Source organism: Toxotes jaculatrix, chromosome 9 (genome assembly GCF_017976425.1).
Source record: "Toxotes jaculatrix isolate fToxJac2 chromosome 9, fToxJac2.pri, whole genome shotgun sequence".
NCBI lineage: Eukaryota > Metazoa > Chordata > Actinopteri > Toxotidae > Toxotes > Toxotes jaculatrix.
In genome coordinates this window covers 22,631,410-22,767,372 of record NC_054402.1, presented here as the reverse complement: position 1 = coordinate 22,767,372, position 135,963 = coordinate 22,631,410, and the positions used below count along the sequence as shown (strand labels likewise).

Sequence of the window (135,963 nt, the reverse complement as noted above, 5' to 3'; positions counted from 1 at the left end):
CCTTAACAATATTTCTTCTGAATGTCTGACAAAAATGTCCTGTTAAATTCAGCAACAACAACAACAACAACAACAATAATAATAATAATAATAATAATAATAATAATAATAATAATAAAAATAATAATTATTATTAATATGAAATCCTGCCGCCTGTTTGCCAGCAGCAGTAATAGCAGCGGCATTCAGCTCCCGTGCAAATCTCATTAGTCGTCAAATTGCTGCTCTCCGTGAGTCACGGCTCCCGTTGTCAAGGTAACCCGGTAAGGCTGATGTTCTCCTTTAATCGCTGAGAACCTGCTTTAACTCAAACTAAATGCTGTTCCGTTAAAACTAACTGCTCTCCACTGGGACAAAATGGGCTTTTATAAACATACGAGCAAAATTTTAATTATTACAAAGCAATTTATTTTCAGTCCAAAAAAATATATGTGCGTGTATATATATATATATATATATATATATATATATATATATATATATATATATATATATATATATATATATATATATTTGCACTGAAAATAAATTGCTATATATATATACACACATATACATATATAAAACACCTCCTATATATATCTATATAGATAGATAGATAGTTTTCTATAGACTAAAATCTAAAAAGACAATAAAAACTACCAGAAGCGACGATGCATAAGCAATTGCTGTTATTTTGCCATGTTTACTTTTTCCTTCATTTCCCAGCTTGAACTTCACTTGGTAATTCTTCTTTAATTTTTTATTTTTTTATTTTTTTTCACGTGTGACAGAAAGAACGTGTGAAAGAAAAATTACGAGCTCCAAAGCGCAAGCAATTCAATATAATACGAAGCGAAATGAGAACAAAGAAACACGGAGGGCAGCACAACGCAACCTCTTCGCCTCAACATCTGTGTCGGTGCATCAGGTTGGCAAACAGCTATGGAAACAGAAGCTAGCTGAAGTAACAAAAAAAAAACCCTCTGTACTCATATGAAGTGTGATGTAAACATATTTACAGTAGTGTGTTGTGGGTCATGCTCTTAATAACAACCAAGTCTTACCTTTGTAATTAGTTTCTGTGGAGGGTCGTCAGTGAGCTGAGCATCTCCCTGCCTCGCAGTGAGTCTGGTTTCGGCACCGCGGACAGCTCCTCATGCTATTAGAGGAAGCACCTGACTCGTGCGTCACAGAGCGAGGAGATACGCAACGCGCGCACGCGCGAGTCAGCCAGTTGTTTCGAGTCAGCCAAACAAAACTGCTTTGCCCTTTGAATATGAACAGAAATAGTTTGTACACCTCAGCGGCTGCCACAGCGGCGTTTGTCGCAGCTCACGGTGAAATGAATGAATTCATAATGGGGCTATATTTAGGAACAGTGCCTGAATGACTGATGTGACTGCCCTGAAACAGTCTGTAGGCTATCAGACGGTTCATAAGCCTATTGACCATGACGACAAGGTGTGGACACTTTGATGAAGACCATATGTGGTGGTAGTAAAGCTTCTTAAACTCACTTTTGCGGGTTTTTTTTCTTAATAAATCGCAATGCAAATGCTGTTAAATTGCTGATAAACGCTTAATAAATGATGTTTATGATTCATTTTGTTTCTACACCCACGGTATTGTAGGTTTGTCGTAGCATAACATTTGGCGGTGTAGTACTGACTGTTGAATGACTTGTCATTGACCGCTGTTGTGTCTCTGCTGCGGCACAGAGGGACAGAGACAGTTAAAGTCCACCGATGACTCACATATGGACTCCGCCAAAGCCTGAGACGGGCGGGGTGACAGAGGGACTGCAGAGGAGTGTGTGTGTCTGTGTGTCTGTGTGTGTGTGTGTGTGTGAGAGAGAGAGAGAGAGAGAGAGCACTTTCGTCTTCAGCCAGGCGCACTGTGGTCTCTATTTTTGGCTGCCTGTCAAATCTTGTGTAGTATGGATCAGTGTGTGTGTGTGTGTGTGTTTTTGTGTTTGCTTGCTTCCATTCATAAACCCCCCCTTGCTGTATTTGATGTGAGTTCAGGCTATCCTCCACTGACCTGCTTGTCTGATATTCAGTGGAGCTTTCTTATGTTCAGCTTTGTCACAGTGACAGTATGTGAACGGCTCTGTGTGTACAGAAAACGGAGGACTCTTTGTCTGGGTTTGTGATTCTTCCCACAGTGACTCAGAAAACATCCCATTGTTGAATTACAATATAAACCGAATGGTAAGAACGGTAAAACCTTCTGTCAGCATCAATACTGGACCTTTAGAAACACATAGGAAGTTTCATGAAATGGTCTTTGAGGCGTCTGAAAAGGTTCTGATACTTTACAAAATCCACTGTGTTTCAGAGTGTGGAGAAAAAAAAATACTAGGACATCCTTTCAAACTCTTTAAGGAGCTTAGTGAAAGGCTCACTTCTGTCACATTCACAACTTTTAGATACAGATTTATATAGTGTCACATAAATTGTACTGGTCTCTTGTTTTTTCCTGAAGGTCTGCAGTGAGAGTAACCTTCTGCAGAATTAAGTCTACCTCTCTAATGCTGTCATACCACATGTTTTAGGACCAGGAGACCAAGAGAAACCAGGACAAAAGAGCTGATTTTAATCTCATGTCTCCCTCAGCCTAATTACACTCTCCCTCATGACTAACACACACACACACACACACACGGATATACACACACACACACACACAGTGCCAGTTTTGTACTGATAAAGCTCGAGCTGTCCGGCTAATTGCTTGTGGTTGTGTCTGTGGCAGGATTACTGGTAAACAGAAACCAATTACAGCTCAGTTCCATTCCCATTTCCACTGCTTGTCTGCTAAAAAAGAAAAAGGAAGAAAAAAAACCCCCAAGGTTTTTCTCAGGTCACATGAGAAGTTTCTTACTGGCAATTACCAGTTTTCCCTTCTAAACATATTTGCATAACAGTGTGGTCGCACTGTTTGGGGTCACATTTTTCGTAAGATGGTGAATCTGAAACTCTTGCCAGCAAAGACAGTGGTACATTTACTGTCACTTCAGGTTACAGTCTCATTATAAGGTATGTGTAAAAGAGCTGTGTGACTCTTGTTTGGGCTGCGGCCATTTCACACCAGACTGACTTGAGTTCAAACATAAAAGCTAATGGCAAATACTAAAACTTTAGAAAAGTGGACGATTAATGCGTAACTTTTAATTGTATTCTCCATGGTAACACCATCTGTTGATGAAAACCTTTTGACTCAGTTGAAAAGGTGAGTAAGTGGCCCTTGAGTTGGTTGTTTCTCTTTTTCGTTTTGTTTTTATTAGAGAATTTCCAGTGATGGAAGGATAAAAATCCCCAATCCTGACGTTGCTTTGTTCACACTGTTTCAGCACACAGTGTGATTTTCTGCTGCTGATGGGTACATCCTGTAATAAAATGGTGTAACAACCCAAAGCCATTACAATCAATAATTTGGTACATGATGCCATGAGGGACTAGAGGCATGATCTTCTGGATCTGGAGATTTGCTTAACATGTGCACGATGCTGGATTTACAGTCAGTCAGGTAAGTCAGGTTATAAGTAGACTGCAATTCTCTGTCTTACTGAGTGATTTTACACATGGTGATCAGTTACTCATCGTGAGGATTTATACTCAGCCTGTGTGATGTGTGGCTCTGGAGGGAGAGTGACAAAGATAATGTCATCTGTGTTATCTTGGATTTTAATTATTCTGAAAGCACACGCCAAAACTCATCTACTCTGCTTCATCATGCCTGAATGTGGTTTGGTCAGACTTGATTGACAGCAAACAAACAGTTCAACAACTGTTATCAGATTCTGATTCTGATTGGTCCACAGGAGAAGGTGACGTCACCTTTTCAACTGAGCCCCGCCCACTCCAAACCAGTGAGAAGATCACAGAGGAAATCTCAAAGGGCAGAAAATCTGTCGTGTTAAAAATCAAAAAGCGGCAGAAAATTGTGCTGATGTAGTGTAGTGAGATAGTGGTAGAGAAAATATGTTTTTAGGGACTTTAAAACACTAAAGATTCTGTTTGTATCATTTTGAATTGGACAAATCACAGTGTGTGTGTGTGTGTGTGTGTGTGTATTATCAGCCCCATTAAACCACATGAGAATCTGGGACTATAAATGCTCTTTACACACAAACACTCACCTCTCCTGGTCCAGGGCATCATCTTCCCTCCCCTCTTTACCATTTCTCTGTGTGTGTTTGTCCCTGTGGTGACTGACCGGCTGCTTTCCATTCATTACCACCTGACATGACAGCCAATAATTCTGCTCCTTAACTCAGGATGTCAGAGGCTTGGCAGGCACAATGTAGAGAGGGGGGTGGGGGGTGGAAGGTTGTGAATGGGTTTACAGAGTTTGACGTCAGCCTCATTGCTCTCTCCTCTGGTCGATTATGTCTGTGCGTGTGTCTGTGTGTTTGTGTGTGTGCATCTGGGAATAGGTGTGATGCATCAGTTTCTTCTCTTTTGTGAAATGTGAGATGTGGCACCACATTGGGTCGGAGTCTCTCGAAAGGCATTTATAGCACACCAGGGCAGACATACAAAATATTCCCCACCACATTTGTCACCTTTCCCTGAAATGATGAAAACAATCAAGGCACTCATTTCTGAAAACTGCATGTTTACAGCCCTCAGACGTGTGGAAACCTCCCTTTCTGGGAGGGTTACGGGGGACTGAATGTTTGCTACTGGGAGAGAGAAAGGGATCAAAGGAGTAACACAAAGAGCCTGACATTTATAAAATGTTTTTGTGATACAGCCATTAAAAGACTCCAGGGTGCTAATTTTGATATTTGACCATTTATATAACTGCGCTCAAATCCGTTTTCATGTTGTGTTTTCCTGTTTTTCTGATTTGTGTATCCACAGCAGGATGAGTCATCTGCTTTACTGATGCTTTGTGAGGAGAATACGGCAGAAACAATCAGACCACTTTGGCTGTTTATGAAAATCAAAATGAAATTGGCAGTACCCTTAGCACGTATGGAAAGTCAAAACAGGAAGCGAACAATACAGGAGGTGCTCTGAACAGATAGATTCAGAGGTATGACATTACACAGATAACAGCACTGTTTAAAGCTCCACCACATCAGTAAATACAAAGCACATCAGATGAAATATATTCAACACCAGATGTTTTAACAAACCTAATTATCCCAAAGTGTTCAATATTAAATAAAAAGATATAAAAGGAAACACACTTAATGACAGAAATAATCTTATGCATAAACTGTGTAAAAAGAATTTAACCTCATTATTAAGAAATATCATTCCACCAATCTTATTTCTCATTTGAACTGTTTCAGTTTTATTTTCATCTTTAAAAGTCTGTTTTTATTTCATGGTGACAATTTCCCCCATGATCGTTACATTGTCTGTCAAATTTTACTCACTTTCCATGACACTTTCAATCGCTGCCCCTTTCTGGTCTGTGACCTCTTAAGACAAAACAATGTTTACTTATAATCTCATTGCATCAGTCAAGCAGCTGTGGTCAGTTCAGGTGGATCCCAGAGAAGTACAATTATTCACTAAGAAGAAGGATTAGAGGGAAGTTTGCACAATATTGTTCACCACATATTCATTCATCGGCTTTACCAGTGCTGTCACAACATGTACAATAACATGGCTTCATCACAGTAATGGTACAATGGTGCATGATCTTCCTTCTCTGATGTACTCATCTGATGTGCTCCACATCTCTCTCTCTCTCTCTTCTCTTTTGCTTTTCTTGCCTAAGGCAGCTGATGAGACCCAGAAAAAGGGGAAGTTAAAAAAAAAAACAGATAAAGAGAAGTTGTCGGAATAGATTATTTAAAAAGGGAGGACATTCTCTTTCTTTCCTCAGTTTAGCATCTTAGAGCATTAACATATTCTCATATTCTTGCTTAGGTTCACTGACTTTTGTTTGAGGAATATAAAAAGCATCCACACTTGGCTGATTATGAAATGCTGTATGTTGCATGTTGCCTCTGTTGCCTTTTCATGGTCCTGGGCTTTGATGTTGCTGTTTTTGAATGTGCCTCATTCCCCCATCTTAAAGTCACAGAGCAGATGTTTGTATTGTTGGCACATAGGGGAATATTTGTTGTTTACCTCCTTCTGAAAGACAAAAATAAACCTGCCCCTCCCTCTTCTGCCAGCCCACCAGCATCTCTGAGAAACAGCCTCTGTCTGCTGCGACACATCAGAAAAAAGCAGGGATACTTGTAAGGGAGCACAGGGGCTAAACAGGAGGTTTCTGAAGTAAACTATACTGCATTATTGTTTAACATTTATGCAGAAGAAAAAGAGGGGATATAGAGGAGAGGATGAATTCTGGCATTACAGAGGATCTGACAGCTGACTGTTTTGTGGATCTGCAGGGATAAAGTCAAAGCCCCAGTCTGAGCTCCCTGGCTTCATGGTCTGCTTGCAGAGAATTCACCTTCTGCTCCAGGGCTCCACAGCAGAGACCAGTTAGATAGACACCAGGGGAAATGACAATATGCTGTACATACTGCCACTTGAAAACCATCTGTGAAGCTGTGACATACACTGATGGAAATGTGACAAAAACAGATGCTCTGACTGATGTTCGATGTTGCACCTCTTTATTCTACAGTTCAAGCTAAGCTTTCAAGTAGGAGCACAATTCAAACATCAGATGAGCAAAAGTGACTCACTTTCTGATGGCTTACAAGTGGATTTATGGGAAAGGAAATACATTTAGTAAACAAGTGCATCGTCAAATGGATTTTCAGCCGTGGTAGCTAGAGACGGCAACACTGGTTGGTTTGGTCAGTTGGTCTGACGGCCACTCTGATATCTCCCATAGGAGCGTCTCCTGAAATACCCCTACAGTGGCAGTTGTACTGGACCTTCATCGTCATGGTAACAAAAATAACTATGTGGAGTGGGGTGTTGTCACAGTTACAATAATGAACACACAGTTATACTTATGGAACAGATCCAGTTTGGTTAGGTTCCAGAAAAGATAATGGTTTAGGTTAAAATAAATAGGTTTAAGGACCTTTGTTGTCATGATAACAATAATAAAAATGCACTTTAGGTTGTGGAACGGTGATGAACAAAAGACACAACAATAACAACTGGTTTCAAAAGGGAAATGATCTCCTGCGAGAGAGTCCTGTATTTTGTTGATCCATCCATCACCCTCTTTGGTTTTGTGTAACCAGTTGTTATACTGGCAACATAACCCTGTTAGTTGTTTAGCTTACATTCTTGGAAAAGCACGAATGAGGTCTAATGAATGTTTCTGCCAAATGTAATAGTCAGGTAACATTGGCTTTAGTAGCTGGAGTGCACACTTCCCCAAATATAATAAAGAGCAGAAGAGAGCTGCTAATGTTCTCCTAAACTCTGAAATAGTGGCATCTAGGACCTGCTACCATGCAGTGGGGAAAAACTACATGGTGGATCTGTGAGTGTAAACTGGGCTTTTGTTCCAACCTAACTTGTAACTCCACAAAATGTAGTTAGTTAATGAAATATTCTTTGGCCTTTGAAGTAATGTTGGGTTAGGTTACTACAATAGGTTTAGCTTGTTTGCCATTGTGCTAATGTTGGATCTAAAACTCTTGACTTGAACAACCTGTTGGTGTTGTCCTGAAGACACCCGAACTTCCTCGACACCCACACTGTCCTCATTTCAGAAGAAAAAAATAATGCTTCTGTCCGAGTCTTCACAACAGCAGTACTCACCTCGCAAAGGTCTAACGCCACTTCCAGTAAACATATCTGCTGCTGTTTACCCCTCCGGCTGACAGGTGTGTTTTCCCATTTACAAGACCCAAATATCTTTTGTCAGTGTTTTTTCTTCAGCTGGTGCTTTTTTTCCCCCCCTGTCTTTTTCTCCATGCTCAAAACCCCAGAGGTACAGCAAGTGGTCCACGACTTGCTCTGGCCTATCTTGCTGCAGCCACAGAAAGATCACAGGTCCTTCAGTCAGAGTTCTCGAAGAGTGACAGTCAGCGATACTGTCTGTGACCTCAGGATGCTGCCGGGACTGTGGGCTTTCACTCCTGATGGTCTCCAGCAAACTGCTGATGGATGTCAGCAGTTTTAAAAGTTCAACATTACCCCACACAACCACAATACCTCCTATAATGTTCAATGATATAATGGCACAGCTTGATATCAGAAAGGGATAATTAGGGGGTGGCCACAACAACATGAGAACTTGTATCATTTAATTAAATCCAATGCAGTATCCCTGCACCAGATTCTTTCATAAACCGAGGGCTTAGAGGTCATTTTACTATAATTGAAGTTCCAAGGCCACTTAATCTGCTGGCATTGTTTCAGTTCAGTCAGGAAAATGTTGAATGAGGGTTTATTTTGAGATTTAGATCTAAACATCACAGCTGGTGATTCTTTCATCCTCTATAACACACCCTGAAGTTTGCAGTGTTACAGGCTTCCCTCTAGGCTTGGCTAGGACCAACAACCTGCCACAACATATTACGTTCACAGCTGTGACACTTCCTGTTTGGAACTCGCTGTCTGAAATGCTGCCACTCTGCTGTCATATGGGAATAACAGCTGTATCCACATGACACTTAAACCTCTTGATAAGTGGTCACATATTCAGGCTGATTAGAGGCTTTTAAAATGCAGTAGGAACAGTAGGTTGCAGTTGACTTTAAAGACTTAAGGCTGCATTTCTTCAGCTTTTTCATGCATTTGTATGTTATTTCACATTTATTTTACTTATAAAATACACTGACAGGAGCAATGACATCTAACTATTGGGTTTTTTGGGGTCAGTAACCACAATGTAACCAGGTTTTAGTCTGGCAAGGACCTTTATTACATGTTAGTCAGTTATTCAAAAATCTAAATTAGTCTGATCTGTACTGGGAGTGTGGAAGATGTAAAATCTAAATCTAATCAGAAAGAAGTAAAATCAGACACAGTGCTGCCAGTTAGATAGCCTGCAGCAGACAATGACTGGTTAAATGGAGGAAGTGTCGTGATCAGCCCCTAAGGGGGCTGTTTTCTGAACCCTTTTGTTTTGTTTTGAACTCTTCTTAGACATCTGTTGAACCCCTTTTGGACTCTGGTTTAGTTTAAGTTCTGTTAGTAGTTCCTGTTTTATTTTGAAGTCATATCCCTTGTGTATCATGTCTTAGTCTACTTCCTGTCTTTGTCTAGTTTCCCTCCTTTTGTGATTGTTTGCTCCGCCCTGATTGGTTTCACCTGTTGCCTATTACCTCGTGTATATAAGTCTTGTCGTTCCCCTTTGTCTGTGTTTGTACCTCAGTCTGCCTGTGCCTTTACCTGCGTTGGTTCTGGTGTTTGCTTCTGCCTTGCCTCCCTGAGTCAACTCCCCGTCTTTGTTCCTGTACTTGTACCTTGCATCTCCCCCCTTATCCCTTCCCCATGGACTTACCTTGATTGCCTTTTGATTTCAAGTAAGGACTTTTAGAGTTTGCTTTGTGTTTTATGTTTCCAGCCTTTTCCCCCTCCTTCATGGATGATTTTTATTTAATTGAAGATTTAATAAAAGACTTTTAGTGTACTCATACGTTTATCTTGGGGTTTCTGTATTTGGGTCCTCTTCCTTTGTGCTCCTGGCTGCCTGGTCGTGACAGGAAGAGGAGCTAATGCTAATGGATAACTGCTGGAAAACACTGAAGGGTCACACATTTGAAACTATAGGTTGGATACATGTGTGCAGGTGCATAATGCTGTGCTAAATAACATACCCTTAAGTAGATGATTTTTACTTAAGTAGAACCCAGTAAATGCATACATAAAAGGAGAAACGTACAATAACAATGTGCATTGAATTTCACTTTATTTCCTTTACATTTGGGCTTTTTAAATCTTCCGTTACCACAGCTCCCTCATTTGTAAGTGATTGATCCAGATGAATGCAAACAGGTGTCTTTCTCCTTTTCCACTTACAGTTAACTATAACCTGACTGCAGATGATCAATTCAGGAAACAGACTAATTTCAGTTTCCCATAAAGTCATGAGTCATTCTAACCAAAGAGAGTGCATGTTCTGTCTAAACAATTTTGTAGCTGATTTCACAAATGAGTCCCTCCTTTCACGGTGGAAATAGGATTTATTGAAATCCACTTTCACATGCAGTGTTAATGGAAAAATTTTCAAAGCTTTTTCTTTAGGTTTATCCAGTCCTGCACCCTCTCTGTGTCGGTGAGCGATGACGAATTGCTTCTTTAATTGCTGGTTAAACTCGGCCTGAGCCTTAGTGGTTGCTAAGTGCCCAGAGAGAGACAGGAAGCAGCATCAAGACTGCGGCTGTCTGCTGCATGATTCTGCGACTTCCACTGGGTTAGGGAGGGAGGGAGGGAGAGAGAGGGGCGTTTAGATGTACAGCCAGAATGACTCATAGGTCAGGTTTGCATGAGTGAATGAAAACGTGTATGGGTGTGTGCACCTGTGTGTGCACGTGAAATAACATCTCTGCATTTGCACATTATGCAAAGTTGTGCTTTGGTGTTAATTTGTTTCTGAGGGAGAGCAGAAAGCATTCAGGTCCATCCACCCTTCACTCTGTGTCCTCAGCCTGTGATTCATTCACTTACTGCAGTTTTACAACACTAATTATAAAAATACATCAAAGTCATATTTCACTTCACTCGCTCTCATCGCAAGCAATTCACACACAGAGGAGCAGGCATCACTGTTGTGCTCGGGGATGTTTCAGCGAGACATGTTGCTATTTAGAGGAGACCTATTACTGACTGCCCTGATTACCCTGCATTAATGCTACTGCTCTGTGTTTTGCAGGAGTCCAATGGTAAAGGCTAGGACAGGAGCAAAAATCCTCGGTTCCAGTGCCTCATGTGCTGTGGTGAGTGATACCAGGACCTGATTAATTCCTTTACGCTACGAGGGACTCTGTTCCCAATTTTCATAATATACTTTCTGTTCTCATGCAATAGTCATAATCAATATTTTTATAATAACAATGAATAAAAAGACTATATGTTATGTGAAAGGGGTCACTTGTCCCGGCAGAACCAAAGAAAATGCCAGAATCTTTATGAATGTTAACTGTATGGTCCTCTGTAAATAGGTAACTGCAAGCTAACAAGTTCTAAATATCAAAAGATTATAACATGTCAGTGTTGTCTTTACATCTCGTTTCTGCTGCTCCCAAGTGGCCAAATAGTCATTTAATGTAGAACAAGTACAAACTAAACTGATAGTTTAAAGCCATGCTGGCAGATCTGTGAGGCTGCATTTGGCACAGTGGTACATTGATGTAAATGCTGACATCATTATGAACAGTATTGATTAGTACTGATTATATTGATCAGTACTGATTATAAAAAGTATTGGACAGATTAAAATTTTGACCAAATGAGCTTGAGGAAAAGTTAAGAGATCATCAAAGATGCTACAGTTTATCCTCTGGGGAGCACGAATGTTTGTAAAATTAATAAACCCTGTCTCCTAAAAATGTTGTCTCTACAAAACTTCTGCTTGTGGTGACTTTAGAATTATTACACTTCTTTATGGTTATGGTTACAGAAAGATTGTGGTCTGACTTAATGCAGAAAATTTTCATGGTGGCTTCAGACACAACCTGTTTATTTACATTTAAGCAAAACCATGATATTTCCCTAATCTTTACCAAAGGGCTTTTGCTGCCTAAACCTAACCACAGACAGGACTCTGGATGTAAACCCTGGTTTCTGGTGTGACAGTTGCCATTGTTTGCCCGCCATCCAGTCCTTTATTCATTCACATCTTATGTTGCTGCTGAACATAATCCAGCCAGAGATCATGCGTCCTACAAAATGTATTTCCCATTCAGTTTAGTTAGATGGAAGTAATTTCTATTAGACACGGTTGAAATCAATCCACTTGTGGTTGGAACATTTGATTCAGGACCAAAGTGTTGGACTGGCTGACAGTGCCATCCCCCAGGGCCATGCTGCTAACGTGGGCAAAAATGCGACTGAATGAATTCAGTGTGAAGGCTCTGCAGCCCTGAGAGAGAGAGTCGCACAGGATGTCTGAGCTCTGCGTCTGACCTGCGTCATGACTGGTTGACTGCTTTGTCAGTTAGCAGGATGTATTAGCAGCTTGACGGAGCAGGCAGGACTTGTACACTGACAAACACACACATACAGCACACACTCATCTTCTGCAGCTCAACAGGTTGCTAATCTGGGAGTGCTACAAGGACTTGACCATGTAATACTGGCTGAGAAATGAATATAACCAAAACAGTGAAGTGTTAAATATTGGCCATACTGAGCAAATTGACTGATTTAAAACAGACACATACTAAACCAATGTCTTCTCTCTTTGTGTTTCTCAGATTTTTCTCCTCAGGATATTTGAACTAGTCAGGAAATCATTTAGCTAACAAACCACCCCTGGCAGGCCAACAAATAAGTTCTTTCTTGGCTGTCAGAATCTCTGCAGCACATCCATTACCTCTCCCTTGTTGCACATCAGGCGGCTGCAGGGCATGAACCGTTGAAATACTCAGCTGATATCTCTCTTCATTAGCTGCTTCCTCTTTTTATTTTATGTCTCCGTCACACCAAACAGAGCACTATCGCCAGAACCTGCACACATATACACACACATACATTTCTGTGGAAGGAATTCATAGTGGGAAGTGTCAAGCCAACTGGATTATCTGAGATGTGTTGACAGAGGTTTACTGTGAATTCAATTAGGCCCCATGGCACCAGAGAACGAGACTTTTCGTGTCATGTCGTGTTGATGCCCACACAAAGAGTTCGATTACTGAGAGAGAAAAATGACTGCAATTATACTGAGTCACTGGCGAGAGAGAGAGTGTGACTCTGAGGGGAAAAGTGCAAGAGGTGTGTGTGTGTGTGTGAGAGAGAGAGAGAGGGAGAGAGTGAGAGCCTGTTTGATACAAGCTTTTTCTTTTGAATATTACCTTCTGACTCTTGCACAGTCATGTTAAACTCAGTTAAAAAGCAACTAAAGCATACACACACACGCCGCCGCTGATCTCGTGTATCAGCTCCAGACGTTCATTCATTCGCTCGTTTCCAACAAAGAATTCCACTTCGCTCAGGTGCACAGCTGGTATCCACGGAGACCAAAGATGGTGCTTCTCTGGATGGATGTCCTCCTGAGGAGCAGTTAATATGTAATGTCATTGGCTTGGCTGGCGCGCACACACACAGACTAACCACTTACACTGAGGACTAGATGTCCTCACACTCCTAAAAGTGATTGTGTTTTATGTGGGAAATAAAAGTGTTGTTTATCAGCACAACTGAATATTTATTTCAGTGATTTCTAATTTAATATAATAAAATAAAATCTGACAATTCAGTTGCACGTTCCAGAGATCTAAGGTGCCATCATCAGATCTCAGGTGTTCATCTTCACCTTTGAACAAAACAGCAACACTTCTTCAGTTCCTCAAAATCTTCAGCTTAAACTGTTTTTACTTAAGCTTCAACTGACACTGACACATTTCACCGTCTATCAGCATTTGTCTTTTAGCTGGTACTTCAGCTGCAGCTTCAACCTTTTCAGTATTTCAACTATTTCAAATGTCTCAATTGCGGATTTCCAGGAGTGACAACCTTGTCTCCTAGAAATGTTACTGTCAAAAGAAAACCTTGTGGGCCAGTTTATTTCTTCTATACTATATCCTTTTATGTTGAAACCCCAACAGAAGCGCTGCAGTTAGGTAATAGTAAAGGCAGGTGTCAAGCAGTGGCCTTGACACCTGCATTTACTGAGAGTAAGCTTTTTCCTGTAAATGTCACAGAGGACAGAAAGCGATAAATGACGGAGGAGTAGAAAAGAGGCTAATTTTTTTCTCTGCTGTTGAAGGTTGCTGTTGATGTGGAGATCCATTCTTGTTGAGTGTGTGTGTCAGGTATGAGTGAGGTTGGACCAAATTATATCACAGTCTTAAAGCTGTGGTTTAAGACTAAGCTGAAACTATTTCCATTAGTGGTGAGGAAATACTGAATTCAGTTGGGGATACTGTTGGATTGTTGAAAGAGAACTTTGAGTTACACTGTTGAGGTAATGAAGTTAGAGGGCTTGGAGAGTCAGAGCCCATCTTATTGGTGGAGGTCACTGTAGTCAGTGAAAGGGGCGAGGTGGTGGAAATGGATTAGATTGGTTCTCAAATTCTGGAAATTGCTGGGCTGCTGTGGTTATCACATCTCTTTGGTGCTGTGTGGAGTTTGAAAACAAAACCATGGGATTGCAAAGGTTTGTACATGTCTCCTGAGATCTACTTTGAAGTTGCAACAGTTGTGTGGGGTGTGGGTCACGGCTTCAGGCCAGTCATTACCTGTACACTCATGGTTTTAAAATGATTCTCCATCTAAAATCTGTCTTTTGAGAGCCAAACAGCCACCCACCGCAGACTTCAGAGGTGGATTTAAAGGATCATTTCCTCCAGAGAAAATCATCTTTTTCTCATTCTCCTCGTGGTATCTATCCACACTGATAGTGCCACTTCTGAGACTTCTGCCACCACCAGAATAAAGGAGGTGAATAGAATTTTATTTATGGTGCTCAGCATGGAAAATGACATAAGAACTCAAAGGCAACATTTCTTCTCACAAACAGTGTCCAGGTTACTCAGAATAATGCTCAGGCCTCTGCGGGATCCATCATTTTCCACTTTTACCTACAAACCACTGCAGGTATCTGATGCAAGCTCAAATCTAGAGACAAAAATTGCATTGTGTGAATGGACAGTTGAAAAGTGTATTATACTGCTGTCTCACCATAGGAATCCATTTTGACCACCGTGAATCTAAACTGAGAGTCTACCCTGGCGACAGCAAACATGGAGTTATATCACACACACAGACAGAAACAATTCAGCAATAAACAGTGCAGAGTACCACACACACAGCACCAACCTGCAGTGGCTGTACAAATACAAGAATATGATTTAAGTAATTGAGGTTAGCATAAATATTGGTTAAAAAAATGTGTGTAGGCATCTGCCTCCCTGCATATGGTGTTGTAGACAGCAGTGGCTGCTGGGTTAAATGAAATCCTGTCCTATCCAGGGTGGATGGATGGGTCAACAAAACTTTAACGTGAGAGACCGCTTATCGTTTCCCATTAGGGGCGTCAGGTTTAAAAATACTTCTATGTGTCCTTCTAAAGGGCATGGACAAACAACATATTTTGTCATTTAATTTGGAGAATTTATGGCCCAATCCAGATGAGAGGGAGCAGATGCCCCAGGTGGAGGGGCTCTGACTGCTGACTGACTCCACTGACTAAAGTAATGTGAGAGAAGAAGTCACAGATATGAGCTGCTTTTAACAATGGACACAGACTTTCCAGAACCTCAACCACTACAGAGCCAGATCAGAATCAAATGTGTTATTTTGGGAGGCAGTTAGTGAGTAAAACTGTGTTTCATCCGCCTCTTGTGATTACTGCTCTGCTTTGTCATTCTGTCTCTAAATACCCCGAGTGGAGTCATAATTCCCTCCTTTCATTGCTGTTTCATTGTCTGTTTCATCTCTTTCCCATGCACAGCAGACACACTCAGCAGATCACAGTGATCCTGTAGACAAAGACTATAATTAAACAAGTACATACCAGTGATTGCAACAATAATATATTAAGGATTTAGTAACTATTCACCCATGCAGGCTCTGTCTCTAATCTCTCTGACCTCCACTCTCGTCTCACACAGAGATTTGTCATTCAGGTCTTTGTGTTTGCCTCCAAAGCACAAGCACCACAGACAACATCTCTGGGGCTGATCAATTTTCTGTCCATGCAGATGAAGGCAGCCATTTGGAGAATCGGCTGGAGATCAGTGCCAGCGGAGACTGGTGATGAACTGACGTAACAGCCCACACAAACAGCTGCATGTATACAAGGGTTCAACTCAAGGATTTTTTTTAAAATGACACTTTGACATTGAAAGCATTCTATTATTATATTATCATATTTATATTTATATGATAATATAAATATTCTTCATAAAAATTAGAAATATTTAAGTATGATCATATCAATATGATGCAGTGAATCAAAAAATTGTAGAAAAGGAAATGATTGTAGAGATAATGAAAACAGGACGTTGTCTTTACAGTGTCGGTTCCAAAGCTTTTTAACAACGCCCATTTTGGAGCAGTGAAACAAGTTGAAAACATTAGATTTTCCATTATTCTATAAAGAGGAAGAGAATGTGCAACTGTGGGATGGAGCATCAATATACAAATAACTCTGCTGCTTTGTTGTCTTATCTTCTTCACAGAGGAGAAGCGGGCTGATGTATTTCTGGTTCTTTGTAACTTCAACACCCAGTTCAGCTAAATTAACCTGTGTGCGAGTGACAGAGGGTCAATTAAAGGGCTGACTTGTTCATTAGTATAAATAACTGCCCTGCAGATCCATCCAGGCACATAACCACCGTCGGCCTCCATTCAGCCACCGCACACACTGTTGTTATGCAGTTAGTCCCCGAACAGCCAGTTACAACATCAGCAGCTCACTGTTGAAGGCTGCTGTCTGCCTGCTGCTAATTAGGCAGAAGATAATGTTACATGAACAAGGTGTTAATGAGTTAACAGTTGCAGAGTATAGATCGGGTTCAACTCACTGATTCAAATTCAAATCAGTAACTAGGACTAATTGTGTGTTTTATCATAGTGAAACTTGGTAAGTCTAAAAGTCTCTGTAGTTTAAGTTTGGGCATAAGTGTCATACTCCTATATTTGTATGAACATAACTATATTTGAACAATCTTCACTTAGAAGCAGAGGACATAATTATGAGCAACCTTTAATTAATCACATACTGTATATGCTGAAAGTTGGAGCTAAATACAAGGATTTGAGCTACATTTCTCCCATTATCCCCACATTTTTCTCAGTGATTCTACAAAGTCCTTCATTATTTTGTTAAGTTAATCGCAGGAAACCTTTCAAGTTCAATTTTTGCGTCACCATACCTGGGAGCATTATGCAGCATGTGAAAATTGCTGTATGGGGGGGCATGAGCATTTACCGGGAAGAGAGGGTCTAACTGAGAGTCTGTCAAGATGCATTAAAAATAAATGTAGGATTACTGCATTTTACTAATCACTGCACATATGTGCAGTGATTGAAGTTCTAACAGCTCCTGAGCTTGCATGCCAACAGATCCATCTCCATGACAACTGAGCAGATGAAGAACATATAATGCAGTTGAAAGCCATGCAAAAAGCAAAACAGTTGTCTTGACCACTGTAGGGATGAATATACTTTATAAAGTATAAAGTATAACTCCCCCCCCCCATATGGCCAAATGTCTGCGGTATCATGGTGTTTGTGGGCACAGTCAGTTTTCAGGGGCTTTCAATTTCAGTTTCTCCACAATCCCCCAGAGTGATTTACCAAGTCTACATTAGGGCAGGGATGAAAAATTAAACAAAACAAAATAAATAAATCAAACTAAAAATATTTGTGTGTAAGCTACTCACCGTACATTTAACAGAGCGCTTCAGTTAATTAAACCACACAAAAAGTTCCTTATGAAACCTGAGGATGTAATCACCACCTGATAATTTAATACATTCTCAAAAATGTAATAACTCTTTCACTAAAGTGGTTGGCAGTGGTGTAACTTCTTCAGAGCTAATAAAATGCTAATCACCCACTGATGAAATAACGTGCCGTTATTGTGTGCATCACTCAGGATGTTGTTTTATTAAATTCTCAGCCCATGCCGATTGAAATTGTAGCTCGTAATTACTTTTACCATATGGCGGTTAAAGCACAATTAGCCTACTTGTTCTCCAGGCTTCGATACGGATGAGGTGTGATTCAGAAACTGATTGACAGAGCCGTTGCATCATTGCAGGGGTGTCAGAGGCGTTTAATCCCTTCACAGGGGACACATTTCCCTCTTGTATCTATTAGCACACTATGTACCCGTGTGCACCACAGTTAAATACTAACTAACGTGAGTCAGACTCTTGACTTCAGTGGAGACATGCCAGGCACTCTCAGGATCTGACTTCAGTTCAGTCACATAAATGGCAGACTAGAACAAGGATGAAGTGTTTTTGTTTTACTCAAAGCAGTCCTGCATTGGTGTATGGTTGTCATGGTAACAAACCTATAGAGGGACGGCTCCTTGGGTGTGTAATTAACCAGTGTGGCTCAATATGCGATTCATTAGACAGGTGTGTTTAACAGCCAGCAGAAAGCCATGTCTTGTTCTGTCTGATTTATTTGCCGTTAAAGAGAAGGACTGGAGACATGATTACATGGGTCCAGCTTTCCTTCGGCTTGACAGTGAACTATGACTGTGGTCATTAGTACTGATCCAAGCAAATCTGGCAGGAAGGAGCAACGCTTCCCACTGACTTAATGAAGCGTCACACACGGCGCTAACACAGCCTTGACTGAGTATTTTCAAACCTGGGTGAGACTTGTTACGCCTGGCTCGATGTCACATGTGTGACCATGTTCACACACTCACAGTGCTTCACATTAGTCAGACTCTTTTATAAAAGGAACAGCTCATGCAGTGGGTGGCGTCACATTTCAGCTGAGACATCGCGTCTATTAGGTACTTCTGAGAAGAGTGTGTGGTTTGGGAACAATTACAAATGATACAATGTGGAAGTTTTAGAGGGAATACGAAATTTTTATGCCTAAACAATTCTAACAATACAATGAACAGTGCGTCATTATGCTTATTCCCCTTCTCGCTGAGCGTTAGATGAGATTAATATGAGAGAAACGGGCAAACAGCTTTTTTTTAAGTGAACAAGATATAGTGTGTTAACTGGTGAGCATGGTGAATTTTTAGGTGGATTTTTTTTTTTTTTTTTAACCTTTGGACCGACCCAGGCTAGTTGTTGTCCTCTGAGCTCACTTGGCCACTTGGGGACGGTGAAAGAAGCTCTACATGTTGTGGTAGTGTCGTAGACAGGTAGTGTTTTGGGAATTTTTCAGAGCTGCAGAATTTATTTTGCTGAAAATAAATAATTGCTGCAGGAAAAAAGGCTGATGTGAGCAGTGAGAGGGGGGCCAGAGCAATAACGTTGCAGGTCAGAAAACCAAAACACTGAGCTGAAAAACACTAAAATGCTCAGTAGAACAGAGGTGAGTGATTATTCAGAATAATTTGTCACTAAAAGCTCCACCTTTCATTTTACACATTGACATTTGATCCATTGTTAATATAAAAATGTTGATTAGAGCAGCTTTAATAATATATTTATATACAGCTAGAATAGTCTTGATCATTTATTCCAAATAACTGAGGGGAGGAAAGCTCTTCTACATTTCAAACGGTTTATGTTCATCACTGACTGGATGATGTAGAATTTTAAATAAAAAGCCAAATTATCAACGAGGACCAGCAGATAGAGCCTATTGGTCTCAATCTACAGTGAACCTCTGCCAGCTCGAATTATGATCATCATAAGGATAAAATAAGCCACATCTTACATCTCTGTAGCCAGCAACACAGATGTGAATTAGTCTTTGACTTATGTTGAGAAAAACTCACAGAATGACAGATTATTTAAAGAGCATGAAATAAGCACACAGACCAATGACCACTGTGCTACAGGCTCTAAAGGAAAAGCTGAACACCTCTAGATTTGAATCAAAATCTTATTAATTCCTTCAAGGTTAAGTGTCTCAGCAGCCAGTGCCTCTTGCAGATTATGCGAGAACGTTATTATGATCTGCTCAGGAGAATGGCACATTAAACAAACACAATGTAATGAGAAGCTTTCTGAGATAAGACTCTAATGGTCTCATACATAAAGATCAAAAGGCCAAAGCCGTTGTGAGAACTCCAGAGAAAGTTGTGGTTCTTATAATAAGCTCGTCAGCAGCAGCTTGTATCTTTGAGTGCACTTCCATCACTGTGGTATTTCTGCTTTAAAATGCCACGTTATGAGTTTGCAAAGAGGCTGTGAGCTACACTAAGCCCGACATCCCACTGAGGTGAGAGAGGAAGACGACTCAAAAATGCAAAACCATTTTTGACAATGAAGAGAAAGCAGCTATAGATTAGATTTCCAAAAATAGCACAACCAGAGGATTAAAATGATTTGAGACCTTAAAATATGAATATAAGGCATATTATCCTTCATTTAACTGTACTCAAACATAATTATAGCATCATTAAACCGACAGTTATCTTGAATCTGTCAGGCAGGCGGACTGTGCTTGGACCAAATGAAGTTATTTCTTACATAAATTTTCAGATTGTTCCCTAATAATAACCCTGGTAAGAGCCTGAGTGACGTAGGCCTGCTACCGTAATTGCTTTGGCTTTGTATTATAATTTGCTCGGTCACCATGACCCAGAAAAGCTCTGATAATCTATCACAGCCAATGCAGGCTTGTGTATCAGCTGAAAATCAGTTGACTTATCAGGTGGACTGATTCAAACAAGCGTCACACTGGTAAAGGTTGGAGGAGAACGTTTTGGTGACATATGTGGTGTTTTTTTTTCTGGGTTGCTCTTCATCCCAGTTGTTTTTTTGAACAGAGGCTGAAGGTATTTAAAAGGCCAGTGTCAGATTCAGGTGTTCGTTTTCTCTGGGTTTATGCACAGTCGTGTGATCTGTTAGTGCAGCTTTAAAGCTGCATTATTTATTTTTAGCCACCGGGGGGCAGAGCTCCACAACAAGCCTCATTAATTGACACAGAGGAGCATCAGCATTGTTTGGGGTGATGTTTCTTGTGATAGGACAAATATCAGACCTATATTCAGTCTCCCTTTAGCTCTGTTTTAGTCTTCAGTGACTGATGAGAAATTATCTGGGTCTTTAGTCTGGCAGTTGCTAACTCTGACTCTCTGGTTGGATGTGGGTAGGTGGTGTACTGAGGGTTTATTATTATATATATGATTGTATGTATAATTTTAAAGAATCTGGTTTAAAAAAAAATCGCATTGATAATCAGTGCAGCGTATATAGACCAATTATATACACTCTCCTCCTTCTGTGATGAAATATTCACTTAATGAAAAGAAGTGTAATGAGGAGACAGCCATGAGGAGGAACGGAGGGGGTAAGAGTGGAATTAGGGAGAGAGATGGTGGGTTTTGAAATGACTCATTTCCAGATTCATTAATGGTGTGTGTGTGTGTGTGTGTGTGTGAGAGAGAGAGAGAAAGAGTGAGAGAGAGAGAGACATGAGGCAGGACACAGGCCCCACTATTGACTCCCACAGGACACTAATGACAAACATCCTGCTTCACGGTGCAGTAGACGCTCCATGCATCACATCTGCTTCTTATTCTCACCCTGCTTACTCTTACTCACTCTTTCTCCAGAGAAAAACTCCCCTTCACTTTCTGGTCCCACTATCTCTCACACGCACACATACACAGACACACACAGACACACACAGACAGACACAGACACACACACACACACACCAGTTGTTGCACAAAATAAGAGGACAAGGCAGCTTGCACATATTTTTCCTGCTCGTTGCTGGAGACACAGCAGTTCATGCTGCTCAACTTCCTGGTTGATGATAAATGAATGGTTCTGTGTGTGGTTGTGTGTGTGGTTGTTGTACATGTATTATTCAGTGGGTTGTTTCTGTTGTGTAGGAAATACGATTCTGAATGCTTCAACAAGTCTGTATCTGTGTCAAACTGTCCAGAAGATAAGGAGACTGAGAGAGATCCAGAGATCCTCCTGTCTCTCTTTGGCTTGTCTTTTCAGGGCAGTTTCCAGTGTCCTCTCTGTGGACACGGTAACACATCAATAACAGCCTTCAGATTTTTTAATACTGGCTCCCTGGATCTTCTGTCATCCAGGAACTTGGGTATGTTCATTCCCTCCACTTACAGTATCTATAAATGTCATCGCTACCAATGGAAGTTTTCATATTTAATTAATCAAATGAGGTATTTTTTTACACTGATCAACAGAAAAAGATCCTTTAATGTCAAAGTGAAAACTCTACAAATGGATCTAAACGAATTACAGAAACAAACTTTTGCATATGTATTCACAGTCTTTAAAACTGCTGCAGGCAAATGGTTTGAGAAGTTAGCATCACTGCAAAGCTTCCACCATGAAGACAAAGAAATGCTCCAAGTGACTCTGCAAGAGGGCGATGAAAGCTGACAGCTAACATTCTCTAATTAGCATTCAAAACAAAGTAAAGCTGAGAGGGATGGGAAAGTCATTCATTTTGTAGGTATCAGGTCATGTACTCGATGAGTTAAAATGTTGGCCTGATAATGGTGCTGAAGGAAGAACCAAATTTCATGGCAACCAAGTTGCCATTCAACAGTTTGTTGAGACAGAAGACAAAAAAATGTGATGATGACTCTAGATGAAAATTCAGGGCATCACCAAAGTCATCAGGATTCATCCTCAGGGAATTATGAATGTCTGTAGCACCATGTTCAGACCCCAAGCATCCAGCAAAAGCTCCACGGGAGCAGCTATCACTCACTTTTTTCACTTTCTTTTGGATTTTTTTCCCACGTTGGTATTAAAGAGTCTTTTTCTGTTGATCAGTGTCAGTTCAGTGTTGTAAGACAGAAAATCACGATAAGTGGGGTGAAAACTGTAATCTAAGCTTCCTCCACAGGAACTTTGTCTCTTTAATTCATCTTTAAAAGTGAGTATGTCCAACAGAAAATAGGTTCAGACTGAGCTAAACTGAATAAGGAAACAGTCTTTTGAAGTAAAAAGTATGTTTAGTGACAGTGTAGCTGATTTCCTGCCGATTGAAGCCCAGAGTCCTTTCGATCATCGACAAAGGGAATGAAATCCATTCACACACACACACAAACACAAACACAAACACACACAGGCAACCCAGACCCTTGCAGACACCTTTGAGCCTATCAGAGCCATTACTCTGTCAATACATGTACGTCATAAAATCTGTGTGTGCATTCCCTCTGGTTGTTATCGTTGCTTGTGTTGGTGTGGCGACCTGTCATTGCAGTGACTTGTGGAACCGAGAGCCTGCAGGCTGCTGATGTTTGTGCCTGTGTTTGTGTGTGAGAGAGAAAACAGAGGAAGAGCGTTGCCTTTTAGGAACGGAAAACCTGAAGCTGCCACCTGGTGTCTGTCTCTTGTGTTTTTTTAAATCTTCAGACAAGAGAAGAGAAAAGTAAATCGTTGCTGTTGTCTGCTGCTCTTTCTATGTCAAATCAGCATGTGATAATCCAGTCTGATGGGTCTTTCAATGAAGTCCATGATACCCTCAGGGGGTCTTTTGCATGAATCTTAAATACACACACACACACACACACACACACACACACAAACACGCAAAGTATATTACCAGTGTATTAAAAAAATAACCTGCCCCAGGCTTTTTAATTGCCACCAAAGGTTTAGGCATCATCAGTTTTAAACACGGGGACATAATTGCGATAATTGGGACATAGCCTGCTGTGTGTGTGTGTGTGTTTGGGGGGGGGTGTTAGAGGGTTAGAGGCAGGTTTAACTGAGGATATGTGCAAAAAAAAGAGGCGCTATGGTGCATTGGTGGTTCTGGTCTAGTTATTATCTGCCCTCTTCTTCATTATTGTAATGATCTAATGTAGGCTATCTCTAAAAGTAACATGATAATAATAGACTTGCCCTTTGCCTCATTTCATCTCTCTTTCATCTTTCTTGTTTGCAAGTAGCAACCACCCAGTAACCAGTACAAGACTGCCCCCCACTGGTGCTTCACCATAGTTCAATAAGAAAAAAAGAGGAAACCAAAGCTTGTCTCAAATCAAAAGCATTCTTTTTTCTCTGAAACACTACAAAGATTCCATCTTAAATTAAGCCTCACAGAGTGACAAATACAAACCGTATGTACAGTGCATTGCTTTCTTCAAGTAAACCTACGTCATCAACTGTGTATGAACAGCGTGTCTGTTATGAAGCTACAACAAATGCATTTTTAGTTCAGACAATCTTTCAAGTGGGTTCCAGGTACATTTCAACACTCAAAACCACGTTGGCAAGAGCGAGTCAAGTTCAGTCCAAACAGCCAAAAACAAGCCAGTCTCTGACTCAGGCCCCTGCAGGGTGAGTCATCAGCCCAAACCAGTGAGGTGGTCCTCGTTGTGGCGTCAGCCAGGGTGGGGGTGGGGGTTGGGGGGGGGGGGGGGGTACCAGCAGGGAGGGGTCATCACCAAAATGAGGCAAAATCAGAGTTGCACAATATAACTCATATTCATGTTTTCATTCTTCTGTTCATCAGTGTTACTTGTAGTTATTTATATGCAATTCATGTATTTATTAACAACTCCACATGTAGTTTATAAGCATAAAGGCTTTGATTATTTTACCTTTGTGATTCATGGATTTAATGTGTGTTGACCTGGCTGGTGAGCTGCTGCATACAGTTGCCCTTTGCAGAGATAAATAAAGTTGCACTGAATTATTACATTCATTATGTGTTGATTGATATATAAATTATAAGTTATCCCAACATATGACGTATATAAAAAAGACCAGTGTAGTCATAAATTTAAATGTCACCGCTGGTATCTTATCATTGAAAATCGATATTTAAAGAACTAAAAAAAAGTTTCCATATGGCCGTGTGTGGCCGAGACTAAGATCTAAAACATTTAATATTGGCCACAAAGTCTTTTTCAGGCCTTTTCTGGAGATCATATCATGATGATGTTGATTTTGGGTGTTTCCATGGCAAATAGAGGATTTACGGTTGGACTGTTTGGGCTTCTGTGATAAGAAAACGCTTCACAGCCTCCTGGTCTTCCCTCCAGGTGATGTTTGTCCTCTTTTTTTGTGTTTGTGGGGGTGTTAACACACCGGTCCTCTGGGCGGCGTTCAGCCTGAATCGTCTCCGCTGTTCTCGGATCCTCCCTTCATGTGCTCCTCCGGTCCCTCCGCCGTGCCGCTGTCCGACTCCTCCTCTATGGCGAGGCGCGTGTCCGCGGAGGAGCACAGGGAGCTGATGCTGCTCTGCTCCGTGCACAGCGCGCACGCCAGCGGAGAGGGCAGCGCGCCCTCGTACTGGAGGTGTCCAAAGTGGTTGCCGTGGTTACCGCAGAAAGGCAGGGACACCTGCACCGAGCGCAGTCCGGAGACAGCGGCGGGAAAGGTGAGGCTGTGCTTCTTGGGCAGCGCGCCCCACTCCCGTTGCTCCTCCTCGTGCACTAGGCGCGTGAAGATGTTGATTCTCCTCTTCTCCCTCCTCTTGGAGCGGAAGTAGCCAAACATTATGCCACAGAGGAAGACTCCATAGAAAGACATGACTATCAGTATGTACAGGTATGCGTTCCCGTCGCTTTTGTCCGCCTGGGAGTTCGCGCTGCTCTGTGTGTGCAGGGAGAGGCGCATGGTTGATGCTGTGGAGTTTTCCAAAAGCTCCATTTTTTAAGTGCAGCCTACGTGGAGGATCTTACAGGTGCGCTGAAAAAGACACAAAAGTCCATCCATAAATATGAGGATTTCTTCCGTTTTTACGCACGCTTTACGCACAGGGACAGGATCCCAATGACTTAAGTGCTGTTGTACAAGTTATTAAAAAGCGATGGAAACACGCCTGTAAAGTCATTATACACCCACAGCTGTGACGTTAGGGACAAAAAATATTGTCTGTCTCTTTACTGATAATGAAATTTGATCACGAGCGTCATTTGGCAAAACGTGAAAATAACGATATGGTCATGACAGTAAAAATAATACAAAAAAAGTATTAATCAGTGCTACCAGAATATTCTGCAAATGACATTCAGTTAATGGTTTGTTGCACATTTTAAATGCAACTTTAAAGACTTAAACATTCACGTACGTTTACTTAAATAGTTTACTTTTACACATATACGTATATTTTTGAGTTTACTTTGAAGTTTTATTCGTATCCTATCTCTTAATTTGGCACTTTTGTACTTTCCGTGTTAAAGAAAACACCCACTGTAGGTTAGAAAAAGTTACTAAAAGTCTATACAAATAAAGTAGATCATATAAACCAATACCAACAATCTACAAACAATACTGACAGTGCTGTGATTTGTCAACCTACCAAATTGAGGAGCCAAGTCTCATGTGAACCTTTTCAGCTTGTATCTTCTTGCAGCTCTTCTGGAGTTTAGCAGCACCACTAAATGGATGAAGTTATTTATACAGAGACCCTGGATGGTCATCGCGGGTCACGTGATGGGGACTGATTGTAAGATGAATCCTGAGGCTATGGAAGCCCTGACGGGACCTTATATAAAAAAAATAAAAAAATAAAAAAAATAAAAATCATTTAAAAACTAAAACTAAAACTATGAGTATATTTTAGCTTTGCTGACACCTCCAGGGGATTCTTAGGAAATCATCAAATACCCATGAGTATATTAGACTTACTAACTTTATGAAGAAGTATTATCCTTGGAGTCCAGCAAAAAGATCTCTGGAGGGGATGTTATGGGAAAATACAGTTAAAAGGAAACTACAATAATTTAATTAATTAAACCTAGAGCCACTCAGCGATGCTTTGTCAGAGTGTGTTAGGTGCGTCTGTAAATCTACAAATGTGTTATTGGACAAGTTTCCTTACTTTCCATCAAGCCTCTTCTCTCTTCTTTGGCACAAACAATAAATATATCTCCTACTCTCTTCAGCTCATCACACAAGATTTTCAATTTGGTTGCAAATGAACCTAAAGCCTGTGAATAAGATCATGCAAAACATTCACGAAAGGCACAATGGAAATGACAAAGGGACTACAATCAAATCCGATTTATTTCTTTCAGCACATAACATCTACGTATGAATGGTGCAGAGGGAGAGAGACAGGCACAATATGATTGCATGAGGGGAAACTGCGTCTGTTCCCACGAATATTCTGACCTTTTACCAGAAGTCTGAATTTTTTTTTTTTAATCTCCAGCAGAAGTAGCCAGATACTTTACTTAAGTCAAAGTACCAACACGCCACTGCAAAAGTACTCTTATAAATTAAAGTTATGCATTCAAACTCCTTCTTAAAGGAAAGTTCATAATGCTGCCTGACTGCTTTATGTACGGTTAGTACAGTTAGGTAGTTTAGTCCGGTGGTTCCCACCCTGGAGGTCAGATCCCTCCAAAGGGTCTCAAGAAAAATCTGGGGGTAGAATGATTAGTGGGAGGGTAAGTTCTGCTGAAACACAAATGTGTTTATTTTTTAAACTGCAATTCCTGATTTTTTTATTCGTATTTTATAAGCGACATATTTTTTAATGTAAAATCTTTATCAGGAATGTACCTAGAAACTGTAACTGTCAAAGAAATGTAATGGAGTAAAAAGTATTCTCTGAAATGTAGAGCTGAAGCATAATGTAGCATAAATAAGAAATAATGAAATAAAGTGAGTATTTCAAGTACTTAAACCTGCAGTAAGTGATTTTTTTGCTACTGGGGGAAAGTGGAAACAAGTTGTGAAGACAACAGTGACATATAGTTGATAAGGCCAAATTGTTGGCAAACAGAAGCTTACCCATCCAGCAGAAATGCAGGAACAATATCCTTCAGTTGGAGTTGTGTTTATGAACACCTGTTGAGTCCAATATTCAGTCTCTTTTAGCTCTGTTTTTGGTCTCTCCTGAGCTAAATCTCTGGCTGTTAAGCTGCTGATTTTTCACCATGTTCACCAGCTGGTCTGTGATTGTTTCTGTTTGTTGCATTTACTGGTTGGTTTTTAGTTACTTTGCACCACAACAGAATTCTGTGTTGAAGCTAGGATTTTGGAAACAGCATAGGTTTAGTATCATGAACAATTTCTCCCGCTCATAAAAATATGATCTCCAAAGGACTGCTTTTATTCAATAGTCTGACAGCACTGAGAATTTACATCTCAGAACTGTGATGAATGGTGAGCATCAATTAAAATTAAATTTGATTATGCTCCAATCAGTCATTACTATTATTGAATCAGTGAAGGCTGATTTCAGTCTTTAGCTGCTGTGCCGACATAAGTAAATGTCATCATCTTGTCTGCCTGTTGGTCACATCAATTTCACATCCCATGAGGCTGATGTGCTGAACATAATTAGTAATTAATGTGCTCAATATTTTCTATTGAATTAATCTGACTTGGTCGTTGTGGCAGAAATGTTAGACTGTAAAATACTCTTGCAAGTGAACCAAACACCATCTTTACTTACTTTATTTGAGTATTTTCCAAAGGCAACTTACAAATAAATAGCTGGATTATGTTACAAGGCAGGTCCTCCATACAGAGAGGGAGTGGAGGGAGCTCCAAAACCGGTCTATGATAATAAAGTTTAAGTTAAAATAGAGGCTGGACATGTGCTTCATCTGCTGATCATAGCTCCACACACACATAGAGCATATCAGAGTTTATGTACATCAAATTAAAAATCAGGAATAAGAAAGGTGCCACTCAGAATCACAAGAAAAGGCAACACAGTGAGGGACGCTGGGGTCAAGTTTGTGCTGTGTATGGACACAACCAGACACACACTCTGTCAGACTCGTGCAGATGACCAAACACAAAACATGTGACAAGGCTTTAAACAGTGAAATGACAATGACAAATGTGAGCCAAACACACAGAAGTTGCACTTGTAAAAATGTGCTCATTTTTCAAGTGGTGCACCCACATGCACACTGAGACGTTTTATTTAAACCCTATCTGTAACCAACTACCTTACTTGGACAGAGATGATACATTTTCATATTGCACTACGATTTATCAAACATGACAATGATTACACAGTAATTTCATCTGTAATACAAGCAAGTAAATGTGCATTTTTGTCCACACTGTGGTCTGTACAGCACATAGAAAAGTATACTCTGTCTTTATAGGAAAATTCAATAGACTAAACAACAGTGGATCTTTGTTTCTTTTCTTTTTAAATAAGCCTGTTAGGTGCCATTTTTTTTGTCATCTTCCTTAAAAAAAAAAAAAAAGAAAAGAAAATCATTAAAACAGACATGGCTTTAGTACTTTTTACCAACCTGCTCTCATTTGCCCTCAAATGACTTTGTGCTTTTGGTATCAAGATGTTCTGATGGGAGAGACGTCCTACTAGCGTGGGACTCAGAGTTTGACTGTGGGTGGCAGAAAAAATAAACCACTGACAGAACTCAAAACATATTTAAAAAAAGAAAAGAAACAAAAAAAAGAGTTAACCGTCTCCTGACCTGCAGGAAATGCTACTTATAAAAAAGGAGCATTGGAAATAGGAAAAGGAAGGTGAAACCTTTAAATTAAAAAAAAAAAAAATAGAAAAGAATGTAAATAAACGATAGGAAAGATTCTGAGACCTACATAAGCTAGTCTAGTGTCTCATGGGTGAGCACAAAGCAACAAGGCAACAAAACCTGTCCAACAGACCTGAGTTTCTGCTGTGGCACTCAGGCAAGAGTTCAACAGACAACATCAGCTAGCACATGATCTGTTTCATAACTCACATCTGGAGCAGTAAGATCTCCACAAAGAGGTCACACACCTGGATGGAAGAATGCAGCAGTGGACAGGGACATTTTTTTTCTTTTAAACATTTTTTCAGTGTGTGTTTAGGTACAAATTCAAGTAAAAGCTGCTTCCACAGTGCAAAATCTACAGATGTGCACAGAAAAGGGGGAAACTGCAACATCCTACCCTTGTCCTGCTTTCTTTGAGATCCTAGCAACAGTAAGATTTACCACAGATTTAGGTCACTGTTGGTCTTATACTGATGGAGTAGAAAATAGGAGGGGGTGAGACGGTGCTGGGAGTGTTTCTGAGTCAAGTGTTGGTCTGTGCCTTGAGAATGAACGATGACGTGCTGGGCTTTGGTGCTATTTCCCACCGTACATTCTCTCAATATCATCTTGGTAATGTGTTTTCAGCTCCTTGCGTTTGAGCTTGAATGCGTCAGTCACTAATCCTGTCTCGGGAGTCCAAGGGTCTGGGCTCAGACGGATCTTGCGAGGAATCTCAAAGCGCTCTAGCTGAGCTGAAACAGAAGAAAAAGATAACATTATCAACATTAGCACAAACAGAAATGGATATGAAAGGTTGGAGGGTTGTTAAAAACCTGTTTCTTTCCAACTTGTAACTCAACCAGTGATCAGGTCTTACCTGCTAGTGCAGCCTCAGTGATGACCTTGAGGACCAGCTCCTCAATGGCCTTGCTGTTGCACAGCTCCTCCCACGAGCCTTGGATACTGTATTGGTCAGCCAGAGCGAGCAACTGCTTCTGATTGGGCACCACAAAGCCAATCACATACGTCTCATCACTGCAGAGCGGGAAAGGGGAGAGGAGACGGGATGTCAAAGTGAAAGAAAAACAGACAGCAGTTAAAAAGGGACGCTGGTCTTTAGCAGGCGAAACTTCGGCCAAACGAAGTGATGGAGCACAAACGTGCTATTATGTGAAACAGACGTGAGAGTGAGAGTGAGATATTTACCCTTATAAGGAAAAGCAAACAATACATTTAGTAAATTTGCAAACTGTAAAACAATTTGCTAAAAGAGACTAAAAAGCTTGGCAGGGCTGCAGAGTTGGATGATAATTCTGTGTGTTTGTCACTATAAGTGACTCTTTTCCATTACTTGCAGTCATTTTTACATTTACTATGAAAAATATAATTGAAAGCAGTTAGAAGATTTAGTAAATAATTGAGAAGAAGATGAGCTACAGCTACTTCAATGTTTTTTTTTCTTACATAAACACCCCTGAACAGCATAGTAATTAAAAAATGTCCCTTAGTTTATTCCAGTTGGACATGATACATGCATTGGATCAGTGAAAAAAAAAACCACTGTAGCTTTTTACAATCCAATACAAACACTCACACACCTGTTGGCATAGGCACAGATGTTGTCGACCAGAGGGCAGTTCTTCAACATGGCCTCCACCTTTCCCAGGGACACGTACTCTCCTGCCTGCAGCTTCACCAAGTCTTTTTTACGATCTAGAAACACAACAGAGACACGCTGCTTGTAACAACGTGTGTGTGTGTCCATGTACACATGTGTAAGTGTGGATATGTGAGTGTATATCTTTAACAGAAGGGAGGACACTGGGGGAAGGATGCATTTTCCATTGAACTGCGTATATCTGAACAGTGTCATCTAGATAAAAGAGAAACGCTGGGTGTTCTAGCTGACTGAAGTAAAGAGCGCTGTGGAGCGATTCTGGGAAGTGAGGTAAAATCTGATTTTTTTAAAATGTTCCCAGCCAGGCTGATGGATGGAAGCAGAGCAGAGGTTGTCTGGACAAAATCCAGGAATGTGGAGCACAGTGTTGATAATTTGTACTTTTGATGTTGCAGCATCTGAACCAGGATGTATTTCTCCATGTGATTAATTGCACCCATTAAACCACATTTATAAGCTAATCTACACAACCACTAATTTAACACTTTATCCATGGAGCTCTCCTCACCAATTATCTTGAGGCACCCATCTTTGTGAAACTCTCCGATGTCTCCTGTGCAGAACCACCGCTGACCGTTCTCATCTACAAAGAAGTCTTCTTGGTTCTTAGCCACGCTCTTGTAGTATCCCATGGTTACATTTGGGCCACCAATCAGAATCTCTCCTCGAGGATGCGGCTTGTCTGTGCTACGGTAACCACCTGAAAGCAGTGTTTAACGTCAGTGGATGCTATGCAAATGAAAATTGCAATAAAGCGAGCATTCAATGCTCCTGATTCTGCAACATATTTTTTTTTTTTTTTTTTGTAGATAAAAATCTGACAGCATGTTTACTCTGAACTCTATTTCTCCTCTGCGAGCAGTAAACTCCATTTGATAAGTATCAAGATTTAACAGAGCGTAATAAAAATGAGTTATGATCTCTTACGCAAAAAAGATGGAAGTTGTACAGGAATGGGGAGAAAAGTGGTATGCTTTCCTTACAAGGTTATGAACCAGCTACAATGATCTTGAAATGAAATGCAGACAGTCTCCCTGGCCTGAGAAACGTGGACAGGAATGGTGGATGGACTAGCAAACTCAGGAAAGCGTTTATGTGTGTGTGTGCATAGGATGACACACAAGAAAGAAATGCAACAAGGACTGATGTCTGTCCCTGTGAATCCCTCCGACACTGTGTGCATTTCATCATGAATTCTCTGTGTGTGCCTCACTCACCCTCCACCCAGTCTTTGAGCTTTATCTCACAGCAAACCAGCGGTCCTCCCACTCTCCCAGTGCTGTAATCCCACACTGGAACGGACAACACGCACACGATTAGGAAGCACACTAGCATCAAGACATGACATTTACTACCATAGCAACATGACCTCACGTGTCCCCTCGCCATGGAAACCCCACCCCAAAGGAATATCCACAAAGCAGTGTTTTCCTGGCTCAAATGACCGCAGCGGAGAGCCGGGCAGCGGGCCACTCTGCTGGTTTAGTCTGCCTGGGAAAGGCTGGGAGGATTTCCATTATACAACAAATGTGTTGGCAATGAAAGTCAGTAAATCAGCTGCATAGTTCAAAACAGATTATTGGGAAAGCCATCAGTGCCAGAGATATGAGCAGCATTCTTTAATGCACACTGTTAAGAGATAAGAATGAAAAAAAACTGATTTTCACATCCCTTCATTTGGGAGTTTCACAACAGGCTAAAGACTTGATGCTAACTGGGTTCTCAGTGTATCATGACTTGTCACCAGTGTTGATTTTTCCACACCCCTGCATCCTCCTCTTCAAAAAAGATAACCTGCTCCCTTCTTTGTTTACTACAACCCACGCACAATATATCTTAGTAGTAACCCCCCCCCCATCCATTTTCCCATCCCTGCTGTAAAATATGCCCCCTCCCTCCTCATGTCATCCCAGTGTTTTTATCTCCTTTGTCCTTATTACAATTTGTGGAAACCACTTTTACACCTAACAATTATCAGTATAATTATAACTTTTCCAGTTAATGTCTTCGTTTGGAGGAATTTAGAGTTTTGATTTCATTGTAGTTAAAAAGCAGTGGTTACTGTTGATATATTGCTGTCCTCTTACACTGAATTACTGCAGATAAACATGACTGTCTCCTGCCATGCTAGCAGCTCTGTGAAATTGACCGTCCGATAGATGAAGAGACTTTTCACTAAAAATCAGAGAGTGTGAACCTCATGGTGGAAAAAGAAAGGAAAGGAAAAGTCAGGGAATTACCTCATTTGGATTTGTCCTCTAGGGACCATGAATGTCTGTAGAAAATGTCATTAAAATTCATCCAGTAGTCACTGAGATGTTTCAGTATGGATCAAAGTAGTGGATGGACTGACTGGCATTGCCGTCCCTCTTACACTCTGATCCAGAACACTGTTTGGTTTCTTTTATGGCTGAGCTGAATCAGAGTATTTTTACTATTAACTATATGCACACATATGTACAGAGAGCTCTGTGTTATTCTTAGTGTGTCAGAGATGGTGGGAATACAAGTATTTCACATTATTTCTAGCAGTCAAGCAGAATTCATAGAACCATTGTTATATAAGTAACTGCTTTGGGGCGGTAATTTGAAAAGAGATCAAGAACACTGCAGTTCCACAATGATTTAATGTACTGATAACATACCTGTGGAGCAACAGCAATTGTAGCAGCAGTGTTTGGAGCTCAATATCAGATTTGAGGGTGGTTATTGTCTTTTCTTTGTGTTTCGTTGGATGTTTCTACACTGTTTGCTTTCTAAATGTGTGTTTCTGTATGACTATGTCATTCCAGCTTACGCTCGCTGATGGTTCCAGCTCCACAAGTCTCTGTCAGGCCATATCCCTGACCCACTGGGCAGCAGAAACACACATTCATGAAGCGCTGTGTGGCTGCGGAGAGCGGCGCTCCTCCTGACAACAAGACTCGTGTCCGGCCTCCCAGCAGAGAGCGAACTTTCCTGAACACCAGCCTGGATGGATGGAGGAGGGAGGATACTGAATAATGGACAGGTGTGTGCAATTGAAAAATACATGCTCTTCTATGGGTTTAGGAAACGATAACTTTTTAAAAACTCCAGAGGACACAAAAATGCACCCATATAAACTCTCCACATACTTGTCACATAGAGGTGTGTTGTTTCCTTTGGTGAGCTGCTCCAGCTTGTAGTTGTAGGCCAGAATGAAGAGTGTTCGCTGGAAGCAGTTCATCTCCTCAACCTTGGTCATCACATTCTTATAGATCCGATCCATGATCTCCTGGAGTCAGGAAGGGGGACAAGGACAGAGGTGAGATAAAGAGAAAGAGAGACAGGTGATGAGATATGTACTAAACCTAAATGAATAAATAAGAGAAAACTGCAGAGGAAATAAGACTGTTGCAGAGGGAGCCAAAAAGTGGGAGATAAGATAAAGAAGAGAAAGGAAGAGGGATGAATCAGAGTAAAACTGGAAATGCTGAGAAAGTGATAGGCAGACACTCTGGTAAGACACAGGTCTGAGAGACATGAGGTGCTGCATAGTGGCATTGCTATTACAGCTCCAAGTATGAGGCCCAGTCAGAGCTCTGACACCTTAAAATGTGAATATTTAGGACTTGTTTGTTGTTATTTGTAATCTATGGGTAGTAAAAATCTGAAAAAGAAAATACAGGAAATTGAAATCAGGTCATCTAGTCCTAGCTCTGGAGATATTTAGCACAATCTCACTGCAAGTAATGATTTTTTCAATTCATGTATGCCAGTTTGCAAATTTAAGTGTTCATAAAAAACAGAACGTTTAAAGAGCAGAACAAGTGTCTCCTAAAACAACAAGTCCAGAGAAGCGAGTGTAATGTGGAACATGTGTGTTCTTAAGTTTGGTTGCATAACAGCAAGGCTCCCCAATGGATTACTCACAACAAGTGCCATAGAAAACCAGAGGAAAACTAAAGGAATCCACAAGAGTGAATCACTGGGTAGGTTAAATAAAAAACTGAAGAATGGAAGAGTTCTTCAAGTTCTCCAACCTGTAAGTGAGAACAATAGTTTGGGGAAAAAGTACAACAAATAGCAAACATTGCAAGAGAATACATGAGGGGCAAAATTCAGGGATGTTGGAAAAAGACTTGGAGAAACCTCCTTTAGAACCACAGAAAAGTGACTGGTGTCCATAAACGTGCGAAGGGTTTTATAGCTGCGAAGACCTAAAAACACAAGTTTGCTAACACAGTGGACTTATTTTGAATGATTGCATCATTTGAAATTTTATGTCAGGTAACGCTACCTGGTCCTGTCTTCTATCACTGTTTTCTAAAAACAATCTAAAGTAACTCTCACATGTTTTTATATTGTTGTGTTTTGGATGCTGTGTTTGTGTGAATGTGGTTTGATGGTGTTTTATATCATGATATTTGTTTGCCTTCAGCTATGAGAAAGAGTATCCACTTCACATCGTGTAAGATGCCCTGGATTTTGCCATTGTGTTGTTTTGTGTACTCTTCCTTTAACTGGGTAAAAGGGTACAAAGAACAAAAAAGCAATAAAAAAACCAGTTGGTCCCTGTGGGTGAGTGTGTGCGTGTGCGAAGCTAAAGCAGTGAGAGAGGAAGTCGATGCAGGAATCATGCAGCAGCCAGTTGTCATATCACAGCAAACAATTTGTTAGTCTGCATGTGTGTCTGCGTGTGTGCGTGTCGTGGGGATAACCACATGGGGCTTTCTCACGTTCTGTTTACAGCTGTGAATGGTTCCAGACACTGGGGCCCTCTGACCTTTACACTACGACCACTGGGAGATGGGGGGGTGGAGGGTGGGGGTGGGGCTCTGCTTGTGGTGTGAGAAGAGTAGAGAACACAGCGGCAAGGGCGTATTGTCTTGAACTAGCTGGTGTACGGTCTTGAACTAACATGAGCAATGGACATACAACGTCCTGCTGCCAGGTTATCACAGCAGAGCCAGGATTTCACAGTTTATTCGAGCCTTGACTTTGAGTTAATTAAGCTTGAAAATACTTACAACGTGGAAAAGGCCGTAACTTTGTAAACTTGAAATGGTAACCGATGAAAAGTGTAAAAGCTTATGAAAGATTGTAGCCAGCTTTCTAAATAATGCTTGCTGATTATCTGCAGTAGATCACAATAAAAGCATGACCTGCACCTTCACCTCGCAGTGGAAACAAGCAGTAAGGACAACACTAACACATAATCCCCTTAAAAGGTGAACTGTTTAGCAAACAGTTATCTGATTACATGTCCTGCGTATATGGAGCAACAGTAGTGTTCACTTGTAGTCATGCTGCTGGTGAACTAAAGTCCGATATTCACTCTCCTTTTAACTCAGTTTTGGTCTCTTTAAACTACTGAGGGAAAATTCATTTGTTTTAGCTGCTAAATGCTCCACTATGTTAAGTGCTACAGGAACTAAGAATGATCAGAGGATTAAAACAAAAACAAGCTGAAGGAAGCTAAAATGTTCTATAGAGCTCGAGAAAACTGCAGTCGGACGTTCATTCTCTGTGGATGTGTGGTCTGTGTGGATATCCTAATTATTGGTAATACCCTGCCTGCATGCCCTCATTTTTTTTTTTTGTTTCTCTAAACTGTAAAATCTTTCTAAAACTTATAAAGCACTGAATCAGGGTGGAACACCTGCTCCGCTCTTTCATTGACAAAATAAATACTGCCTGCTAGGTTTTGAGCAAAGCCCGTTCCGTCGTCATCACTGCTGAAATAGATTATTGTCTAAAATATACCTCAAAGACAAGCAGGGTACGCCACTTTAGCCCTTGGGAGTTTAACATTGTTTAGTGACACAGAGCACCATTGGACAGTGGTAGCAGGTAGACAGTATTGACGTCACAGTCAGTCCAGAGACAGAATCCAGCAGATCCAGGCCTGCTGGACTCTGTCTGTGCTGCTCCACAGCTGGACTAAGAACAAAGACAGAGTGAAATCTATCCTGCTTTCTAACAAGGCCAAACTCAAGCCAACAGCACTGGTTAACACAGACTTAAGAAAGAGTGACTCACTGAGAGATACAGTAAATGCTGAGGCTTCTCACAAATTATTCTCTATAGTACAGTGGTATACTGAGTGTACTGTCTTGACGTACCGGAACAGCTGCCATTAGAGTGGGCTGCAGGATGCTGGTGTCCCCCTTGCTTCCTTTTTTGATCTTGGTTGACTTTGGGTGGGAAAAAGAAGAAATGTCTCAATAATGATTGCACACATGAGATTTGTAGCTTCTCGTTTGAACTTGAAATCTGCTTTCCACTGGTTCTTGCTCAACGTCGCATTTTGTGCAATGAAAGGAATGAATTGGTTTATCGCTTGATAAGATGATTTAATGTGCTAAATCACAGACAGCAGCCTCATGAATGCATAGTGTACTTTAAGTTTGACTTGATATGAACAGTGCTGCTGTATTGTTACGTTACCTGGTCAGCAAGAGTCTGAGGTGAGGAATAGCCGATCCTGCAGCCATGAGAAATACATACGAGCTCTGCACTGAGCTCCAGTACATGGGCGAGAGGCAGGTAACCAATGTAGGTGTCATCCTCACTGTAAACATAAAAAAACGGCTGTGAAAGGAATCAGCGTTAACGCTAGTTAAGTTAGATCAAGCTTAATAAAGTACAATCTGCTGTATAATCAGTTTTAAAACAAACTATCATGGTCTCTGGAATCATAAATCATATGACAGTAATCTTTAAAAGATAACCATCTTTTCCTTTGCTTGGACTTAACTATGATCTACTGTCCACATATTTATGTGAATACAAGTACTTCTGGATCCTCCAAATTCTAGAGAATCACATTTCATAGAACATGTTTGAAATTCGGGGCATACATGACGAGGAGGTTTACACAGTTGTATTACTTAATACACACAGGAAAGTCATTATTTTCATAAGAAGTCTGATTTGTGATGGTGACATCGATAACCCCCCAACCTCCTTCCTTCTCACCCTGCCTCCCATCCTTCCAGTGCACTCCTCCTATTTTACTCAACTCCCTCTGTTCTGCATTTCCTCTCCCCACTTGTCTCATTCCCCAGAGAGAAGGGTCGCTCTTTGTTTTAATGTCAGTACTTGTGTTGTATGATGGCACTGGCTGGCTGACTAATACTTGTGCACATGCTCAGTTGACAAGACGTTTGCACAAAAGAGCATTTGGCATTTTGGCTTAAACACAGTCCTGTCACTCAATTTAAAAGCCTACAACATACAACCAGTGACAGCAAAGATTAGTAAAAGGGGAGACACCACATAATGGGATGATAATGTCCTCACTGTCCCCAGCTTACGTCCCATAAAAAAAACTTCACCGATGAGTTGAATCGGTTTAAGTTAGTAGTTCTACATTTTGCGACACACTTATATGCTGTCTAGCAAAAGGTCAAGATGAAAGGATACACCTCTGACATCTGTATGCTAAATATGAAGCTACAGCCAGCAGCTGGTTAGCTTGGCTCAGCATATAGTCTGGGGGGAACAGTTAGCCTGGTTCTGTCCAAAGGTAACAAAATCCACCTTCTAGCTCCTCACTAATTAACACTTTATATGCTGTTTGTTGAATCGCTACAAAAACCAAAGTATAAACTGGACAATTTATTTTTTAAAGTTGAAAAAATTTCATTTAAGTCAGGAACTAACAGATTACAAACATAAGACGCTGGAAATGTGGTGCGTGTTTACTATACAAGTTGGAAAAAGTACTCCTCCTCATACACACATTTCAAAGTGTGTAACATACTGTGTAGTCGAGGCGTTTACACATGTGCCTACCACAGATTAGGTATCCGCTCAGCCATTCCTGTGATGCCAGCGATGATGTTGCTATGGGAGATCATGACGCCCTTTGGTATACCCGTGGATCCGCTGGTATACATGATGACTGCAATGTCTGAAGGCAGCGGCTGCTTACGCTCACGTGCGGCTGTAATGTGAAAACACGAGGAAACACACGCATATATGCTCAGAGATGTGTGAGCTGAATATGATGGAGCTGCATTATAGTAAGACTCTGTGACTTGTGCATACTGTACACAACTGACAAAAATGCATCCGTGTTTATACACTGTCCACACAGACGCATTCTTGGAATAAAAGTAATAGCCTCGTCTCCATTTGCTGCATGTGTGCAGGATAAACATTTTTAATAGAAGAAAATGCTTCGGGTGTCAGAGGCCAGGGAAATATTTTAAAGTGTCTGTGATTCAATAGAAGCTTTGTAAAAGTTCAGACACAGGGATGGAAAACAGTCAGCTGTGGTATTAAACAATCAGGCCCCTCTTGGCACAGTGAAGAAGAGTCTGTGCTGGCCAGAAACACCATCTCCACTCCTTTACTTCTCTCCCCTCTTTCTCTCATCTTTCTTAATTTTCTTTTATCAGGACTTCAACTGTGTATATTTGGTGGCACTGTTATCTTCTGTTAATCTAGCCCTGGTTGTTAACAGCTGTGATAACTTTCCAGAGTTGTACAATATGTGATTTTTATAAACAGCTGTACAGGGTTTTAAATGCATTAATCTGTGACTTCCTGGATTTTATCTTATTGCTTATGATCCAAACCTATAATCAAGAACAAAAAGATTGCGGTGCATGTTTCTTGAAATCAAATAATGCATATCTGAGAGACAGTTGAAAAGATATAAGTGTAGACCACTGAGCACAGAGTGATGAGTCCCCCTGCCCTCTGATCTAGGACTCCTACTGTCTCAATAAATAAGTAAAGTCCAAGTCACTTTAAAGGGGGAAACAAAGCCAGTTGGTGGTGTGCTAGTCTAGCAGCAGTGTACTCTTCATGTGGGAAACGAGAGACTGGTCTTGTTTTTCCACTCTGTTTAGCATCGTGTGGAGCAAAAGCAGAACTAAGACGTCTGAGCACAGCGGGCCCCGAAAAACCAAACAGAGGATGAAGGGAGCTCTGAAGAAGAAGAAGGGAGTCTAAAGTACTATGGGCCTCTTTTCTGTGTCTCTCTCCTTTTACTCTGATACAAGTCATGTAGGAGTGCGTTCTCTGAAAGTTGATGTCATGTGAAGTTAACAGTATTATGTGTAAACACGACCCTCCCCTATATCCCAATGCTCCATCCTCCCTCCTGAACCTACTTCCTTCCCTGCTTTATCTGCACGATGCTGCCAACTGCTTTTGTTTTGGGTCAGTCAGTTCAAGGGGCCACAGTAAAAGGCGAGAGGGGGCTGAATGGATCCATCCAATGCACTAACTGAATAAGCATCGTATCAACCTTAATCTAACGCAGATGTGAGCACTTCCTCATTCACATGACCTAATGGCACTGATACCAATCTGCCTCCGCCCTTCATCCGACCCCAAGAAAAACCCCAACATGACCATCCCATTTAGATTGGGACTATCTGTTACTAAATTTTAAACTTAGTAACCACTAAAATAAGGGAGATGCATTTTGAAACACACGGATGAAGCATTAAGTTTAGTCAGCAGGGGTTTGGAAGACCAGTGCTGGTATTTTTTGTTCAGTGAATGCTTCTCTTAGCTTCTCCTGTGTGGTGCTTTATTGCTGGTTTGGCCTGATAGCTTTCAATGAAAATGGTCGATCAATGTATTTACCAAGAAAAAATCTACAAAGTCACGATTAGCTTGATGTCATGCCTTACTGTCATTCAACGTGCAACTTGGTTTGCTACAGTACTCTCTAGTGGTGTTTACAGTACAGTCTCAGGAAGAGCAGGTTTGGGGGTGGCAAGTGTGTTTAGACTGAACATATGCATTGCTTTAATTCTATGAGATGTGAGAGGTATCCATTCAATAGCTGATCCTATAAATACATGCCTATTTTTCTACCTATGCCTATCTACCTATCTACCATGCTTCTTTTTCTTTCTAATATTGATTGATGTATTATATATTGATATATGATTCACTAAGCCAAAAAAGTTAAGAGTTTCCTTGTCATGACCAGCACAGTTTTCACAGTACTAATATTAATCAAAACATCAATGGAAACTCACATACATCAGTAAAACACAAACACAAGCTCACCATTCTCAGGCCTGTCCCCCAGTTTCTGAACAGCAGCCATGTTGTGGACAGTGATGCCGCGTGGATAGCCGGGCCACGAGGTTGGTGTGTTATCCACTACAATGATGTGCTGCAGCCTTGGAACTTCAATTAGGATAGCCTGACACACACACACACACACACACACACATACACATACACAGACATAAATGAGCACAAATATGACAAGCGTACTAGTGTTGTGAGTATATTAACACGAGATGAAAACCAGGTTTCTTGTTTGAAAAGGAACCAGGAATCCCATGCACATCACCGTCATCAGTATTTGGTCTGAGGGGATGTGTGAGAGTGAGCAGAGGAGCTGTGTTTATCCCACCTTGATAAAAGGGGAGATGAAAAGCCAGAGTGCCATTTGTCTGAAAGGATTGAACCTGTCAAATCCACCTTTTAACACACAACATGTGCACTTCTCTTTATTCTCTCTATTTTCATATCACCATGGTGACACATGCAGCGGCCTAGAAGCTGCCTTAACATTATTACTTTAGACAAGAGAAATTTCTGGAACCACTGACAGACTTTGGATCAGTGATGTAGTGGAGGGTAAACCTTCCTTGACTTAGGTTTACTCAGCTTTTTATTTGCAGGGTAGAGAGCATCAATCTTTGCCGACTGAGGTGAAGGGAAATATATCAACATATAACCTTTTGTTTACAGCTGTGATTTATATTATATCAGACTTCTTATATCAGCTTTGGATTTTTGTAAATCTATTGTTGACACTGGTATAAATACAATATTTATTAATAAATAACTTTCTCTTTCAACCTTCAAGCTCAGCTTAAACAAAGCTTTCCTCACAGTGGGTTCTCTTTCATGATGCCCTGAAGCTCTTTGTGCTGGGAAACAGTTTCTGCTGCTGGTTTGTATAGATCACTGAGAGGTGTGATATTGGGCTACACAAATATGGTAAATACAGTTCATCACTGCGTGATACTATTTGTCTTATTCGCCTGTTACCACAGAGCAATTGACCTATCCGCGCACTGCTACACATGATAAATCTGAGGGAGGAGAGGGAAATGCCAAAAGTTTAACCAGATGACCCAGTGTAGCTACTCTCTCTGTGACTCAAGTGGAGTGTTTCTCTATACAAACTATAGGTGCATTTTCAGCGTGTGCGTGCGTGCGTGCGTGTGTGTGTGTGCGTGTGCGTGTGTGTGTTCTGACCTTGAGTCTGGTCTCCAGGAGCTCTCTGCTGGTGATGATGTGGGTGACCTGAGTCTCATTCAGCCCGTGAGCGATGGCTGGACCTCCCAATGTGGAGTAAAGTGTGGCCACTGCAACACACACATATAAAACACTATTACAAAAATGACTGAATCATAAATATTCAGTCATATAACAAAGATAATCATTTCTAGACAAAACGTAATAGCTCCTGGTGATTGTAATGTAGAGAAGGAGCATATATGTATAAGGTGCCGCAAAGAAAGCCTGACCAGATTAAACTCATGAAGTGATACAGAGTGCCAGTCCTTATGGTGAAAATGATACTGAACTAAAGCTGTATTGTCTCCTTATGAGTTAAAAATGTCAGCTACATGTCTGTACCAAATTCAAGGGAAGTGTCACTGAACTAAACCCTAACAGTAATATCATTATCAGAGTATCCGTGGTCATTTCATTATGAAGAACACTGAGTTTCTCTCATTTAATACAGGCCCTTGGCCTGAGGGTTTGAAGATGCATTCAGTAAGTTGTCTGGCTGAGAGTAAATGAGTAACTAGGAAGAACAATGTAAATACAGTGCCGTGGCCCCACAGTAAATATTACTGTAAGAGATATTTTGTGTGTTGACTCTATTTATGGTGTGTTTTGAAACTGTTCTTTGTTGTGATGTTGTGTTGAAAACCTATAGTACTGGACTGCACTTGTTGACATCTTCAGTAGACGATACACTGGAAAACAGAAACAGAAGACTAAATTCTTTATCCTGCATGAACTGATAAACTGTATTGATATGGAGAGTGAAGCATGTGTGAAGATGAATGATGTACGTGCATTCTGTCTACATCGCTCAGCATTTTTGGTTTGCCCCCCCCCCCCCCCCACAATGATGAGATCATCATGCACCTCCAGAGGCCTCAGTTCAGCCTCTGAGCTAATGGGACACAATCTCTCACTGCCTGATAAGCACTCTTTTGGGGATTTAAACAGTACTGGTATGTGAGGGGGTGTGCGTGTGTTATGACTAAGGGCATATGTGTGATGGAGATCTGATGTGTGTACTTGCATACGTGCGTCCACTTAGGAGCGTCAGTAGTTAGAGCTACTATGGGTTTGTGTTTTAATTCTGTTTTCTTTTTTTTTTTTTTTTTTTTTTTTTTGGACCTGATATTGATGTGGTGGATATGAGACAGTTTGATTACACTGTGCTCATTTTTCATTTATATTAAACTGTGTTTCTTTAACTCACTTAATTCTAGTAATGTTTTAATCACATTTTACAAAAGACAAAACACCCGGACACCCTCCACTCTTCCAGTTTCAGGCTTTGGAACCTGGCTGCAGTAATTTGCTCCTGTTGAGCCACAAGAGCATCAGTGAGGTCTGACCATTAGTGAGGTTATTGACCGATGATGGGGGATAAGGTCTGGCTCTCGGTCAAACTTCTAGTGTATCCTAAAGGTGTTGGCTGGGGTTGAAGTTGGGGCTCTGTGCAGGTGATTCATGTGTTTTCCATTACTTGTCTTTGTTCTTAGAGGCACATGTGATGTCTGCCATCCCAAAACTGTTGCTGCAAAGCTGGAAGTTTATTGTTGCTGAGCTGATGACTGTGAAAACAGATTTCTAGTGTTAAACTCTGCACAAACATCATTCTGCATAATTAAGGAAATGAATTAATTTTTGAGTGGAGTGGGACTTTAAATACATGGCTTTTGCTTTATGAATTAGTGGCTCTGCTTGTTCAGAGAGCTTCAGATCAGAGCTTCAAAAGAAAACTGGCTTTAGGTCAGCCTCTGAATCTGAGAAAAGAAAAACGGACAGAGGAAGAGAAAAGGGGTGAAAGTGGAAGAGAGGGAGAGAAAGGTGAAACAGAGGAAACAACAGCAGCAGGACAGAGAGGGTAATGCAGTCTATAACCCTGCATCCCTCCTCTGATACAGACAGAGGAGTTTATGGGACAGGGCTTAGTGACATCTCCTTCATGCGTCATGGAGCTCCAATACTTCCTGCTCTGCTACTGTGTGAGTGTGTGTGAACGAGGGCCATGACACCTCCAGCCGTGAGATCTAAACACAGATTGGGCTCCAGCTTAACACGCACAAACACACACACACACACACACACACACACACACACACACACACAGCTTTCAAGTCATTTTAATACAGAAAACTTGACAAACGTCCAGGCTCCACTCAGTAGTAACAGACAAAGAATTTGTGAGATGTTCAGCCTTGTGTCACTCTGCATTTTTTGCAGAGAATCCCAAGAGTCGAACTTCCTCAACTCCGTGGAGGAACATGTAATCCTTCAACTGACATTAAGATATAAAAAGCATCCAGAAGTGGAATGATGAGGTTTTTACATGGCCACGTCCTTATTTAGAGGATATATGCTGCGTATCAGCTGCTGCTATTCAACTCACATATGGTGACAAGTGCTGAAAACGCACGATGGCAACAAATAATGAGCACATTTGCCTTTTGACAGTGAGCCAATATACAATGTCCACACACACTCAAACATATATGCGCTCTCGCACTCACACACACACACACACACACACACACACACCAAGTGTTCGAGTTCACTGGGGGGCCTTTGGCTGACTCCTTGATGCCTCTGTCAACATCAGATGCTCACGTAGACTCGTTCACCCCTCTTCTGACGCCATCACCCCTCACTTCTCTGCCTCTCTTTCCTCCCCTCAGTCTCTTCCCCCATCTCTCTTCCCAACCTTTTAACTCCTCTCTGCCCCCCGCCCCCCGCACTATGTTATCCCCTGCCCTGGGCTTTCCACTGTCCCACTGTTTGTGTCTGCAAGAGAGAAAGATGCTTCATAAAGATGCTTTGTTGGCTTGAGCTTGCAACATATTTTCATAGTACGACAGTTTAATGGAGCATAAAGCTAAAGCACACAGAGAAAATGAAGGGTCCTTCAAGGACAATCAAAAAGATTGAATGAACTTAAAGTATTGCTGTGGATGCTCGTAGTAAAGAACGTACTCTTTGGTACAGAACATATTAAAGAGTAAATCAGCGTGGAATCCCGCAGAGGGGAAAACTGCTGCTGACTTCAACATTAACATTACAAACATGAAAAAGTCTTTTGTTCAGAGGAACATTTTCATCATTTCTTTTGATTTAATAGTAATTTTGGTAGTTTTTAATGCCACAGTTCTATTAATGGTCCCTGTAACACTGGAGCCAGCTATATAAGTCTTGTGCTAATGTTAAATTATTCATATGGACCCATTCACTAGATCAAACCAAAAACTATTTGGGGCTGACAGGTACAACATTTCACACTTGTGATTAGTTTATAACATCAGAAAAATGATGACTTCTGTGATACAAGCTGAAAGTATCTTCAGCTAATAAAAAAAAGCTCTTTTGTGAAGAGTGCAACAAATGTATAAGTGGCAACGCTGTACATAAAATAAAAATGTGCTGTATGTGTGTGAGCGCGCTCCCGTCACAAGGAACTGAAACGCATGGAAAAAAAAAAGGAGTGAATGAAGAGAAATAGGACACTTATGTAACAGCGAGGCAGAAGGGACAAATTGACCTTCTTCTGTCTCAGCTGGGCCCTGTATTTTACAAGTTGTCCACTACCGCCACTAACATGCACATACACACACACACACATACACACAAAACTGAAACGGCTATAAAAATTGGCCTAATTCAGACATATTTGGAAGATGCTCAGTGGGAAAGACTCAACGGAAGAAAACAAAAAACACAGAGTTGCCTTTAAAGTCACAGTACAGTATAAACTAAAGTGAAAGTGCAGGTAAAGATTTAAGTGAAGATTTACTTCTTTGCTGTTGTCATTGATGCCCATGCACTGACAACTCTTCTGGATGTAAAGTATTTTACTGTTCCATCTACTGCAGTTTTGTCTGCACAGGACTTGTTTGGAAAATCAGAAACTTCATGCATTAAGTCCAATTAGGAAAAAAATATATATATATATGGTATTATCCTTCAAATATCACAAGGCTAAACATGCATGGATGAAAAAGTTTGTATGTGTGCAGATACACCAAATATCTCTGGGTATTGAACTGCTGGTTGGACAAATCAAGCAAATTAAGCAATTTTAATGTTCAAACATGCAAATCAACAGAGGTATAACAGATATACACATTATGTAAACAGGTGTTAACATTATTTGTTCACAGCTCTATGTCCGTTCTCAAACTGCACTTACATGGGAAGTTGTACATGAAGCAGGCCTGGGCAGCTATCATCCACTCGGCTCGCGTCTCACAGAAGATGGCAATGTTGTTTTTCGGCCGCTGGCCCAGTGATAACAAACCACTGCCCAGCTGGGATGCTGCTGTGAGGGCATCCTCATAGGAGCACCATTGGTACTCACCCAGAACTACCTGCAGGGGGAGAGTGGGAGGGTGGGACAGATAAGTACAGTGAAGTTCTGTTAGCAGTAGAGAAAAGGGGGAATAAAAAGGTGAGGTAGATAACAGAAGGAAGGAAGGACACATGCTCAAAGTATCAGTACAATTAAAATCTCAATACAGTATTCATCAAATGCTAACCACTCTTACCAAAGAACCTTTTAGGATTCCTCCTTTTTATTGTGTGTTGATAGAAACCTTTTTACCACAGGAGAACAGTGCAGTGTATTATAGCCCACAGTCACATGTTTGGCCTGTTTCATAGTAAAAAATCAGAGGGAAGGGAGCAGTAGTTCACTATGATCAAACAGAGCTACTTCCTCTTCTGCTGTCATTCTCATGCTTCCGCATTTTATGATCATCATCAGCATGTGGAGAAGATAAACACAGGCGTCTGGATATGCTCTTCAACACTCATCCAACCACCACATAAGAGGCCTCAGAGGCACGTAGGAGCATGCTGCACACGTATCAGTTAGGTTATACTGGCTCCTAATGGTTGATAAATGGTAGTGCGTGCACAGTCACAGAGAGGCCCACCGTAATGATGACTGTACGGTGCTGTTTTCTTCTTTCTGGAAACAATAGAAAGGAAGTGAACAGCTAAGTCGTGTTCTCTTGCAGCAATCAGTGTTTCAACAGCAGGGTTTAAATGGATTACAAAGACCAGGCCGTTGAGATTAGTGTGGCGATTTGGGGGTAATGTAACGGGACGTCAGAGTTGGCTAACTCCTAACTGTGCAGGCACCATGCATCCTGCAAAACATACAATAACACTCGCTCAGAGCATTTCACTCGGGCAAAGTTTACACCGAATGATTCAGTTGCTTTTTAGATAATCTGTTAATCCAGGTGTGTATATGAATTAGCATGTTGTCTAGAAGCAAATGGACCACGTGATGGCAAGACATGCAAGTATCCTTCTTTCTCCTTCCAGTTTCTTTTTTCCATTCCATATTCATACTTTCCTCTCTCTCCGTCCTCTCTTAACATTTGTAAGGTCAGTGGAATTTAGGGCATCTGGAAGACTAACAAGCTGTCAGCTCAAAGATTAACAATGACCGTAACCCCTCTCACTGGCATTTTGAAAACTTTACAAGATATTTGTCTAGACAGTGGGTGAAGAAAGGGAAAAAAATCACAGAGGAATATTTTTAGGATGAGATACTGCAGGTCTAAAAATCGTTAGCTTGCCTTGCTTGCTAGTTAAAATGAGAAATGTTGACAATTTATACAATCTCATTTTGATTTTCCACACAATCTGACAAATGTCTGGTGCAGAAAAAATCTGCCCTTGGTTCTTTTTTTCCTTCTTTCTTTGTTTCTTTTCACACATTGTCAAATCCTCTCTTCTTTTTTTGTAATTCTGTGAGAAGCTTCTTTAAATTCCTTAACGCCGCTGTCCAACCCTGGCCATGCAATCTCCTTCTCCATTCACCCCACTTTACATTTAAAAGCTATTCACCGTAATCCAGTGATTGTTTTTATACCACAGTATAAAAACATCTGTGCCACAGAGCTCCATCAATGTGCCACACTGTTGAGGACCATTGGATGTCATTTTCCTTCATTAGGATGGACACAGGCACAGGAGGGTATTTTTGAGCTGTTCCCATTCTGGACCCGTAAATACTCACAAACACACAGATTCTGTGGTTGAAAATAGTTCCGAACAAATGTACTTCTGCAGTGCCCAGCTATTTTTGGATATTACTCAGCCTTTTTTAAAAATGAAAGTTTATTTTTTTGTTTTTAAAGATTTATGCCTTCAGTAGGAATGAGGAAAAGCTTGGGGATGAGAGCTTGCAGACAGGTTAGAAGTCAGACAGTACTGACATTAATACAGTCTCGATTTTTTGGTCTTTTGATTGGTCTTTTGAATTGTCATTCTCATACTCTACAATCTAATTAGCTCAGTTACTAGTGAATGAAAAGATAATGAAATGAAAGTATTCCTTTCTTTGCTGGGTATTTCTTGGACCTACTCAAAGGCTCCTGTCTCTGCACCTACTTCTATTTGATTTATTTCCCTATTAGTATGGGTACTATGGTTCTACCTTTATACAGTAAACACACTTTCCATATTGCCTTTTACCTTCTTAAACACCTTCCCGTTGCTCTGTTGCTCGTCCTCCTCACTGATCACCTCCCTCGTCCCGAGACAGTCTCTGTGGGGGAACCTCGTGGCTGCGTATTCAAACATCTTATCCAGGGTGTCCACTCCCGGGTGCATCGATGTCACCAGCTTCTTGGTGGCACTCACCGCTCTGTACGGTCCCTCGGGACATCCCAGCACAGAGCGGGCCTTCGATCTCTTGGCTCGCTCCTCCTCTGAACCGGAGAAGCCCCCGACAGGTACTGAGAACCAGCTGAGGAGGTAGTAAGGCAGGAAGGTGATGAAGGTGTAGATCCACACCATGAGGTGGAAGAGGAGCAGCACCACGGGGTTCAGGTCTTCCTTCAGCTTCATCGTGGTGAAGCTGTGACGACAGTGGAGAGCAGTGAGAAGAGAGTGAGGGGGAAGACGAGTTGTGAGAAAAGGTTCCTACTCCTGCTGTTGTAGTCAGCCCCTCTTTTCTTCTGTCCCCCTTCTCTTCCTTTGTTCTTGTCTTCAGAGAGGGTGACTTGTACTCTGTGGTAATAAAATGCCCACAGGTCCACACTGCTCCTGGAAAATAAATTACATTAACCTCGCATTAGACCAACAACTGACATTTAATTCCTTTTTATTGTGAAACTATTGTCAAAATGAGATTATGCACGTACTTATGCTGATCCTGGGCTTTTGCAGCGTTATAGTATAAGAATCTCAATTCATTCAGAAACCGAAATAAATCAGCGAGTCACATGTGCTCCAGCACTCATAAAAAAGCAGAAGAGAAAATTTTTGGCTCTGTGCTTCAAATGTTTCTTCCCCTCCCTTCAACTCCTCTTGTCCAGTGAATGAACATAGCACAACCAGCCATCAGAGTCACTTACTGTTAGTGTCAAATAAACAAAAAAAAAGAAAAGAAAAAGGAAAGCAGGCAGATTTGGAAAGAGAAGAGAAATTGAAAAGATAAAATGGAAATAGATGGTCTCTAACAGGCGTAAACGACACTAAGTGTGAGAAGGTGTACAAGAGGTTTCTGAATGAGCACATGTGAGTGTGTGTGACAGCGTACAAGCCCCTAGACAGGAGGTTAGGGCCTAGAGAGGCACAGATAAGTACACAGAAAAAACAAGCTGCAGCTCAAGTGTGTCTACTGTGGATCCACCAGTCACACTGTTCCCATTAAACTCTGTGATGTAAGACTGAGAGGGAGTGTAATGGGGTTTGCTCAGATGGTCTGTGTGAAAGGTGTGTGTGCACTGTATGCGTATGATTTCCTAGTTTTGATTGTAACAATACTGTATGATTGGATGCACACGGACACACACTTACTGCACACGTCCAGGTTGGTGGTGGAGACTGTAACATACAGTAGGTGTTGTCAGAGTTTGGGAGTGGTCCATACTACCGTTCTCTACACTCAGACCTGTGTGAGCCAACACTATCTATGGCATTCAAAATGAATGAGGCAACACTGCCAATGAGGTCCTTCAATTGCCATTTGAGGCCACCAATGTCAGAAATAAGCCTAATGCATATTGACATTTCTATTCAGGCCATCAACTGTCTAAGTGGTGTGAGCGTGCACACACCCACACACTCTGAAGGCCCCAAAACAATCTATTTTAGCAGCAGTAATTTATTATTCACATGAGGGAGAAGCACCACATCCTTCCCCTCCCAAAGCTGCCCACTGACACACACACACACACACACATACACACTGTACCCACCTCCCTCCCAAATACACTCATCGCTCAAGTGTCCCTTTGAGACTCATAAATAAATCAAAGATTTTACCAGTGGTGCTCTCCAAGACTACCATCTGTTCCCTGTGGGTTGTGGACTCGTCTCTCTACAGTTCTGTTGTTCTGCCTGGTGTCTTGTTACCTGGCCAGGATGCCTTGCTTCATCAAAGGACACTGCAGCTTAACCAAAACTGCACCCTGATGTAAGAGACACTGTACCCCATTGCATACAATCATCCAGTGTTTGCTTCTTGGTTTCACTTTATAATTCCTTTTTTTTTTTTGTTTTTTTGCAAGAGAGTCAAGGTCAATGAAATGGAGGCTGCAGAGGAGTAGTTGTTTCAACTAGGGTAAACAAACTATCAGACCAGAGGAAAAGCATCCACAGAGCAGGGCGCTGGCAGACTTCAGCTTCTTCCACTGCTGTTCTGAGACAATGAACAGAAGACTTAGAACTGGTGTAAAAAAAAAAAAAAAAAGGCTGGAAGGAAGACTGGAACAGCCCTAGATATGCTCACAACTTTAAATCCCATCATCTTTTGCAAACCATAAAAAAACACACCTGACCTACTTAAAGAAATACGATGAAAAAAAGAAGAAGAAAATTTTCTTTGCTAACAGCTCAGCGACTGGGATTCTCATTTGTTAGATCCTCCTTTACTGCTAAACACCCACGTCTTTCAAACTCCACACTTTGCTGTTAAATATTAGACTAATCATTTCAGCACTACACCATTATAATCTGACATAACAAAAGGGAGAGCTATTGTGTGCAGTGCCAGGTACCACAAGTCAGAACACACAAGAGCAGAGAGATAAGGAGATGCAGTCACAGTAGGGAGGAGACTCTAACTTGTTAGAATTGTGAGGGAATGTCTGCTGAACTTTGCATTAAAGGCATTTTATGCATGAATTCAAACACGGATCCACCTGTAACCAAACTGTTTTGCCATAAACGTGCATCTGTGTAAGTAGCATCACTTGCTGCCCTGATTAGCTGTTTACCGACCAGAGGAAACAAGTCAAACCAAGACAAGCAGGCTGAGGCTTTCTGAAAAAAAAAAAAAAAAAAAAAAAAAATCAACCCACACATTTCTGTCTCAGCAAAAGGTCACGACCCTAATCTGCACCACAGCGGGACACAAGTCACGTCGACTTTAATCACTTACCTTAAATAATGAGAAACAGTTAGCCACAATGTGCAGACTAGCAGTTGCTTAATGGGTGGCTTTATGCAACAAGCAGGCACTATGCAGGCAGCCTCCACTCACTGGATTGAGTAATATTGTGACATGGTCTACGTAGCGGTGGGGTGAGCAGGCGTGTGTGTGTGTGTGTCTATGTGTGTTTGAGAGATTCAGCTTCCTCAAGAGATTGTGTGAATGGGATCTTTTGTGCACCGACGTCACCGCGCTTTCGCCCACTCGGCTAAGCAGGCAGGCTGAAGTCTTGCAGAAACTTCAACATGGCTATTGTGGCCCAACGACGCGCCAGCACACGACTCAGTCCCAAGGGTCAGAATTGTGTGTGTGTGAGGATAAAGAGGCAGTGCGTGTGGTGTGTTTGTACGTGTGGGTAGAGTGTGTGTGTGTGTGGGTGCAGAGCAATTTTGCACACATGCAAGTGTATTTGCCCACTTCAAATAATGACATAATCAAAAGCCTGCAAAACAAATGAAGAGTTTTAAGTGTGATTTCGCTGAGCGTGAAAGCACTGAACACAATTGGTTGGATTATGTGGATCATGCTGCAGCTTTCCTCTGCTTTTGTGTTTGCTTGCTCACATAAACTGCTGTCAGACATGCCACTCACCAACCTGTTCCTCTCTCTGCTGTAAACTCTCTTAATCGCTTAAAATAAAATTGTTGCTATAGCAGCTATAAATCCTTCATCTGCATCTGATTTACTAGGAATCTATGTTACAGGAGGGACAAGAAAAACAAATAAGAGAAAACTTTTCCTCCTTACACAACAGACTGAGATATTAAAAATATTTCCGTCTGATTAGTTTTATAACACCATAATAATGCCGACTTGTGTGCCTCACTCGCACTTCTGAGAAATATGACTTCCAGGGAGGAGGACTGTGTGTATCTGTGTGCTTTCTGAGCACATCCTACCATCCCTGATGGACCCGCATCGTTTGATAACCACTGCTGCAGGCCAGTTTACTTCAGCTGTGTAAACAGTGGTGAGCAGCTTGAGGTTAGTGAGGGCTGTTGTGAGGTGACAGATTTTCAGTTTTCAGTCTTTGATTAAAATGCATTCTTTCATAAAAACGTGCCCTATTTATCTGCACTTTATAATTTATGAAATATGAAAAAGCTGAGGTGATGTTCGTAAAAGTTCACTTCAATGTAAGAATATGTTCATTGCAGTGAGTAAATAAGAGTGAAGAAACACTGAAACACTTAGGAGTCATTTCTTATTAAATCAGAAAAAAGACACATGACACATTATGGAGTTTAGGTGTCATTATAAGTACAGTGGTCTGAGCAGTGAACCACAGATGTTCAAACCCATGGTTCAAACCTATGGTTCAAACGGCAGCATCCGAGTGAGCAGACTGATGTCGAACTTAACTTCCGGTTCAGCGTTTCAAATTAAATAAATAAATGCGAGTTGACTTCTGCAAATACAATTTCATCAATACTGACAACGGAACATTGATTGAAGCGCTGGCCTATGGGATGTAAATAGAAAATTTCGTCCAAAAAAACATAAAGTACGGGCGTGTCTACAATAAACAGCCTAATAACTGACAGTAACATTGTCACTTTGGACACAATTTCACTTGCACAACAGATCCATTCATACCCAGCGTTTTCAGCTGAGGGTTAAAAAAAAGATGAATTACATTAGTCACTCAAGTTAAATTATAACGCAATTTGGCAGCCGATCTTGCTACACTTTGGTTCACTTAATAACATTAAGTTATCAGAATCAGAATCAGAATCAGAATCAGCTTTATTCGCCAAGTATGCAAACACATACAAGGAATTTTTTGCCGCAGTTGTTATCTAAGTAACTGTGTCGTGATTCATTCGTATACAACATCAAATGAACTCAGGGACATGGGAGCCAAAAAAGTCTAATGTTTTTATTTTTTATAAGAATCAGTCTCGATACTTCTGTTATAGTCTCTGTCTGTGTTGAGCAGCTTGACGCAGCTGCAGCATCCCGCACATCTGGGTATAAACGCGCATCACAAAAACGGCACCTGAGCGGCAGGAGGACTTACCGGTGACTGTCTCCGCTCTGTCCGGTTGCTGTCGGTTTGTCCAGCTTACAGACACGACTTCCAGCCTCTCTGCGTTCAGGCTCTATGTGAGGCAGATCTCTGCAGGAATTCATCCATCAGCTCTTAGTTTGTCCGTCTGTATCGAGCGCTCCCATCTGAGCCCGGAAGTGATTTGGGAGACGGGGGGGGGGGTTCCCTGCGTTATGATTGGACTCGTAGAAGTGGCGCGTGCTAGGGGCCGGGCCAGATGGAACGAGGGCTCGAGGTGACTGCAAGGGTTACTGACGGTCAGAAGGAGCTAGGCACAGTCGGGATACCTAAGTGTAAAAAAATTGCTTTAATGCAGATGTCCATGACACCAACAAGGGCCTTCGTCAAAATATACCTCCTACATGCTTTTTTTCCAAGGGCTATGTTAGGATACATATTCTGGGTATACAATACTGATACTGGGGGGTAGAGGGACTGGTGGTGGTGGGGGTGTCTGAAGAAGAGGGAATCATTTCTGGAATGTCTGTCCTGTGTTATGGATATAATGTCAAACAATATATATATTTTATGTCATATTTTTACAGACCTAAGAAAACATGGAGCTGTGTTAGAGTGTGTACCACTGGCAGCGTGATGACTCACTCTGCAGTGTCATGCAGAGTGATATATTACACAGAGACAGGTGGTGGATTCACTGACTGACTGACTAACTATTGGAAAAGTGAAACAGTGAAAACGGGGCTTGCTGCCCACTGTTTCTCTCATACAGGTCAAAATAGTATTTTGATCCATTGCCATCAGTCCATCATCTCATTACTAGTAGGAGAATATGGTTGATTCGTCATTTCATGACTGGACTGTGTCTATCTTCAGTTTTACCCACTGAGCAGTCAGATGACTTAAGCACATTTTTTCACATTTAGAATTTGAACACCGTTTTTAAGCAGTCCTACAGAAATCATGAGACAAATTTTCTCATTAGGCTGTGAGATAGCCGAAGCATGACCGAAAACATTTGACTTTTTGTTGACAATTCAAATATTAGATGTCAGATTGTTTTGTTTTTTTAAATGGAGGGATTCTCTTAATGGAAGGATCTTGATTATCCTGTTATCTTCAATGCTGTTTCATGTATGTTATCAATTACACGCTGTGCTAAAATCTGTGAGAACAGATTGACTGAGGGATCTGGTGCTGTTTGTTAAAGCTTGTTAATGTGAATAATTCCCTGGACCCTGTCTACATTATTGTTTGACGCACATTTCTAACACATTTCTTACTTTCATAGAAATCTATGTCCATGTTCTTTTCCTTGTCTAAAATCCTTGAAAATATAGTCTCTAGGCAACTTATAGACATGCTGGATAATAGCAATATATTTGATGATCTGCCTTTCGTAAGAAACACTGACACTCCTCCCCTTAAGCTCATAGATGACATTTAAATGCATATTGACTCTGATGAGAGCTCCACTGTTATTCAGGATCAGTCCTGTATGTGATGTTACAATTTTTTTTTTCTGATGTTTTTCTTGACAACTATTTCACAAACAATTTAACTGTTAAAATTAAGGGTCCCCATGATCATTGCTGCTGTCCTGACCATAAACATGACAACTGATGTCCTATGAATATTATATTATATTATTATATTGATAATGATTATAAATAAATTATTACATATTATTTCAGAGTCATCAGGTGATCACCCTCCTTCAATGCATGTTTCAGTTTCATCAAAACAGTCAGTCACAGGCCTATTTAAGTGAGAGCTGGGGGACTTTTTTCTGACACTGCTGACAGTGACAATGGTACGCCCCAATGCTCAGTCACTTGTCCAGTCCTCTTTAATGTAATGATGAATGACATCTTTCAAAAAGTTCACCCAGGTTTTGGGAAGTCTTTATTTGCAGATGATGGCACCATCTGGAGGAGAGGGAAGAATACTGGTCATTTGTTCTGTCAAACTCATAAGGCCTTGGACCAGGTTGTTCAGTGGGCAGATAAGTAGAGATTTGGGATTTCCACGTCTGAAAGTAAATCTTTGGCTTCAAGAGGAAAATTCCAGCATTAAATCTTTCTTTGTGTCCCTGAGAAAGAGTCAAGGTCTTCAAACTTGTGGCTGTGTGGATGGATAACATGGAAAACCCACATAGATAAAAACTGTTTGCATTTGTAAGAAAGTAATGATGATTTATCAGTCCATGATAAGATCTACTTTAGACTACGGATGTGTTGTGTTTGGGTCAGCTACTGAGTGTGTTCTTAGCAAGCTGGATCTGGTCCAGGCAAAGGCCCTGAGAATTTGCTGTTTATCTTTTAAAACAATGCCTATTCTGGCAAATGTCTTTTGGAGGATTATAGGTCACGTGAAGAAGTCAAATTTCCTTCACTTCATTAAAGAGCTTTCAACAAACATTGGGCTTGAGCAAGACAGTGGGGCTAGGTCTGCCTGGTCTCCTGCTCCTTTCTGGCTTCTCCCTGAACCTGAGGTTCATTTATATTTGCTTGCTCAGATGCGTAATAGAAATCTTCCATGTAGTCATGTTACAAATATGTAAATCAGTTTCAGAGAGAGTTTTTGCATATCCACATGCTGGATCTAAGGACCCAGTGTCTTGGAAAATTGGGTTTGGGAAGTGTGTGGCATCATATCTTATAATTTGTTTTTTCAGCTGAGCTATTGTCAATTTTATATGCCACGAGGTGGACAGAGCTGGTCAACACCCCCGTTGATTCAGTTTGGATTCTGTGGCTGCCTTGACAGCTTTCACAGATGGGACACAATTGTGCTGCTTGTTCAGGATTTAGGAAATGGGCTGTCATGTAGGATTTCTGTGGATACCTGGGCACTCAGGGGTTGAGGGAAATGAAATTTCTGTCAAATTGGCTGAGGTGTGTCTGTTAAGAGAAAACTCTGAACCTTCTGTTGGGAAAGAGCTTCAATGGCAAAAAGAGATGAAAGAAGAGCGAAGGGGTTGGCTTTATTTCTCTCTGTTAAAAGAAAGAGGCTGATGATAAACTCTGGGAGAAGGGATCATGTTGTTCCAACTCGGCTGAGACTGGGGCATTGTGGTCTAGCCAGCTATTTGAAAGTCATAGGCAAACATCCAGACGCTGTGTGACGGTGCGAAAATTTGGAAACAGCCCAACATGTCATATTCTCATGTAACAAATACAGAAGTAAAAGTCAAATGTTTTTCAGGGAGTTGTCAGATGTGGATTTTTCATGTTTCTCTTTCCAACTTATTGTTGGAGAAGTCTTAACATTTATCAATTCAACTGAACTGTATTTAAAAAAAAAAAAAAAAAAAAAAAGGATAAAGGAAGGTATAGGATAGAGGAAGGAGAATGAGGACGGAGAGCTTATCCACACTGTTTCTAACTTTACTCATTTTTAATCAGGCACCTCGGAGACAGCTGCAACCGGCTAGTGGGGTCCTTTTGCGCTGGGCTGAGGAGGATTAGCTGCTAACATGCCGACTGTGGGAGTAAAAAGAGATCTTCTCTTCAAAGCTTTGGGCAGAACATACAGTGAGTAACGTTTTCTGCATTTTTAAGCAATGGACAAGTTATCTGTCTATTTATCAAATGTCCCTTTGGCTCTTAAGGACAGAGAAAGTCAGAGGACTGAACGCATTGCCTGACAGCGTCGCAGCAGCTGCTCACGAACGGCTAATTTTAACGAGCTATTTTTTATCTATACTGAATGGAAGAAAAGTTCAATGGAAATTCGCCATAAATACTAGTTTTAATAAAAACTAATTTCTGCCTAGTTCTGTGCTGAGAAGAAAGTAGTGATATTTCTGAATTGAATGTCAGCGTGATTGCATCATTTCCCCGGTTCCTGTCATTTAAATGTGGACAGGACGGCGAGATAACAACCGGTGTTCACAGGACGCTGTTTTTAATGATGTTTTCTTTTTGTTTTAGCTGACGAAGAGTTTGACGAGCTGTGCTTTGAATATGGGCTGGAGCTGGATGAAATTGTGAGTAAAAAACTTCAAATGAACCCACTGTGTTTCCTACTAATAAATGATTACAGCAGACCTTTCTCATAGCAGGAAAAGAATGCAGTGACACCTGTTACACCCTGTGTTTGTCATCCTGTTCTTTAATATTTATATCTGAACTGTGACATGTAGAAATCACATTGCTCTGCCTCATTACAGACCTCAGAGAAGGAGATAATCAGCCGAGAGCAGGGTGACACTAAGGCATCAGGAGCATCAGACATCATCCTTTACAAGATCGATGTACCGGCTAACCGCTATGACCTGCTGTGTCTGGAGGGTCTGGTCCGTGGACTGCAGATCTTCAAGAATAAGTGAGTTGACTTCAGGCCTTTGTTTTGGTGGCCAGAATATATTTTTTTTGGATAAAGGCATGCTTTGGCTGTGTCAGACTTCCTTGAAAATTACATGCTTTTCCATTGTGATTGGAGTGCATGCAGACTTGCTTTAGTTTTGCTATAGAGATTGTATTTTTGTTACAGGCTGGAGGCACCTCACTACAGACGAGTCAGCCCAGTCAGTGGGGAGCCTCAGAAGCTGATCATCACTAAGGAGGTGGGTGGAATCAGTCAGAATTTTTAATGGCAAAGTAACAGGTTGTGCCTTCAAGCTATCATTAGTTTGGTTTGCCAAAAAACAAAAATCAGTGCTTTACTGTGGTAATGAGTTAGTTCTTTTTTTTCTGTTAAGACAGCAGCAGTGCGACCCCATGCTGTGGCAGCAGTGTTGAGGAACATCACCTTCACACAGGAGCGCTATGACAGCTTCATCGAGCTGCAGGAGAAACTCCACCAAAACATCTGCAGGTCAGACAAAACACTAAGTACAACAGCATACATGGAATACCTCACCTTCTGCCAAGCAATGTCATTCAAAAGTAACCGCAGGAAATGTGGTTGCTATCACTTGTGTGAGGTGTTGATTTAACCAGTTTTATATACACTTCACTGCCACCTTGTCTCATTCACCTGCCTGGTATGGCCTGAATTGATTTCCAGGTTGTTGCTGAAAACAAAAGCATAACTGTTTTTTGGGAGCACTGTACAGATGCTTTTTCCTGAATCAAGGACCATAATATGTTGATATTTTAAGGGACAGCACTTGTGTTATTTTATGCTTTTATTTATTCAGAAGCTGATGAGTGCTTGTGTGTCCGTGCTGTAGAACTCACCCAAAAACCATGAAAAATGTGTTGGCTGACATATTCCTTCATTACAATAAACATGGCCATTGTTTTGTAGCCTGCTTACTGCAAATGATCGATGTCAGGGTACAGTTCCAGCTTGTGTTCACCCCTCACATCATTTTTTAAAGTAGTTATTATTGGAAGAAGTCACTGTATTCAACCAATAACTATGATTTGTGCAGGAAGAGGAGCTTGGTGGCGATCGGGACTCATGACCTGGACACCATCTCTGGTCCTTTCACGTTCACAGCCAAACCTCCTGGAGACATCTGCTTCAAACCTCTCAACCAGACCAAAGAGTACACTGCCACCGAGCTCATGAGCCTCTACAAGGTACACAGCTAATTAACTGGACGCTGGTGAGATGAGCTTCTTTTCTCTCTGTTTGGAGCTAACCTACTGGTGTTCTCTTGGTGCGCACAGACAGACAGCCACTTGAGACATTACCTTCACATTATTGAAGACAAGCCTGTGTATCCCATCATCTACGACAGCAACGGCATTGTCCTGTCCATGCCTCCCATCATCAATGGTGAGCACTGTCTCTGTCCTCATTTCTGGGTTTATACACTCACTTGAACAAATGTGCCTGGAATTAGAATAATTTATGTCAAAGCAAAGTGTTGTTTTATTGTGAGCAACAAATATCTGTGAAAACCATGAACCATAAAAAATTATATATTTTCTGTTTATTTTGTTTTAACCCCAAAGGTTAAAATGAACCAGTTGCCACCAGCAAAGTAACATTCAGACATCACAAATATATATAGAGATATAAAGTTTGAGGAAATAAAAACCCTTAAGATAATTTCAGTATAATGAAATGCTTTCTGTCTTATAAGTGATGAACATTGTTGTATATTTTCCAGGCGACCATTCAAGAATCACCCTAAAGACAAAGAACGTCTTCATTGAGTGCACGGCCACAGATGTAACCAAGGTACAGCTGAGGGGAGAACAATCAATCATTTTTATCACAGTAGACAAGAAAAAACAACTTTAACTTGACAATTTTCTCTACAGGCAAAGATCGTCTTGGACATGATGGTGACCATGTTCAGCGAGTATTGTTCCCAGCCTTTCACGTAAGTCACATTTCTGTCTCAAATACCAGCGTCTCTGTCTGGAGACTGACAGTGACTGGGCTCCCATGTCAGCATTTTAAGGTGGAAGATGATGAAATTCTGTGATTATTGTGAAAAACTTTTACATTTCAGGCCACATCCTACACACTGATGTCACAGGATCTGTTGTAGATCAGCTGTCACACATCTGCTGGACCTCAGTCTAATACATTTACCAGATTTATCCATTTACTTTTGTACTTCCTGTTTGTTTTGTCTTGCTGAACAAGACCCTGCTTTGACATCATGAGTAGGGTGTAGCTACCACTGTCGCCTAGTGAATTATCGACCATGAACATATATTAAAGTATCCATCATGACTGTAATGGCATTTGTTTGTTTCCAAGTATGTTTCTTGTTCTTTCATCTTCAAACAGCCTGAAATATAAATAACAATAATTACCTGTCACACGCTAATATAAGACTTTCCATTTCTCTCATGGAGGATTTGTGTCACATGGCATGTGCTCAAGATACTGATTCATTCTTTAACTCTTCCAGTTAAGTGATGGGAATATAATCAAGTCCATCATTAAGGTTCAATGAATGAATGAGTGAAGGGCAAGAGTATTAATATCTCTCTTCCTGCTCTTTCAGGGTGGAGGAGGCTGAGGTGGTGTACCCAGATGGCAAGACCTGCATGTACCCGGTACTGTATTCACTTTAATCAGATTGAACTCTGTGCTTTTTTTTTTTTTTTTTTTTTTTTTAAATGTGACATGAAACTCGTTTCCTGTCTGCTAATGCTCTGCTGCTGGTTTGCACTGTAGGAGCTGGCTTACAGGAAGGAGAAGCTGTCCGGCGAGTTCGTCAACCGCAAAGTTGGCATCAAGTAAGTTATTTGGATGCACTCAGTAAAACACTCAGGATGCCAGACAGAAGTAAAATCTGAGGAAAGTTCCTGCTGGTAAAAGTTTGTTAAGATGCTTTCTGTTTTGCTTTTGTCACAATTTTTGCATCATCACGTTCAGATGTATGTAATTAACTTAGTGTTAATGATTCATTTCTTTGTTTTACTGTGCTCTTCCAGTACAATTACACACTTTTCAACTTTTATTTTCTTTTAACTGTTGCATATTTTTATTGTTGGGTGTATTTAGTTTGACAATTTCAGATTAATTCTGGACTGATAAACAAAAGTCACACAGAACAGTTGACGTATTGGACAGAGTTTATGTATATAACCTGTTTTTCAGCCAGTTTGTATCTGGAGTTTGTTTAATTTGCTGTAATTTCGTTCTTTGGTTTTCATACCAAACAAAACTATCAGCGTTTTCCCTTCTACAGTTTTTGCATTACTCCCAGTTATTAGATAATATTCTCACTTATCATACACTTTATCAAAGTCTGGTTGGAAAACACTGCCTGCTCACTGGCTGCTCGGTGTCCGTGTTTCCTCAGAAACATGATAAATCACACTTTTTAAAAGAACAGCGTTTGTTTCTGTTTCTCCTCACAGTGAGTCAGCTGAGAACATCGCCCAGCTGCTGACCAGGATGTGCCTGCGCTCTCAGGCTACAGGTGTTGGTGATGAGATCGAGGTCGAGATCCCACCCACACGGTCGGACGTCATCCACGCCTGTGACATCATGGAGGACGCCGCCGTCGCCTACGGTTTCAACAACATCACCCGCACCACGCCACGCACCTACACCATAGCCAACCAGGTGCGTGTTTTTTCTTGTGCGTGTTTGATGTGTGTGTGTGTCCATATAACCAGCTGCTGTTGTATCTCATCAAATATGTTCTGTGTTTCTATATGTTTACTTGTATGTATGTTCACAGTTCCCACTGAATAAACTGACAGAGCTGCTGAGACAAGACCTGGCAGCTGCTGGGTTCACAGAGGCCCTCAACTTTGCCTTGGTAAGAAAGAGACAAAGACTGAGACATACAAACATTCTGTTTTTTCCTTTAAAATGCTCCAAGGAAGGTGTCTCTGCTGTCTACCTGCAGTGCTCTGAAGAAGATATAGCAGACAAGCTGGGGAAGAAGATCTCAGAAACCAAAGCTGTTCACATCTCTAACCCCAAGACAGCTGAGTTCCAGGTAAAGAAGAACACAACAGAGATTCTGTAAATAAAACAAGAGTTACAACAGTATAAAATGAGTTGGATTAAGTAAGAGTGCTTTTACATCTGGAGAATTGTTTCAAACAAGAAAGAAGCTAGATTTATAAATTGTTTTTTTTTTTTTTTTAGTCATCATCTAGCCAAATTTAAAATTTTGTCTTCTACCCATCAAAATAAACAATCAAAAAAAAAAAAAACATTACATGTAATCAAATCAAGCGAAAGCTTTTTGTAAGTCTGCCAGTCTCCTCTCAACCTCAGTGGACTCTCAGTTGACATTAGGGTCAGTTAATCAATCAGTTTCTCTCTGGGGAGAATGATATGTGTAGCAAAAGCTCATGTTGATCCGAAAGGTTTTAAATTAAAGTTTTCTTCCAACAAGATCAAAGGTCATAGTCCAAAGTCCTGCACTGTCCCTTTGGATCCTAAATGTATCTGCAGTTGTGTAGGAGAGGACAAAAAACAGTTTTACCTTTGTTTTATTTGGTGTGCATGTTGTACTTGTGTAAGGACATATTCTGTGTGCTTTGTGGACACCATGAGGTAGCTCTGTGACATCTGAGAAATGATCACACTAACTGATGTTACAGTTCAGTATGTGCTGCAAATTATGTCCAAACAAACGCGAAAATGTTGACACCAAATCAAGAAAGTTAAAACTGTACTTCGGTTGTGTTTTCTCAGTAACAGTTACGCTCATTAAAACTCAGAATGATGGTTAAAAATCAGGACAGTGAGGTAAAGAAGTCAGACATCCTGCAGGAATGTTTTGAAAATTCAAAAACCAGCCAGAGACCAAATGATCCACCCTTAGTTGTTTTGTTATTTTTCCAGAAGAGGGTGCTCTCCTCCTCTCTAGCAGACCAAAGTCGTTTTTCCAACTTAATTGCTGTGTTTCTCCACCAGGTGGCGCGCACCACCTTGCTGCCGGGTCTTCTGAAAACCATAGCTGCCAACAGGAAGATGCCCCTTCCCCTCAAACTGTTTGAGATATCTGATGTGGTGCTGAAGGATGGGACCAAAGGTAGACGTCTGCATGTGATAAGTGATAGAGGAAATTATGTATAATAATTTATACTATAAATAAGTTAGTATAAATTTTTGTAATTGTCATTTTGTAATAGTTCTTTGAAACATCATTTAGATACCGTGGTGCTAAAACTTTCTGTTAGAATTAATGTTTACAGTGTAGAGATTTTTACATGTGAAGAATCTGAACAGTCAATTTAGGCAAATCTTATTATTGACAATGTAGTCCTCATTCATTTTTCCATAAATATAAGACAAACAAAACAAAGAGATACATCTACTGTCAGATGTATCTTTAATAAAAAGCCAACATTGACTTGATAAATCACCAAGTCATCGGTAAAGCCCTGCTCTCCATGTCCCTCACACTCCCTCCCCCTCATCCCACCAACCAGATGTCGGGGCGAGAAACAGCCGGCGTTTCTGTGCCGTTTACTACAACAAGAGCCCGGGCTTCGAGGTGATCCACGGCCTGCTGGACCGAACCATGCAGCTGCTGGAGGTGAAGTCTGCCCGAGACGAGGGCTACCACATCCAGGCTGCAGACGGTAAGAATCCTAGGGAGTGAGGGGGTTGGAAACCGACAGCCAGGACTATAGGAATGTACTTAAGAGCTAGCTTTGGGGGTAAATATTTTAAGACTGGGATTAAACCCAGTGACAGATTTGAACCCCTGTGATCTAGAACATGTTAATGTACAAGCTGGTGAACAAATAAATCTGGGTCACGTGAGGTTAAAAGGCAGGTTTTGCTGAGATTATGTAAATCCAGCCTGCGATGAGCAGCAGCCGCATTGTTGTGTTTGTTTCCAGGACGTCATGTACCTTGTTTCATTGAGGGGGCACAGTTTCCATGGCAGTGATGTGCACTATTTTGCTTCCACTTAAAATGAACTTGCAACATGGGTGGGTAGTTTAGATTGGAACTACAGAGGGGACAGACAAAGAGTTTGATACACAGGAAAAAACATCTTGATAATGATGTGAGTAGTCACGACAAGTGGGTCCCCGTGTTATGTGTGTGTCATCTGCACCATCACCATTGTTTTGTAACAGCTTGAATTAAAGAGTAGCTCAATATAATTGCTAATAACTATAATATGTTTTGATACAAACATTGGTAAATTAATGTTAATGTCTGCTCAAGCTTTATTTTAAGTTCAAACAGAGATAACATGTCTAGATTTACATTTATAAACGTATATCCTCACTTATTGTATTGTCAGCGAATGAAAAGTATCTGAAGACATTACACACAGCCTGAATAGACAAAAGTATAACATCTTAAAACGGAATCAGTGAAATAAAACGTGTGGCCTGTTTCTCCCTGCTTCAAAATCCAGACAAATACAGGACACTGACACAGGCTAACACTAACTAGTCACGACTCAGTGAACAAGTAACAAGATGCTAAACATGGCAACGTTGTTTATGAAGCTTTAACTAACTGACAGCCTCCATCCAGTGGAGTCATTCTGTGTTAATAGTCTGATTTGAGAATATTGATTCATAAGTATTATGAATTTAATATATAAGAGAGAAATAATGCATTCTCCAAAGCAATCAGATGTCAGATTGTCTGTTTAGGAAAGTTACAGAAACAACCCTCCCCTTACTCTGACGTCAGAGAGGTGCAGAGAGAGGAGGGTTTGTTCACCCACTCGACCATCTGACGATCAGTTTTGATGGAGTAACCTGTGCCTTAATGCAGCCAGTGCAGCGTTTCACGGTTCCAGCCGGCCATGACAGTTGTGGAACATCACGAAATGATGTGAAGTAAACAAAGGGGCAACTTTACAGGGTTATAATAGGAGAAGTGAATCCATTTTATAGTTTTGTACCCATTTAAAATGGAAAGCACTTAAGAAGAGTGACATTAACAAACTGAGGAATAACAAGTGTTATTTTACTTTGCAAACTCTCTAAAAGGAATTTAACATCTGTGGGAAATTCGCTTTTTGCTCCTTCTGAACAGAAATTCCTTCTGCTCCGTTTAATTTGGCTTGTGTTCTGTCGCCAAACTCAGCAACCGAATCACCTTACCCCAGTAAATCAGGATAACTCTGTTCTCTCCCCTTCATGCGATGAGGGAAACCAAATAGCCTTGACATAAAAATGTTCCTGTCATCATTTTGCTTAATAAAAATCCAAGGTGTCGTATCAGCACTCGTGGCTCATAGACTGTGGGGCCAAGAACACAACTTCGCTGCGTCTCTGATGATGAAATACATCTGTGCCAGAGTGCAAATTTCTCTCCGATTTTCTGTTTAAAGCCTTCATGACTGAGATGATTAGGTCAGTCACGTTGCATCAGCTCTGCAAGTCTGTTAAGACTTTTGATGAGCTTTATTCTGAAAGGCTGTTTCACTCAGTAATGGAGAAGAGCACAAATTAATTTAGTTGTGCTTAGTTCGGTTACATTAACCAGTGGTGACGTGTGACTGTCACAGTGATGCTCTCAGTGGAGTTGTGTTTAAACAGCAGGTAGACAGTTAGGTGTCACCTTTCTGATGATCTGTTCCTGTGAGATTAGTCATGAAAAAGGTTTGATTTGAGGGTCTGAAGTGCTGCTATCTGTGTGCATCTTGGCTCCAATTTTCCCAGAGAGACTCTCATGCATCATCTGAGTTTTGGATTCCTCGCTGACTCCTTCCTCTTTCCGTACTCACTCTCTCTCTCTCAACTCCATCCTATCTACCTCTCCACCCACGTCTTGGCTTGCATGCTCCAAGGTCACGCTGCTGGATGTCTGCTCTGGCTCTGCTGCCCCATTCAGACTGCAAATCAATGGGCTCAAGTATCAGTGAATGAGAGCGGAGAGAGGAGAGGGTGAAGGCAGACAGAAGAGCGGAAGAAGGGATGAGATGAGGCTAGAGGGTGCAGAAAAAGAGAGGGTGGCGGGTGGGGTGGGGGTGACAGAAGAGCGACAGAGTGACGGCTGGAGGTGTAAGCAAGAAAAGGGTCTGAGAGCGTGTCTGCAGTGTGGGAGAGTGCATGGGAGTCACGTCACCCACTGCAGTGCTGAGCAGCAAGACAGATTGGCACATACAACACCCATCCAGCGGGCGCTTAGACTGTCCATTTGACAGGCACACACGCTTACAAGGGAGCCGAAATGGACGTGCTCTCAAAGTGTGCTCTAATGCACAGCACACCACACTGGACACACACACACACACACTCCCCTTTTCTTTCCTGTTTTTTTTTTTCCACACACTATGCACCATTAGCCTAATCTCCTCCACATATGTCAGCGTGTCCTTAACCCCATTACAAGGTCGTGACCCAGTCTAAGAGCTCACCTGACGCAGGCAAACACCCTCAGGATGTGTCCATCAGCAGGTCGAAACAGCACCACCACTAACCCACCATCACTCCCAGCACAGAGAGGGTGAGTGGCTGAGGGAATACATGTCAGCTGAGTTTCCCCCACTCAGCGGGAGAAAAGGATGAAATAACGAGTTCGGGGATCAGAGGCGGAGGAAAAAACCACTTAAGAGGCAGATGCCTGTGTTTCACTTAACTACTGTGTCCAATGCAAGGTCTAGGCCCATATAGCCTTGGTTAGGAAAGAGACCATGTTCGTTTGGTTTTGAGTGTTTGGCCTCTACTTATTACTGAAGATTTATACCAGTGTTTGCCATAATTGACTTTTGGCAATGGAAACAAGTAGTGAACCAATGTTGTCACATCATGCTTTAAGTTGATGCAGCGAGCTTGTTATAGAGCAGTCGCTTATTTGCACATTAAGCAGTTACAGAGAAACATTATTATTCATTTGGAGTGGTGTCTCTGGCCACCTGTCCTGTCACGGTCACCAGCTCGTAGCTGTGTCTGTCTGCAGTTTGGTGTTGAGCAGGTAGTGAGTTTTTAGAGCTTTTTTTTTTTTTTTAACAGCTGCCTGCTGTGGCTGGAAATGACTGCTCTGAGAGCAGTGAGAGTGAGCCAGAACACTGAAGCTGAAGGCTGGACAGCTGAACAATGAGCTGAAACTTGCTATAAAGCTCCGTAACGCAGGGGAGAGCTGCAGATTTAGGGGATAATTGTCACAGTATTTTCACTTTGTAATTCGATAAAGTGTTCCCATCATTTTTTTTTTGGTTTACCTCCAAATAAAGTGGTTTTGATAGGCTGGATAAACTGTTGTTGCTCATGGTTGCTCATAAGTGGGAGATATTTTTTTCTTAATGTTAAGAAAGCTCATGAAAAGACCACAACTGCTAATGAAAAGATCCTAAGTGCTGTCTGTGTGTTCAGAGCCTGATAGAGCTTACTCCTCTGTGCCACAGAGCTCCTTTCTAATCCAGAAATGATTAATAACACATTAGTGAGCCACACTCATGCACCGGTGACATGTTTGTTCATTAAGATGAACACATGCACTGTAGTTTTTGAGTCAGAGGCACATAACACCATCTCTCTGCTGTAAATAGTTTTAATACAACTGAAAATAGTGCCAGTAAATGCACTATTGAAAATTAAAATTTGCAGTTGTAAATTTGTTGTTAAGAAACGGCCAAACACATTGTTGGTGGTTGACAGTAACAAAAATAGAGAATATCAGAATATTGACAGACTTTTCTTTGTCTCGTGATATTAAACTCAATATCTTTAGGTTGTGGAGTGAAATGTCATAACATCACCTTGGGCTTTAGGAGGCACTGATGGCCAGTTTTAGTTAGTGACATTAAGTTCTGACAATCTATGCACCAAACAATTAATCAAGAAAATAACTGGCAGATAAATGGACAATGAAACAGCACTGACACCATCTCAGGTCCATAAAACCCACACTATTTTACAGTGGGCGATGCATTAGTTTCACTTTGTTTTCTGGATCCAGTGAGAACCTGTATGAGTTCTCAGTCCATTTGTCTGAAATGACAACAAATCCTATAGAAAAACAAAGTCAGTATCAGCCAGTTATATTGGCTGGTATCTGATGCAACCGTCTAACTCTCTCTTCCGCTGAAAGCTCTGCTCAAAGTTGGAGGCGAGTGGGCGGAAAGTGGCCTGGCTCAAGTGTAGGATTTTCATTGACTGACTGGTTATTTAAGATGTACCAAAGCTATTTATATAGTTGCCATGGCATCCTGCTCATGGTACAAGTAGATGACGTGTGAACCGACGCAAGCACATTCCACCAATTTAATACTCCTAACAGACACAGAACAGGCAGCTGAAATCAATGGTAGAGTTTCCCTGCTTTGGTTACCTCCTCTCTTTCTCTCTCTCTCTCTCACACACACACACACACACACACGCACGCACGCACGCACACTCACACACACACATTTGAAAGCATGGTCCATGTGTTTTGTGAGCCTTCATCCATAGTGATGAGTGAGCATCTAAGCAGTGGGCTCTGGAACCCATTAGCAAGGCAGCGTGGGAAGAAGCAGTGCACTCTGGGAGAAAGCCATGTCTCTGCGTGTGGGGCTGTTGTCATAGCAACCCCTGTATCTTGTTAAATCTCTGACAAGTCCATCTTTCTGTCTGTGTGTCCGTGTGTTTGAACAAAGTGAGCAAACGCCTCTCACACTGACACGAGTGTTTTCATCTCACTATTGATAAAGGCTTTTTATTCCATCCGGATTGAAGTGACCTTTACTCCTGACGCTCACACACATACTGGACTGTCAGAGTTTAATCAGAAGGAGAAGTGTGTGTGTCTGTGTGAGACAGTAACTGAGACAGAAAATCCAATTATGGTCAAATGTCCTCCAGAGGTGGTTGCCTTAGAGTAATGACCTGGGACATTTTCACATAAACAGTGTACATTTTGCTGTTCTGTCAATGACTGATACTAAACAGTAGTTTATAACCAGTCCATCAAAGCTTTTTATGTCCACATCTGGACAAGCTTTCAGTGGAAAACATATCTGGTGCACAGCAGGGCTGCAGTCAACTGAAGAAAATCTTCGACTGAAATCGTACCTACTCTTCGACCAATCGATTGGTCGAAGAGTAGGCCAGTTTATATCTGCACATTATCTGTAGATGAACTAAATCAATACTTATTGCACTCCGCCTGCTAGCCTTATTAGCCTAAATGAATTCTAAATAAACATAAAGGGTAGTGCTTTTAACATATATTAATACACCAATGAGACACTAATGAGAATTTGATCGGCTGAGAGCTTTTCAACCAACCAGTTGACCGGGAGACTACAGCTTTAGTGCACAGGAAGTGATGCCTTATAAGTTTTGGGTTTGCTTGGAATAACTGGTGCAGAGCTGATCATTGACAACCAATGTGGGTGAGCAAACCATTATCAAGAGAAAATCATGGAACAATAAACGAAGCACAGTATAACACCCACACTGTATAACTGACTCATGATCTCTGTGATGTGCAAGAAACAGTTAAACAAAGCACTTGACACCAAGGATGTCACTAAGACTTTAATAAAAATGAATGCTTCAGCAGTAAAGAATATAAAGTATTATACAGTCTAGACCTCTTCTTTATGAAAAGTGCCCTGAGATAACCTTTGTTATTGTTTGGTGCCATATAAATCAAAAGTGTAACTACATCTCAAGTGTACATGCACCAACTATGTGAAGTGGCAGAAACCCGATCCAAGAAACTCCCTGATCAAACAGATGGCTTGTTAGATAGTAACACACTGGTCAAAAATAGTTTGTGAGGATACAAACAGATTACAAATGAGCTAGAGGAGGTGAAAACTGCTTTGGAAGGACACTAATATTACTCAAGGATGTGGAAGTGCCTTGGCCTTTTAGCAAGAGAAAGTGTATGAAACATATTTGTACACAGGCCTAATATTAGTGGATGAAGTAACCAAGGTCCATTTGGAATTGTCCTCTCTCTTACAGTAATGATTTACCCATTTTTCTTTAGATGCCACCTTTTTTCCCGGTCGCTGCGCAGAGATCTTTGTCCGTGGAAAGAGCGTCGGGCGTCTCGGAGTCCTCCACCCGGACGTCATCAACCGCTTCGAGCTGACCATGCCCTGCTCGGCCCTGGAGATGGACATCGAGCCTTTCCTGTGATTTCACCTTCTTAAACCTAAACCCTTACTCAGGAAATGCAGCCCAGTTTATATTCTCACATCAAAACAGAAAGCAATGAGATTTATGAGGAAAATACAGGGCCTGAAATTTGTTGAATACATAACTGGTGTTTGGTTTGTGTGCTTGTAGTGTGATGCAGATCTGTTCAGCTGGTGCATGGGAAAACTGAAGGACAAAAATGTGCAGCATCTTAATAAGGAGCTGTTGTGTTTTTATACATCAGTAACAAGGCTGTTTCTACTAAAGTCAGAAGAATTAAAAATTAACAAGGCTCCTTTGTGTTTGTGACGTGAATGGTGTGCATCTGTGTGTGGGCTTGTACATGCATGCCTGGTCTTAATTTAGGTTACTTGTGCCTTGGGGTTAGTGCATGGTAATTAATCTCAGTGACTCATTACCTGTTGCTTTGTTGCCTTGGTTCTTACAGTGGCCACACTGCTGAAACCCTCCTCACACACGACGTCCCCATGCAGGAAGTCATCAAGCACAAGTTCCCCACGCAAAACGAATGCTCGCACGCTCCGGCCTCCCGCCCAACTTCTACAAAAACTGTGTTTGGTGACATGAGCACGCCAGCCGGTCTTAAAGCTCTCAATGATTTTCTGGCAGACAAAAGCTACATAGAGGGCTTCGCAGCATCTCAAGCTGACATGGCAGTGTTTGACGCCATCCCTTCTGCTCCATCGTTGACCTTCTGCCACCTCCTGCGCTGGTACATGCACATCCGATCCTTCCAGAGGGAAAGCGCTAACCTCCCATCAGCCAAGAGTCAGTTTGTCCTCCCGGCTATTCCCCCCGCCTCGACAGACAGCGCCAGCGACGATGACATAGACCTATTTGGCTCGGACGACGAGGCAGAGAGCGCAGAGGCGGCTAGAATCAAGGAGCAGCGCCTCGCCGACTACGCCGCCAAGAAGTCCAAGAAGCCAGCTCTTGTCGCCAAGTCCTCCATCTTGCTTGACGTAAAGCCCTGGGATGATGAGACGGACATGGCCAAGCTGGAGGAGTGTGTCCGCAGCGTCAGCATGGACGGGCTGCTGTGGGGGCAGTCCAAGCTGGTCCCAGTGGGCTACGGCATCAAGAAGCTCCAGATAGGATGCGTAGTGGAGGATGAAAAAGTGGGCACGGATCTGCTGGAGGAAGCCATCACTGCCTTTGAGGACTACGTTCAGTCTGTGGATGTGGCTGCTTTCAACAAGATCTGAATCCAGACAGAATAAATCTCATGGTAACATCTGATGTTTTCTGGTCTTAGCTTGAGATACAGGTAATGTAGTATGAAACACAGTGTTCAATAGCTATTCCAACGTCCATGTAACAAAACAATAACCAAAGCTCAGGTCCTTCATTTATAAAGACTGTTGATCCTTTGATACAAGTACAAAAGCTTCATGCCCACAAACGTCAAATAAAGCCATTCTAACTTGTAATTTCTGCTTTAAATTTTTAATATAGTGCCTGTTTTTGTTTTTTGTTTTTTGATCAGGTAACAAGTACAGATTTCTACATACCCGCTGTATCTTTTGATGCTTTACCGTCAATTCAGAGGGAGATTGTTGCAGCCAGTAGACTCCCATATGAAAGGGAGCTGTGCAGATAACAAGCTGTCTCGTAAATGAAGTCTGACAGGTGCTCCGGCATTCCTTCAAACTATACTGTAGCAAAGGGAGCTTAACTCTTTCATTCCTGCTCAGTCAGTACTGAACATACAGTAACCAGGCCAATATGGTGTAACAGATGGCCTGTTCTAACCTGCCAAGTCATATGCCTTAGAGGACAAAGATTCAGTTTCAGTTAAACTGGTTTTGATCAGACTTTGCTGACTAGCGTGTTATGGAAATTTTTTGGCATATACATGCTCTGAAGTACACTACACTACAGGGAGAGAACATGCTACGGGCCTCGACTACACAATTCAAAATAATGATCAAACTGAGAATTAAGTCATAAAACTTTATTGCTATGTGAGCAAATGTTTTATTTGCTTTCAGCTCAGTTACAGGTCAGTCACAAGCACACTGCTGTGAATCATTCCCAGTGAGTACTCCTTGTATCTGAAATTGTTACCACGTAAAAAAAAAAAGATCATTTGATACATAATAAAATAAATATGAGGTACGTTTGGCAGTGTAAGCTCAGATTATTACACATCAGTCGTACATTAATAGGTCATAACAGCCCCAGTAGAATGAAAACTCTATTGACCAATATAGAATTAACAAGTCCAACAGCTGTGTATGTGGCAAACTTATATGGCACCTCGATTTCTCTCCTCCTCCTGGCACTCTTGTCACTTTTCGGCACTCTGTACCATGAATATAATACCTGCAGGCTCACTGTTTTCACTATCTGTCGAGTTGCCACTAATGCTACAACTCCTAACAGGAAGCGGGCAGCGCCTGCTGCCAGTCCATTAGCTGTTAGTGTGGGTAGAGGTACAGGTAACGTCCCTTGGGGCTCAAAAGTCTGCCCAAGCTGCTCATTCACCCAGTATCCCACAGAGCATCCAGCCCCTGCTCCTAGAATAGTGGTCGTATCTCCCCTTGTGGTGCTGTAATGGTCCAGCTCTGGGTATGAGTAGCTGAGGAGGAGGGGCAGTACCAACGCCGCAACAGGGGAGAGGTGGCTGGTGAGCTGAAAATGGTCGATGGCTTCCCAGTAAGGATAGGTGAGAAATATGAGGACGGCTGAGATTAAAGCGCCACAGATCACATCCTGAAAGGACAATAGAGACACTATTTCACCAAGAACAATTCAGAATTTGTGCATTTATTTTCTAGCCAAGAGTTAGATGAGATGATTGATACTACTCTTATGTCTATTCCTGGCCGAATCAGAAGAGACGCAAAGCATTATGGGGCAGTTGAGTATGTCCAGTAAGCCTACGGTGTATACTCAGAAATTTATAGTAATCTAGTATAAATCCAGGCATTTCTGACGTACACAAAATCCTCATACTACATACCAGAGGTGGGACCAAGTCATTGTTTTGCAAGTCCCAAGTAAGTCTCAAGTCTTGGCCCTCAAGTCCCGAGTCAAGTCCCAAGTCAAGACAGACAAGTCCCAAGTCAAGTCCAAAGTCAAGATTGACAAGTCTCAAGTCAAGTCCAAAGTCCTACACTTTGAGTTTCAAGTCCTTTCGAGTCCTTTTAACCACACAGCAATAATATATTATGTAAGAGGTAAGCATATTAAACAGATGTCAGAACATCCCTTATAGCCACACATGAACTGTATTGAAACTACTCTTAATTACTCATATTATTAATATCAATCTTAACATTGTGTGATAATATATTTTGTATCTTAGTGTGTTACGTTGCAGCACGTAGACCAGCAACTCACGTGTGCAAGCTAACTTGTTTTTTCGTCAATGGACTGCTGGAGAGTAAGAACAACGAGCAGTATAACTTTGTTTTCCTGTCGGAAAAATCCGTCTGACAGCAAGCTAAAACGGTACACATATTCTTAATATAGCGCACATTTAAAGTGACCTTGATTTTATTAGGTTTGCCTCTTTGTAGGTGGCTAAAATATGCGTTGCTGCTAACCGCCGTCTACTGTGTGATACCTTGACTAATGTTATGTATAAGTACCTCAACCATAGCCCTGTTAAAAAAATACTTAACAAAGGTATGAATAAGGGAGTGAACTCGCAGTAGACGCAACAAATTACCGTGTTTGCAATGATTTAGCTACACAGCAAAGAAAAATTAGCTACTTAGCCAATAAATGTAAGCTTTCATTCAGAACTTACCTTTCTTTGTGCAACTTTAGATGTCGAACGAAGTTCGAAGTTGTTGCGTCTCCATCTGTAATCTTCGAGCCACATGTTTTGCATACTGCAATTCGTTTTTTATTGACCACCTCGTAGTTTTTATACCCGAACGAAACTATCTTTGGTATCATTTTTTCCAGCTAGCGCGCTGTTTGACAGTCCGTCTTCATTGGTTGTCCTGCAATTTGATTGGATGGATGCTGTCGGATCAAAATAATGTTGATCTAATTTGATTGGATGTTGTGCCGACAGCACACACACAGACGCACACATACAAAGAAAGATACAGAGCGTTCCTTAATAACATCCTTTTTAATCTTTGGGTTTTTGAGGAAAGTAGCAAGTCTTGTCGAGTCAAAAGGCTCAAGTCCAAGTGAAGTCACAAGTCATTGATGTTAAAGTCCAAGTCGAGTTGCAAGTCTCTTTACATTTTGTCAAGTCGAGTCTAAAGTCATCAAATTCATGACTCGAGTCTGACTCGAGTCCAAGTCATGTGACTCGAGTCCACACCTCTGCTACATACTCAATTTGAAATCAAATTTAGTATGAGTAGTACGTCAGTGAGGTTGTGAATAGAGCTCTGGCCTGTAATACCCAGTAAAACCACAATGTTTTTCCCTTTTTTTTTCTTTTCACTGGCTTGTCATTTTTATGGATTGCACATTTTAATTAGAAGGCTAGTAGAGGTGCATTAGAGGTGCCAGTAGGAGGATTGTGTTACCTTTGCACAGAGCCAAGCTGTTTCCCCCTGTTTCCAATCGTTATGCTAGGTTAAGCTAAGATAACCAACTGCTGGCTGTAACGTTATATATAACAGACCATTGCTCCTATTGCTATAAATACAGTATTTATTTGTGATGTATACTTAGACAGAGCTAATTGATTAGTTGTAACTGTCACTTATGGCATCAACGTTTTCAAATGAAAAGAGGGCAACATAAAGAGCCTGCTGAATTAAGAGTCTTGGATCAAAGCCTCAGCCAGACAGTTTATCCAGACACAGATATGAATAATGAATCCTGCACTGAGCTTGAATGTTTTATACTGTGAGTGTGTGTTGGGGGGGGGGGGGGGGGGGGTTGCTCACCAAAACTGAGTGCATGCCAGTGTAGAGACGGCTCAGACACACCAAGGACGAAAGTGTCACTGCGATCAGCAGACCCACCTCGAACTGGAACTGAGTCACAAAAACACACATATCACTAACCAGCACAGTGACAGATATGTAGACACATAATGACAAATGCCTCTTACTGATAAGGGTGGTAAAAGATGAAATCTGTGAAAGTATGATGCTGTGTGTCACACGCCTGAAATTCTTCACATTCCTCAGTGCAGCCACAAAAATGGTTGTCGTCCTCTACTTTTCAAAAACCTTTTCCCTCTTAGTCTGTGATCAACTCATCCGTTTGTCGGTCCGCTTAATGATGACGTGTAACCCCTCTTTCTGCCACTTGTCCATTCTGCCCGGTTGACGTACTGCCTGTCATCAAGTCAGTCGCTCTTTTATTCCTCTACTGTCTCCATCCTCTCTCCCCTCCCTCCTTTACCTATGGCGGCAGGTTTTGTTCCCCCCTCCATTTCAATAACAGTGAGAAGAGAGGCCTTGTGTATTCATTCACCTCCTCCACCCCCCCCTCCTGTGCTCCCCTCCTCTCCTCCTCTCTGCCTTTTTTCCTGTGTCTTTTCCTGTCTTTTGCAGCTGGAAGCCTATTCACTGGTAGTTCATGAAGAGAGGTTTTTATGAATGGCCACAAAGGATGCCAGGGACAGGAGGGGGTCACTCTGTGATTGACTGTCATGACCTCCGACCTGCTCCGGGAACAGGGCAAGTTGCCCTGAGGCCTTGTGGCTATTCAGGAGCCTCTGTAACAGCATGCTACTCATTTATAGCTATGCATGCTCTTTTCTTTCAGGGGGGAATCCTTGTGGAATTTCAGGCCACAGTAAAGTGGTCAACTGTACACGGGTGTCTCAGGCTCAGTCAGATGATTTCTCTGACCTTGAGAAAGGCAATGTAAAAAAAAAAAAATATATATATATATATATTTATGATGGAGATGTAGCTGACATGATCTGAACACAAATCAGCCCGACAGCTGCAGAGGCTGTAAACTACTAACTGATGGCCTTAGCATTCACTCAATTCTTCATTAAAACCCAGTGCTTGATTAAGACAGCCTGTGATTGAACCACTGAGCATTTTATTGACTTGGCAGTAGAGTGGGAGAGATAAAGAGGGGAAGAGACAGGAGGTGGGAGGGAGGGAGGTAGAGACGTGGACTGACAGTCATTGACTCAGTCGAGTCCATCAGAGGACCAAACAGCAGCTCGACGGGAGTGGCTGATGGTGACTGATGGTGACCGCCAGCCCCACCCCTCCCTGCCCATTGTCCAACAGCTCAGTCAGGACTCACTGATGGACAGCGGGGCCCCTCCCTTCATCCCACTCAGCTGCCGGTGAGCAAGCTGCCATCCACAGGGGCCCCCAATGCCTCAAATTTAACCCCATTCAACTCCTGAGAGAACTTGACGACTTGTGAGAAGCTGCTCATTTAGGGCGACTAATTTAACACTTACTGGTGCCTTGCTAATCTTAAAGGAATCCACAGAATTCAGTGTCAGTTTAACAGCACTGCTAATGAGATACCAAGTTTCAGAATTATAGTTTGGCATCCACTTAGCCTACACTTCCTTGCTTTAATGAGGTGGAACTAGATCATTTGCAGTCAGCTATGGTGGTAATTTTTCATAGTAATGAGCAGTGTGACCAGAGACTGTTACAGTCTCACTATGACTATCACAGTTACCAATCAAGAAATGACTGCACAGTAACTGTTATCGCCTTATCACCTGTTATCACCTCTCAGATCTGATTTCAGATCAGACTGATGCTGTAGGTTGATGAAGTTGTTACACGTCATGCTTCTGTGCTGTATCCTAACACAAAGACAATGCTAATATGCTGATGTTTAGCAGGTAAAATTTACCATCTTAATTGAACATGTTTGCATGTTAACATTTGCTAATTAGCACTAAATCTAAGGCACAGCTAAGGCTGATGGGAATGTCATTTGTTTAGGAGGCATTTTGTTATAAACAAAAAGATTAGAGAAAAGGAAATTTTGACCAGATTCATGCACTAAATGAAAAGCTGAGGGATCTCCAAAGTTTTTACAGTTGATCCTGAGGGGAATACGAATGTCATTTCATGGAAATGTATCCAGTAGTTGTCATTTCACTCAAAACTACAAACATTAGCATCATGGTGGCTTTAGAAGAAAAGTCAGGGGATCTCCAAAGTCAGTAGACTTCATCCTCTGGAGACCATGACTGTCTGTCTCACGGTCTTCCTCAGCAATGAGCTGTCATCACGAGCCCTATGGATGGGACTTTGGGTCAAACGTTGTGGTTGTATATCTTGATTCAAGACTGGTCTTTGGAATTAGATGTGGATGATATCTCTGATTTTCCTCCACCATCCACTTACTCTTGGTTTGATGACTGTGGCCCATTCCCCTTAATGCTGTGACCTGTTTTAGACTTGAGTCAGCTCCATTTGCTAATGAAGACTGTGAGATAAGGTTGAAAGCTCAGAAAAGCTGGTTTGAGCTTTGTTACACATATGTAAGTAAGTACAGCCAAGAGTAATGCTGAGCTGGTTTACTGTGTTTAATCACACACATCAGCTATGCTCACCTGTATCCTCAACGGGGCGCTTAGTAAAAGGGTGAAGGAGATGGCGATGGCGGCCATGGCGTGGGTCGAGGGCAGCCCGTATTCTGCGTCGACACGCGTCTCCAGCTTAACCACAGGGGGTGAGCGAGGGCGAGGCAGTTTCAGCACATCTTTCATTACCTGACCGACATACATAACCACCTAGAAGAGAGGAGAGAGAGCACAGGTCTCTTAGAAGTCCCATCAAATATCTGTTATATTCAGTTGCCATTTTTATTCTGTTATTTTTAGTATTAAAGTTTTATCAGTGCTATTTTAGGTAAGCTTACTCTGAACTGCTACAAAACTCTACCTTTTTGTGCATGAATTCTGTTGCAAGAAAAATGCCATTATGGTATCTTTCTGGTGCAGGTGAACTTATTTAACTTATTTACCAGTCTGATTATGATTAAATACCAAAAAAGTGTGCTGGCAACAGAAGCAGAAATTAGAGAAGGGGTAAGAAGATAATAAAATATGAGAAGATTAAGTTTAGATTGAGAAGGCTTTGCTCTAAAACTAAGTCTCTCATAAATAAGTGATCATTCTTCCAACTCAAAAAAAAAAAAGTAAGAGAGGAAGACAAAACTGTACAAGGGATGGAGACCCACTCTGGAATAAAGTGCAGATGCTGCAGTCGCACAGTAACAAAATCTACTGTAAGAAACTGAGAATTGAAGAAGGCAGGGTTTGCTGACACAGTGTCTTCAGCTGGTGGAGTGAGACAAAGGGATCTTGACACAATGACACAGTCAGTGCAAGGTGTGTGTGTGTGTGATATAGGTAGGGGTGTGTGTATGTGTATGTGTATGTGTGTGTGTGTGAGTGCATGTCCTGCCAAATGTGCTGCCTATTCTCCTTCATGAGATCCCCAGCGGCCCTTGCGGGGGGGGGGGTAGGGGGGCCTGCTCCAGCTCCAGGTTTATTTAAAGCTCTGCCTTGTATATTTAATGAATGGCTGTCTTAGCAAGGAGCAGGGAGGCAGTGCGCAGAGAGACACACAGAGAGGGAGCAGGACACTAATGTGTGTGTTTAAGGGAGAGAATAGAGAGGTTGTTATTACCATTTCTACTGACACTGTAATCAGAAAATGCTTGTTACCATGGCAAATGAGACATAAAAGTACATCTACTGACCTGTTGTTAGAGCAGCAACTTGTAGAGGCACAGAGGGAAAAAAGATATAGAGACAGATGGAAATTAAAATACACAAAAATGCCAAAAATATGTGGACACAGAATATTGCACGATGGGGAATTAATAGGCTGCTATAACTTCTAAAAGATTTCTGTAAAGTCTGAAAGCAGCAGCTGGACAATAATATGGAACATGTTTGCACTGATTTGCTTCCATTCAGCTACAAGAGCATTAGTGTGGTCCAACCATAGGATCCAACACTGACTCTGGGTGATAAGGCCTGGCTCACTACTGGCGTTCATCCTAGAGGTGTTCGATTGAGTTTAGGTCAGGGCTTTGCAAAGTTATTCCACACCAAATTGGGAAAACCATTTCTTTGTTAACCTTAAAAATAGTTAGACATTTTATCAGATACAGTTCACTGGTTGCTTGCTAAAAGTTAGATGAGGAAATCAATACCAGTCTCATGTGCTACATGTGGAGAGGGAGTAAGGACGGGGGAAAATGGGAGCAGGGGGAAAAGCTAGATTGGCTCCTTTTAAAGTTCAAATTTACACCTAACAGCACCTCTGCAAACACACTATATCTTGTTTGATATAGTGAAAGACTGAAGCCTAGAGCCATGTTAGACACTGTGTGAGGCTGTAGTTTGACAGCAGTTCTTTGAGCCTCAGCTACTCTTCAGTGTTTAGTGCTAATTAGCAGACATTAGCATGCTTACATGCTAAACTATAATGGTAAATATGATGAACATTATACCTGCAAAAAAAAAAGCATATTAATAGTGCCATTGTGAGAATGTTAGCACTCTCATGTTAGCATTTAGTGCAATGGCTGTCCACATACTTTTGGCTACTGTAGGTTGAGAGGCAGAAAATAACCTAAATGAGGAGAAATAAGGGAGAGAATGAGATGAAACTTTCCAACAATGTCTTGTTCTTTCCACCACTCCCTGTTCTCCAGTCATGTAAATTTTATTTTTCCAGTATTTGCATCACTGTCCACACACATGTCCAGACAGAATAACTTCTACCATGAAGTGGACAGTAAACAGAGGGCTGACAATGGTAAACCCATTTAGCACTTCTGATCCCATTCATTCACCATGACAGTGTATTCATACAACAATCCATACAGTGTACACATCATCCACTGTGTACCCCCACTCTGCCTTCACACAATGAATCTGTCTACCAGCTCTGAATGATATTATACCCCCCTGCATGGCACCATCAACACAAACATCATATTCAACGGCCTCCAGTACGGTCATCATGCCAGTATTTCATTTGTGACTTTGTACGAATCATCAAAGGACTGACCTAGGGACAGTCTGGTCACATTAAGGGAAGAGTTAAAGACAGGTCAAGACACACACGCACACACAGAATGAGAGTTTTCTCATGAAAGAGTGTATTGATTGAGGCTAGAGCAGCTTTGGACCTTGATCTGTCAACATGTGGAGCAGAATGAGAGAAGTGAGTGAGACTGTGTGTGTTTGGATGTGTATGGAAGAGGGGCTATTGCACAGGTCATTGTTTGACTGGAGAAAACACACGTTGTTTGTTTTGTTCCACAGTGACATGATTAATATCTGACTGGGTTACTAGTTCATATTTCTGTGATGCAGCTCAGTGACCACCAACATGCTGCAAAATAAGGTTATTCTAACAGAACAACACTGGTGTGTCTACTCTGCAACACTGGTGATAGTAAATTACACTTGGAAGTTAAATTCCCAGTGGTACAAAAATTACCTGTGCACACAAAACTAGTACATCTGAGAGTAACACATTTCAGTGAAATAAAGCTCTTAACAGAAAAGCCATTAGAAGTTTTAACTTTAGAACTATACCAGAGTTTTGATCAATGGGCATTTTGGGAGTCATGCTGCTACCCACTCTCTTAAACAGAGAAGTATTTTCTTCAGATATGTAAGAGTTCCACCAAAATATGACTGTAGAGGCAATATGCCAAATCCCCACAGCATGGTTACTGCAATTTACAGAGATAGCCTTAATAAGGCAGCAGAATCTTCTGGGTCCAGTTTTAAGGGTGAGCTCAGTCATTATTGACCTGCTCACTGACTTACAATTCTCTGGTGTTCTTTTAGAAACTTGGACGTTTTCCAGAAAGTTGCAGCTTTGAACAGTTTGTTTTGCAGAGTACGCCTTCTCTTTTGCATTAATACAACTACTCACCCACTGTCATTTATAGCTCATGCTTTGTTAATAATTACCTCTGCCAAGGAGGTCATGTTTTCACCAGGGTCTGTTTGTTGGTGTGTTAATCTGTCAGCAGGATTGTGTAAAAAGTAGTGAACTGATTTGCATGGGCCAGGGATGGAGCATGTTCCAGGGAGGAACCCATTACATTTTGGGCAGATACAGGGGCAGATCCAGGACTTTTTTCTTTGTCACTTTCCTTAACATTGCAAGAGGGGACTTTTTTTTGCCTAGGAGGAAGTATGCACTCTACTGAGTGCCATTCTAGTTTTTTTTATTCTGGTTGCAACTAAAGCTGTGTCCCAATTCCATTCTTACTAGAGTTTGACTACCAGGTTAGTGCTCTATGTTGGTTTCTTGTTTATCACCTGCAAAAACAGTAGTTTATAAAGCTTAGAATATAGATGTTGTATGCAGTTGGATGTCATATGGAATTGGGACACAGCTTAAGAGTCTAAAGAACCAATGGCTCTGTAAGACTGTACTTTGGCACAACAGCGCTTTGCACTAAAGGCCAACACCAGCATACTAACAGGCTCACAGTGACAATATTAACATGCTGATGTTTAGCATGTACAATGATTACCATGTTTACCATCTCAATTTGATTAGAAATTAAAGTCATAACAATACATCCTGAGGGGAACATGAATGTGTGTACCAAACTTCACAGTAAATCATCCAATAGATGCTGAGACATTTCACTCGAAAACTAGAAATATCAGTCTGCTGCTGGTGCCACAGGTAAAGTCAGGGGATCACCAAAGTCATTGGATTCATCCTTTGGAGACCATTAATGTCTCCAGTGTCTGTAGAAAATTTCCTGGAAATCCATCCACTAGTTGTTGAGCAACTTCAGTCAGAACTAATATGGGGAACCAACTGTTATAAGTTATAGTTCTATTTGTCATGTTTATATAAAGTTACTTTTCTAATATTGCTTCTCTGGTGTTTTGTACAGTTTCTGTTTTGCTGAGTGGGCATTCATTCTTCTTCTTGTAGCAGGAAAATGTAGTTATTATGCCAGTAAAAACTGCACTGACCACAGTTTCTTTGCAATGATGACAGGACAGGGTTACAGCCTTTTTATTCCTACACACACATTTTCTAATGTCCAGCCTTCATTGCTGATGGCTGATCCTGGAATGACAGAGGCCGTGTAGCTCAAAAAGATTTGTCATCTAAGCATAAGGCAGCTTGTCATAATTGAATATGACCCTCCTCTGTCATCATTACTGCATACAAATCAGGATAACACACAAATGTTCCCAAATATGGTGCAAATGCTACATGCTTCTGTCTAAATATACTCTGTATCTGAGTGTATGCCCTTCGTATCATTATGTAAAAGTACAACCTGATTTTTTTTTCATATTCCAAACGCCACAGTAGGTGTGTGATTTGCATAATACAACACTATAGTAATACCACACAACACTGCTATGTAATTCATGAGCATATGGTTAATGACAGTCGCTGTTTTCTAAGTCAACCAAAGTCACCCTGCAAGTAAAGACAACAGAGAGTAGTGAAGGACACAAGGATAGGTGTGTATAGAATATGTGTGTATGTGAGTGTCATTCATAGGCCTGCAATGTGTTTGCTCATGTATATGAGTCTTACTTTGCATGGATGCACTTCAGTCGTTGGTGTGAGGAGTTGCCAGTTTTTTGTGTGTGTGAGAGTGGCAAGAGTAGAGGAGAGAGAGTGCACAGCCGTCCACGAACCTTAGATAACTCCACCAGCACAATGGCAGGGTGCTGTTAGAAGTTCGAAGTGCAGGGTGATGTGCCCCGAGGGCTGACAGACCAAATGGTCGGTCCAGGGAGAGAAAGCTCAGAGCGCTGATGAGGCCAATAAAACACTCTGCTGGTAGACTAGGGGGAGGAGAACACAGAGTAAAGCTGGTAATGTCTAACTAGAGGGAGGGCAATGAGTGTGTTTAGCAGGCGAGGTGGGGAGAGCGAACATGTGTGTGTGTTGGCGTTTATGTGTGTTTGAAAGGAGTTCACACAGGGGCCTGGTGCAGCCAGGATGCCCGAAGAATGGGATCTCTTCCCCTAGGGGGCCAAACAAGGGGTTCAGACACAGGGCACCCACCAAGTACTCGGGGGCAGGGACACAAAGGCCACAAAAACACACTGCCCATCACACACTCGGCAGGAGTGAGGGTGTATGGCTGTCTCTGTCTGTCTGTGTCTCTACAAGTGTCAAATACATTCCTTCTGGGATCACATTTGACATGTTTTTAGGGTCTCTTGTCATAATGTGCTGGATTCTGTCAGAATAAACATCTAAAGGGGTGATCCGAGCAGTCTTTTTCCACTGATGTGTCCTCATGTGTGGCCTCAAACCATGCCAGGTCAGGCTGGCCCCAGTGTCCCCCTGCCCCGCCCCGCCCCAAAGCCTGGGGATATATGGGCATGGTGGTGTCAGAGACAGGCCACTAGAAGGGGGAGAAGGATGAAAGGGAGGTTGAAAGGTGAAGAGAGGAAAATGGAACAGCAGAGTGAAGAGAGGTGGCATTGTGAGGGAGATGGACATCAGACTGAAGACTTGTGTTTTTTTTGTGTGCTAAGGTGGTCTGACATGTACACACACACATTTTTTTTTCTATCTTACCATCCACATGTTGACGAGACGTCGGCACAGGAACGGGTCCAGGTTCCAATGTAAGCAGGGCAGACAGGTGATGTAGAAGATTTCATGACCTAGGCCTGATGAGAACAGGAAGAGGAAGTGCAGCAGCCAGTTCCTCACCTCGTACTGAGGCCTGCTGCAGTCCTGCAGAGAATAAACACCAATCAGTAAACAAAATAAGATGGCTCCTGTAACGAACTCAGAAGTAGATCAGATCCAGGTCAGCCTTGCAGTCACACCCTTCACTGGCTTCACCTTTTTTTTTTTTTTTTTTTTGGGTGCAGCATCTGTACATTACATTTCATCATCTATAAAAGCCAGCAAGTCAAAATCTATAGGATTTCTTCACTCAACTGATTAAGAAAGCACACACGGGCTAGTGCTACGATGCTCATGGTCTTGTGTAGTATAAAGATCTTTTCAGCTTTTCAGGGAGAACTGTTTCAGGAATACTCAAGCAATTTAATACTTCAATAAGGTTCGTAGGCTCACAAGAGACAGGAATAGATTTAATCTCAAATTTAATGTTGAGATCAAACACTGCTGCTTTAATTTCAAAATGAAAACAGCTACTTCTAAATTAAAGCAGCAGAGGCTGAGATATCTTGACTTTTAGTCTCTAATATGGGTCAAGCTCCACAACAAACAAACAAAAAAACTCAATACATTTCCCACAATGCAACTGGTTAGCATCTTTGATTAAGCCTCTATGCCTCCTAAATGTTAACCTCAAAAATGATGCCAGTTTCTACTCAAACTTAGAAAACTTAGACTTGTCGTGTTCCTAACATACAGGAACACGTTGCAGTTACTGGAGCTCCTTAGAAATTTTTGCAAAATTACTTTTTCAATTGTCCATGCTCAACACGGGCCTGTGGTTCTTCCACTGACATTATCGCAGAATCCTAAAATCTTTAAACCAGAAAGTAGCTTGACAGCATTTTTACTCTAACGGCCTAAATAAATTGTTTGCCTCTGAAGAGGGAGACAGAAGAATGTAAACATCCCACACAGCTTGTCTCTGTGCTGAAGAGGATCTGGTGACTGACACAGACACCCAGACAAACGAGAAAAGCCAGTCATGGTTTGGTTTGCATAATCTCTTAATAAAACCCAAATAACTGATAAATGTTTGTGTTAGTAAGTCATGTATCCAGTAATCCTGTTGTGTGTGTGTGTGTGTGCGTGTGTGTGTGTGCGTGTGTGTGTGTGCGTGTGTGTGTGTAGGAACTCTTACTTCCTATTTTTAAAGAATCTGATAGCAGTGTTCTAAAACAAGACAAACTATTGCTCCAGTACCAAAACACTGTCCGTTTATTGTTTAAACATTAACCTCAGATGTTGTGGGAATCAAATGCAAATAGGCTTCATCACTCCAGTGGACAGTTTGGTTTCTAGTTTTAACCTAAACTGCGTTTTGAGGTTCAAGACACTCACACAGGCTGCTGAGAGAACCGATTAATCGCGGTAAACGACTTACACTTACACTAAGGGCACATCCATTCTCTTTGTATTTATAGTTTGAATTGCTGTCCTCGTGGTCCCAGCTTCCCTTCAGCTGTCCACGTGGTTTACCGGTGTAGACCGAGGTTCCTGTCGGGGCGCGCGTCCTCCCTCGGCTGTGATGCGCGGCTTCGACGAGGAAGAGTCCGCATCGCCTCTGGAACCGGGCCACGAGCTCCGAGTCATGGAGGTAAGCCAAAGGCTCCAGCATGTCAGATGCAATTGACAGAAGCGCAGGAGAGAGCTGGCGTGTTTTTTCTGAGCAGGAGAGGTAATGGAAGGTGATATATGCCCAGACAGGGCGCATCCCAGGGGCAGGGTGCAGATCTGCCTACAGGTGCGGCCGCTGCGCTCCACAGGTGCACGCACGGGGCGGGTCTACAAGAGGGGGAAGAACCGGTCTTGAGTAGTAACATTTTGTCCGACCTTTATTCTGGGTTGGTTCAGGTGTTATCACAAACTATAAATAGCAAGCGGAAGTAAGATTTATTGCATATCCATGCCAGCAGGTCATTTGTGGAGCTTGGATCTTTACATTGCTGAGAACCGTCAACAGTGTAGGCAGGTCAGTGGTCCAGCACCAGGCTGAGATGGGAGTCCGATAGGTTGTTCAACATGAGGAATGACATAATAATAATAATAATAATAATAATAATAATAATAATAATAATAACTGGCAGTTTAGACTTCATTCTCTCTGTGTCATATTTTTAACATTTAAATCTCTTAATAGCGCTGATCCTGGGATATCCCATCCAAGATCCAGCTGATGTGTTAAAACACATGGGTGTAATGACTCTGTATCCCTATTTGAAAGATGAACAACTTAAAACAGCCTGTAGCCTTTTCTTCTTTCCCTTTTCTCTTGATAGCTTGTCATTTTGGCTGCAGGTAGAAAGAAGGGTCAGCTGCACAGTTAAAATACGAACATCCATCATTATCATCATTAGAGGGAATCTTTTAAATTTGAATATAATGGGCTTTTAGCTCTTAGACGTATGTTCTGGAGTTGAATAGCTGTTATCTCTGACGTCCCAGTAACACTCATCATTATCGCTCATTAACTGTGGTTTTAAAAAATCTTAAAACAGCAAGGTTTTCCTATATAAATGCACAGGTAGGTCCACTTCAGCACTGATTCATGCATGAACAATCTGATCTAGGGCTTTATGTTTGCCTGAGGGGACTGTGACATGATAATGTATAGTAATGTGTGTTAATATAAGACTAATCCAGGTTTAATGCACGCATCGTGTGCTATATCAGCAAAGGGCCCTTATCGCAGCAGATGAAATAACTCATCAGGAAACAGGGCCTGTATCACAGTGTGTAAACAATGTCCTGAGCCAATAATAACTTCTGACCACTCATTGGATGATGTAGGTGAACCTGTGGCAACCACCTCATCCAGACACCAGCTTTAATCATCTTAATGCTGCTCCTGAGAGCACAGAGCCCAGCAGTAATTACCTGCAGTTACATGGGACTTAAAATAAAAAAGATTAATCAGAAGTAAAGTGATATAAGTGAAACTGACTTAAATTGTTAACTTTATGTGAATAGAAGGTCAATTTGTAGTGATCATCTTTGAATCCTATGACCTAAAATTATGAGTTAGATGAATATGCTATACTTTACCAACAGATTAAATTGTACATGGTAGTTTATTTGCACATTGTGGTGTGATAGCAGCCATATAATTCCATTAACCATGGATGCTTTACATGTATTTCTCTTTGAAAATTGAATCGAAGGCAACTGGACATATGTTTGTCTGGGAAGACGTTTCGCCTCTTATCCAAGGGGCTTCATCAGTTGCCTTCGATTCAATTTTCAAAGAGAGAACTATGACCTGGATGAATGAGAACATTCACAGACATTTTACATGTATTTACACCTTTGCAAGAGTACCACTCCACACAAGGTTCAGTATATTCTTAATACTTACTGAACTGACTGTCATTTAGTGAGTTTTACAAAAATTGAATAAGATTTTAAACAGTCTAAAAGCAGCAATGAAACAATTAGTCTGTTTTTAAGGCGGAGTACCTCAGTGATCTTTGCAGTGTGCTGAAAGCAAAAAGTATTCTCGAAAATATTTTATATATGCATTCTTAGTATCTTAGTAGGTTTTTGTAGAGCACTGTGCTGAAATGACTCTACATAAGGCCTCCAGACTCCTCTAGGCAATGAGCTGGCTGTAAATGCAGAACCCGAGCCTACGTCCTTCATACAACTACGATTCTTCCCTCTTTTTTTGTTTTATTTATTCACTGATATGATGATCAGCTGCCATTGCTCCTTTCTCTTCCTGAAAATGTAAGACAGTGTTTTGCTGGCAGGCCGAACTGTCAGTGAGTTTAGATGCTCTTTGTTACAGGAAACAGTGAATTGACGCCCCCAGTTGACCAAATTAGCGCATCCTATTGTCTGCCATGATCTACGTAATTGCGATGGAGCATAGCTGTCATAGCTGCTTCCTGCAGCCAGAGCACCGAGAACAACAACAACAACTCTCTCTCTCTCTTTCTTTATAACGGGACTTTAAGGAGACACATCGCCTCTCTCTCTCTCTCTTTCTCTCTCTCCCTCTCTCTCTCTCTGTTTTGTGGGATGCTCTGGATGGATGAGCTCTCGCGTCGGAGTCACCACCATTACATCATCTATTCCCACAGAGCCTCACTGGAAATGAGAGCTTTTTTAATATTTAAACGGGATCCCGGTCATTTGGGCTGAGCAGCAGACGAGCCGCTCTTCATAAAGGACGCGACTCGAGATTATGAAAACACATCAACAAATATCTGCGGGAACGATGGCGTTTCAATGAAGTGGGGGGAGAGGAGGGGGCAGAGGAGGAGAGACGTGCACCGTCATCAGCATCTGTCCGCCAGCTCCCTTTGTGTTCACCGGAGAATGTGAATGGCGAAAGATGACATGGCAGAGGTAGATTTGGCATCAAACGGAGCGGAACCCCCCGGCGAGGCCTCCTCGGCGTTTCCCTACGAGGAGTACGAATGCAAAATCTGCTACAATTATTTCGACCTTGACCGCCGGGCTCCTAAGATCCTAGAGTGCCTGCACACGTTTTGTGAGGAGTGCCTGAACACGCTTCACCTCCGGGAGGAGCGGCCATGGCGCATCAGCTGCCCCGTCTGTCGCCACCGGACTCCGGTGCCGGATTATCGGATACAAAACCTGCCCAACAACACCAAGGTGACGGAGGATTTCCCGCTCTACATCGACTCGGACCCCCTGCCACAGGACGCTTTGCCGCCGTATCCTCCCCCGCTGCACCCAGCCCTTGTCGCCCTCCGCCGAGAGGAGGCGTCGGGGACGTCCAGCACCAGCCAGGCAACCCCGTCCACCACCGTGTCCACGGCCACGACCCTCTCCCAGGACTCGGTGCGCTACGACAGCTGTCAGAGCTGCAAGAGAGTAGCTCTGACCACCGGCTGTGTCTGCGTGATCTTCTCCTTTCTGTCCATGCTGGTGTTGCTCTTCATGGGCCTGATCTTTGTGCACAGTCACAGCATTCCTCCCTCGCCGGCGGGACCAATTTGCTTGTCTGTAGCCAGCATCCTGGCTATGTTCTCGGTGGTCGTCACATGGCTCATCTGCTGGCTCAAATACAGACCGGACCATGAGACAGGCCGCTCATCCGCCACCAGTAACTCCCGGAGAAACGCCTGATAGGCTGCGGGGCTCAGACTTATTGATGGAGATGTTGTGCTGTGGGTGTGTGATTATGTACATAGTACTGACAACTGATACTCCTGCTCCCTTTACTTTTCTAGGAATAAATCTCGTCCAAAATGGCCTTTTATCAGTATAGCAAACACCCAAAGGCCTTCATGTTGTTTGGAGCAATAGGCCGACATGATCCTTGATAATCTTTTCCTTAAGTTATGCACTTGAATTTGCAGTAGGCCCAGTTGACTTGGCCATGTTGATGAATGAACTTAAGACTCAGACCCCCCTGGCGTTGGTCTGAAATGTAGGTGGTATGATGACTGAATGTGCAGTGCTCATTTCCAGGGTTTGACACCCTCCCCACCTTATCCTGCTAAATGATATGCATATCCCACTATGCCACTCACTGTATGATAACTGTCCATGATGATTCACTCTTATATCTCAACAAAGCACTATCGTATTGTACAGATACTTGGCAATGTTCACTTCTGAGTTTTCAGGCGATGGATTTTGGTTTTTAAGGAGGCTTGTGTGTTTATGCGAAAAAGCTCTGAAACGTCATTCTGTTACGAAGGATCCATAATCCAAACTGTAAATAGTCCACAGAGAAGCGGATAGGTGTGTTCAGCCTTTCTTGAAGACCTTCCTAATCCTCGTGCTTTAACTTATCTTTTAGGATGGCACTGTTTCCGTTGTGACAATGAAAACTGCACCTCTTCCAGGCAAAGGGATTCAAAAAGGATAGCTTGTGATTTTGAACTTGTGTTTGGCTACTTTTGTGCATGTTAGGCTACTGAAAGGTCAAGGCTTTCTGTTTTTACCTTTTCTTTGAAACGGAAGAGACAATGTGTCTCCTGACTCCTGTGCCTCACCTCCTTGCTGAATGAAGCAAAACTTCACTGTAATCATGATCAAAATCATGCACGGGCCTTCCACCACTGACAGCACCCAGCTGGGGTGTCGGCAGGGATTTCCTCCTCCTGTCACATTATTTACACATCGGTAGTGGAAAACAGGGTTTCCAGTGTGAAGCTCCTTTTTATACGTGTAGGGTTTTTGCACCTGGCTTTGAAGAAAGGTCAAAGAGACGCGTGTTTGTAAGTGTTTAAACAGGTATAATCTAAGCTTATGTCCACTTTCAGCTACTTCCAAGTTCAAGCTCTGCTTCCTTCAGAGCCACATTTAATGATAAGTCTTTACAGGTCAGACATGTTAAACAACTCAATTCTGGTTCCTCAGAGATAATCAGGACTCATAATTACCTCTGGAAACTTAAAGAGCCCCATGAGCTGTTGCAGAGATTAGAAAGCAGTACCTTATATAAGTCAAGTCCTTCATTAACACAATGCAAACACTGAACTTTTTTAATCGAAAACTTAATATAATTTGCTTTATGTGGGCTTTTTTTTTTCTTAGATAGGTGGGTCAAAACAAAAACACTGAATTAACTTTTTTGTGAAATTAGCCTCAGACAAAGCAATGCAATCAAAAAAAGCTAAAACTCAAGGGCCTATAGTGGGTAGACTTCTTATCATGAATATTACTGTGAACTGTTGGTAAATTCTGTGTATGTAATTCTTGCTACAATCTATACAATTCTTTATTTATAATTCTCGCAAATGGCAAAAAGCGATACCTTACTTGTGGTGCAATGTAGGATCCTCATATTGACAAATTGCGTTGTGGTCCGTGGAGCATGTGAATTGCACTCCTAAGTTATTTTCCAGCTCCCAGACCTTCCTGACAGCATTTAGTGTAGAATTCGGAGATGATTCGGACACCAAAGCGCTTTAAGACAAGCACTTGCCCTTGCACACACACGGTATCCCTACCTCACTGCACGGGCAATAAGCAAAAACAAAAAAACAAAACAAAACAAACAGTTCAACATGATTCGTAAACCCACCCCCATCCCCACCCTTATTTGATTCCCATGCTTGCTTCAATCATCCTGCTCAACCTTTTCTCAACTACTAGATGATGCACTTTCCCCCCCTTATTTGACACAAGTAACGGGGTATACCTTTGACTAATGTACGCATATTGTATTTATTTAAGAGGACCTAGAAAATGTTGGTTTTTATGAGAATCTGTGGTTGTTGTTAAAGTACCAAATGTATTTGCACAGAGAACTGTTCTTTATGTGCTGTTTTACATACATAAACACATTTCAGTAATAAAGAAAACATGAATACCCACTGATTTCATTATTTCTCTTGGTACAGTCAAGCATTAGCATCACAGCTGGTAGAAACGCCTGTTTCCAAGGCTGTGTTTTATCATGCTTAGTCTTACATAATGACTGGTAATAAACTGAATGTGTTCCAACTTGACACATTTAGCATCCTGCTGTGCATCAAATATGCCCCCTACTGGAAGACAAAGGATACTACATGCTATAAAAAAGGGGAGAAATCCCAACCCCTCAGTGTCAGCTTGGTTGCATTTCTCATGTAGGTCTGCTTATGTAAACTGGTGGCTAAAACCTGATTAAAAGTAAATACATTTTTCAATATGGGCTGGATGCCGATGTGCTGTTAATATTACAGACTGAGATTTGTCATGTGAGTTTATATGGTTCTACAAAGATCCCTTTTAGTTTATATAAATTAAAGCATTCAGCAACAAGATTTTTCCCTCATAAACAAACAGAATAGATTAAAAAAAACAAAAAAAACAGTGTTGACCATTCACCACCAAATCACTGGTTAGTATTTAAGACTTACATTTGCATCATGTATTAAAGTTCCATGCCCCATAAATTAATGCTGTCACACACAGTATTTCCTCAAATAATATACCTCCCACCTCTCTTTCATATTCTCAGCAGCATGTAAATAAGTCTCTGTTCACTGATAGGTCACTACAACACTAAAGCCTATTGTATCGAAGCCTAGCTGTTTTTTTCAATTAGCTACAGTTACACTGATTACTGGAAAATAGTTTGAGGCAAATGTGTGTTTACAAATTAGCCATGACAACAAACAAAATAAGAGGAGGCTGTCTGTTTTTGTAAGGATGCTAAGCCAGTGAATTTTGATGCCTCTCATTAGACATTTATGTCCGTGTGTAATAAACTGTTTCTGACTTTTTACCTGGAGATTTTACCTCTTGCTGCTGACATTGTCAGTCAGCAGCAAGAGTCTGACTCTGCAGCACTGAACAGAAAAAAAAAGACACACGGTCAAAGTATGTAGTCCAACTTAGTCCTCTTATTTAGTACAGTAAGTTGTGTTTTTCTTTCTCTTGTATTCACATTCTCGACATACCACAGTGACAAAGCTGCTTATTCTATTCTGAGTAAACTGGTAAAATGATTAGATTATGAGACACTGAGCAAATTTAAAGGTTTAAACTGCGTCGTATATATACAGAAGCTCACTGTAAGTCATAACATGAATTTTCTGTCTTTTTTATGACATTAGTCCTTTATGCAGTGGAGGAAGAAATATTGAGACACTTTATTTAAGTAAGAATTACAATAATACTATATAAAAGTTCTCCAACTTTAGTACATTACAAATATTTAAATAAGTAAATAGAAAATAAATGAAAAGTAACTAGCTACTATAGCCTAGCTATGAACTTCTCAAATTCAATAAAGTAGAATATATTTCCCACTGAAATGTCGTAGGAATGTATGGCATAAACCACATCCACCCTTGTTTGAACCCCCATGTATGATTTTTTTTTTTTTTTTTGAATTAATTATTACCCTAATAGGACGCATTGGAAAGTAATTGATTTGACAAGTACGTGTTTGTGAATGACCTCCACGCAGAGCATGTGATGCAACTAATTTACTTCTCATCAAGCGAGATTTCTGACTTTGAATTTCATCCCCCGGTAATGGATTGGACACGGAGATTCAGTGTCGCTTTTAAAGAAAGGGCCGCGGTATGCATCATGCCTCTCTCTGTTTTCCATTTGCCCTCTGTGTGTTTTTGGTTGTAATATCCAGTTTCAGTAAGATCACTGACACTCCCAAATCGTCACGATCGTCTGCGTAGAGACTGATGTTTTTTTTTCTTTTCGGAATAAGTCAGTACAAATGTGAGAAAGGCAAATAAATAGTCGCTATAACTCACAGCTTTTAAAGTCTAACTTAAGAATGTAACTCGTTGGTTTTCCTCACATTTACTCAAACTGCTGGAAACACAGGGTCAGCGTATTAACGGTGGTTTATTCTTCTATTTGCCCATAAAGCCTGTACTCATTTGATGACAATTTTGTGTGACTTAGGGCTCAAATAATTATCTACTATATTAGTCTTATTAAGACATTCCTCAAAGCTTATCTGGACTATTACAAATGTAAAACCAGTCAAAAACAAACTCACATTTCCCTCCTCTTTGAAGTCGTGTTATGGCAACTTGCAGGATTCATTCGTCTCTGGCCATGATGATAATCTTCTGCCAGTGGATAATGACATCCTCCTTAGCAGGTGAAAGACCCCCCGTTTACCCTGCTTATTTTAAACCCAGCGTCCACCCATTGTCCGCGTGCGTTTTTGACAGCAAAGACAACATTTGAAGTGCGTTTTTAAAAAAAAAAGCCACTAGAAGAGGCGAATGTTAATTGAAACCTACTTAGCCTGTGGGATACCTCTTCCCTGCGTAAATTAAGGTGAATGACAGTGACTCCGGTGCTCACCCCCCCGCCCCCCTGACGGGATCATCGTTATTGCTCCGTAGCCCAGAGGTGAGCAGGACATGAAAGGGGGTGATCAGGTGGGGGAGGCAGCTTTAGTTTTGCATGAATCACACGGAGGTTTCAGGGCTTTCCCTGCAAGCGCTCAACAAACTCGGAGGCAGAAAACATATTCACAACAACACTTCCATCCACGGATTTTTTTTTCTACCTCGGCCCATTGGTCTCTCATTTGATAATAAATCTAGATATTTACCAGTTTGCTTTAGATGTTGTCTGGATGCCGTAACTTGATTGATTATAGTTACATACGGTTAAACTCCACCTGATGCACATGAGGAGGGGTTGACCCAGATGCTGTTCTGCCATGTGTCCAAAATCAAGAATCAAATTAAATTAATAAGAACAAAATGCGAATCAGGAGGTTTTGTGGCAAAGCAGCCTGCAAATTTAATTCAGCAAGCTTTTGAAAATGTTCTTCTTCTCGTGCACCGGTCCAAGGACGACTTTGATACTCCAGTAGTGAGGACGGAATTGCCTTTCTTCGGATGATGGACAGCTTTTGTCCGATTTCAAAGCCCAGGAGCGGAACCTTTGCTTCAGTGATTGATTGGGGACTAAGGGATGCTGTGACCCACGATACGCAACGCCTAAAAAGAGAGAAGGCTAGCTGAACATTAAAAGAAACAAGTCTCTGCGCCCCTATTCTCTTTATTGGACGGTCACAATATTGATCATTAGGCATTTGGAGATGAAAATGCACCCTCTTCTCTATAGTGGCACAGAGCTAGACTGCCTTTACGGCCGCCCTGGCGTCGTATCCTGCTGTGGCGCATGTCCCCCTTCAGACTGTTCTCGGCTGGCTGGTGCGCAGTCTGAAAACCACAATAAATTCCTTGAGTTGCACACACTTTAGCACCATTTGTGTCATATATGAGGCCATGGGGTGGAAACAAATTAGGGGTCGTGCGCGACAGTGTGCATCAGCTTGGAGATGATATTACGCACAGATTGGTGACAAAACCGACAATAAATGAGTATGTGATGAATATATTTATTGTTTTATCAGTTAGGAGTAAAGACACAAGTCATTCAGTTTGGTTACTGCCCCAGTCGAAGCAAGTAATGCAATGCAATGCAATGCAAAAAAACAAAAAACATTTATATTCACTATATATATTCACTATATTTATTCACTATATATATTCACTATATATATATACTCTTGTTGTTTTTCCTATTTTATTTGGTTTTCATTATTTGTGTTTGCAATATTGTGTCATCCTCATTATCATTATCATTATCATTATCATTATCATTATCATTATCATCTCTTGTGCTGGATTGCTTTACACTGTCAGGTTTCTGTTTGTCGGTCCATACCAACAGCTTATCTAGTAAACTACTAGACAGACTAAAGGCTACTTGCCATAGTCTCTGTTTCCATCCTATCCTGTACATTTTTTTAAATTAGAATAAGGCGGAAAGGTGACTAATCGACTGTAATCTACGCGAAAAATCTCACACCAGGACCACTGTGTGCTTCTGTGCTAGTAGTTTGGTGACCTAGTCTTCATTTTCCACATGAATCAAATAATCATACCTCCTCGTTCATCATTTATTGCTCCTCTTTCCCCCTCAGTAGTTCAGTCAACATATAAGCGGGTTTTGAGACTTTTTGGTGGTTTAACAGTGCACATAGTCACTCTGCCGCTGCTTCGGGTTTTGTGAATTGACGCCCCTGTCCCGTTCCGTCCGACCAGAACTGTGACAGCATCCCTGATTGGACGAAAGTTTTCAGCCTCAGCCTATCCTCGCGCTCCGCTGCTTACAGGGTGCACCGGCTCGACCAATCACAGCCGGGAGCGCTGACGGAGCGAGAGAAGAGCTCGGCTACTTTTGACGGTCTCCCCTCACTTTGAACCGGTGTCAACAAACAACAACAACAACATTTTCGTCCTATCTACACCGCCTTGGCAACCACACTTCCAAGGGCACAATTTCTGGCTTATAAAATCGAGGAGACTGAGAAGCTATCTCTTCTGAAGGTTCAAAAATCCCATTTTCTTCTCTTTGTCGTCAAATTTGACTCCTCAGAGGGTTGTGGCCGTCCCGGGACACTGGTGCTTGGCTGTAGCTCGTGTGCGGCTAACCCTCACTGAGGCTAACCGAGGCTAACCCTTCCAGGAAGCTTCTCACAGGCTACAAGGCGATTTTTTAAAACGACGTCCTCCTGCTGCAGACTCGGTGCTGGAGCAGCAGCCTCCCCGTTAGGAGGAGATATCAGCAGTCACTGGGGCGGTGGAGGTATGACTGCGTTGGCGGGGTCAATACCCAGGATGATGCGACCCACGCTGGCTCAGAACTACCCCCGCAGTGGCTTCCCACTGGAAGGTAAAGCATCACATTGCCCAAAGGACCGTTTGCTACCTGGATGTTGACAGAAGATTTTAGGGTTTCAGTGCTAGTTAGCTGAAAGTTACTGTTGCTTCTCTGTGGCCACAGACCTTTGGTTCAGTCATGTCCCAAACCTCAGCTTAGAAACGCAAACTTTCAGAGTGAGAGGACCTAATCTTTGTGAAGATCTCACTTGACTGGTAACTGAACTGATACATAGCCTAATTTACTCATTTTTTTTTTTTTTATCCTTGCTTTAGTAACTTATTTCACAGTTTTTTTTACTACAATTTTGCTATAATTTTAGCAACTTTTAGTAAACTTTCAGGACGTATGTTATAATTAGGATATTAACATTATATTTTGTATTTTCACAAATAATTTAAAAGTTTCAAAGGGATAATTTTAAAACTTTATCGCTATAAGTTAGGCATTGTTTACAGTTTTAATAATAAACATTTATTGTCAGCTGTTTTTGGAGCAGTAAAATAAAACTCCTGCTTTACTCTGTAAAATGTTTTTCTTTATTTGCGGTCAGTTCAGACTTTACTTCTCCTCCTGGTGTTGGTGTAGCCTTTAACAGCTCTGGATCTCTGTGGTGACAAGTCCCTCTCGTATTTTGATTAAATGCAGTGTCTACCCCGTTGGGTCAAGGCCGAGTGAACCAGCTCGGAGGAGTTTTCATAAATGGCAGACCGTTGCCCAACCACATCCGACATAAGATCGTGGAGATGGCCCACCATGGCATCAGGCCGTGTGTCATCTCACGGCAGCTCCGGGTCTCCCACGGCTGCGTGTCCAAAATCTTGTGCCGGTACCAGGAGACGGGCTCCATCAGACCCGGGGCCATCGGAGGCAGCAAACCCAAGGTATGGACCGAGAGAGCAGAGCAGCAGAGGCTCTGAATGAAGGCTTAAGCATCAAACCATTATGGGCAGCATTTTTCCTTGCATTTTTTACGATATAGCTTATTAATCTTTTGATTTAAATTAATGTGGTTATACAAACATAAAAATAACCTATTGATTATTAAGTTATAATAGGCTCTGTGTGAATTGTGCCCCAAGGGCCACAACGAAGTGAATAAACAGTGCACCTTTTCTGACCTTTGAAGCAGGGAACAACGCCGGACGTTGAGAAGAGAATTGAAGATTACAAGCGGGAAAACCCGGGTATGTTTAGCTGGGAGATTCGGGATAAATTACTGAAGGATGGGATATGTGACCGCAACAACGTGCCTTCAGGTAAAAAAGGCAGAAATGAATTAATTTTAACATTATTATTATTATTATTATTATTATTATTATTATTATTATTATTTCGCGTGGACATCAATCTTCGAACCACAACTTATTATATAGTCATTAAAAAAAGAAAGTAAAAAAACTTTCCCCCCTTTAACAAATCTGTCAAATGTATTTATATCAGTGTTTTAATTTTTATAGCTTTGCGAATATCGTTGCATAGAATATATGCAACACAGAATATATTTTTTATATTTATTACTTTTTATTTTTATAACTGATTTACACTTTAACACTTAAATTTTTTTTTTTTTTTACAGTGAGCTCCATCAGTCGCATCATGCGGAGTAAGTTTGGGGGAAAAGGAGATGAAGAGGAGGATGAGGATGAAATCGAGAAGAAAGAGTTGGAGGACAACGACCGGAGGGCCAAACACAGCATTGAAGGCATCCTAGGAGACAGATGTGAGTGAACTCTTCAGGTTGTTGTTGCTGCAGAAAAAAAAAAAGTTGGCTGTTAACTTCAGCTGGAGTTTTCTTTTTCATATCAGTGACTCCAAATAGACACACATTAGATCCCGCTGGATTCCTGTTTGATCAGATATCGTCTCAGCGAGTCCACATGGGAGGATTTTTATATACTGCTCAGCTGCTAAACTGTCTATTTAAGCTGTACTGTGGGAAGCATTAGTGAAAGTGAAAACTTAACAAGCTATAGATCTATTTATAATCCGCAGTTATTTCCAGTGAATTACATTATAGAGAAATATAATCCCGTTTTTCAGAAGGTCGAGTGGTCTGTAAAACATTAGTATCCAGTCTCCAACCTGTTGATTGCTCTGAGCAGAGTTTAAAGGAGAGTGGTTTTATTTAGTCGTATAACTAACCACTATATGAAGCTTTAGCATGCTGTAAAGTTGTTGGATGTGGGTGGAGAGTGTGTGTCGCCCTTTGTCAGGAATTCTTTATCGACCATATCTCTCCGGCTAATGCTTTTCCCATGAGGCCATACCGTAAATCAAACAGCAGGTGATGGCTCTGTGCGGGAAAGGGAGTGTGTGTGTGTGTGTGTGTGTGTGTGTGTGTGTGTGTGTGTGTGTGTGTGTGTGTGTGTGTGTGTGTGTGTGTGTGTGTGTGTGAGTGTTTGTGTTTGTGTGTTGATGTTACACTACGTCTGGAAATGAGGATGCATCTATTTAAATAACTATTTTATTCTTGTGAATTCGCAAATAAAGACAGGGCCACAGCATTATAAATTTATCCACCATATTCAAATGTAATGTTTTAGTAAATTATAGAACCGTTGTTCACATTACTTTTTGCTCTTTGGTTGTTTACAGTTTGATCATTATTTTATGCAACAAACTATTTTTTAGTAGTATGTCCACTCTAAAAAGTGGCCACATGTACAGGACAGGCGAACATCTGATCCTCCATGAAACAAATGAAAATAATTAAAAAATACTTAGAAAAGTTTTTTTAAATGGAATTTAGCTTGTTTTTCCAGTCGGTTTAAACAAGCTGGAGAAGACAGATCTACCCCCAAAAAGTTTTCTTAGTGGCATTGCCTCATTCTGTCAGAAAGTGTATTCATATTTAAACTATTTAAGAAAAATAAATATCCCTCATGCTAACAAAGGCGCTATTAAAGATGGATGTTTTATAGTGTGGGCCCAGGCCAAACTTTTTGTGGTGAAAACTGGATGAAGTGGCACAGGCCAGAGACTAAAACATAAACACATTTTCTTCATTTCCCTCAATGAGCAGTTTCACAGACAGGAGGCTAATTGGAGATTTGTGAGCGGTTTTGGCCTCATTGCTCCACAGCTACATTAGACCTAATTAACCCATTTTGAATGTCATGCCTTTACTTTTTATTACTGGCGTCATTAGAGTGGAAATCCGTCAGGCTTAAAGACTCCTTTAATTCTGTACTTCACAAATAATTACCTGAAAGACCTGAAGACAGCAGACCTCTGACCCGAGAAACCAAACTGTGCCGATAATGCGCATGTCATCCTGTTTCAACAGATGAAATCAATTATTATTATTATTTTTTTTTTATCATTTGAGAAAAGTTCAGTCTAGCTCACAGGCTCAGTGTGTGACAGCTACATTTTAAAGGTAATTCTAGGGAAAAACACTTTCACTCTCAGTCTAACTTTAGAGTTGGCGATGTCATAACAAAAAAAAAATTACTGAACGTTTAATATTTAAACACTTAGTAAGCCAATTAATTAATTAGCTAGAGCCGTCTGTCCACATTTGGCACCAAACTCTCAACAGACCCAAAAAATGATCTAGTCAAATATATGTTCAACAGTTCTCCATCGCTTCTCTTTCCAATTAAAAAAAAAACTTTAAGCAGTGAAATGTGAACATTTGGCGCATCGTGTCCCTGTCAGTTCTCTCCTCCTCTCAGCATCAGTGAAAACAGGGGAGAAAAGATAAAGGACTGGCCTGAAGAGACAAAATGTCCCCCAGATGAGTTGATCAAACATTTGTTCAACGGTTTCCATCTCCTCACAAAGACACGCCTCGCGCGCACAACGGGACGCTCAAGGATGAACTTGGGAGACAAAGGCGCGAGAGTCTATTTGGGGCTCACGCTTGGGCTGCGCGCGGACAAAAGGCCAGCTTGGAAACAGCTTTGGCCGCCGATAAAGAAGAAGGCAACCTGTTTATAATTCAGTCAGAGTAAAAGAAGAGGGAGAGGAGAGCTTCACCACAGAAAAGCCCGACAAAACACATTATGAGGCCGCAATGAAGGATGAATTATTCAGGGAGCGCTCCGGCACGGTTTAGAGGGCCCGTTCACCGAGAGAAAATGGCCGTTTTCACCTACAAAATGTTTCCTTTTGGGGTCGGCTAAAGAACGCGACTGCCATTCAGAGTGACAATGGAGGCCTCTGAAATCCACTCACGTATTGCACCGGGGATGCGCGCCCCCCGCACCCCCCCCCCCCAAAAAAAAAAACATGTGCACGCGCGGTTATGTACATGTACGCGCAAAAAATGTGCATTAAACGCTCACACTGGGTTTTAAAATTTTCAGAGTAAGAAAAAGAGGGAGGCAGTATGGAGGAAAGGCGCATGGTTCCCCTGAGCGCACACACACGTTTGTGAGGAAGAGAAAAAAAAAACTTGACAAGTAAATAATAAACATTTTAGGTCGCCATTTTAGGTCGCCAACGTAAGTTATAATTTATATAATAATATATAATAATAATCTAAAAAGTTATACATTTTGCGGTGCTTATTTTCTGAGGTCAGTGAATTGTGGGTAATTTTCTTGCTGTCCTGTCGCATTTGTGATTCCAGTGCTTTAAAATGGAAAAAGCAACAGTGTCCGATTCAGTAGCATTTGATGAAGTTTAATGACTGTGTTTGTCATAATATTCAGACTGTAATTGGCCAACAAAACTGTAAGTGACATTCTCCGCCTTGAGGGATGACGCTAATAATACTGTGCCATCTCCAGCCTGCAGCTCACGCTCTGTTATTGATCCTTTGATGAGTCCCGGCCTTGCCCCCTCGAACATTAATAATGTCTTCTAAATGATGTCGATATTGTGCTATGTCACATTTAATGACGGAGGGAGTGTATTAGAGAGTGTTTTTGGTGAATAGGGACCAATGTTCTCCCCGGAGAGCCCCGGTCTGGCCCGGAGCGCAGCCTCACAATGGGGGCCCCGGCCACCCGTCCTGCGCTGCGCACAACTCCGAAAACTCACCCCACCCGCTCCTCCTCCACCACTTGCTCCCCAAATCTCTTCAAGCAGATTAAATCGACTCTTTTATTTCATCCCACTTTCATCTGGAGAGCAACACCGCCCCTCTCCCTCTGTTTCCTATTCTTTCTCTCTGTTTCTCTCAGCCTGCGGCGCACAGCTCGTTTAATATCTGGGCTGCATCCTCCGCAGCGCACAACGGAAAGTCAGTCCAGTTCCATAAAGTTTCTAATTAAGTTCTTTATAAACCCTCTGCGGATTAATTAAAAATATATTTTGTTACAATTCCATTATGTCGCGCCAACGAAAATTGCAGTAACTGATCTGTGAGCTAATGTGAATAATTTACACCTTTATCTTTATACTTATGAAGCTGTCTTCTCTGGAACAGCACATACTTGTTGTAACTTTTCAAAACAAGATATCTTGAGTTGATATATCCTGTCAGCAAATTAATTAGCACCAAACTATCAAAATAACACCAGTACATTTGATACCTTATCAGATGAATAATACAATATGCAAACCAAATTTTTTAGCCCCGTTTTTATTACGTGTTGCTTACTTTTCTGATTAATAGCAGCTTTCCTTAATAGTGGCTTTAGAGCATTAATATTTGCAGTCACATGGTCAAAGGTGAGAGTTTGCTGGAATTTAAAAAGTCATGTGAAGACAGCCTGTTGCTCATTTAATCAAATACTGAATGACGCAAAGTAACAGTACATGTGTAATGTAAATTTGACATGTAAATATAAATTAAACCGTGTTTTCTTCCAAATCCCCATGCAATAACTAAATATAAATGAAAACAGAAAGAAATCCATACTCAAAAATCCCCTCCCCCTTTTCCATTTTCTATCAAATTCTTGTACAATTGGCAGTAAAGTTGCTCTCCAGGCCTGTTGCTGGGCTGTACCTAAGTCCCAGCGTCATAGTAATTAACCCTGGAGACAAAGTTAATGATTAAAACAGTCATGGTGTCCCTGCCTCCTCCCTCCTCCTGCTTCACATTTTCACAGTGTATCTTTTAGAGTCCGTACTTCGTTAGGTGAAATTAACCAGATAATACAGAGGAGCCTTGTTGAGGGCCGATACATTTCCATTTAGGCCAGCCCTGCGCGCACGCACACACACACACACACACACACACACACACACACACACACACACACACACACACACACACACACATTCCACTCTGCAATGCAAACAGTCAAAGGGATAACTTTATTTGGTGAAAGGGGATCCTGGAAAGGGCTAATTGAATAAGCCCGGGATCTTTGAAAAACCCCTACCATGGTGAGCGCAGTCATCATGTCATAATTAGGTTTATTGAGGTGCATTCCTTCAATCTGCCTCCATTCTCCCGGGCTCATTGTATCCAGGGCCCAGGCCAATGGCCGGGGGACAAAAGGGAACCGTGAGCAGACAATACATGAAAGAGCCATAAAGATTTAGTTGGCTTTGTCACAGAAACGGAGCAGGACTTTGTTTGTGTAAATAATGCGAGTGAATAAAGAACTTGGGTTTCTCTGCCACTTGGGGTGAAGGATGGCGTGCTGCAAATGTAATATGTGGGCACACACTGGATCAGTGCCAGGGTGGAGGAGAGGAGAGGAGAGGAGAGGAGGAAAGAGAGCACTGAGGGGAAAGAGTGATAGGAAGAAGTGAGGGAGCAGAGGTGGAGGCAGAGAATGGCTCAGGAGCACAGAAGGTGCAGTGTGTTTAGTGAGAGATGATGGTGTTTGCAGAGGCATTTGAGCTGAGACTGATTTTTCACATTAACTTTTGTACTTCAGTTGTTTTCAGTTGTGATCTGAAGACCAGTGAAACTTCAAGTACTCAGTCTGAAAATGTTCAGTGATAAAAACCAAGATAAAAACATTTGCAAGAGTTGCTTATTATTATATATTTTTTCACAGTAAATGGATGATGAATGAGCTCAATCGCTTTGCTTTTTTTCTTGCTTACAGAGGCCTTTAAAGCAGCGTTCTGTAACCAACAAAGATGAACATTTTCAGCGGGATGGGAAATTATTTTGTTTGTGGATGAATCATTTAGGTAATTTTCTCTGGTTTTAGTCTCTCCAGTGTGAGGAGTTGGTGACTCTCAATATCTTATTGACATAAATCAGACAAAACAGATGGTGTCAACTTTTTTTTAAAAGCCATTTTTTAATGTGATAGACCCACGACAAACAATGAACTGAATAATTAAGAAAATAATCAGCAGCTGGACTGATAATGAAAGTAACTGTTAGTTTCAGCCTCAGTAATTTGCCAGTTGCTGTTTCTGTCTCATCAAATCTGACAAAGACAGAACCAATAAGGTCTCGATGGATCCTATAATAGCTATTGGCTATTACTGGCATAAGCCAAGTGTCTGGTGAAGAGGGCTCTGTCTGTCCGTTGAAAGAATGAATGTATTACTCAGTGAGTCCCTGGGCACGAGGGCAGAGGGGGGCACGAGGGCCAAGTGGTGAGCACCAAATCACTCTCCTCTACCCTGGGGCTCTCTCTGTCTCTCTGTCCCTCTCTCCTCATCCCGCACTCCTCCCTCTCTCATGAGTTTTTTTCTAATAAGCCCATGCATGATGACTATTCAAGCATGAAAACATAGTTATCTGCAAATGAATGGCTGCTCTATGCTTCATTAAAGCCTCTTTTTCCTTTCACACTCTTATTGTGACCCTCTGATATCAATTCAAAGGGCAATTAATGAATGCACACCAACTTTGAAGTCAGGGTGATTTCTGAGAGGGAGGGAGCTTGTGTGTGTGTGTGTGTGTGTGTATGGTGAAGGGGGCAGGGGGTATTTGGGGTATTCCCCCTTCAAGACCCGCAGTAGCGCCCCAGCCTTCACCCGTGATGGACTAGCCACATTGAGCTGAGAGTGAGCGAGCCCCAAAGACGGTTTGAAGGGAGTGAAAGAGTGAAAAGGCCCAGCGAAGGTCAAGTAGAATGGCTCGCCTTAGAATAAGGCCCCTCTTTATCTGCTGCAAGTATGCACTATAGGCACAACAGCTGGGGGGGGGGGGGGGGGGGGGGGGGGAGGTTGTTTTTTAATGTGCATGAGTGTGTTTGCGTGTGTTTCTGAGAAAGTAAGGAAGAATGTGAGTGCATGTGTTTTTCCTCTCATATATTTGTCTGTGTGTTTGGGAGCATGATTGTTTTTAATGTCTGTGAATGTCATTGTGTGCGTACCGGGGTTAGGGTCGAGTGTCAAAGTTTGCAGGGGCCAGCCAGAGGGCAGTAAATGCAGCATCTATGCTGCTGACGGGGGACAGGCAGCTGACAATCACCTGACTGATGAAGCCTGACTTTCTTTTAGAGCTTTGTTAACTAATTAGACCAGAAGCCTTTGTGTCGTATTGGCAAAGAGGCTTAAAATGTGTGTTTATGCTGTAGTCATGCCGTGTGGGAATATCTTTTGTAATCACCAGTGTGCACACAACTTGAAGATATCAAGCAGGAGCAGAATTGTGGTTTCAAACAGATTCATATTTCACACTTAATTGTATTGGTCTTTGAGCTTTACAACCTTAACTACACAATGTAGTGTGCAAAGAAAATCATCAGTTTTATTCCGTTTTTTTGAATGAATGTACCACTCTGTAAAACCTGATTACAGGCATTTCCTTGTTCAAACAGGGATTCACTGCCAGAGCGGGAGTTCCTTATTCATATTTACCATCTGAGGGTTGAGGTAACAAGTTGGAAACCCAGATCAACCCTCACCCATATAACATGAATACAGCATTATTACATTACATTGCTGCTTTTCTAAATCTCTCACTAGAGCTTGTTATACTTGTGTCTTTGCGTAAGAAAAAAAAAATCATAAATTAAATTGCACTGGATAAAACTTATTACTTTTCAGTTACTTATTTTATTTGGGCATGACTGCAATATTAAGGGGAAAGTTCTTCACTGAGCTACGGCAGCATGTGCTTATGGACTGGTTTTGTGTTGTTGATGATAGTCTAATATTTCCTTGAAAACATTATTTCATGTGGAAGATTAATGGCTGTTGCAGTCAGTAGCAGCAGCCTGACAGTGGGATGAGATGAAGCAGTCAAACTTCCTCCTTGTCAACAACAACAACAACAACAACAACAAAAAAGAAACTGAGGATGACAGTGAACCTGCTCACAGCTCACCTTGTTGGATCTCAACAAGTTCCCTACTGACTGGAGCTGTGAGTCATTTTCACAGTTAAAAGACAGAGAAGAACCACAGGGTCACGGGGAGGCTTAGGGTCACTCTCCCCCAGCGCTAGACAGGAAGCAGGATTAAAAACACATTTAGCTACAAATGACAGGTAATCATTTCCCGACTCCCCCCAACATCCCCAGCAGCTCCCACAGTTCTTTGTTGACAGCAGTCGAACGGCCTTAGTCTTTTTGTCATGTCATTTTTTTTTTTTTGCACGTTAACAAGTCTGTGATTAACGGCAGTTTGCTCTTGTGTGGCAGCACACATCATTTTTTATATTTTTACACTCACATTCTAACCAATGCACACACACCTACACACCTACATACACACACACATGCACAGACACACACACAACTCTGCACTCTCATTTACGGGGCAGCTGTGAAGGTTGAAACTCCTCCTTAGCAAGTCAAGTGAGTTTGCCCTCCAACCCCTCCCACACACCCACACCCGCACACGCACACACACACCCACACCCGCACGCACACACACACACACACACACACACACACACACACACACACACACACCATCTTTTTCTTAACCCACCAGAAAGAGTCGCAGATGGGTCCATAAGCTGTCAGTAAAGCCATTATTCGGCCCAGCATCTGCCTGCCTTGACTTCTATATACTGTTTAATGCAGTCGGCCAGTCACTTAGTCCCCCGGCTCCTGAATAGGAGCAGCACGGTCGGCCCGCCCAAATAAATGCTGCGTTTGTCTCCTCTGCCTTTTGTTTTGTGTTTTTTTGAGAGGGGTAGGTGGAGAGAAGGGGGGCAATGTGTCAGAGGCTCAATTTACCCTCACTATTAACCAAAGCCTCAGAAGAGTTACTGGGATGTCCGAGGAGGGGTGTAAATGGTCCACATATGGTCGGTCAATTCCCCCAAGTCCCAGAATCCAAGTTTTGTCACATCTCCTTTCTCTCACTCTCACGCACACATGCATACATGCTCAATGCATACTGTCTCATGTCTCAGTGGACATATTTAAGCCTTTGTGTCCCCATCCAAAGCCCCCCTCCCCCTAAAAAAGAAACTCAGCAATACTGAAGTCTTTCCAACAGTCTGTTTCAGCTGAATCTTTCTCCTCCTCGTTTTTCTCTTCACTGGGATGGCGTTGCGCGGTGGGAGCCATTTTGGGCTTTCTTGGCTCCCGAGAGGTTGTTTTGGCTTGGAGTCCCATGCACTGTGCGCCTCTTAGGGCTTCGGTTAGGTTAAATTAAACAGTTTTCCTTTCTCCTCTAACCCCTTCCACCCACCCCCTCCAACTGCTCGTCTCTTATTTTGCAGCTTAATGCTCCTCGGCTCCCAGGCGATCTTGCAGAGGCTGCTTTTCCAGGCCTTCTCCTGCTCAGATAATTTTACCCTTTTAAGGCTCATATTTTCTCATATTTCGATGAACTGACAAGAGCCAGGACCGTGTCTGCAACCCCCCCCCCCCCGCTCCTTTAACCGAGGTGGAGCAAAAGTATACAGAAAGAAGTCAAGTGTTTATGGGGGCTATAAATACAGCATTTTAAGATATAGCATATGTATACAGGCAGGGAGCGATAGGAGGGTTAGAGTGGATAATTTGATTGGCCAAGGCTATTTGACGGTGCCAAATCGATGTGATCAGATCTTAGGGATAGTGAGGCGATGACGGCAAACAGGGCACTCTGAAACCACACGTTTACAAGGCTGGAAAAGGTCCGGGAAGCGAGGGAAAGGTTTCCCCCTCATCACTCCATTTACTCTTCCCTCTCCTCTTTTTCTCAGTAAGAAAGGTGAAATGCTGTAAATTCTGGTGTTGATTTGGCATCATTTTCCATCATTATAGGGATCATTTTAGAAAGTGTTGTGTATTTGTTGCTTGACCACACTTAGGGGCATGTGAGCAGGTTAACGGACGCTTAAGTGGCGACACCTCAGGGCTGACAAGCTTGATTAACGTGGCCTTAAAATTAATGTAGAATCAGGGGTAACTCAGCGCTGTGTACGTGTGTGTGGAAGGTCATGTGCTTGGAGGACTGCGGGACACGCATGCACGCATTGGCGTGTGTGTAAGTGTGTTTTTGTGTGTTTATGAGCTCCTGAGCCATTGTGTTTTGGGGGGGGGGGGGGGGGGGGGGGACTGGGTGGCTGCCCTCTCTCTTGGCACAACTTTGCCAAAAAAAACACCCCATGTGTCGTCCCATGAATCTTCATCATCTGACCACCTGACACTTTTATTTGCTTGGCATTATATTTTAGGATCTTAGGCATGTGGTTGATGCTTAATCAGAGGTGTGATAAAATAGATGTTCTGAGAAAAGAGAAAAAGCCCCTTTTTCTTTTAGATTCTTGTTCTTACAGCAACACAAGCGATCGAAACTTCACAGTGTCTGTAACAGTCTCCCACAAAAACAGCAGGTTGCTGTGACTGCTGAAAATTGCAAAAAAAATTCCCTAATTGGTGATTTAAGGATGTCCAAAAGACCGTTAGGACCAGAAGGAGGTGCATTTACAACTAGCCATATATTAAAATAGATTATCACCCAGGTTCGATGTCTACATGTGTCAACAAGTTTCTTTCCATTGGAACAGGACACTGATCATTATCACAGGCTGCAGTAAAACTGATCTTCATGTAATCAGGACTTATCAGAAATGTTTTTTTTTTTTTTTATTAGAAAGTAAAGTTTGTGTTCACTTTCTGGTAAAAAGTGTCCAATGTGTTACTTCTCAAAAAAGCTGAGAAAAGAAGGTAATTAAAAAGGACAATAAATGGTTATCTTTGGAAAGCAAATGATATTTTTGTTCAGTTTTAAGTTTTAAGTTTTTTTTAACCTTTTAACCACAGAAAACAGATGTATTTTCCCAGACAACACACAAACTCACCTGATGGAGAGGCTCTATAATGATTTTGAGAATGATTGTAACAGCATATTACATACAGATGTGTGGTTCTGAAAAACAATAGAAAAACTGAGAAACGAGACAGACGGGATTTGAATCTTCTGTCGTAAGTAAGGAGAGAATTCATCAGGTCACCTCAGAGTATCCACGAATAAAGGGTGCACAAACCGTGGATGTACTACGCGTCTACCAACAACAACAACAACGAAAACCAACACAGATGCCCAGACAGACTATCCCCACGGGGACATTTACATCCCCAACAACAGTCCCCATTGCCCCTCTCCACTGCCCTTCCCACCCCCTCAGGTGCTCTTACAGTTCCCTCTGGAGGAAGGGGGTGGTTTTTTGGGGGAGGAAGGGGGTAGAATACCCCCCGGCTGTGCCCCCATCTATCCCCCCCCCCCCCCCAAGCCCTCTGCGGAGCCTCTTTATGCCCCCCCTCCCAGCTCCCCCATGGGGCAGGTGACAGCCCTCCACTGTGAAGGGCCGAGGGAGCCATGACGGATTCCACAGATGGAGCGTGGAAATTGCCGGCAAAGACCTCAGCTCTGTGGAGCAACAAAGAGCTGAGAGTCAGAGAGAGAAATATGGGTGGAAAAGAGAGAGATGGGGAGAAGGGAGACAAAGAGAGGCTGTAAGAGAGGGTGAGGAGGAGGGAGAATGAGAGAGAGAAGAGGGAGGAGAAGGTGGTGCTTGTTTAAGGAGGGTGCTGTGCTGAAGTGCAAAAAGTGTGCTTGCTGGGCGAAGTAGGAGTCTGCTAGTGTTTGAAATGAAAAATGTTCAAATCTGACATTTGTAAATGCTGGTAGCCATTTTTATTACCTGGTGCTTTACACGACAGCTGTATGATGTTCAACGCAATACACTGGCTTCCTTGGAATCATCATATTGCCCTGGCCGAGCGTCCCCACAGACAGTTATCATTTTATTCCATCACCTTATCATGTTGTATCTTAGCATCAAGTGATACAGCAATCCGACAGAGTGGAGTGAAACAAATGAGCCCACTCCAATCCTCCATACAGGATCTGATTCAGGATTTTATCACGACCAGACTCCTGAGACTTCAGAGGTGCCACTCTGTCGCTTCTTTTGAAAGTTTCTCGAAACCCCGGTAGCAGTCATAACCGATAGGTAATTCCAAAGTGATTAAGGATTTTCCCGGCCGCCTCAGCTTTCCCAGGGCCCAAATCCCTGTGAAATGCTGAGGAACGTGCATGCTGCTAAAGTCGCAGGGGGAGAGAAAAAGCATTCCTAGCAGCCCTCCTCCATGCAGGAACTGGAGGGGGAGGCTACAAAAGGCCTCATCTCTTGTTTTTCAGCCGTCCTGTCCAAAACTCCAAAGCCCCACACTCCACACCCCAAATTCCTTCCCCACCATCTAAAACACAGTCAATGTAATCTCACTAGTCATATAACATGTTGTGCGCTTGTTGTTTGGTTTGGTAAATAATAATGTGGCCCACAGAGCGCGGAGAGGTTTTGTCATCGCAGGTTTTGCCATCTGCGATGAAGAAATGGTTTGTACAAAGTTCCAATAACAGCTGATGAAACTGAAATCTTAAACCACAGTGGCCAGTTTCTGTCTCTTTTTCTTTTTTCCTTCCAGATCTGTTTGATGTACACCCACATGTTTTTGTGTGGTGGTGTGTCCTTCATTTCTGTTAAAATTCTGAACTCACACACAGGTTGATAAAGAGCCACAATCTACGAGTGCAACTGCAAGATATTCAGCCGAGGCTTAAGGGAATGTCTCCATTTCTCTCACTCCCCCTTTGAAAATATTTTACTTATTGCCTCCCTCATGCTTGAATGTTTCTTTACCAATTTGCTTCTAATGCATGTTAAGTTGACTCCCACTGCTATTGGTGTTGCAAGGAGAAAATCGCCGAAGGGGGAGAGAGGATCAGTTTCACATGAGGGGCCCTGAGCTATTTGGATTCTCTTGTATTTTATTGTTGCTTCTGAGGGGGAACTAATACAGTGTTGCACACAAAACTTCCCCTATGCTGAGGGGGAATTAATTAAGTGTGACACAAAAAGTGGGTGCTTTGGCCTTGGTGAACTGAGAAGGGAACCAATGGAGTGTTTGAAGTACTGAGTTAAAGACCAAGCTGCTGGTTTATAGACCATAGAACACAATAGTATTAATACTGATCTGAGACAGAGATGAAAAGTAGAAACACAAAAGCCGTCAGGGCACATGATGTCACAGGGGCTCAGTCAGGCTGAAGATCACGCTTGATGGCAAGTCTAAAATAAAAGTTATGTATTTCTCAAATTCAGGGGATTGATTCAGTTAGTACTGAAAGATTAGGCGCTTCATCAATTCGTCAATCAACGGAAAATTAATCAGCAATTTTGATAAAGGTTAATGTCTCTTAAAGTCCAAATATTCTGTGGTTATAGCTTCTCAAATGTAAAGTTTTTCTCAGTTTATTATGATTGGAAATTTAATAAGTTTGGGGGTTGGACTCTAAATGCAATGGGCTTTATCCACTGCTCTCTGACATTAAACAAAAACAATCAAACAAAAAATAATCAGTAATGAAAATGGTTGAAGTTGAAGCCCAAGATTCAGTATCACTTTTTACCCTGAAAGTTAATTGTGTGTCACACATGAGTCTTGGACAGCAGCTCCATCACTAATCGGGGGTGAGACTTTATATACAACAATAATTACTTGGGTTTTGGAACTTCAGATGGACATGGAGCCTGGACACAATGACATGTGATTAGTCTGAATTGCTGGGTCAGACCTGTGAAGAGAAATGATGAAAGAAAAAGTGAGAGACTTTAAAAGAATAAAGCTGATTCATAACCATTTCTACTTTCACTTATCTTGCTTTAAAATAAGTCGACCAGCATTCACCTGACTGAGCAGACTGTTCTTCCTCCAGCCAAATGCTCCTGGCCTTCTACCCTACTATCACACACACACACACACACACACACACACACACACACACACACACACACACACACACACACACACACAGGCTCAAAGAATGGCCCCTGGATCCAAATTAGCCTTTTGTGTGGCTTTTAGTCCACCAGTCCCCCTGTGGTGCCCTGGGAATCTTGTCCAGTGGGATTATTCCTTAGGCTCGGTATATTCCTTGTGAATGGAGGTCTGTTTGTCCACAAGACCATGAGGAAGACTGATGCCTGATGGTGCCCGTGTGTGTTTGTGTGTGTGTGTGTGTGTGTGTGTGTGTGTATGTGTGTGTAAAGAAAACAAAATCTGAAGTGTTAGAAAGCAACCTTCATCATTTGAGGGGTGGACAGCATCAAACTTTCTCCCGTAAAACATCTGGTACCAGGGGGGAAATCTCATTCAGACCCTATACTTTTAAAATTTTTTTTTCTTCTCCTGTGTTTGAGCAGCGAGTCACTCTGACGAGGGTTCGGATGTGGAGTCAGAGCCGGATCTGCCACTGAAGAGGAAGCAGCGGCGCAGTCGGACCACCTTCACAGCAGAGCAGCTGGAGGAGCTGGAGAGGGCCTTTGAGAGAACACACTACCCCGACATCTACACCAGGGAGGAGCTCGCCCAGAGGGCCAAACTCACAGAAGCCAGAGTGCAGGTACGAGAGGACACATACATGTAGATAGATTCAATATGATGGATATTTTAAAGGGTCAAGGTTTTTGAATATCACCTCAAACACAAAGAGGACCATGAAAAGTTAAATTATAAAAATGTGTACAAGGCGTCAGCTTCACTAATTAGCCTTTATCTGAAATAACCCACCAACACACACTTGCTAACTTGTCCTGACTGTGAACACCCCTCCCACACACACTTTTAAATATAAACCTTGTGGTTTTGTGCACTGTCTGACCATTGAAAGACAACCTGCTGATCTCTGTTTGCTCCATACAATAGCACAAACCCACACACACACACACACACACACACACACACACACACACACACACACACACACACACACACACACACACACACACACACACACACACCTCTCATCCTCTGCTCCCAGGGGCCCAATCGGGACTTTCCTCTTTCTGATATGGAATCCAGTAAATTCTCCTCCACAGGCTCCATATGGGAAATGTAAGCAAGCCCAGCATGAGCTCTGACCATATGGACACGGCATGTCACTCACACACTCAGGGCAACCAGCCGTGATACACGCAAAATACACACGTGCATGCATACACACACAACTTCTTCGCACACAACTGCCTCTGACCTTCATTTTGAGCTTCAAACCCGATAAAACTGTGAGAGACATTTTTGTTCAGTCTTCCCCTGTGTATGTGTATGTGTATGTGTGTGTGTGTGTGTGTGTTTACAGCTCATATGATACATGGTGCATTTTTTACCTCTGAAAATGGAGTCCAGTGAGAAGCACACTGATCTAACATCATCGTCATCCTTTCTAGGTGTGGTTCAGCAACAGGCGGGCGAGGTGGAGGAAGCAGGCGGGAGCCAATCAACTGATGGCATTTAATCACCTGATCCCTGGGGGTTTCCCACCTTCAGCCATGTCCAGCATCCCTCCCTACCAGCTCTCTGACAGCACCTACCCCCCCTCATCTATAGCGCAAGGTAGGGGACAGGCTAAAGTAATTCATTTTTACGCTGTTGATGGTTAATACAAATCATGTTTCACTTTAAAGTGTTCATGCTATGAGCACAGGGTTTGTTGTTGACGCAAATAATAAACTATAGGAAAATGAAGGAGGCTTTTTCAAAGCTTGGTGACAGTGAATTTTTCAAAAAAGGTTCCAAAATGAAAAAGTTTCAGTTACTCTACATATGCAAGTTAGAAGAAGAGAAGCTCTGAGTTATTACACTTACTGTAAATAATAAGCATTTTTGTGCATTTCCATTTTTTTAAAAATAGTTAATAGTTTAATTTAAAACAAAGTATATTTTGACAGATGTATTGCTTCCTATCACACTACCATTCTTTGTTTCATTAGGTGGTTAATTTTGGAGTTTGGTTTTTTGAAATTAAAATAATGTTGAACACTCCAGAAAAAAAAGACATGCCGCCATAATACATTTGCTTTTTATACATTATGTTTTCAAATTTATATTTTTATTGACTCCAGCAGTTTTGCTTTTGCTTAAGTGTGAATTCATCACAGTAACAACACCTCCACTCCTGGTTTTAGTTAAACTGTACTTTCGGCTCCAACCACTTAGCAGTTACGTTTTGCAATTTTTAACTGACAATCCTTAAATGTGTTTCTAACTTTATCCATTTTACTTCTGTTAGTGTCAGAGCCTCCCAGCACAGTGCATCGGCCCCAGCCTCTGCCTCCTTCCTCGGGCCACCAGGCCTCTGGTGCTGGAGGACAAGGGGAAGGAGGCTCTGCTTACTGCCTCGCCTCCGGACGTCACTCCTTCTCAGGATACACGGACAGCTTTGTGAGTCCCGGAGGACCGGCTAATCCCATGAACCCCACTATAGGAAACGGGCTCTCTCCACAGGTAAGACTACAGCCTGAAATATATGTCTATGAGCAGCTACAGCTCATTCAATGCACTTCCAACAAAGTAAATTAAAATAAAGATTATTTTACTTAGCAAGCTTTAAGAGGACGTTGTTGAGGGTGTGCAATTTGAGTCAGTAAAAAACAGTCTTAAAATACTTAATCCTTAAATTTATTTCAATTGGAAACTGATATTGGAAAAAAAAATGAAAGCTATAAGATTTAAGTTTGCATATTTTTTGTAGTGTACTAATTGGGCAGATAAAAGAGCTGTGTTTGACCGTACACATCTCTGGAGATTAGGATAGTTTTACTTGTCACACCGGAGCTGGACAGAATTAGATATGGACATGATTTCAAAGACTGAAGCTGGTGTAGGTAAGCGTGATTTATCTTGTGAGACACACAACTTCACAGTAAATCAAAAGCTTTAAAAAGTCAAACATGCTTTGTTTTTTTTTAACCTTTTCAAATAATGTTTCACCCAGGTGTGAAGTACATTGAGTACATAAATACACACACTTACTGCTCACTGACTCATTGACTCACCTACGTTACACTGTAAACTATACACTCTGTAATTACACAGCCCTTGGCAAAACTGGAGGATGTGTCACTCACTGTTGGAGGAGAAAAGTGAGATGACACTAGAAGGACAGAGGACAATTGAGTGTGTGACAAATGAGAAGTGAAAAGACAATTACAGCCAATTATCCAGGCATGAAGTCCCAAGGTCTCCGCACCTAGACAGAGGGTACCACAGAGGAGACAGAGGAGTTAGGGATCCTAACAGGCAGAAAATAAGATTTGAGCCTGGCGCGGTCTGACTCCTCACAGAACAGGCTACAACAGTGTGAAGACAGAGACACACTTACAGGGATACACACATGCGCACAGGTTCACATAATTACACTCACACTCAGTGTAGATAATTGATCAACTCCATGACATTTTGAGGATCAGTTAAGGATTTTGCAACATCTTTTACACAAATATAACACGACATGGCTGAGCAGCATGCCTAAGTCAACTTTTCAACCCTACATTTAGATTGGAAGATTGATTACTGCATTTTTTAATTATTTGAAAAACAGGGGAAATACAAGGAGGTGAAGAAATGTTTATTCATACTACTTCTTACTTTTTTTTTTTTTACTATTTTGTTGTGTGAGTTTGGGGCAATAAAATGTGTTTTGTGAGAGAATATCTTCCTCTGAAAAAAAACTATTGGCCAAACTTCTCTTCATGCTTTTACTTTGATACACTGGATAACCATCATACTTGCTTTCTAACTCACAGAGATACTCTCCTTCATGTATAAAACATGTACCGCTAAGTGTACTTTACAAACAATATTGTGCATTAAAAACACACAGCTAGACACAACATTATCATGGTCATGTGTATGTGCACAAACACACTCCATCACATACTATAGCCCCAAGGGAAGCTTCTCGTGATTGCATTCTCAAAATGTTTGCCTCGACATTCCTCCATGTGAAAGCAGAGGTTCTAATTTATTTGTATATATTTCATACGGCCGGGAAGGAATGTCCCGTCTCAGATGTTTCCCCCCCATCCCGACATTCCCTGCTAACTCGTGGACGCACTGATTTAGGCCGCTGGCAACGGCAGCGCTCCAATATGAAACACCTTGGATGGGCCAGCCAGCAGCCATCTCATGAGGCACGGGGAGAGGCTCAGGAGGGAAAGAGGGATGATGGGTGTGGACAGGTAAAAGACAGAAAGAACGAGAACACAAAAGCCACCCAACTAAAATCCATCAGTTACGGAGCATGTATCCTTGCTCCTTGTGGCACATTTCGGCCTCGTCATATCCCTGCTCTCTTTCTGTTTAGACCAAACCTTCCAAACACAGGTTAATTTTTAAGGAAAATGTTACTGGGCATGGGAGGAAACACAGCTCCCTCTCCAAATCAACATAGACTCCTTCATTCACCTCCCCTACTTGGGAAATGATTTAAGCAGGACCATGTGTGTGTGTGGATGTAGAATAATATGTCACTTAGAGGGCCAAGAGGACCCAAAGAGCAGCGTACCTGCTTCTTATTAGGACAACTGGAGGAGCCTTGAGGCTTTTGCTGTGTTGAGAGAGAGGTGGGATAGGATGCACGCAGAGGTAGCAGGTTCAGTTAGAGTTACTTTCATAAGTGATAAAGTCAGTCTCAATTCTTTATTAATGGTTTACGGATCACTTTGATGGCGGACAGGTAAATTCAGCGAGTGTTGAAGGGCGGGGGGCGGGCCGGTGGTATCATGTCTGTATTGAAACCAGTTGAAACACTCTGCCCCACGGCTCTTTTCCGTTCTTTTCTGGCCAAGGAATATTCCCCCAAATTCGATTATCTGGTCGCTAATAAAGACCAGGTCAAGAGCTAACGGATTTCTCAAACTGCAAATCTTTTCTGAGGCTGAGCAGAGCAGAGCCCACTCAGACCTTGCTTTTGTGTTATCTTTGTCGGCATATCTCGTTCGGAGATAAGTTGTTATCTTGTGCCATGGGTTTCTGGAGCAGTGTCAAAAAGGAATTTTAGAATAAGTGGAGCTGTGGATCTGAGACAAATTGTTTAATTCTTCCTCTCTGGTGCTATCTCTGTCTGGGACGGGCTTGCAGGGAGCCTTTTGATGTCCGCGACAGGGGGATTTCCTATGTGTGTCTGAGCGTGTGTTTGTCTTGCCGTCTGTGTTGATACATGTTACACACACTCCAGTGCTTGTGTGGTAGAAATGACAGATTAACTGCGTGATAAATCTTTGTCAGAAACTAAATAGGATGCTCTATCACTCTGATGTAATCTCACAGCCTAAGCTCAGGGTTGGAGACACCTTAATTTTGAAAATTCCATATTTTTAATGGTGAAATTCATCCTGTTTTTAATAATTCCACTTCTGATGTCTACTTTAGCAAAGGTGACCACTCCATTATCTTCTGCTCATTTTCCACGCATCTTAGCTGCACTAGCTACGACAACAGTACAAAAAAACAATGTTAGTTGCAGCTACAAAAAAACATCAAAAAAATCATTTCTCTCTTCTTCTTTCCTTCCTTTGCATCAAGGTGATGGGTCTGCTGAACCCGGGCGGTGTGCCACATCAGCCCCAAAGCGACTACGCCATCTCGCCTCTGACGGGCGGCCTCGAGCCCCCCGCTGGCATGGCCGCCAGCTGCAGCCAGCGCATGGATCACATCAAGGGCCTGGAGGGTCTGACCAGCGTTCCCTCCATGTCGGCTCTGCCTTCCCTGCCCAGCTCCCAGTCGTACTGTCCACCCTCCTACAGCTCACCAGGCTACACTGTTGACCACGTGGCATCCTACCAGTACGGCCAGTACGGACAAAGTAAGGTCAATAGACTTCACCTTTTTATTCTCACTTTTCACTTCTACACCCACACCCTTGCATGAACAAATTCAGCTGCACTATGTGAGCTATTTTTGAGAAGATGACGTGACCTTTTCAATTTTCTGGTGCAAACTGGTGACTGGTCTTATGGTGACTGTCCACTTATTTTCAGTAAAAGAATTAGGATGAAATCATCTGAACCAAATCAGCCACTGCAGTGTTTGGTTATCTGGGGTTCTGGTCGTTCACTGGTCTACTACACATGCTCTGTAACCTGCAATTCTAATTTAATTACTTTACTAATAACTTTAATTCCAGGGACTGGAAAGAAAAAAAAGCAGTTGTACAAGCAGCTGACAGCACACAGGTCGCCGCAGTGCTGCTTGTTAAAGAGAGCTTACATTTTTCCGGGTCCAATCATGCAGTCTCAAGTGTTGGGGTTAATTGTGCAGATCTGATTCCATCTCTGAAGCGACGGGCCCGGTGCTGATACTGAAGTCTGCGGTCAGGTATACTGTAGAGTCAGCTCCCATCAGGGTAAAGGGTAGCTGCAGTCTGCGTCTGATAGCCCTCCTCAGACTGTTTGCCCTCAGAGAATACTTACCTGTCCAGCAGTGCGAGGGTCTTTTCACTTCACATTACTGTTACTTTAAGGGTTAAAATCAACTTCAAACAAATCTCCGTCTAACTTTGGGAGCAACATTGTTCGCCGGCCCAGCGTGATTACAGCGGCCACCGTTTCCAATTTGGGTCCACAGGGGGTTGACCAATCAGGTTCATCCACTGACCTTGTGGCAACCTCGAGACATGCGGGCCCTTCAAAGAGCGTGGCAACGGTCCAATGAGTCTGACTGCATGTTGCTCTGTGGGGCGGCAGGTATCAAATGAATATCTAACTTAATATCCGAGAGCAGCAAATGTCTAATGAAATATCTCGGTTAAATATCTCAGAGTGGACAGAATAAAGAATTAGGGCGACACACATGAAAAACCACTAGCATGTGGCACTGTGCGTGTACACACACAGGCTCAAAGGCAAGCCACCAGGACAGCACACACACTCCCATACACCTCCGCAGCGTTACAAGCCTTAGCAGCCCATCTTGATGTGATTAATCAGTGCGACTGGATAGCTGGTGTGCGGCTGGGTTTGGAGCTGCAGAGGAAAGGTCCTTTCTGGGGGTGGATGGATCCTAATAGCCTCTGGCAAGGCAGCTATTAGAAACAGGTGCTAGGACTGAGGTCAGCTGGGGAAGCAGTGTTGAACAGTGCTGCTCCAGGTTCCAGTGCAGTGTAAGAAACTCGTCCGTACGGCTGCACATTTTGATGGCATGTAGCTCTCACTGGACTGACTCACAGAAATTACACTGTTAATCTACGAAACACTTGTTTGTTTTTATTGAGGTAATGTCTGTTGCTAAGCAGGCGCTGCTATGGCGTTTTTATACGGCACTTTACTAAGGTCACCTGTCAGTCAGTCTAGCCAATACTGTGAGGTCTTTCTCTTTGGATTTTCTGTTGTTAGAGCTTCTGTAAGTGGTGTTTTGTTTTTTTTTTCAACTACGGTGGCAACTGCAGCTCACACTCACACCGCTGCACAAACCAGAAACATAAAACACATCACTTACTGTGCATCAGAGCAAAGACCTTCAGCAATAACTGCTGACAGAAAGTACCATAACATGGATTTTGTATTTAAATTACAGCAATTTGTATAGGTACCTATCAATTATGTTATTGATATATACTAAATAATCACACGGTAAGTTGTGGGCTGTTACTGCTTTTTAATTATTACATTAATTATTACTTAAATCAATTTAGGAAAAGTCCTATATAGAATTCTTCCATTCTTTGTAAGGACCTTAAAGACACTGAGGTTATGTCCTTTATATTATTTCTTGAGTTTGGGGCTTTTATTAACACTGGGTGAGTTAATTCTAAGATTTAAAAATATTACAGGGGTGTTTTTGCCATTTAAAATTTCAGCCATGTTGGGAAATAATGAAATTGTAACTTTTTTTCTTTTGGTCTCTGTTCAACATTTTCTGGGAATGAGGACTTGAATTCAAGTTTTTATTGTCATTGTTTAAAAAGACAAGTTTAAAAACAATGAAATGCTGTTTGGCAGTTCTCACTAAAGGCAGCAGGGTAGAAAATAATTATAAAATAAAAATAAAAATACAATGGATTCATGTTCTCAGTATATCTAAAATCTTTGCTATGGCCCTGGTTGGGGAATGATGCAGGATCCACTTCATATTATGTGATATACATGATCCATATATTCTGCACCATTAACAGCATATAAGATTCCCACAGTTTGTATTTTCTGATTTTACCTTGTACTTGCATTTTATTCACGAGCATCTTCACACTTCTGTTCTCACATCTCCCTCCACTAACATTACACCTCAAACCACTGTTAGCACATGCTATGCTAACAACAGCCATATGTCTAAACATATGGCCAAAATTGATTACAGCCATATATCTCTTTTATCCTCCTCCCATCTTATTTAAAAAAAAAAAAGCCCTTTTCATTGGTAATAATTTAACAGCTGATTCATCCTGTTTGTTTTTACAGGTGCCCTTCCTTATCTGAGGCCTGAGATCACCTGATCAGAAGCTTCTCAGAGGGACCTTTGTGTGTGTACAGCCACGGAAATCTTTAAATATCTGGACCAAACTTTTGCTACCATTTACCAGGACATGTTCTCCACTGCAGGAGTTTGCGTTATTAATTCTTGGTGGAGAAATGGACAAAAAAATAAATAAATAAATAAAAAGAAGGGACCACAAGAAGGAATATCAGGCCAAAAACTGTTGATTGACTGTGAACATTGCTGCATCAGTATAGTAGATGAACAGCAGAGAGGTCAGCGCTTAATCTGGTTGCTTCAATGGAGTTGTGACCAAACACCAAAAACAGTGACCAAACACCATCTGTGGACTGTGGGGGTCTTTGTGAAGACCCAGATTCTATCGTCACAGACTACCGGCCTTTGAGTCGACGCTTGAAGGAACATGTTTACATATCTTAGGGCCACATGTGTACATCTGAAATTCCATGTATCTCCAAATGAATCCCCAAATTGTATCCGCTGAAGGGGGAAAAGAAAAGGGCTTTGGTGTTTTTATTACATTTATTTGAGATCTCTGCAATCCCACACATGGAGAGAAAATTCCAGAGAGAAAGAAAACAAACGTGAGCAAATGATTCTGTGGGTTTTATGGTATCAGAAACTCTAATGTACACCACAGCTGTGCTGCAGAGAAAGTTCATTCAAACATTCCTCCGACCTCCTCCCCCTCCGTCTCCCTCCCTCTCCTCTTGCCTTTCTGTCCTGTCTCATTGATGTTTCGGACGGTGAGGCAAGGATCCTGGCCTTTTGTAGTTTTAGAGAGGAACTTTGGGAGGAGGTCAGGAGGTGACTTTAGGGAAAGTGACAGATGAGAGAGCGGTAGAAGGCAGCGGAGAAGTGGCTTTAAAGGCGAGGGCGGGGGATAGGCAAGATCGATCACAGGGTTAAAAAAAAAAAAAAAACCTTTAAAGATCCTGTCCTGGAGAGAAAAAGCCACCAGGTCACAAGTCACGACCGAGAGACACTTGAGAGACAGAGAGAGTTTAGACTGAAGACAGCCTCTCTCCCAGCTGACCAGAAGTGCAATATCATGTATCTCAGAGTCAACCTCACCATTAAAACAGTAAAAAATCAAACATGCCTCTGAAAGTCTTACGAAACCTTTTGGATTCATACTCTGGATCTAGTTTGGAACTCTGGAGCAACACATGTGCCTTTGAAGGCTTTTGGGTCCAAAACAAATAGGAAACATTGTTGATATTGCTGTAATAGTCCACTGAGGGGACCACATTTGTAAGGACTTAAGTCAGTGTAGTGTCACGAGGAAAAGAATGAATCAAGGGAATAACAATTTAAACAGAAAAATTACCAGGAATGACAAAGCCAAAATTGTGTTTTTTCTTTTTTTTTTTTTTTCTTTGTTGTGTTGCTTGGGACCTTTTTTGTTTCCATTTTGAAAAAGCAGGAAAAACTGATGAGGTTTCTGATGCATTCTGGACATATTTATTGTCACAAATGTATTGTATGTCAGCAGCAGTGTCATTGTAAACTTTCCCACATTGTACAAGCGAGTGACAAACAGTACTTAATCCATCAGATTACAGAGTGCTCTCACTCTTGTTTTGTCCATCTCTCTGTTAGAATGAACCAGTCCTTTCATTCCTTTGATATATTTTTTGTATTATTTGACAAAGCGATGTGACATAATGTCATGTGTACAAGCGCATTATCACTACTATTTATAATAAAATAAAAATTCTGAAAATAGCTGCTGTTTTATACACTTTCTCTTCGTCCAGGGTTAATTACTAAATGGAGCCTTTGTATTTATTTTGGACACAACTCGAGAAAAAGAAAGCAAGTGACTGTGATTCACTCTATAGAAGAATACACGCGCTCTCGGAGACAAATATGTACTTTTGAAGGCGCTCATGTGAACCCTCCAACCAAAATAGGCCGGGCCAAATGGGGATCACCAGACATTAGATTTGACACTGAACACAACAGGCTTTCTCACGATGGCTGTAAATGCTCAGACATCTGCATTGGTGTGTATTAATACCCCCGCTACTGTAACAAACTGACTTTTGTTTAACAACCTCTCAGATGAAGAGAACAGGCCTTAAAGCGTTTTGGACAAACAGTACACCCAGCCCCTCCAAAAACCTCTGCAACCCATCCACCCTGCTTACATACACAGGGCTCCCTCTGTGTGTGTGTGCGTGTGTGTGTGTATTTGTGCACCACATGCATTCATACATTATGTTCACGTTCACATATAGTGTTGTTTCTGTGTGTGTGTGTGTGTGTGTGTGTGTGTGTGTGTGCGTTCATGCAGCCTGAGGGTATTAAGCCTAATTATAACATTCTTCTGATTAATCGTGTCTGCTCGTGGGGCTTGGAGGGGTGGCGCTGTGTGCAGCTCATGCAGCCGGACCACACACTCTATAAATAAAGTCTAAGTCAATAACAACGTTAAGGATCACTCATAGTCTTGTCAGCTCTGTTTGCTAAGCCTGAATAATTCAGCCAATGAGAGGACACTGAGACACACATGCCAACAAACACACACACACACACACTCTGGAAAAGTACAAGCAATGGCGCTCTAATCACCTGCGGTGTGCACAAACACTCCTGTGGATACACACTTTGGCATACGCACGCTGCATGTTAGGTTCATTTGGGCACACATGCACACGCACACACTGTTTGCTTTCTTAATCAGTCCATACCATTAAAGATGAAGACAAATCACACCTGCAAAATTCCAAAGCTGAGACATTACTTTTATTAATGAACCCTCCCCTGCACTGAAAAGGCTATTATTTCTTTAATACACCCCAGAGTGTAGTTAAATGGAACTATTTTAATGACATTTCATACTGCCAGATAATGACAAATTTTTGGATTGTTGGACCTTTGCCTGGCACTCGAACTGCCAGCAGGTCTTTCTGCTCCACATATACAGCTATATTCAAATAAGTCCAAATTAAATAAGCAGATTTCTACTCAATGTATTAATTTTTTTTTCCCAATTTAAGTTGGAAAAAAAATCTTCTTTGTTCTAAAAACACAAATGTAAACCTCTGACATTGGTCAGGTGCACTTGTTAGCCTTGCAAATGTAGTAAATTTTACTTTTTTAATCGTAAACTTTTAGCTTTAATAATCACAAAATTGTCACAAAGTTTCTTATTGCTCTTTTAGCTCAAAGTTCACACCTGTGTGAACCCCACTGGAGTTCAGTTGTTGGTTCTGGGTTACAGTATAATTATTCATCAAGGTTTTCATTATTTTTTATGTTCTGCATTGTGTGAGCTGATGTTTTTAGAGACTCTCCTGCTGAGACAAATATGCTCCTGCCGTGCTTGTTAGACTTCTGAGTGAAATAAATGTAATATAATGGAGGAAGTAAAACATTACTTATCTAAAACCTTGTTACACTCATACACAGTAGCTCAATCTTTCTTTTTGTTTTTTTTTCTCACACAGACGCACACATCGAAGGAAACACTCACAGCCTTGTATAACCATGTGATCCACTAACTCACATCTTAGACAACCCCCTGGGTTAAAGAATTTGTTTTTTTCCTCAGTGTTGTGATCCAACATGACCTCCAGATCAAGCTAGCAGCTGCTTCTGTCATTCTCACTATGTTAAATGTGTGTGTGAGAGAGTGTGTGAACCCTTTCCGATTATCTATATCTCTACCATGTGTGCTGTGGCTCTTTGTTTAAGAGCACCCAGTGAATAACTTAAAAATGATTATGAGGTCAGATAATGGATGGACGGGTGGATGTATTAACTTTTGAAAAGACCCATTATCTATCAGAGCACACAGCTGTGAGCATTATCACATTTGTTGAGGCAAAGAAAAATGTGACCTTGCCTAAGTCATGACCTACTTGTATCTCACCCTAACTGTAGTTGTCTCACACTGATATTATCATCATATCATTGATAAAACTGATGTTTAGGTTCTTTAATCTCAGTGATTGAACTTGTTTGCCTTATTTTTAAAGTACATTTGTTCACCACTGCTTAACTTAGATGCAAGTCGCTCCGCAAAACATCACATCAGCCTTTCCCTTCTGCACAGGCGGTGACCAGGTGGACGGAGGTGTTTCGGAGTGTCTCTTTTATACCCCAGCTTGCCATAAAACCCCTGTACACACGTTTAACCCCTGACACTCCCCAGCGTTCACACACTCTGTCATCACAAGTCCTGGCTGCTGCTGACCTGAGCACTAACACATGCTGGGGACAACTTAACCTCTGGACCTCTGGACCTCCGGACGGAAAAACACATCGACAGAGGAGACGGAGGGCGTCTGAGGAGGAGGCGGGTGGGGGACTGAAGCAGACAGAGGAGGATGTTAGATTAGTGTGTGTGTGTGTGTGTGTGTGTGTGTGTGTGTGTGTGTGTGTGTGTGTGTGTGTGTGTGTGTGTGTGTGTGTGTGGCAGAGAAAGAGAGAACAGATGATACACAACTGTAAATTGATACGCTCCCACATTATCGCTCTCATTTGTCAAATATTCTATCTCCTCTCCGTCTGTTCAGAAGATCTTTTTGGTCATGTGAAAACCTTTTACATACTAAATTTGGTAGGTAACATGTTTTCACTTCAGCTTACCTGTTTTCCTTTGAGTTGACTATATGACACTGAGGCTTTGGGGAACCTTTCAAAACCCATTAGCCAAAAAGAAAAACGCATGCTAGTTATTTTGAAAACAACACCGTTTTACTCAGGTGACATTAGAAGTCTGACATTTAGGGGCTGCAACGTTTCCTCCAAACAACAGAAATGTGTTTCATGTTTGGATTTTTATTTCTCAGATTGAGAAATAAATTTTCTAATTATTTTTTCCAATGCTTTTTGGTGCTTTTTAAAAAAAAATTCTAGTAAAGATGGCTTGTTGGATGGTCAGTAAGTTACATTGGACCAGACTGAACTATCTTAACAAGTGTAGGATGCATTGTCATGAAACTTTGAACATTCAGGGTCCACAGAGGATGAAGTCTTTTGATTTTGGTGATCCCTTGACTTTTCCACTAGCCCCCACAACAGGTCAAAATTTCTATTTAGCCAGTGAAATATCTCAATGCATTTATGAAAAGGAAAGCACAAAATTCTGAAGACTTCCAAAGTTCCCTGAGGATGAATTTTTATAACTTTCATTATTCCTTTAGTTTTTCTTAAGCACCATCATGAGCGCATATTTTTAATTTGTCCAGTACTTTGGTTTATGACAAGATACTTTGAAACTAATGACATTCTATTGGCCGTTGTTGTACTTTTCATTAGGTGCAAATTAGCAAATGTTAGCTTTCTAAATTAAGCGTGAGCATGTCTGAAGATTATTCCTGCTAAATATGGACGTGTCAGCATCGTCACTGTGAGAGTGTTAGCATACTGATGGCATTTACCTCAAAAAGCAGCCTGAGTGTGCTGTGCACTGCCTTACAGAGACATTAGACTCTGTGTAGACTCTTTTAGTCTTATTTTCTCTACTTCTACCCCTTGTTGCAATGATTAATATCGTCTGATTCCAATATATTTTCTACTTTGCTGTGGCAGTTCCCCCATGGCAATCAATAAAGTTTAACTATGATTTATTTTATTTGAACTAAAAGAGGAACAAGGAGAAAGATTGTGACCGCTTAAAGACAGAGTTGCTCTCATCCTAATAAATTAACCAATATGAAAGAAAAAAAATCTTTCACTGGATTCATCTTTGTTAGGGCCACTGAGAACCTAGTGGCCCTACTATGCTAGTATGTTAACATGTTTCCGAGTAACTTGCAAAGCAAATCTTGTTTACCTGCTGTTTGGTGCCTCACAGGTAGCATACAGTGTATGTTTAGGAGACAATCCTCCCATAAAAGACAACCTCATGGAGTGTTTGTGCAAGCACCTTATTTTAAACCATAATTGCATTTTATTGTTAAGCAACATCTGTGGTTGAGTGAGACAGCATTAGTCTTTTCAGCAAATGCCTGAAAATGACATGGTTATGTTCAAGTGACAAAGCCCTCATAGAGAGCATAGTAATTATGACAGAAGCAACAGAGGAAGTCAAGTGATGTTGTTGTATAGCAACAGTCTGCATAGGGGGGAGATGGGGGTGGATGCACTGGAGATCAGTGTTTGTTTTCCATTTTCAACTGACAGTCAGTGCTGTTCCTTTTAACCATGACCGTTCTATAACCTTGACCACATGTTTATTACTGTAGCTATGACGCTTTAACCTTAACAATGTACTTATTTTAACCAAAACCATGATCTTTCCCTAAACCTTACCAAGTTGTATTTGTGCCTAAACCTAACCAAACCCTTAAGATAGCATTACCACATCAAACTAGGGTTAGTTATTTCTTTTTCAGCAGTGGTTTGTTATAGTTTATCAGTGGCATGTTTTCTGCTGCTGGTAGAATCTGTAATTCAGGAAACCCTCTTATGGGTTGATCAGAGGGTGGGGGCAAACAATCTTTTTTTTTTTCATTGAAAAACAGCTGCCCTCTGTTTATAAAAACAACACTAAGAGCTTTGAGAGTCAACCCAAACAGCAAAGTTGCAGGCAGTTAAAACAAAACAATGAGCTGAAAGAGGCTAAAGTGGGTTCAGCACTTCTAAATATTCATGAGATGCAGTGTTAAAGGAACAAAGAGGAACATTTTGGTAAATTTTCTTATCTTGCAGAGAGTTAAATGAGATGGTTAATACCATTCACATGTCCAGCTGCTCATTGTGAAGCTACAGCCAGCAAACAATCAGTTTAGCTAAGCATAAACACTGGAAACATGAAGAAACAGTGAGGCTGGCCAAGAAACAGTCCAGCACACGGAGCCAGGCTGGTTGTTTCTCCATGTTTCCAGTATTTATGCTAAGCTAAATTAAGCAGCCGCTGGCTGTAGCTTCATAATGAGCGGACAGACACGTGGGTGGTATCAATCTTGAGTACAACAATGAGTGAGTGCATGTTCCAAAATCAAACTATTCCTTTGATTTAAAAATATTCACTGTTGCTGCCTTAAATACGCTGCATCCTGCTCACACTGTTGCCCTCTTGGATGCTCAAAGTTCGGCTGTGGAAGCTGTAAAACTTATCCCAAACCTGGAGCGTTTGGAGCATGCTGAACATATGGATAGACAGTTCAGAAGCAGTTCATAAGTCTGACAAGATATTTTGATGCCTTTTTCCATCATGAAACTTTGCCACTGCTGGAACTGATTGCCATGACCTGAGTCCAAGCTGACCACAGCTGCTGTTCAGAGTGCAGGAGGAAACTACAAACCTTTGACAGCTACTTTTTAAGCAAACAGGGGGCGAGCGTTTGATACTTAAATGATAGATTTTGTGCGGAGTATCACTTTAAGGGTAAACCACGGCAGCCAAGAGACTGTTTTGACAGCGGTGGAGCCGAGCAAAAATACCCAACAGGAAAGCAGGACTGACTTGACTCTTTTTTTTTTTTATGGAATCACATGATGAGAGAGAAATGACGTGAGGGAAGGAGAGAGAGAGTAGAACAGCAGACAACAATATGTACAGTGTTTTTATGTGTGTTAGCGGAAGCTACATACAGTATGTGTGTTGCAGCATGTGTTTCTCTGCACAGGCCAAAGACAATTGGCAGACAGTGACGCAGATCAGAGGTAAAGGGCTGGAGGAATGAAGTCAGACAGGAATTTCTAGGAAATGACAGCTAGCAAAACAAGAGCAAAGTGGCTGCATCAACACAAGTGCTGTGCTGCTCTTCAGATGCGCACTGGCACTGCTCTCAGGGGTTTACTTTGCCCAGAGAAAATCACATGTTCCGCGTGTGTGTGTGTGTGTGTGTGTGTCAGTGTTGTCAGCGAAGAATCTGTAGGGAGCTGGACGGCGACTTCAGGGCCTCCTGGTGTGCAGGACTGCTCTTGACTTGCAGGAACAATGTTAATATCATGATTCAATAACATGTCGTAAATAATTTTAATGCAACCGAGTGATGCTACTGAGCGTTGATTGCAAGCACAAACAGGAAAGCACTGAAAACATAGCAAGTTAAAACAGACTTCTTGGCAGGGTTTATTTCTGTCTAATCTCTCCTGACAGTCATCTGGACGAGCATAGAGACATCTGTCGGCAAACCTTGCTCATGTGGATTTACTTCTGTCTAAGATCACTTTACCCATGGCTGAGCTTAAAGCAAAAAGCAGCAACAATTCATATCTGTTTTTCTACTTCATCTCCCACCGATGATAGTGATTCAAAGGCCGGTTCAACTGTCTGCCAGTTTTTCTTAGTTCTAGGCGAAAATAAAGAAAGAAAGAAAGAAAGAAAGAAAAAATAATAATAATAAAATAAAATAAAATAAAATCGGGTTATGATATTATTACATCTGCTCCTGGGTCATTGTCTGACACACCCTCCACCTTCAGTTCAATGTCTCCCTAACCTGTTGCCACTCCCTGAGTGGCTCTCTCCTTGTGTGTATGTGAGTGTGTGCGTGTGTGATTGTTTGAGAAGAACCCCACCAGCTGCAACCAGGCCCATAATCTAGACCTCCATAAATACCCAGCCCTGCCTCCCTCTCTCTGCCAGATTGTAGAGCTTGCTGCTCATCAGTGTCGTGACACATTGTGGCATGTTTTTTTTTTAAATACCAGTCTAACTATTCAGCATTCAGTTCTTGTAGTCCATTTCACCTGTACTCATCTTGTTACCCATCTTCCTTGAAGTCTGTTCTGAATCTGCCCCCCGTCTCCTGCTCCTTGTCTGATCAACCATGTGACCATGCACTCCACAGCCCCCCTGGGATGCCACTCTGGACCTACTACCCTGGCCACTAACTGCTCCTACCCAAGCCTCAGTTCCTGGTTCTTAGCTTCCAGTACAAGCTTCCACCAGCTTGCTGCCCATCTTCCCCCTACCTTGCCATAAATACTGCATCTTCTACCTCATTCCTGCCTCCTTGTCTCTCTCTGCACCTGGGTTCACCTGTTCTACGGCCCCTCATAGCTCCCTGAAAATTGTACACATCAATAAAAGCTGTCCTAAAAAACCTGAATCACTTAAAAGTCCTTGTGCTTGGGTCCTTTTTGTGCCACATGTGCCATCAGAGATGTTGACACATTTTGTCTTTTGTTGTCAATATTTGATTATGTAGTGTGAGTTCAAATCTTCTTTATGTCTCTGTACCCAAACCAAACTATGTTTCAAAAACTAAGTCAGCAAACTTTGATAAAAGTTTAACATCTTAACTTCTTATGTTTTGACTCTGAGTTTGACTTTAAATTTTCACTTTTGTTCATTTTTAACCACTTTTCAGTACTTTTCAGTTTATTTTCTTGCCCCAGTTGGGTTACAGCATTAAATCGTTTTGCTGCATTGCTGGCAGCCACAGTCAGAGTGGTAACTGTCCATACAGTACAAACATGACAATCCAGCTTTTATGCCTAAAGATTGTGGGGAGTGGCTGATGTGGATACCAGTCTTCATAATGACTTGCACCGTTGTATTTTTATGACTGAAGACCATGTGACTCATCTGAGACATACATGTATGAAGAGACACATAACAAACCTCCATTATGCAAGTGTCTTCAAATTCGAAAGATGAAGGCTTTTTGGGGAATTCTGAGCCAAATACAATAAATTATGGAAAGATTATAATAATTATAGAACAAGTGAAAGACCATTTGGACATTTTTGTTAACTCATCCCTAAAGTTACAAGGCTGAACTCATGATTTTATGGTCTGATGAGTTAATAATTAAAGAACGGTTAAAATTTAATGATGATAATGATGTTTTACAGTGTAGAGGAATCTGTTTTAACGTGAACATGGAGTCAGCTCTGAAAGTTGATTTTCTAACACTCTACAACTATAGACCACGGGCTGTAAGACCTTTTTGACTTTGCAATTGATTACAGATAATAATAATAACTGAACAGGAATCACTTGAGGACTTTTTTCTTTTTTTCTTTGCCAACATTTCAGTTTCTACTCTACATGTTGTTAATTTATATTTCTGAGACCTGACAACTTGTAATCTATATTTATGCCTAAAAACATAAACTGGCATTTTTACAGTGTGGTCACTAAATCAGCAGAAAATTAAAGAAACAATTTCACAAAAAAAATTTGTATTTTTGCAATATTTTTATTTGGGCCACATTCTCATCAGCAGCAGTTCATGCTATTTAGCAGCATTCGTCGTTTCATGGGCTCTGTGGTGTTGCTGTGTGATTGACAGGGGAGCTCTTATGAGAGCATATCTGAGACTTTATGAGTGCCTCATGGCTCCGGATTGTGCAACAGAATTGCCTTCGAGTTACACAGCCAACGCAGTGAGGTTTGGCCAGGAGTCTGAGGACACACTGGCAGCCCTGCGTTTGTGGTTACGTCATTACAGCGAGTGTGAAAGCTGAAAAGACAAGAGAAAGAGTGAGTGATTAAGATGCAGAGTGAATTAAGAAGAGGAGAAAGCAAAAACAACGCACAGAGGGAAAGTTGGTTGTAATTTGCACACACATCCTTCCATAAGGGCGTGGTACAGAGGGTTTGTGGCATTTGAGGTGAAACTGGTAATCCCTGAGCGTAAGCAAAAGGAGAGGAAAAGACAAAGATGGCTTTGCAGAGTAACTCCCAGATCAAGAACAAGCAGGGATTTCTTAAACAGATGGATGGAGGCAGATGTAAACGATGGCCAACATTTTTTGAAGGATTCTACTTACTCGGAGAAATATAGCGTCTCTGCAGAGCTTGTCAGTGTGAGAGAGGCTGGAGCTGGGAGGTATGCACAGTGTGTGTTTTTTTGGAGAGGTATGTGATGTAAAACGGTGGAAGTGGGATAGCAGCTGAGGCTGTCCAGCACCCATGAATCAGGCTGAGGCACCGTGAAGCAGCGGCCCTCATAGGAGCCAGATGGGCCCTTGGCTCAACACTGGCAGGGATGAAGGAACACACACACACACATGCAGGCTGGATGGGAACAAACAAGCTCTTATGTGAACTGCAGATACTCGGAAATACAAGTGAAAGCAAATACATGCATGTACACACACTTAACATAAAATGGTTTAGATTTACACACATACATGAAGTGCACATAAAACATGCAATGTGACAGGAACAGGTACACACACAGTCACACAGACTTTCCTTCTTATTTTATTTAGCCCCAAAACTGACAAGAGCCACTAAAGGTCATCAGACAAGTCAATAAAAATAAAACTGATTATATCAAGAGACACTATTCTTAGTTAAGTTATTAAAATCAAGTATAATAATACGAAAACCTTTATACTTTTCCTTTGACCTATAATTGGTTGGTAAAAAGAAAAACCTTTTACCACCAGTCAGTTAATAAATTAAATCAAAACTTTTTGCTTTGGTTTATTTACTTTTGTATTTATTTGTTTATTTTCCTTTTTTGTAGTCTTTGCAACTTTTAATCATTTATTCCATATTTTCCCACCCTCAAAATTTCCAATTTTCCTCACCCTCAGCTCTTTATCTCCACGAACCAACTGTTAATATTTGCATACGCAAATGAAATGAGTTAGCTACAGTGCTGCCAAATTAGATTTAACAACTTTTCTGACCCCTTTAGCAACATTAAAAAAAAAAACAACAATAACAGCAACAAATGTAGCGACTTTTTGGAGAGACGGCAGCACTGCCCTGCAAGTAAGAGGTCAGGTTTTCCCTCCACAGGTACACCTCTCTGTACGTCTGCTCTGTTCTGTGAGCACAGTCAGTCCACAAGGCAGCTGATGACTGATTTCCATCATGGTCCTCAATGAAGAAAAAAGACACTTGAAAATGAAGATAATGTTATGAAGAAAGCACAATGTCTGAACTTCTAAGTATTGTCTAACTTCTAGATTTTAATTTTATAAGAAGTTCAAACTTCAGAAGTAGTATGAACACTTTTAGTGCTTTTGGAAAAAAATAAAAATAAACTTAGTAATTTTATTTTAAACAGTAATAACTTGACAAATTGGTTCACATGAGGCAAAATCCTAGAAAAAAAGAGGGGCAAAACAACGAAGGCAAAACGAAGGAGCCGTGAACTCCAACTGCAACAGATACTCTGCCCTCAGATCACTTCAGCAGGTCAGTGTGTTTCAATGGGGCCTGAAAAGTGTATGTTTGCTGCAATGAATGGTTTCCTAAAGCCCATCATCCCTGTCCGGTTGACTTAAGTTAGACAGACTGTGACTGATTTCAACCCATGGTGAACCCATATGATCCAAGTTTACAGGCCACAAAAGAGATGGGTCCAGGAAAAAGAGCCGCTGTTCATGGACTTAGACAATAATCGACCTTCATGTGACGGGTTTACTGGCTCTTTCCTGAAAAAAACAATGTTATTAGTTGCTTATTTACAGATCAATACTAAGAAAAACTTACAAAACTTTGAGGTCTTTAATGTGCAAACAGTCGTAGCTTAAACATATATTTCAAAAATTCTTTGTATGGCTATCATAATAAAATCAACCCTTTTCCCAACAAATAAACAATAACAGTAATTTATACTGAATATATTAATGACTATATATTTTTGTTCAGATTTAGAAGGTGCTGGTAAAAGCCTTTTCCTGGGAGGTCTTTCACATATCTGAACTCTTTTTTTTTTTTTTTATTTTACTGATAATAAACACACAAACTGCTCTGACAAGAGTTTGCATGTAATAATAAAAATAATCTCTCCATAAACATCTGTGGCTGCTCAAGATCATGTTCATAAACATTTCCATGGTTTTATCCACTGCCCTCTGTGGGCCTGTCCAGAGCAGTGTGCCACAGTTTCATCCACTGTGACTGACTGCTAATTATAGTCTCCTATGGACAAGCAGCTTTGAAATATGGCTGTATTGACATCTATCAAATTGCTGTGGCAGGATTTGGTTTTTGTGGTGTCATATATCCAATAAATCCAGTCCTCGTGAAGGCAGAACAAAGAACGGTAATTATGAACAGATAGAAAATGAAACCGTCCAGATGGAAAAGGATGAGTCACACAGATGCAGATGCTCAGCCCTCAAAATATCCAGAATCCAGAAAACAGAGTTAAAGTCTGCAAACAAATGTAAATTTCACCACTTCATGGAAGACTGTGAGAGGGGGATTTATTACCAGTAATAACATGGCAGAAAGAAAATGTAAATGCTATTTCAAGTTCAGCTCAGATGTACCAAACTACTGTGCATTTAAAAACTGTGACCGGTTGTGATTTTAGCTCAGCTGAATGGAAAAGCTGACTTAATTCAAACTAATAAGACAGAAACAAAACTGCTGAGGTTTCTTCAAATTACATCCAAGTGTAAAAAGTTTTCCTTCACTCTGTCTTTTCTATAGTTTTGGAAGGAATTTCTGTATTCTGCTGCCTTCAAGTACAAGTAAAATTAGTTTTTTTTTCTCCTTTTTTTGTAATAAGTACAGGTAATTTTTTTTTTTTTTTTTTTTAAATCAGGGCTATCAGGGAAGATATCTTTACTATTGAGGAATATAGATTTCCATTCATTCGTTTTACTTTTGATATATAATCCAGTTTTGTTCATTTTATGAATTGCAATTTGATGTTGTCTTTGTTCCACTTTTACTACTTCTTCTACTACAAATACAAATACAAATACTACTACTACTACTACTACTACTACTACTAATAATAATAATACATTCGCACAACAGCCATCTAAAATAATATAGGATCAAAAGTACCTTTATAAACTTCATGACTTTTTCATTTAAGGCATCTATTAATACACAAAAAACTAAATATCAATGTTTTGTTGCCTTTAAAAGTTGAATCTGGAAAACTACAAGGAGTCCTTGAAGGCAGCATTATCCACAACAGCTTGTTCCCTGCTGCAGAGGCTTTTCTGCTCTGCGGGACAGACACTGCTGAACACAGACCTCTGCTGGCTACATGTTGTAAACACTGCCTATACACTGACACTGTACAGACATTAGACCTGTACGTTTGAAATCCAAAACAACTCTGGTTGTTAGTGCAGAAATGTCTGATTGTCTCTGAGGTAACTGAAACTGAAAGTGTGAATTTTAACAATCTTTGAAGTTAAACTGCTCTCATGCACAAGTTATCTGTGTTAGGATTACAGTGCATATGCAGTGATTGTTATACCATCTGACACTGGTGCTAGAAGGGTCCTCCAGTCATGCAGTGTTACACTTTCATAAAGTCACGAGTGACAGATTATTATCCTATTATATAATACAATGGGTCTGGTGGTAAATCAATATTCAAAATGGCAGGTTTCTGTATGAATACCTTCCCTGTATGACTTCAGCTTTGGACATTTTGATACAACAAAAGGAGGTGAAAAATACCTTCTCATTCTTAATTTCTGGTTGGATTCTTTCCTTAGTGGGCAATCAGCCACTTTATGACCCCCTTCACACATCTTCTTCCCAGCTGGAAAATCTGCACATCAAACTCAGCTGCTACAGTATTTTGTTTTCTTTGCCAGTCCACGTGTCTCTGGGCAGATATATTTCTCCATTCTGGAAAATCGCCAAAAATCAAAGTCTCAATTTAATCTTATTATCATTCATTTTAATATTGTGCTGGAGTCACTGTTATGAACCCTTTGTGGCTGTCTAACACTGGTATATTAGGAACTGTCAATGTGGAAACAGGTTTACTAAAACTGATACTGATGTTTGACAAATTAAGAAAAGAGACGCTGGTCCAAGATCTCCCACAGGGATTAAGATTGGGTGACTTTGAAGGCCATAGGATACAATTCACATGATTTTTATACTCATCAGATCCTTCAGTGAGCCCTTACACCCTGCTTATTTTTCTTTGAATTTCTCACCTGTCTTTATGACTCCATCAAATATCAGCTCTAATGTCCTAAATATTGCTCACCTGACACCATCACACATTGTCCACCAGATAGCATACATGTTCCTCCTACCTGTCTTTAAAGAGTACAGTACATCATTGTGGCATTTTACCCATAAAGCCCACTAGGTGGCAGTGGTAGCCTGCTGTTGAGCCTGCTGGAGCTGATGAACCCATTAACCCTCACTTTCCACCCCAGAGTGAGAGAATCCTCAACCTCCCAGCACTGTAACAGAGATATGAGCCTGTCTTATGCTGTTTTAACTCTGACATGCTGTGCTGCCTGACTGGGCTGTAGGCTGATTATGTATTTATATGCGTGTGTGTCTGTGTGTGTTTGTGTGTGTGTGTGTGTGTGTGTGTGTGTGTGTGTGTGTGTGTGTGTGTGTGGATAAGAATATGTCTGTAGGATGAAGTAAGTTGTCAAGAGTCCATCTTGGTTTCCCATTCCCTTGCTCACTCCCTATAGCACACACACACACACACACACACACCTCCTCTTTACATATTGCAGGTTAGAGCTGTGTGTAGGTGTGTGTTGCTGTGGTCTCCTGGGCGCTGAACCTCTGCCCAGACTACTAATGCCGTACCTGCTCCTCATTAGAATGTCCCGTTTGAGTTCGGCCATCTGCACCAGCTGGTTGGCAAACCCTCTGCCAACCGTTTGATGTCAACGAGGAGTACGGCGATGCGCTCACGATGGTGTCCCAGCTCCAGGGTTAAAAAGACCTTTTTGCTTTGTAGTTTTTTTTTTTTGAAAAGCCTGGGAAAAGTCCTGATGTTTTCATCTAGGCTAGGAAGGCTTATAGGAGACCTAGGAGGGTTTGGATGGCATCAGGTAACAGTACCTCACCAAGGTTTGCACAGTCTGAGCAGCCTGAGACGTGCTGGATTTGTCTTGGCAGATGCTTAAGCAGAAAGTGGAAGAGGTGATGTAGCAGTAAACAGAGAGGAGGTGAAACTAGACTGAATGCATAAATTGTCTTCCTGTCACTGGGTTGCAGCCTGTTTTGAAAAATCAACATCATAAAATCTTTCCATAAAATCTCAACATCTCGTCCTGCGATTCAACATGAAATAATAACCTTCATCTGGAATTACCCCATACTGATACACTCCGTATTGATATTTGTGATTTTATGCCTTCATAAATAAGTAGACACACTGGCCCTTTTAGGCCAACAAAATATAAATGCACAGGGCTGGTATCAGTATTGGTAATACTTCATTTTAGGATATATAAACATATTTTTACCTTTTCTTTCAATCAACAAAAAATGTTTACTGTTTAATAGTGTTTGGAGTTATATTCTGTAAGATTTCATTCTATTTATAGTCTGCATTTTATCTGTAAAAGCCATTCAGTGTATTTATATTCTGTGATCACCTCCTCATACGATTTCATCGTTGGTGGTGGAGTCCTCTGCTTCTGTTTGCCGTTGAATTCAAGTTGCCTGATACCCAGTGCTGTGGACGCATTTCAGTTTTAAACAACACATGTTGACTTTTGATACGAGACCTTATAAAGGCCCTATAAAATAATTCACCACCATTTTAATCCTGGTGGTGTGGAAACAGATGTTAGACGTTCATGTCAAGAAACCCAATTTTACAGAAAACGTAACTGAATAATAGAATATGAAAAACCATTAAAGGTGGTGGAGGCTTGGGAACAATATTTGTAAAATCCTGCAGATCTGTGCCTCCTACCCAGTGTCATGGAGGTGAACGGGGCTTTGTTTGTGGTGCTCAGCACAGTGAAAAATTACATTTGAAAAATTTAACAGCAACACTCAAGAAACACTGTCCTTGATACTATGCATAATCCACACAACACAGTCCACTGTTTTCTTCAGTAGAAAGTAGTTCAAAAGAAAACTGTGTGAGGAGTGTGGATTATCCAAAACAACCACTTTGTGTGTGTGTGT

General features: G+C 41.6%; 6 protein-coding genes across 12 annotated transcripts; 3 read left to right on the top strand and 3 right to left on the bottom strand.

Annotated features, from left to right (window-relative positions):
• Positions 1-23,621: 23,621 nt before the first annotated feature.
• On the bottom strand, positions 23,622-26,002 carry kcne4 (potassium voltage-gated channel, Isk-related family, member 4). Its single transcript, XM_041047155.1, has 2 exons — positions 25,944-26,002; positions 23,622-25,330 (listed from the first exon to the last, which is right to left on the bottom strand). The coding sequence occupies exon 2, from the start codon at positions 25,289-25,291 to the stop codon at positions 24,746-24,748; it is 546 nt and encodes a 181-aa protein (XP_040903089.1). The 5' UTR covers positions 25,292-25,330; positions 25,944-26,002; the 3' UTR covers positions 23,622-24,745.
• A 2,072-nt stretch (positions 26,003-28,074) lies between these two features.
• Positions 28,075-53,630, bottom strand: acsl3a (acyl-CoA synthetase long chain family member 3a). The gene is made up of 15 exons (XM_041047154.1): positions 53,491-53,630; positions 48,506-48,890; positions 46,206-46,383; positions 41,990-42,099; positions 40,781-40,919; positions 38,540-38,690; positions 37,190-37,313; positions 36,865-36,936; positions 33,895-34,034; positions 33,576-33,748; positions 31,996-32,070; positions 31,287-31,478; positions 30,699-30,813; positions 29,978-30,135; positions 28,075-29,852 (listed from the first exon to the last, which is right to left on the bottom strand). Exons 1-15 carry the CDS (start codon positions 53,601-53,603, stop codon positions 29,695-29,697), a joined length of 2,283 nt encoding a protein of 760 aa, XP_040903088.1. The 5' UTR covers positions 53,604-53,630; the 3' UTR covers positions 28,075-29,694.
• Positions 53,631-56,884: 3,254 nt separating this feature from the next.
• farsb (phenylalanyl-tRNA synthetase subunit beta) lies at positions 56,885-71,367 on the top strand. Its single transcript, XM_041045718.1, has 18 exons — positions 56,885-57,014; positions 57,414-57,469; positions 57,653-57,807; positions 57,976-58,048; positions 58,184-58,299; positions 58,862-59,012; positions 59,103-59,211; positions 59,549-59,619; positions 59,703-59,764; positions 60,401-60,452; positions 60,574-60,635; positions 61,263-61,470; positions 61,589-61,669; positions 61,760-61,852; positions 62,782-62,899; positions 63,300-63,452; positions 69,769-69,916; positions 70,369-71,367. The coding sequence occupies exons 1-18, from the start codon at positions 56,957-56,959 to the stop codon at positions 71,144-71,146; spliced, it is 2,544 nt and encodes an 847-aa protein (XP_040901652.1). The 5' UTR covers positions 56,885-56,956; the 3' UTR covers positions 71,147-71,367.
• Positions 71,368-71,426: 59 nt separating this feature from the next.
• Positions 71,427-85,266, bottom strand: sgpp2 (sphingosine-1-phosphate phosphatase 2). Of its 3 annotated transcripts, none has more exons than XM_041045719.1 (5): positions 84,918-85,266; positions 83,420-83,581; positions 77,419-77,598; positions 74,807-74,896; positions 71,427-72,656 (listed from the first exon to the last, which is right to left on the bottom strand). In XM_041045719.1, the coding sequence occupies exons 1-5, from the start codon at positions 85,245-85,247 to the stop codon at positions 72,111-72,113; spliced, it is 1,308 nt and encodes a 435-aa protein (XP_040901653.1). In that variant the 5' UTR covers positions 85,248-85,266; the 3' UTR covers positions 71,427-72,110. The 3 variants fall into 3 exon arrangements, with proteins under 3 accessions (XP_040901653.1, XP_040901654.1, XP_040901655.1); XM_041045720.1 differs by having other exon boundaries at positions 84,924-85,266; XM_041045721.1 differs by lacking the exon at positions 84,918-85,266 and adding an exon at positions 82,525-83,243 and having other exon boundaries at positions 83,420-83,553.
• Positions 85,267-87,847: 2,581 nt separating this feature from the next.
• On the top strand, positions 87,848-90,824 carry LOC121187488 (E3 ubiquitin-protein ligase rnf152-B). Its single transcript, XM_041046748.1, has one exon. It carries the CDS (start codon positions 87,860-87,862, stop codon positions 88,628-88,630), a length of 771 nt encoding a protein of 256 aa, XP_040902682.1. The 5' UTR covers positions 87,848-87,859; the 3' UTR covers positions 88,631-90,824.
• A 4,414-nt stretch (positions 90,825-95,238) lies between these two features.
• Positions 95,239-119,205, top strand: pax3b (paired box 3b). Of its 5 annotated transcripts, none has more exons than XM_041046054.1 (9): positions 95,239-95,677; positions 96,314-96,549; positions 96,795-96,924; positions 97,245-97,388; positions 111,140-111,339; positions 112,163-112,328; positions 113,011-113,219; positions 116,301-116,580; positions 119,171-119,205. In XM_041046054.1, exons 1-9 carry the CDS (start codon positions 95,593-95,595, stop codon positions 119,203-119,205), a joined length of 1,485 nt encoding a protein of 494 aa, XP_040901988.1. In that variant the 5' UTR covers positions 95,239-95,592. The 5 variants fall into 5 exon arrangements, with proteins under 5 accessions (XP_040901988.1, XP_040901986.1, XP_040901985.1 ...); XM_041046052.1 differs by having other exon boundaries at positions 113,005-113,219; XM_041046051.1 differs by having other exon boundaries at positions 113,005-113,243.
• Positions 119,206-135,963: the final 16,758 nt, after the last annotated feature.

Excerpts from the sequence above, each read along its gene's own strand:
- acsl3a (XM_041047154.1), bottom strand. The coding sequence starts at position 53,603 with ATGAATTCCTGCAGAGATCTGCCTCACATAGAGCCTGAACGCAGAGAG. Across the intron at positions 31,479-31,995 it reads GCTCAAAGACTGGGTGGAGG|GTGGTTACCGTAGCACAGAC; the intron begins GTGAGTGAGGCA and ends CACTGCTTTCAG. Across the intron at positions 30,814-31,286 it reads TGGGTGCCTCAAGATAATTG|ATCGTAAAAAAGACTTGGTG; the intron begins GTGAGGAGAGCT and ends TTGTGTTTCTAG.
- farsb (XM_041045718.1), top strand. The coding sequence starts at position 56,957 with ATGCCGACTGTGGGAGTAAAAAGAGATCTTCTCTTCAAAGCTTTGGGC. Across the intron at positions 58,049-58,183 it reads AGCTGATCATCACTAAGGAG|ACAGCAGCAGTGCGACCCCA; the intron begins GTGGGTGGAATC and ends TTTTCTGTTAAG. Across the intron at positions 60,636-61,262 it reads AACCGCAAAGTTGGCATCAA|TGAGTCAGCTGAGAACATCG; the intron begins GTAAGTTATTTG and ends TTCTCCTCACAG.
- pax3b (XM_041046051.1), top strand. The coding sequence starts at position 95,593 with ATGACTGCGTTGGCGGGGTCAATACCCAGGATGATGCGACCCACGCTG. Across the intron at positions 95,678-96,313 it reads CAGTGGCTTCCCACTGGAAG|TGTCTACCCCGTTGGGTCAA; the intron begins GTAAAGCATCAC and ends GATTAAATGCAG. Across the intron at positions 116,581-119,170 it reads GTACGGCCAGTACGGACAAA|GTGCCCTTCCTTATCTGAGG; the intron begins GTAAGGTCAATA and ends TTGTTTTTACAG.
- sgpp2 (XM_041045719.1), bottom strand. The coding sequence starts at position 85,247 with ATGCGCCCTGTCTGGGCATATATCACCTTCCATTACCTCTCCTGCTCA. Across the intron at positions 83,582-84,917 it reads GATGTGCCCTTAGTGTAAGT|GACTGCAGCAGGCCTCAGTA; the intron begins GTAAGTCGTTTA and ends TATTCTCTGCAG. Across the intron at positions 74,897-77,418 it reads GCGCCCCGTTGAGGATACAG|TTCCAGTTCGAGGTGGGTCT; the intron begins GTGAGCATAGCT and ends TTTGTGACTCAG.
- kcne4 (XM_041047155.1), bottom strand. The coding sequence starts at position 25,291 with ATGGAGCTTTTGGAAAACTCCACAGCATCAACCATGCGCCTCTCCCTG.
- LOC121187488 (XM_041046748.1), top strand. The coding sequence starts at position 87,860 with ATGGCGAAAGATGACATGGCAGAGGTAGATTTGGCATCAAACGGAGCG.